General features: G+C 37.4%; 8 protein-coding genes and 1 long non-coding RNA gene across 24 annotated transcripts; 7 read left to right on the forward strand and 2 right to left on the reverse strand.

The window, feature by feature from the left end:
* Positions 1-38,252: 38,252 nt before the first annotated feature.
* On the forward strand, positions 38,253-45,665 carry LOC110795808 (uncharacterized). Its single transcript, XM_022000834.2, has 4 exons — positions 38,253-38,535; positions 38,670-39,698; positions 44,827-44,904; positions 45,008-45,665. The coding sequence occupies exons 1-4, from the start codon at positions 38,401-38,403 to the stop codon at positions 45,380-45,382; spliced, it is 1,617 nt and encodes a 538-aa protein (XP_021856526.1). The 5' UTR covers positions 38,253-38,400; the 3' UTR covers positions 45,383-45,665.
* Positions 45,666-46,860: 1,195 nt separating this feature from the next.
* LOC110795807 (cytochrome P450 704C1) lies at positions 46,861-51,577 on the forward strand. 5 transcript variants are annotated; one of them, XR_008928381.1, is made up of 6 exons: positions 46,861-47,511; positions 48,644-48,928; positions 49,017-49,355; positions 49,466-49,669; positions 49,792-50,057; positions 51,440-51,577. XR_008928381.1 is itself a non-coding variant. In XM_056837543.1 (6 exons), the coding sequence occupies exons 1-6, from the start codon at positions 47,002-47,004 to the stop codon at positions 49,981-49,983; spliced, it is 1,419 nt and encodes a 472-aa protein (XP_056693521.1). In that variant the 5' UTR covers positions 46,861-47,001; the 3' UTR covers positions 49,984-50,108. The 5 variants fall into 5 exon arrangements, 3 of the variants coding, with proteins under 3 accessions (XP_056693521.1, XP_056693520.1, XP_056693522.1); XR_008928382.1 differs by having other exon boundaries at positions 51,351-51,485; XM_056837543.1 differs by lacking the exon at positions 51,440-51,577 and having other exon boundaries at positions 49,017-49,125; positions 49,237-49,355; positions 49,792-50,108.
* On the forward strand, positions 50,399-53,552 carry LOC110795806 (cytochrome P450 704C1). Its single transcript, XM_022000830.2, has 5 exons — positions 50,399-51,612; positions 52,095-52,379; positions 52,453-52,791; positions 52,883-53,086; positions 53,199-53,552. Exons 1-5 carry the CDS (start codon positions 51,091-51,093, stop codon positions 53,391-53,393), a joined length of 1,545 nt encoding a protein of 514 aa, XP_021856522.1. The 5' UTR covers positions 50,399-51,090; the 3' UTR covers positions 53,394-53,552.
* Positions 53,553-55,732: 2,180 nt separating this feature from the next.
* Positions 55,733-59,116, forward strand: LOC110785798 (uncharacterized). 9 transcript variants are annotated; one of them, XR_002532691.2, is made up of 6 exons: positions 55,735-56,008; positions 56,769-57,501; positions 57,595-57,629; positions 57,875-57,983; positions 58,215-58,286; positions 58,581-59,116. It is a non-coding gene; the product is annotated as an uncharacterized lncRNA (long non-coding RNA). The 9 variants fall into 9 exon arrangements; XR_008928390.1 differs by having other exon boundaries at positions 55,733-56,008; positions 56,769-56,821; positions 57,068-57,501; positions 57,875-59,116; XR_002532689.2 differs by having other exon boundaries at positions 55,734-56,008; positions 57,875-58,286.
* A 1,121-nt stretch (positions 59,117-60,237) lies between these two features.
* Positions 60,238-67,774, forward strand: LOC110795805 (dihydrolipoyllysine-residue acetyltransferase component 2 of pyruvate dehydrogenase complex, mitochondrial). Its single transcript, XM_022000829.2, has 19 exons — positions 60,238-60,398; positions 61,187-61,280; positions 61,784-61,917; positions 62,054-62,142; positions 62,322-62,362; positions 62,937-62,992; positions 63,076-63,150; positions 63,231-63,323; positions 63,862-64,107; positions 64,215-64,287; positions 64,854-64,948; positions 65,140-65,225; positions 65,311-65,386; positions 66,181-66,248; positions 66,340-66,406; positions 66,483-66,578; positions 66,667-66,769; positions 66,878-66,976; positions 67,310-67,774. The coding sequence occupies exons 1-19, from the start codon at positions 60,393-60,395 to the stop codon at positions 67,378-67,380; spliced, it is 1,668 nt and encodes a 555-aa protein (XP_021856521.2). The 5' UTR covers positions 60,238-60,392; the 3' UTR covers positions 67,381-67,774.
* A 5,148-nt stretch (positions 67,775-72,922) lies between these two features.
* On the forward strand, positions 72,923-76,394 carry LOC110795804 (cytochrome P450 704C1). Its single transcript, XM_022000828.2, has 6 exons — positions 72,923-73,356; positions 74,577-74,792; positions 74,881-75,171; positions 75,260-75,589; positions 75,719-75,922; positions 76,034-76,394. Exons 1-6 carry the CDS (start codon positions 73,036-73,038, stop codon positions 76,214-76,216), a joined length of 1,545 nt encoding a protein of 514 aa, XP_021856520.2. The 5' UTR covers positions 72,923-73,035; the 3' UTR covers positions 76,217-76,394.
* A 490-nt stretch (positions 76,395-76,884) lies between these two features.
* Positions 76,885-80,087, forward strand: LOC110795802 (cytochrome P450 704C1). 2 transcript variants are annotated; one of them, XM_056837545.1, is made up of 6 exons: positions 76,885-77,322; positions 77,639-77,854; positions 77,941-78,231; positions 78,434-78,763; positions 79,431-79,649; positions 79,734-80,087. In XM_056837545.1, the coding sequence occupies exons 1-6, from the start codon at positions 76,999-77,001 to the stop codon at positions 79,929-79,931; spliced, it is 1,578 nt and encodes a 525-aa protein (XP_056693523.1). In that variant the 5' UTR covers positions 76,885-76,998; the 3' UTR covers positions 79,932-80,087. The 2 variants fall into 2 exon arrangements, with proteins under 2 accessions (XP_056693523.1, XP_021856518.1); XM_022000826.2 differs by having other exon boundaries at positions 76,892-77,322; positions 79,446-79,649.
* Positions 80,088-80,138: 51 nt separating this feature from the next.
* On the reverse strand, positions 80,139-83,851 carry LOC110795803 (uncharacterized). Its single transcript, XM_022000827.2, has 5 exons — positions 83,615-83,851; positions 83,468-83,529; positions 80,915-81,114; positions 80,484-80,607; positions 80,139-80,399 (listed from the first exon to the last, which is right to left on the reverse strand). The coding sequence occupies exons 1-5, from the start codon at positions 83,775-83,777 to the stop codon at positions 80,259-80,261; spliced, it is 690 nt and encodes a 229-aa protein (XP_021856519.1). The 5' UTR covers positions 83,778-83,851; the 3' UTR covers positions 80,139-80,258.
* A 4,273-nt stretch (positions 83,852-88,124) lies between these two features.
* Positions 88,125-118,973, reverse strand: LOC110795801 (BEACH domain-containing protein C2). Of its 3 annotated transcripts, none has more exons than XM_022000825.2 (32): positions 118,695-118,969; positions 116,317-118,355; positions 115,027-115,814; positions 114,194-114,922; positions 113,678-113,812; positions 111,169-111,273; positions 110,251-110,364; positions 109,699-109,775; positions 106,617-106,692; positions 104,180-104,497; positions 103,385-104,004; positions 102,993-103,077; positions 102,653-102,847; positions 101,433-101,978; positions 101,188-101,331; positions 100,532-101,008; positions 99,167-99,312; positions 98,715-98,784; positions 98,509-98,592; positions 98,289-98,345; positions 98,118-98,186; positions 97,925-98,011; positions 97,728-97,844; positions 97,211-97,360; positions 96,367-96,451; positions 96,158-96,278; positions 95,924-96,020; positions 95,708-95,821; positions 91,495-91,864; positions 89,988-90,778; positions 89,714-89,836; positions 88,125-88,654 (listed from the first exon to the last, which is right to left on the reverse strand). In XM_022000825.2, exons 2-32 carry the CDS (start codon positions 118,298-118,300, stop codon positions 88,580-88,582), a joined length of 8,949 nt encoding a protein of 2,982 aa, XP_021856517.1. In that variant the 5' UTR covers positions 118,301-118,355; positions 118,695-118,969; the 3' UTR covers positions 88,125-88,579. The 3 variants fall into 3 exon arrangements, 2 of the variants coding, with proteins under 2 accessions (XP_021856517.1, XP_021856515.1); XM_022000823.2 differs by having other exon boundaries at positions 106,611-106,692; XR_008928393.1 differs by lacking the exons at positions 88,125-88,654; positions 89,714-89,836; positions 89,988-90,778; ... (1 more) ...; positions 95,708-95,821; positions 95,924-96,020 and having other exon boundaries at positions 97,191-97,360; positions 106,611-106,692; positions 118,695-118,973.
* Between the last annotated feature and the right edge of the window lie 14,584 nt (positions 118,974-133,557).

The following is a 133,557-nucleotide window of genomic DNA, read 5'->3' on the forward strand; positions in this document are numbered from 1 at the left end:
AATCCCGCAATTCATAAAACATCATTATAAAACATCAATCATTCATAACATCATTCATAAATACATTTCGAAGGGAATGCGGGTACTAGCAATAACCGTTACCTCAACCGTAGTTTTTATACTTCCTGTCTGATGGATCGTCCTTCCTGAGCCCCGAGTCCAATTTCTTTCAAAATATTAAGTTATTGAATTAGTAACCAAAGCGATAAATAATTAAAAATCAACATTTTATAAATAATATGTTTTATAAGAATTCATTTATAAGTAACGAATTTTAATAAAAACATAATTTCCATAATTTAATGAAGATATTATTAATCGAAGCTTCAATCGAAATTTATATTTATATTTCATAAAATCGATTTTCATGAAAGTATTATTTAAATTCCATTTTTATAAATAAAACTAGTAACTTATTTTCGTAAAATCAATAATTAACTTGAAAAATAATAACAATTTATTAGTAAATAATTATTTCTTAAAAATTATTAAAACATGCAAATTCGTAATTTGAAAATCTGAAATTTACAACTTAGGTTTAACTCACCCAAAGGCCCAAACTGAAATGGCCCATCCTTAAATTGGGTTGGAGGAAATTGGAAATTAAGGTTTCATAATTGAAACCAGGATTTTGGTTTACTGGGAAGGGAAAGCACGAGCAGGCAGGGGAAGAAAGAGAGGAGATAGGAGGGAGCTGGGTTCGGGTCCTGGGTGGCGCAGCAGCGCGGAACCGCGCCGGAGAGGCGACGGAGGTGGGGTGGTTCCGCAGCGGCGGAACATCAAGGGAGGGAGAGAAGGTGGTCACGCAATCAGGGAAAACAGGGGATTTTTTTTTGTGCGGTGGTGCGGTGGTTTTCCGGCAAGGTTGGAAGCGCAATCTGCAAGTGAGGTGGCTGAGGGGTGGTTGGGAGCGGTGGTGCGACGCTGGTGGTGCCGCAAGGGAAGAAAAGGAAGAAGGAACAGGGGAGTGCGGTGGTGCCTGGGCATTAGTAGCGGCACTGCTTTCGGTGGTGCAGCGCTGCGATGGGGGAGAGGTAAGGCAGGGACGACGGCGAGAGAGAAAGCCGAGGAGGAGGGCAGTACGCAGGGGTGGTTTGGTGCTTCAGGGGGGTGGTCGGGTGGTTGGTTACATGGGGCAATATTGGTTGTTTCCATCACTGTATTGTAGAGAAAAGGGAAAAAGAAATGCTTAAATTTGTAATTGTTATTGAAACTGATTTTGGTGAGGTTAATTTGAGCAGAATGTTGTTCTGTTTATGAAGCTCACATTATATCATCTATGGTTTCATGGTAGAGTAATGAATAAGGAAAGTGCTTGGAGACCAAGGAATGTATATAGACTGAATTTAGGGAAAAGGGAAGTCAAAAAAGTGGAATTGCTTGGCACGCTCCATGCTTGCCAAGTATACTGGCATTTACACGACCAAAGAGGAGAAGAGAAAGTGAAGTTTGCTTATTGGTGATGTTAGGGTTATTTTGGTAATTTCACTTAGTTAGGCTAAAATTCAGAAAATTGGTTTCTATTTTCAGCAATTGATTAAAAATAGAAATGTTTTAACTAAAATAAAATCTTTATAAACTATCGTTAACGAAAAATTAAATTTAGTTTTCGAATAAAATAAGAATGTTCCGAAATTATTAAAAATCCGAAAATAATTAAGATTTAAAAAGGTCGTTAAGCTCGTAAATATAAAAATTAAATTATAAAATCCGAAAAGTAAATCGTGTAAAAATCTTAAAATTTCAAGAGAATTAAAACTTCGTTAATTAAAATAAAGTTCGAAATTAGGATTTAAAACGGTTTTAAGCTAAATAAAAATAATTTAGCATAATTAATCAAGTTTTAAAAATTCGGGGTATTACAATCTTGGTGTGCCTCTCTCTACGAGGAAACTTTCAGTGCTTTAGTGTCAACCTCTCATTAAAAAGGTTATGGCAAGAATTGATTATTGGACTTCAAGACTATTGACTTATGTTGGTCGTCTACAACTCATCAAATTAGTGTTAAATAGTCTGCAAACCTACTGGTGCCAGGTGCTTCAATCTGCTTGTAGGTCATATCTTTGGACTGGTAGTTCAGGTCTGTCTAAGAGAGCCTTGGTTGCGTGGGAAACACTTTTTCTTCCAAAACATGCAGGTGGATGGAACATTGTTTACATGAAAAGGTGAAATTAAGCTTCCATATGCAAGTTATTGTGGAATGTGGTGAAGAAAAAAGACAGGATGTGGAATAAGTGGATCCATACCTATTATGTGAAGTCTAAGAATGTACTTGCAGATGGAGGTGCCTAAGCAAGCCTCCTAGACGGTGAGGAAGATAATGGATGCAGGCAAAATATACCTTCATACACCTGACGAAATTGCATTACTTCAAAGTTCTACTTTTTCATCAGGAATGCCTATAATGTGATTCGAGGAACCAATACTCGTGTGCCTTGGAGGAAACTTATATGCAACAATTATTCCTCTCCTAAATGTATTTACATTGGTTGGATAACACTCTATGAATGACTAGATACATGTGATAGGTTAAGTAAATTTGGGATTGTTCATGACCTGTGGGAGCATAAGAGTGAAAGCATAGACCATTTGTTTTTCAAATGCAATTCCTCTGATGCAGTTTGGAATCAAGTTTTGACTGGGCTTGGATTTTTGAGAAGAGCTGATACATGGCATGAAGAAATTCAGTTTGCCAATCAGCATATCAAGAGTAATTCTTCAAAACATCAAGTGTATCGTATGACTATGATGATTTATGTTTATATGTTATGGAGGGAACGGAATATGAGGAAGTTCCAGAGTTATTCTCAAGATATAAATAATATATGTAGGCAGATTTTGTTTGTTGTGTTCGTATGGTGTTTTATGTGCAAAAAACTCCGGAATGTGGAGTATAGTTTTATTTGACTGGGTTGCTGTCTAGGAAGCCCCTATAGGGGTTATTACTTATTAGTAACAACTTGTGTTCCCATGGAGAGTTTTAGCTTGTTTGGCTTTTTATTAGCTTGTGCTCACTTTGGTTAATAATACTCCGTATCAAATATTTACCAAAAAAAAAAAAAAAACTATTATAGAGATATTTTATAAAATTAATTTGTGGTAATATTTTAGACAAATCGGCATATAAATAATGTAAATATTATTTACTAAATATATTTTTGTCAAATTAACATATTAATCGTAAATATATTTTTAACATTGTTGTGGGAACTTTTACGGTGCTGACGTGGCACGCGCTCCTCGGAGGTATCAAGTATGACCTGGCACGAACTTCTGGCAACCTGCAAAACAAGAATATTCCCGTAGGAATATTCCCTCCGATGCTTAAGTAAGTATAAGCTAGAGAGATAAGTAATTTGTAGAGAGAAGGCAGAGCAAAGATAGGTTTGCTGTTGTTGGGCAAGAATTGAATGCCCTTTTACCTTGGGATCTGAGCTATTTATAGTGCTAGGGTTCCTTGGGGACTGCACCCTCAACCCTAGCTATGGGACACGTGCCCCTTGGGGATTTAGGACACGTGGCCTTCGGCCTGCAATGATGGACCTTCCATATTTGGACCGGCTTTTAAAGAGAATGGGCTTTGCCAAATGGGGCTCTGTCTTTATTCTGGTGGAGTAGCAGGACTTTGGGCCTTCTTTCCAGGTCAGGGCCCATCTGACCAGTATGAGTCGTAGGCTGCCTCTTTGGGCTTTGTGGGAGATTTATTCAAGCCCACATCATTTACCCCTCATGAGGAGTGAAAACAGACGTTAGTTTTCACTGCTCTTGGAGTGTCCAACAAGGTGGTGACGCGTGGCAGGGGTAATCATTTCTTACCCCTCTATAAATAAGTGGCCAATTTGAGTGATTTCCCCCCTCATTTCCAGTGACCAATTAAGAGCAATAGGAGAAGGCGATTTCCGGCGTCTTATATCCACCGACATCCACCGTAGCACCGCCACGATCTTCAAAGTCGTGTTCTTGCAGTTCTTCATCCAAGTTCTTTCACAAACTCTCTTTTGATTTATCAGGTAAAGGTTTTCTTTGGAAAAATGTGTTTGTTGATTTTGATTCTTCCAAATTTTCTTCTTAGTCTTGCATGGGTCTCGTCAAACTGAAGGCGTCATCTTGTCCCTTTGACGTCTTCTGTTTTCAAGTTTGTCCCTGTTTTGAGGCAAGTCTTGGCTTGTTGCAGGATTTAATGGCGCGAATAGAAGACGAGGAGCAGTTCGAAGGAGAATCCTAAAGAGGACGTCCCAGAAAGCACCGATGCCGCGCCGGCTAGTACGTCAGGTGGGGAGGAAGGTCACCTTCATCCCAGCGCCATCTTCCCACTTCAGACGTGGCTGAACTTTCTTACCCTAGAGGGGAAGGCCTATGGGGCGTCTCTGAATCTAGGTTCGGAGTATAAATTCCGCATGCCGGCTGGCATGGACTGCACCAGCTTTGGACTGGTGAAAGGAGAGTTCGCCGTTTACGGCTCGTTTTTGAAGCTGGGTATGACATTCCCCCCCTCACCCCTTTGTGGTGGAGTTGCTGGACGGCTTTGTTAGGTTATGATACATATGATATTACATAAATCATGCGGAAACAACCATTAACCCAGGATTACATATTATTTACACATAATCATATAGCATAATTTAGATGCATACTCTTTGTTGCGTGCCTTCCCTAGCTGCGCCCGAACCGAACAAGAACAAGTCTTTAGGACTCCAAGTGTCGTCCCTCCGTAGATAGTCCACAGCACGTCCGGATCCGCCTTAAGATTGACCAACTAGAATCGCCCTTAAGGTACTAGAATTTTCGGCAATTTTGAGCAAGATGTGTGATTGAATTTTTCTCTCAAAAACTCACTTTGAATACTTTGAAACTCGTTATAAATTGTGAACCCAGGCCACATATTTATAGGGGTATGGAAAGGGAATTGGAATCCTATTCAGATACAAATTAATTAAACTTAGAATCCTACTGAAGGAAATAATGCCCTTGGTCCAAGTATGCATTCTATGTTAAGTCTAATAAATGCGGTTCAGTATTAATTAACAAGTTAATAATTCAGTGAGATCAAGTGAGCTGAATGCCTAGCTAGAGGCCGCTTCAGTTCAAGTGGAATTAATGATATTAATCCACAGCTTACTCTTGACTGAACCCGTAGGGTCACACAAATAGTACGTAAACGGATCAAGTATTTAATGGCATTAAATACTCCATCTATGAATATTCGGAACCGACGGATCTTGGTTTCAGTGGGAGCTAAGATCGTCACAGGCAAGAAATGAATACTCCGGAAACGATGATATTTCCGGAAACGGAAATATGGATCGTATCGGAAATATGAATATTATCCAAGTCGTAGATGTTGCCGGAAACGGAAACATGGTACGTATCGGAAAATATTATTGGAAATGGAAATATTACCAGAATCGGAAATATTGCCGGAAACGGAAATATTGTCAGAATCGGAAATATTACCGGAATCGGAAAATAATTCCGGAAACGGAAATATTAAATATTTGTTCGAAACGGAAATTAATTCCGGAATCGGAAATATTAAATATTGTTCGTATCGGAAATAAATTCCGGAACTGGAAATTTAATCGGAAGCGTATCGTACGAATTAGCATCGGACGAGGCCTGCCGGACGAAGGCCCAGCACGAAGCCGGGCCATCGCCCAGCAAGCACGCGCGCCACAAGCCCAGCCAAGGCAGCGCCCAGGCCTACCGCAAGGCAGGCCCAGCGCGCGCCAAGGCCACGGATGCGTGGGCCGCGCTGCGTGGGCTGCTGCTCGCACGCGCATGGGCAACCCTTGTGGCTGCCGTGTGTGTGTGAGTTTGTGCTCATGCGTGATTCCTAAATCTACAAGAGTTAGTGTATGATTAAATTCCTATTCCTAATTGGATAAATTAATTAAATAGAATTCATGTAGGATTCTAATTTCAATTAATTCGTATCCTACTAGGATTACGATTCCTTTTCCATAACTCTATAAATAAAGGCCTAGGGGTCATTATTTATACACAAGTTTTAAGTATTCAAAACTAAGATTTTTAAGCAGAAAAATCAGCCAATATTCTTGCCTACCTAACCGAAAATATTAGAACCTTAAGGGCGATTCTAGTTGGTCAATCTTAAGGCGGATCCGGACGTGCTGTGGACTATCTACGGAGGGACGACACTTGGAGTCCTAAAGACTTGTTCTTGTTCGGTTCGGGCGCAGCTAGGGAAGGCACGCAACAAAGAGTATGCATCTAAACTATGCTAAATGATTATGTGTAAATAATATGTTTCCTGACTTTATGGTTTTTCCGCATGATTTATGAACTGTCATATGAATCATAACCTAACAGTGGTATCACGAGCCCCTTATTATTTTCATAATCTAAATTGCATGAACATGGTTAAATATTACAAATTTGCAAGAATTAAAAGGGGTGATTAATTTTCGTAATTGTTAATTAATTGCAAATTGCGTTTATTTAATTATACGTACGCAGTTTTTCGGCAGTTTCTTCGTTACTCATCCGAATTGAGTGATTTTTGTGTCAATTCCGCATGTAAAAGGCATTCTAAAAATTTTGACAAAATTAATATTTTTCTGCCGAACCCAGAATTCTCAAATTCGAAGCCTAACTATGACTTTTCGAAGGTTTTAGTTTTTCGAATGCAAAATTTCGTAAATTTAAGATGTTAAATTAAATATTTGCGATTCTTGTTGATAAATCTTGAATTTTTTATTGACCTACTGCATATGTTTAACAAGTTTGAATGCCTAGTCTTGTTAATTATGCAATCTAATTTGTAATTATGATTAATTTGTTGAAAATTAGAATAATTTAGAATTAATTTGATTTTCATTATTAATTGTAATTTAATTAGAAACCTATGATTAAAAACCACCATAAAAATTGTAAATTTACGATAAATTTTAAATTTTTATGACCTAGACTTGAATCCATAACAATCGGAAATCAATTGGATAATAAATTTTCGATTTTTCGCCCTAAAATTATGAAATTAATATTATTTATTAATTTGTCATTTATTTTAAATATAAATTTTAAATTTTTATGCGATTCGTTCATAAAACTTGCACGCACGAAGCAATGGACGCTTCGTGTTACCCTTAAGGGGTGTTGTATAATGCGGGCATGCGACGACGAGCAAGGGAGCTCGTCGCCCGTGCGGCACGAATGCAATGAGCAAGGGCGTAGTGCACGAGCACAAGGCAGCAGCCCTGCCTTGTGTCGTGTGCCACGAGCAATGAACGAATGGGCATGGGCGAAGGGCGAGCCAAGGCAGTCGCGTGTGGGCAGCAAGCGAGCTGCGCCACAACGCGCGCTGCCTCGCACAAGAGCGCGCAGCCTCGCGCGCAGCGAGCGCAAGCTCGCGTGCCACGAGCGCTGCGCCCAGCATTACTCGCGCGCACAGCGCGCGATGTCGCCCGCCCAGCGAGCGATGTCGCGCCCCAGCGAGCGATGGCTCGCGCGCACAGCGAGCGATGTCGCGCGCCCAGCGAGCGATGTCGCGCGCCCTGCGAGCGATGGCTCGCGCGCCCAGCGAGCGATGTCGCGCGCCCAGCGAGCGATGTCGCGCGCGCGCACTGCGAGCGATAGCTCGCGTGCGATGAGCGCTGGCGCGCGCAGCGAGCACCAATGCGTGCGGAGGCTTGCGATAGGGAAGCAGCAGCTATGCGACGAGCGCATGGGCTGCACGCACATGGCCAGCAATGGCTGTGTGCGTACGGTCCATGGGCGTGCAACGCGTAGGGTGTTTGCGTTACGATTAGATCGTTTTGAATGTTTAATTTGAAAATTTCAGTTCACGTAATTTTAATTAATTTTAAAATTAATAATTTGAATTATTTTCTTGGATTTTAATTTTGAATATTATAATTATAATAAATGTTATTTATTCTAATTATTTTACTAAAATTAAAATCATGAATTAATTTAAATACGACTGAAATTAAATTAAATTTTTGGATTCAATTATAAATTGATATGAGCTTTAAATTTTAATTAAATTTGTATGTTTCCGGTTAGACTAGAAATACATTTTTATGTTTAAAATTGGTAAAGCATATGAATTTATTGGTTTAAGTGGGAGCGCTTTTTAGTCATAAACTCTTGATTAGGTCTACAAATCCTTAAGGTTAAAACAACTTGATTAGAATTAATAAGGACTGAATAATTGGTAGATTATTGGTGCCCTTGATTAATTGCTGCAAATGTTTACGTGATGAATAATGTGTTTTACTAACCAGCTATGTGGGCCATTCATGATAATGAATGGGTGAATGGTATATATTGTATATGTACTGTTTTGCAGGTTATGAAGTGACTAGTATGGCCCAAATAGGATAGAAAATATGGTCTGCGTACCATTAATTTGAATGTAATTGGTCTAAAGTACCAAAGTTATTTTTCAATTCAAATATGGTCTGCGAACCATCAAATAGTTGTAATTAGTTATAGCTTATCCTATTTGAAGAAAATGGTGCCTCCCACGGAGATTTTCAAGACGGACTTTGAAGTCAAAGCTTCAAGATGAAGTCGGGCCATACTAGATCACAAATATCTTATGCATGTTTTAAGTTATTTATTGTTTTAAATATGTCTTAAAATGCATGAGATCAAAAGCTTGATTATGTTGCATGATTAAGGATTTTAGTTCACTTAAAATCTAACCAACATAGTAAGAGCCTTAAGTTCCAAACTTAAAAATTGAGTTAAAAGGTGCCATGCCAAAATATACACTTGCTTGGATATCCTTTACATCAATCTAGTAATAGTTTTCGCTCAGCGAGGTGTTACTTATTGGTCCTAAAGGGGCAAGGTACACAAATAATTGTGAGTACATGTTAGTTTTGGTGAAACTCAACGATATAAGTAAGGAGTCCTTTTATGTCGTGGCAAATTCGATAGGTTTACCTAATAAGTTCTTAGACGTACCTATCAACCAAGAATAGTTTCTAGACTATTAGCAAAAGGCTTTTGCTTACCTAAGATGTTCTAGGATTAAGTCGACAAACTGTGCTTAGTTCTTCAATGATTTTAGGATCTTGGAATCATTTTATTCACACCTGCCGGAACACATAACTTGAATAAAATGCTTAATAAACATTGAATTATGCATGAATGCTAGAATTTAAGTTTATTAAGAGAAACTGTGAATGGTTATTTATTTGTTTATTCTTTTCAATTGTAGTTTTTAATATGGCAAACAACAATCAAAACATCATCATGGGTTCTGAGCTTATGGTCAAGCTGAACCTGACAAATTTTCTTGAATGGGAAGCTAAGCTAGTTGAAATAGTCAAACTCAATGGACTTGAGTATGTACTGTCACATCCCATGCCAAGCTACTATGCCAGAGACATGACCCCTGAGAGATTTTACGCCTGGGATGCGGATCTCAAAAAGGTTATGAGTCTCATGCTGAACAATATCCCTGATGATTGGGCTAGAAGGTTTGTAGCCTATGAACCTTTTACGCTCATCAAGAATCTGAGGGATATCTGTCGTGGAAGTACGGAGGACAGGGACCTGAACGTCCATGAGTTGATTGAATCAATGTCTGGTCTAAAGGATAGTTCTCCCAACAGGTGTTATAGGATGGAGGTCCAAGAAACACATGTTCAGCTCCTTCGCACTAAACAGAGGGTAGGCGTCCCACTGAGGTTCCATGTGGATCTTATGTGTTCATATTTTGATCGCCTAAGTCTACTAGGAACACCAATAAGCGAAAGGATGGAAGTCTCTGTCTTGCTCAATTCACTACACAGTGGGTTTGGTCGCTTCAAGCAACTATACCTAAGTGAACCAAGAGAAGAAACAGTTGCAGAATTTATTCACCTTGTCAGAAAGGCTGAAATAGTACTGGACTGTGAAGCCAAAGATTTACTCAAGGCTAGAAAGAGACCATTCAAGAAAGGTGGAAAGTCCAAGGGCAATGCTAAATCAAAGCAGGACAAGTCCACATCAAGCTGTCTTTATTGTGATGGAATAGGCCATTACAAAAGAGAATGTCCAAAGCTAAAGGAAGATCAGAAGAACGGAACAGTCGTTCCATCTTCAGGTATTTTCGTTATAGACTGTATACTTGCTAATTCAACTTCTTGGGTATTAGATACAGGTTGTGGCTCACACTTATGTTCCAATCCACAGGGACTAAGAAGAAGTAGAAAGTTAAGCAAGGGTGAAGTCGACCTACGAGTGGGAAATGGAGCACGGATTGCTGCATTAGCTGTAGGAACTTACTATTTGTCGTTGCCCTCCGGGCTAGTTTTGGAACTGGAAGAATGTTTCCATGTTCCAAGTCTTACTAAAAACATCATTTCAGTTTCTTGCTTAGATGCTAAGGGATTTTCCTTTATAATAAAAGACAATAGTTGTTCGTTTTATTTTAAAGAGATGTTTTATGGATCTGCTAGATTAGTCAATGGACTTTATTTATTAGATCACGACAAACAAGTATATAACATAAATACCAAAAAGGCCAAAAAGGATGATTCAGATCTCACCTATCTGTGGCATTGTCGATTAGGCCATATAAACTTGAAACGCTTAGAAAGACTTCAAAGGGAAGGAATTCTAGAACCATTTAACTTAGAGGATTATGGTAAATGCGAATCATGTTTACTTGGCAAAATGACAAAGCAACCTTTCTCTAAAGTTGGAGAAAGAGCAAATGAACTATTGGGTTTAATCCATACAGATGTATGTGGACCAATGAGTACAAATGCTAGAGGTGGTTTCAGCTACTTTATCACTTTCACTGATGACTTCAGTAGGTATGGTTATGTCTACCTAATGAAGCATAAGTCTGAATCCTTTGACAAATTCAAGGAATTTCAGAGTGAAGTAGAGAATCAATTAGGCAAGAAGATCAAGGCACTGCGGTCTGATAGAGGCGGTGAATATCTGAGCTATGAATTTGATGACCATCTGAAAGAATGTGGAATTCTATCAGAATTGACTCCTCCTGGAACACCACAATGGAACGGTGTGTCAGAACGGAGGAACAGAACCTTGCTAGACATGGTCAGGTCAATGATGGGTCAGGCCGAACTTCCATTAGAATTTTGGGGACATGCACTAAATACAGCTGCACTCACTATAAATAGAGCTCCGTCTAAAGCTGTCGAAAAGACTCCATACGAATTATGGTTTGGAAAGCCTCCAAATGTGTCTTTTCTTAAGATTTGGGGATGTGAAGTATACGTCAAACGATTAATTTCAGACAAACTTCATCCAAAATCTGACAAATGTATCCTTGTGGGCTATCCAAAGGAAACAAAGGGGTATTACTTCTACAATACATCTGAGAACAAAGTGTTTGTTGCTCGAGATGGTGTCTTTTTGGAGAAGGATCACATTTCCAAAATGACAAGTGGGAGAAAAGTAGACCTCGAAGAAATTCGAGTCGAACAACAAACTCTAGAGAATGCTCAAGATGACATTCAGGATGAAACTCAGAGATCTTTAGAAGAATCTGGTGAGAATCATGGTCAATCTAGAAATGTTACCCCGCGTAGATCGCAAAGATATAGATCTCAACCGGAAAGGTACTTAGGTATTTTGACGAACGAGAGCTATGACGTTCTATTACTTGAAAGTGATGAACCTGCGACTTACAAGCAAGCTATGACGAGCCCTAGCTCCAAGCAATGGCAAGAAGCCATGCAATCTGAATTAGACTCCATGTCTGAAAACCAAGTATGGGATTTGGTCGATTTGCCAGATGGCTACCAAGCCATTGGAAGCAAATGGGTTTTCAAACTGAAAAAGGACAAGGATGGGAAACTTGAAGTTTTCAAAGCTAGATTGGTTGCAAAAGGTTACAGGCAAGTCCACGGTGTGGATTACGATGAAACCTTTTCACCAGTTGCAATGCTAAAGTCTATTCGAATAATGTTAGCAATCGCTGCATATTACGATTACGAAATATGGCAGATGGATGTCAAAACTGCTTTCTTAAACGGCGTTTTAACAGAAACTGTGTTTATGACACAACCTGAAGGTTTTGAGGATCCAAAGAATGCTAAAAAGGTATGCAAGCTAAAGAAGTCAATCTACGGATTGAAGCAGGCATCCAGGAGCTGGAATATACGTTTTGATGAAGCAGTCAGCGACTTTGGTTTCATCAAGAACGCGGACGAATCTTGTGTATACAAGAAGGTCAGTGGGAGCAAAATTGCTTTCCTAGTATTATATGTCGACGACATATTGCTTATCGGAAATGACATTCCTATGTTGAACTCTGTCAAGATTTGGCTTGGGAAATGTTTTTCGATGAAGGATCTAGGAGAAGCACAGTACATATTGGGCATCAAGATTTACAGAGATAGATCTAAAAAGATGATTGGACTTAGTCAAAGCACTTATATCAATAAGGTGCTTGATAGGTTCAAGATGGCGGATTCCAAGCGAGGCTACCTACCCATGTCTCATGGAATGACTCTAAGCAAGACTCAGTGCCCAAAAACACTTGATGAGCGTAGACGAATGAATGGGATTCCATATGCATCATTGATTGGTTCAATAATGTATGCTATGATATGTACACGCCCGGATGTTGCGTACGCACTCAGTGCTACGAGCAGATACCAGTCAGACCCAGGAGAGGCGCATTGGACTGCTGCCAAGAATATTCTGAAGTACCTGAAAAGGCACAAAGATGACTTCTTGGTCTATGGTGGAGATGATGAATTAATTGTTAAAGGCTATACGGACGCAAGTTTCCAAACCGACAAAGATGATTTCAGATCACAGTCTGGGTTTGTCTTCTGCCTCAACAGAGGAGCAGTAAGCTGGAAAAGTGCTAAGCAAAGCACCATTGCGGATTCTACAACTGAAGCGGAGTACATTGCTGCACATGAAGCAGCAAAGGAAGCTATATGGCTAAGGAAGTTCATAGGAGAACTTGGTGTAGTCCCCTCCATTAAAGGACCAATAGCCCTGTATTGTGATAATAACGGAGCTATTGCACAGGCAAAAGAGCCTAGACACCACCAGAGAGTCAAGCATGTACTTCGTAGATTTCACCTTCTACGAGAGTTCGTTGAAAGAAAAGAAGTCGAGATAAGCAAAATTGGAACTGATGACAACATATCAGATCCATTAACTAAACCTCTGCCGCAAGCGAAGCACAACTCGCACACTGCAGCTATGGGAATCAAGCATATTGGAGAATGGCTTTGATGTCTCTGTTTAATGTTTTAAAGTTTTAGAGTTTAAATCTTTGTAAAACATTATTGGTTAATCATTCACAATAAATGAAAGGAATTCATTTTTCCATTTAATTTGTGGTTTATTAAATGATGAGTCCCTTCAACTTGACGATATATTCAAGATAGACTGTCAGGACCAGTCCTGTGACTAAGAAATGTCTATCAAGTGAACTTGAATGTCAAAGGTTGAAAATGGTCCCTAATCGGAGTTTTCTATAAAATTGGACGCATAGAAAACGTTAGACGATTAGAATGCAAGATGACTAGTAGTTCTGTTTCTTGAACTATGTGGACATGGCAATGTCATAATCATTTGCATAGATACTTACTTTGGAAAGACTAGTATCGGACAAGACCTATGAAACTTTACTGTAAGAGATGAAAGTCTGTCATAAGTAAATTTCATTAAATTATTAGACACTAAATCCTCAATACCTGAGTGATTTGAGATTACTTGTTTGAGAACTGGTTGCTTTGACGTTGACCAACCGTCGCACCGTAAAAGGAGGCTATAAAGGCAACGCTCAGGTAATCACCTATCAAACGAAGTCTAATCTCAAGATCGCAAGATTGGGATTGTCCTCCCATAAATCGGGATGAGATGCTTAAAAGTTGTACAAGGCCACTCGGAGAGCTAGAAACTGTGAAATGCATGGCCGTGCTCGGATGAATCATAGGCTATGATTATCTGTTTATTTGATCAGTTGAACTCTGAAACCGAGGAACACCTCTGGACATAATAAGGATGACAACTCTTACCTTATGTTCAAGAGCAAGCATCGAGCGACAAAGGAATTAGGAAATGCACACTTGTCCCTAAGGACAAGTGGGAGACTGAAGGAAATAATGCCCTTGGTCCAAGTATGCATTCTATGTTAAGTCTAATAAATGCGGTTCAGTATTAATTAACAAGTTAATAATTCAGTGAGATCAAGTGAGCTGAATGCCTAGCTAGAGGCCGCTTCAGTTCAAGTGGAATTAATGATATTAATCCACAGCTTACTCTTGACTGAACCCGTAGGGTCACACAAATAGTACGTAAACGGATCAAGTATTTAATGGCATTAAATACTCCATCTATGAATATTCGGAACCGACGGATCTTGGTTTCAGTGGGAGCTAAGATCGTCACAGGCAAGAAATGAATACTCCGGAAACGATGATATTTCCGGAAACGGAAATATGGATCTTATCGGAAATATGAATATTATCCAAGTCGTAGATGTTGCCGGAAACGGAAACATGGTACGTATCGGAAAATATTATTGGAAATGGAAATATTACCAGAATCGGAAATATTGCCGGAAACGGAAATATTGTCAGAATCGGAAATATTACCGGAATCGGAAAATAATTCCGGAAACGGAAATATTAAATATTTGTTCGAAACGGAAATTAATTCCGGAATCGGAAATATTAAATATTGTTCGTATCGGAAATAAATTCCGGAACTGGAAATTTAATCGGAAGCGTATCGTACGAATTAGCATCGGACGAGGCCTGCCGGACGAAGGCCCAGCACGAAGCCGGGCCATCGCCCAGCAAGCACGCGCGCCACAAGCCCAGCCAAGGCAGCGCCCAGGCCTACCGCAAGGCAGGCCCAGCGCGCGCCAAGGCCACGGATGCGTGGGCCGCGCTGCGTGGGCTGCTGCTCGCACGCGCATGGGCAACCCTTGTGGCTGCCGTGTGTGTGTGAGTTTGTGCTCATGCGTGATTCCTAAATCTACAAGAGTTAGTGTATGATTAAATTCCTATTCCTAATTGGATAAATTAATTAAATAGAATTCATGTAGGATTCTAATTTCAATTAATTCGTATCCTACTAGGATTACGATTCCTTTTCCATAACTCTATAAATAAAGGCCTAGGGGTCATTATTTATACACAAGTTTTAAGTATTCAAAACTAAGATTTTTAAGCAGAAAAATCAGCCAATATTCTTGCCTACCTAACCGAAAATATTAGAACCTTAAGGGCGATTCTAGTTGGTCAATCTTAAGGCGGATCCGGACGTGCTGTGGACTATCTACGGAGGGACGACACTTGGAGTCCTAAAGACTTGTTCTTGTTCGGTTCGGGCGCAGCTAGGGAAGGCACGCAACAAAGAGTATGCATCTAAACTATGCTAAATGATTATGTGTAAATAATATGTTTCCTGGCTTTATGGTTTTTCCGCATGATTTATGAACTGTCATATGAATCATAACCTAACACCTACAAGAACTCTAATTAATTAATTTATCAAATAGAATTAGGAATTTAATCATTAACCGAACTCTGCATGATTTAGGAATCGTGCATGGACACAAACACTTACGCACATACACACGGCAGCCACGATGGGCCGCCCATGCGCGTGCGTGCGAGCAGCAGCCCACGCAGCGAGGCCTACGCGAGCTACAAGCCCACGTAGCTCCTGCGCGCGCTGCGCGCGCTGTGCGCGCTGCCACGGCCTGCTGGGCCTGGCCTTGCGCTGGGCCTGGCGTGGCCTTGGCTGTTCGTGTGGCGCGCTTGGCTTGCTGGGCGATGGCCTGGCTTCGTGCTGGGCCCTCGTCCGGCAGGCCTCGTCCGATGCTTATTCGTACGATACGCTTCCGATTAAATTTCCGATTCCGAAATTCATTTCCGATACGAACAATATTTAATATTTCCGATTCCGGAATTAATTTCCGTTTCGAACAAATATTTAATATTTCCGTTTCCGGAATTATTTTCCGATTCCGATAATATTTCCGATTCTGACAATATTTCCGTTTCCGGCAATATTTCCGATTCTGGCAATATTTCCATTTCCGATAATATTTTCCGATACGTACCATGTTTCCGTTTCCGGCAACATCTACGACTTGGATAATATTTATATTTCCGATACGATCCATATTTCCGTTTCCGGAAATATCATCGTTTCCGGAGTATTCATTTCTTGCCTGTGATGATATCAGCTCCCACTGAAACCAAGATCCGTCGATTCCGAATATTCATAGATGGAGTATTTAATGCCATTAAATACTTGATCCGTTTACGTACTATTTGTGTGACCCTACGGGTTCAGTCAAGAGTAAGCTGTGGATTAATATCATTAATTCCACTTGAACTGAAGCGGCCTCTAGCTAGGCATTCAGCTCACTTGATCTCACTGAATTATTAACTTGTTAATTAATACTGAACCGCATTTATTAGACTTATCATAGAATGCATACTTGGACCAAGGGCATTATTTCCTTCAGTCTCCCACTTGTCCTTAGGGACAAGTGTGCATTTCCTAATTCCTTTGTCGCTCGATGCTTGCTCTTGAACATAAGGTAAGAGTTGTCATCCTTATTATGTCCAGAGGTGTTCCTCGGTTTCAGAGTTCAACTGATCAAATAAACAGATAATCATAGCCTATGATTCATCCGAGCACGGCCATGCATTTCACAGTTTCTAGCTCTCCGAGTGGCCTTGTACAACTTTTAAGCATCTCATCCCGATTTATGGGAGGACAATCCCAATCTTGCGATCTTGAGATTAGACTTCGTTTGATAGGTGATTACCTGAGCGTTGCCTTTATAGCCTCCTTTTACGGTGCGACGGTTGGTCAACATCAAAGCAACCAGTTCTCAAACAAGTAATCTCAAATCACTCAGGTATTGAGGATTTAGTGTCTAATAATTTAATGAAATTTACTTATGACAGATTTTCATCTCTTACAGTAAAGTTTCATAGGTCTTGTCCGATACTAGTCTTCCCAAAGTAAGTATCTATGCAAATGATTATGACATTGTCATGTCCACATAGTTCAAGAAACAGAACTACTAGTCATCTTGCATTCTAATCGTCTAACGTTTTCTATGCGTCCAATTTTATAGAAAACTCCGATTAGGGACCATTTTCAACCTTTGACATTCAAGTTCACTTGATAGACATTTCTTAGTCACAGGACTGGTCCTGACAGTCTATCTTGAATATATCGTCAAATTGAAGGGACTCATCATTTAATAAACCACAAATTAAATGGAAAAATGAATTCTTTTCATTTATTGTGAATGATTAACCAATAATGTTTTACAAAGATTTAAACTCTAAAACTTTAAAACATTAAATAGAGACATCAAAGCCATTCTCCAATATGCTTGATTCCCATAGCTGCAGTGTGCGAGTTGTGCTTCGCCTGCGGCAGAGGTTTAGTCAATGGATCTGATATGTTGTCATCAGTTCCAATTTTTCTTATCTCGACTTCTTTTCTTTCAACGAACTCTCGTAGAAGGTGAAATCTACGAAGTACATGCTTGACTCTCTGGTGGTGTCTAGGCTCTTTTGCCTGTGTAATAGCTCCGTTATTGTCACAATACAGGGCTATTGGTCCTTTAATGGAGGGGACTACACCAAGTTCACCTATGAACTTCCTTAGCCATATAGCTTCCTTTGCTGCTTCATGTGCAGCAATGTACTCCGCTTCAGTTGTAGAATCCGCAATGGTGCTTTGCTTAGCACTTTTCCAGCTTACTGCTCCTCCGTTGAGGCAGAAGACAAACCCAGACTGTGATCTGAAATCATCTTTGTCGGTTTGGAAACTTGCGTCCGTATAGCCTTTAACAATTAATTCATCATCTCCACCATAGACCAGGAAGTCATCTTTGTGCCTTTTCAGGTACTTCAGAATGTTCTTGGCAGCAGTCCAATGTGCCTCTCCTGGGTCTGACTGGTATCTGCTCGTAGCACTGAGTGCGTACGCAACATCCGGGCGTGTACATATCATAGCATACATTATTGAACCAATCAATGATGCATATGGAATCCCATTCATTCGTCTACGCTCATCAAGTGTTTTTGGGCACTGAGTCTTGCTTAGAGTCATTCCATGAGACATGGGTAGGTAGCCTCGCTTGGAGTCCGCCATCTTGAACCTATCAAGCACCTTATTGATATAAGTGCTTTGACTAAGTCCAATCATCCTTTTAGATCTATCTCTGTAAATCTTGATGCCCAATATGTACTGTGCTTCTCCTAGATCCTTCATCGAAAAACATTTCCCAAGCCAAATCTTGACAGAGTTCAACATAGGAATGTCATTTCCGATAAGTAATATGTCGTCGACATATAATACTAGGAAAGCAATTTTGCTCCCACTGACCTTCTTGTATACACAAGATTCGTCTGCGTTCTTGATAAAACCAAAGTCACTGACTGCTTCATCAAAACGTATATTCCAGCTCCTGGATGCCTGCTTCAATCCGTAGATTGATTTCTTTAGCTTGCATACCTTTTTAGCATTCTTTGGATCCTCAAAACCTTCAGGCTGTGTCATAAACACAGTTTCTGTTAAAACGCCGTTTAAGAAAGCAGTTTTGACATCCATCTGCCATATTTCGTAATCGTAATATGCAGCGATTGCTAACATTATCCGAATAGACTTTAGCATTGCAACTGGTGAAAAGGTTTCATCGTAATCCACACCGTGGACTTGCCTGTAACCTTTTGCAACCAATCTAGCTTTGAAAACTTCAAGTTTCCCATCCTTGTCCTTTTTCAGTTTGAAAACCCATTTGCTTCCAATGGCTTGGTAGCCATGTGGCAAATCGACCAAATCCCATACTTGGTTTTCAGACATGGAGTCTAATTCAGATTGCATGGGTTCTTGCCACTGCTTGGAGCTAGGGCTCGTCATAGCTTGTTTGTAAGTCGCAGGTTCATCACTTTCAAGTAATAGAACGTCATAGCTCTCGTTCGTCAAAATACCTAAGTACCTTTCCGGTTGAGATCTATATCTTTGCGATCTACGCGGGGTAACATTTCTAGATTGACCATGATTCTCACCAGATTCTTCTAAAGATCTCTGAGTTTCATCCTGAATGTCATCTTGAGCATTCTCTAGAGTTTGTTGTTCGACTCGAATTTCTTCGAGGTCTACTTTTCTCCCACTTGTCATTTTGGAAATGTGATCTTTCTCCAAAAAGACACCATCTCGAGCAACAAATACCTTGTTCTCAGATGTATTGTAGAAGTAATACCCCTTTGTTTCCTTTGGATAGCCCACAAGGATACATTTGTCAGATTTTGGATGAAGTTTGTCTGAAATTAATCGTTTGACGTATACTTCACATCCCCAAATCTTAAGAAAAGACACATTTGGAGGCTTTCCAAACCATAATTCGTATGGAGTCTTTTCGACAGCTTTAGACGGAGCTCTATTTATAGTGAGTGCAGCTGTATTTAGTGCATGTCCCCAAAATTCTAATGGAAGTTCGGCCTGACCCATCATTGACCTGACCATGTCTAGCAAGGTTCTGTTCCTCCGTTCCGACACACCATTCCATTGTGGTGTTCCAGGAGGAGTCAACTCTGATAGAATTCCACATTCTTTCAGATGGTCATCAAATTCATAGCTCAGATATTCACCGCCTCTATCAGACCGCAGTGCCTTAATCTTCTTGCCTAATTGATTCTCTACTTCACTCTGAAATTCCTTGAATTTGTCAAAGGATTCAGACTTATGCTTCATTAGGTAGACATAACCATACCTACTGAAGTCATCAGTGAAAGTGATAAAGTAGCTGAAACCACCTCTAGCATTTGTACTCATTGGTCCACATACATCTGTATGGATTAAACCCAATAGTTCATTTGCTCTTTCTCCAACTTTAGAGAAAGGTTTCTTTGTCATTTTGCCAAGTAAACATGATTCGCATTTACCATAATCCTCTAAGTCAAATGGTTCTAGAATTCCTTCCTTTTGAAGTCTTTTTAAGCGTTTCAAGTTTATATGGCCTAATCGACAATGCCACAGATAGGTGAGATCTGAATCATCCTTTTTGGCCTTTTTGGTATTTATGTTATATACTTGTTTGTCGTGATCTAATAAATAAAGTCCATTGACTAATCTAGCAGATCCATAAAACATCTCTTTAAAATAAAACGAACAACTATTGTCTTTTATTAAAAAGGAAAATCCCTTAGCATCTAAGCAAGAAACTGAAATGATGTTTTTAGTAAGACTTGGAACATGGAAACATTCTTCCAGCTCCAAAACTAGCCCGGAGGGCAACGACAAATAGTAAGTTCCTACAGCTAATGCAGCAATCCGTGCTCCATTTCCCACTCGTAGGTCGACTTCACCCTTGCTTAACTTTCTACTTCTTCTTAGTCCCTGTGGATTGGAACATAAGTGTGAGCCACAACCTGTATCTAATACCCAAGAAGTTGAATTAGCAAGTATACAGTCTATAACGAAAATACCTGAAGATGGAACGACTGTTCCGTTCTTCTGATCTTCCTTTAGCTTCGGACATTCTCTTTTGTAATGGCCTATTCCATCACAATAAAGACAGCTTGATGTGGACTTGTCCTGCTTTGATTTAGCATTGCCCTTGGACTTTCCACCTTTCTTGAACGGTCTCTTTCTAGCCTTGAGTAAATCTTTGGCTTCACAGTCCAGTATTATTTCAGCCTTTTTGACAAGGTGAACAAATTCTGCAACTGTTTCTTCTCTTGGTTCACTTAGGTATAGTTGCTTGAAGCGACCAAACCCACTGTGTAGTGAATTGAGCAAGACAGAGACTGCCATCCTTTCGCTTATTGGTGTTCCTAGTAGACTTAGGCGATCAAAGTATGAACACATAAGATCCACATGGAACCTCAGTGGGACGCCTACCCTCTGTTTAGTGCGAAGGAGCTGAACATGTGTTTCTTGGACCTCCATCCTATAACACCTGTTGGGAGAACTAACCTTTAGACCAGACATTGATTCAATCAACTCATGGACGTTCAGGTCCCTGTCCTCCGTACTTCCACGACAGATATCCCTCAGATTCTTGATGAGCGTAAAAGGTTCATATGCTACAAACCTTTTAGCCCAATCATCAGGGATATTGTTCAGCATGAGACTCATAACCTTTTTGAGATCCGCATCCCAGGCGTAAAATCTCTCAGGGGTCATGTCTCTGGCATAGTAGCTTGGCATGGGATGTGACAGTACATACTCAAGTCCATTGAGTTTGACTATTTCAACTAGCTTAGCTTCCCATTCAAGAAAATTTGTCAGGTTCAGCTTGACCATAAGCTCAGAACCCATGATGATGTTTTGATTGTTGTTTGCCATATTAAAAACTACAATTGAAAAGAATAAACAAATAAATAACCATTCACAGTTTCTCTTAATAAACTTAAATTCTAGCATACATGCATAATTCAATGTTTATTAAGCATTTTATTCAAGTTATGTGTTCCGGCAGGTGTGAATAAAATGATTCAAAGATCCTAAAATCATTGAAGAACTAAGCACAGTTTGTCGACTTAATCCTAGAACATCTTAGGTAAGCAAAAGCCTTTTGCTAATAGTCTAGAAACTATTCTTGGTTGATAGGTACGTCTAAGAACTTATTAGGTAAACCTATCGATTTTGCCACGACATAAAAGGACTCCTTACTTATATCGTCGAGTTTCACCAAAACTAACATGTACTCACAATTATTTGTGTACCTTGCCCCTTTAGGACCAATAAGTAACACCTCGCTGAGCGAAAACTATTACTAGATTGATGTAAAGGATATCCAAGCAAGTGTATATTTTGGCATGGCACCTTTTAACTCAATTTTTAAGCTTGGAACTTAAGGCTCTTACTATGTTGGTTAGATTTTAAGTGAACTAAAATCCTTAATCATGCAACATAATCAAGCTTTTGATCTCATGCATCTTAAGACATATTTAAAAGCAATAAATAACTTAAACATGCATAAGATAAATGTGATCTAGTATGGCCCGACTTCATCTTGAAGCTTTGACTTCAAAGTCCGTCTTGAAAATCTCCGTGGGAGGCACCATTTTCTTCAAATAGGATAAGCTATAACTAATTACAACTATTTGATGGTTCGCAGACCATATTTGAATTGAAAAATAACTTTGGTACTTTAGACCAATTACATTCAAATTAATGGTACGCAGACCATATTTTCTATCATATTTGGGCCATACTAGTCACTTCATAACCTGCAAAACAGTACATATACAATATATACCATTCACCCATTCATTATCATGAATGGCCCACATAGCTGGTTAGTAAAACACATTATGCATCACGTAAATATTTGCAGCAATTAATCAAGGGCACCAATAATCTACCAATTATTCAGTCCTTATTAATTCTAATCAAGTTGTTTTAACCTTAAGGATTTGTAGACCTAATCAAGAGTTTATGACTAAAAAGCGCTCCCACTTAAACCAATAAATTCATATGCTTTACTAATTTTAAACATAAAAATGTATTTCTAGTCTAACCGGAAACATACAAATTTAATTAAAATCTAAAGCTCATATAAATTTATAATTGAATCCAAAAAGTTTAATTTAATTTCAGTCGTTATTTAAATTAATTCATGATTTTAATTTTAGTAAAATAATTAGAATAAATAACATTTATTATAATTACAATATTCAAAATTAAAATCCAAGAAAATAATTTAAATTATTAATTTTAAAATTAATTAAAATTACGTGAACTGAAATTTTCAAATTAAACATTCAAAACGATCTAATCGTAACGCAAACACCCTACGCATTGCACGCCCATAGGCCGCACGCATACAGCCATTGCTGGCCATATGCGCGCAGCCCATGCGCTCGTCGCATAGCTGCTGCTCTATCAATCGCAAGCCATCGCACGCTGTGGTGCTCACTGCGCGCGCGCCAGCGCTCGTCGCACGCGAGCCATCGCTCGCAGTGCGCGCTCGCTGTGCGCGCGAGCCATCGCTCGCTGGGCGCGCGACATCGCTCGCTGGGCGCGCGACATCGCTCGCTGGGCGCGCGACATCGCTCGCTGGGCGCGCGACATCGCTCGCTGGGCGCGCGACATCGCTCGCTGGGCGCGCGACATCGCTCGCTGGGCGCGCGACATCGCTCGCTGGGCGCGCGACATCGCTCGCTGGGCGCGCGACATCGCTCACTGGGCGCGCGAGCAACGCTGGGCGCAGCGCTCGTGGCACGCGAGCTTGCGCTCGCTGCGCGCGAGGCTGCGCGCTCTTGCGCGAGGCACTGCGCGTTGTGGCGCAGCTCGCTTGCTGCCCACACGCGACTGCCTTGGCTTGCCTTTCGCCCATGCCCATTTGTTCATAGCTCGTGGCCCACGACACAAGGCAGGGCTGTTGCCTTGTACTCGTGCACTACGCCCTTGCTCATTGCATTCGTGCCGCACGGGCGACGAGCTCCCTTGCTCGTCGTCGCATGCCCGCACTATACAACACCCCTTAAGGGTAACACGAAGCGTCCATTGCTTTGTGCGTGCAAGTTTTATGAACGAATCGCATAAAAATTTAAAATTTATATTTAAAATTAATGACAAATTAATAAATAATATTAATTTCATAATTTTAGGGCGAAAAAATCGAAAATTTATTATTCAATTGATTTCCGATTGTTATGGATTCAAGTCTAGGTCATAAAAATTTAAAATTTATCATAAATTTACAATTTTTATGGTGGTTTTTAATCATAGGTTTCTAATTAAATTATAATTAATTATGAAAATCAAATTAATTCTAAATTATTCTAATTTTCAACAAATTAATCATAATTACAAATTAGATTGCATAATTAACAAGGCTAGGCATTCAAACTTGTTAAACATATACAGTAGGTCAATCAAAAATTCAAGATTTATCAACAAGAATCGCAAATATTTAATTTAACATCTTAAATTTACGAAATTTTGCATTCGAAAAACTAAAACCTTCGAAAAGTCATAGTTAGGCTTCGAATTTGAGAATTCTGGGTTCGGAAGAAAAAGACTATTTTTGTCAAAATTTTAGAATGCCTTTTACATGCGGAATTGACACAAAAATCACTCGATTTGGATGAGTAACGAAGAAACTGCCGAAAAACTGCGTACGTATAATTAAATAAACGCAATTTGCAATTAATTAACAATTACGAAAATTAATCACCCCTTTTAATTCTTGCAAATTTGTAATATTTAACCATGTTCATGCAATTTAGATTATGAAAATAATAAGGGGCTCGTGATACCACTGTTAGGTTATGATACATATGATATTACATAAATCATGCGGAAACAACCATTAACCCAGGATTACATATTATTTACACATAATCATATAGCATAATTTAGATGCATACTCTTTGTTGCGTGCCTTCCCTAGCTGCGCCCGAACCGAACAAGAACAAGTCTTTAGGACTCCAAGTGTCGTCCCTCCGTAGATAGTCCACAGCACGTCCGGATCCGCCTTAAGATTGACCAACTAGAATCGCCCTTAAGGTACTAGAATTTTCGGCACTTTTGAGCAAGATGTGTGATTGAATTTTTCTCTCAAAAACTCACTTTGAATACTTTGAAACTCGTTATAAATTGTGAACCCAGGCCACATATTTATAGGGGTATGGAAAGGGAATTGGAATCCTATTCAGATACAAATTAATTAAACTTAGAATCCTACAAGAACTCTAATTAATTAATTTATCAAATAGAATTAGGAATTTAATCATTAACCGAACTCTGCATGATTTAGGAATCGTGCATGGACACAAACACTTACGCACATACACACGGCAGCCACGATGGGCCGCCCATGCGCGTGCGTGCGAGCAGCAGCCCACGCAGCGAGGCCTACGCGAGCTACAAGCCCACGTAGCTCCTGCGCGCGCTGCGCGCGCTGTGCGCGCTGCCACGGCCTGCTGGGCCTGGCCTTGCGCTGGGCCTGGCGTGGCCTTGGCTGTTCGTGTGGCGCGCTTGGCTTGCTGGGCGATGGCCTGGCTTCGTGCTGGGCCCTCGTCCGGCAGGCCTCGTCCGATGCTTATTCGTACGATACGCTTCCGATTAAATTTCCGATTCCGGAATTCATTTCCGATACGAACAATATTTAATATTTCCGATTCCGGAATTAATTTCCGTTTCGAACAAATATTTAATATTTCCGTTTCCGGAATTATTTTCCGATTCCGATAATATTTCCGATTCTGACAATATTTCCGTTTCCGGCAATATTTCCGATTCTGGCAATATTTCCATTTCCGATAATATTTTCCGATACGTACCATGTTTCCGTTTCCGGCAACATCTACGACTTGGATAATATTTATATTTCCGATACGATCCATATTTCCGTTTCCGGAAATATCATCGTTTCCGGAGTATTCATTTCTTGCCTGTGACGATCTCAGCTCCCACTGAAACCAAGATCCGTCGATTCCGAATATTCATAGATGGAGTATTTAATGCCATTAAATACTTGATCCGTTTACGTACTATTTGTGTGACCCTACGGGTTCAGTCAAGAGTAAGCTGTGGATTAATATCATTAATTCCACTTGAACTGAAGCGGCCTCTAGCTAGGCATTCAGCTCACTTGATCTCACTGAATTATTAACTTGTTAATTAATACTGAACCGCATTTATTAGACTTATCATAGAATGCATACTTGGACCAAGGGCATTATTTCCTTCAGGCTTTAATATTGGCCTGTGCCAAATGTCCCCGAACTCCTGGGCGGGTGTGTTTGGCTATATTGCTCGCTGCGAGCTTGCAGGCATCACCCCTTCTCTTCCGGCGTTCCTAAGAATTGCCTCTATGTCCCAAGTTTCGAGAGCCGCCGCGGGCTGGCTGATTCTTACATACAAGGGGGCCTATCGGACGGTGATGGGGAAGGCGTCTAAGTGGCATCACTGGAGGAAGAAGTGGGTGGTTATCAAAACCACCAATCTGGAGATGTGTGAGAGGATGAGACGCTGGAACGTCAAGCCCAACTTCGTTGGGAAAGGTGCTTCTTTACCTCCCGTCTCCGCCGAGCTCTGGGAGCGGATCTCGTCGCTGTTCCTGGTCAAGCCGCTCGTCATCAAGGACAAGACGGCCTACATACCCGAGGGGTGGTTGCCTCATCTGAATCAACTGAGCAATCCCATTTTCCTCTCGGCTGTAGGCCTGTGTCCGTATATGCCGAGAGGTAATGTATCTATACTTCCAATTCTTCACTGTTTAATCAAAACCGCACTGATGTCTTTATTTCGTTTTTTCAGACGAGGCCATGGGTAAGCTGGACGATGCCTCCAAAGGCCAAGTGGATATGCCGTCTTGGTCGGCGAAAGTACTCGACGCCAGTACCTTCAGAGCTTGGAAGCGTCAGCAGGCAGCCGAGCAAGCCATTCCTGAGCAAATGGCTCCCCCTCCTGCTGAGGAGAAGGTATTGATTAAATCTTCAGACGTGATTTCCTTTGTTGTTTACAACTTGTTTTCATTATTTATTTATTTATTTTTTTTATTATTATTTAAGAAGACGAGGAAGGCGACCACGGACGCGACTCCTACTTCCAAACGCAGGGCTAGCGGCACAGGAAAACCCGTCTTCAAATCAGTGACGTCAAAGGCTTCTAAGGGGTTTGCCGTCCCCAAGGCTGCATCCGCTTCTCCTAGCTTGGAGAAAACTGGAGGGACAGCTGATCCTCTTGCGGGGATTCCTGAAGTCGTCCGCCGCAACATCCCTCTGAGGGCGGCGGAGAGAGCTAGGAATTCTGGGGGTAAGTTTTACTCCAACATCGTAACCACCTGCCGTTCCTCGTCTAGCAGTTCTCTAGTTTCCCCCAGGGATTCTAAGGCCGTTGTTTTTCCCATAGAAATTTCCGATCCTCAGAAAGACATAGATGCTGAATTGGATCAGATCCCTTCTTCAGGCGGGTTCAATTCTCATGACCGTAGGAAGATAATGACGCTGATGCGCAGTGCCATTCCTCCCCAATATGCTGAAACTCTTCCTGAGGCGGCCGAGAATATGCTTGCCGCCATGCAGTCCTCGGCGCTGGACGTAAGTTTCGTTATACCTTTATTTTTACACACTCGTTTCTTTTTGTTTGACTTACTATTTTTGCGCAGATGTTCATTCTGCTGGACTCGCTGAAAAAGTGGCGCACTGCTTTGGTGCATGAAGAAGCTCGTCACCGTCTTCTGGCCAGTCAGTGTGGTGACCAGCATTTTGCTGCACTGGAGAAGCTTCGCTTCGACAGGCGGGAACAGATTGACGCTGTGACTACCGCCCTGGCCTCTCAAAATGCTGAGAACACAGCTCGCCTCCTGCATATTGATCAGAACTTTTCTGAAATGGAGGATCTTTCCAAGAAGATCAAGGAGAAAGAGGCTGAGTTTTCTCGTCTAGAGACTCAGTTTAAAGAGTTGGAGGTTCAACTGGAGGCGGCTAGCAAGGAAGTCGTTTCGTCACAGAGCGTCCTCGACCAGTCGGCCATGCTGGGTGAGAAATCGATCCGAAGGGGTATGGGGCTTGCATGGAATGATGAATTTGCAAGTGAACGTCCCTTCAGCTGGTTTGAGAAGTTTCTCACCTATCAGATTGAGGTGGAGAAGGCTCAAAAGGAAGGACGCACCCCTCCTGAGTTCGTGCCCAGCGAGGATGAGGAATGAGTTCCTACGCGTCTTTGTATATATTAATGTTTTTTTTTTGCACATGTTCTTTTGACACCATGCTTGGTGGCTTTTGTGCATAATTCTTGTAATTATGACTAATTTTTTGGGAATGACATGATGCCCTTGTGAACGTCTTATTGCTTTTTAGCTTTCATCACACATTTTTTTTTATGATTACGTCCGACGCCCCCAATTTGAGACGTCAGATGTCTGCCTTGGTCTTTTTGCCAAGGTCTTTTGCTACTTTATATAGCTGTGTTAGGAATGTGTAACCCCTGTGTTCTAGGTGATCAGCCTAGTGAGGGTGCTAATCTAGGCCACTTCTTAGGCCTTTAAACGACTAGTCTTTTGGGAGAGCATTAGTTTGCATTTCTCCGAGAGATTTGATAACATTCTTTTCACAAGGATTTCCCAGCAAGACCGGCTTGCAGTGAATTTTTCATTTAATGTTCAAAACATGCTACATGGTGCGTCTAGGCTCTAGACGTCTTTACAATGCATATAATCTAGACAAGTGTCAATTTAGAAAAAAGTACTTCTTGAGGTTATCCGCATTCCAAGTACGCAAAATCGGACGTCCCTGCATGTCTTGGATCCGATATGTTCCGTCTCGAACCTCCTCGTAAATCTCATACGGACCTTCCCAAGTAGGGGTGAGTTTCCCTTGTTCATTGGCGCGTCCGACGGCTTCCATTTTCCTAAGCACAAAATCTCCAACTTTAAGTATTCTTCTAGAAACCCTTTTGTTGTATTCCCTCGTCATTCGGAGTTTGTATAGCTGCTGTTGTAGAGCCGCATTCCCTCTGGTTTCTGGTAAGAAATCCAAAGCCGCCTTCATCATTTCCCAATTGGCATCTTCATTAAACAACATGACGCGCAAGATGGGTTCGCACATTTCAATGGGTAGGATGGATTCAGCCCCATAGGCTAACAAGAATGGTGTTTCTCCTGTGGAATTTTTTGCCGTGGTCCGTATAGACCATAAAACATTGGGTAACTCGCCGGCCCATAAACCCTTTGCCTCATATAGCTTCTTCTTTATCCCTTCAGAGATAATCTTGTTGAATGCCTCTACTTGTCCGTTAGCTTGGGGGCGTCCTACTGATGCAAAACATGCTGTGATACCATGGTCGGCCAACCAATCTTCTAATTTGGGCGTCTTGAATTGTGGCCCATTGTCGAAGACGATAGACTGAGGCACGCCAAATCTTGTGATTATGTTTTTCCAGATGAATGCTCTCACATACTGTGCTTTAGTGTTCTTTAAAGCCTCAGCTTCTACCCATTTAGTGAAGTAATCGACGACTACTATTACATAACGCAGTCCTCCTGGTGCCATCGTATAGGGGCCTAATAAGTCCATCCCCCACTTGGCAAAAGGTATAGGGCTGGTGATTGGCGTCAGTTTCTGTGCTGGTCGTCGAATTAGGTGAGCAAATCGTTGGCATTTATCACAATGCTTGACCATATTGAGGGCGTCTTCTTTGAGAGTGGGCCAATAGTATCCGGTTCTTAAAGTTTTTTCGGCCAGGGCCCTCCCTCCTATGTGGGAGCTGCATAATCCCTGATGAAGATCTTCCAGTACCTCTTGCCCCTTCTCGCGGGTTACGCAGCGGAGAAGTGGCCGTGAGAAAGCTTTTTTGTATAGTGTTCCATTCCATATCTCAAACCATGTACATTTCTTTTGTAATCTTTCTGCCTGCTTGGGGTCATCAGGGAGTACTCCATTCATTTTGAAGTTGACAATGTCATCCATCCAGGTGGCTGTTCGGTCAAAGATGTCTATTCTCGAGGCGTCAATGCTTTTGCACGGTTTTACCTCCCAGAATACATGACGTGGCGTGTCGCAGGATGCTGAGCTTGCCAGTTTAGATAAAGCGTCTGCCTTGTTATTTTCAGACGGGGGGATGTGTTTTACTTCAAAGTTAGACAGCTGTTGAGCTTCTTGGCGGACTTTTTCCAAATATCTTATCATGGCCTCGTCCTTGTCCTCATACTCTCCTTTGACCTGACTGACAATTAATTGCGAGTCAGACAAAACCAGGACATCTGCTGCCCCTGCGGCTCTGCTCATCTGAATTCCACATATCAGGGCTTCGTATTCAGCTTCGTTGTTTAACGCCTGAAAGTTAAATCGCATTGCATATTCATAGATATCTCCTTCTGGTGACTCACAGATAATGCCGGCTCCTGACCCGTTCTGAGTGGCAGAGCCGTCCACATGTACTATCCACTGAGTTTTTTCATTCTTCAAATAAGGTGGCTTGGTCAGTTCCGCGATGAAGTTAGCAAATGCCTGTCCCTTTATTGCCTTCCTTGGTTCATACGAGATATCAAACGCGTGAAGCTCAATTGCCCAATTGAGCATTCTTCCTGACGCTTCAAGGTTGGTGAAAGGTCGCTTAAGCGGTTGATCCGTGTATACTACCAATCGATGGGCCAGGAAATATGGACGAAGCTTCTTACTAGCCAAGAACAGAGCAAAACCAAATTTTTCGACTGTTGGATATTTGAGTTCAGCATTCTGCAACATGTGACTGACAAAGTACACAGGTAGTTGCGTTCCATCCCTCTCTGTAAGCAAGACGGCGCTCAGCGCGTATTCTGAGATGGCAAGGTACAGATACAAAACTTCCCCCAAGAGAGGGCTGACCAGCCGTGGCAAAGTGTGCAGATGTTCTTTTAGGCGGAGGAAGACATCCTCAGCTTGCGTCGTCCACTCAAACTGGGTGCCCTTTTTGATGGTACTGAAGAAATAGTGACACTTGTCTCCAGCTCTAGATAAGAATCGTCCCAAGGCGGCGAGACACCCAGTGAGGCGTTGCACGTCTTTAACCGTCCTTGGCGACGTCATATCAATGACCGCTTGCACTTTGTCCGGATTTGCTTCAATGCCCCTTTCGTCAATCAGGAAGCCAAAGAACTTGCCAGAAGATACCCCAAATATGCATTTCTTGGGATTGAGTCTCATCTGGTATGTCCTGATGGTTTCAAAGGTTTCTCTTAAGTCGTCAAGGTGATCCTTCTTTTGCTTGCTTTTTACAATCATGTCGTCAATATAGGCTTCTATATTCCTCCCCATCTGCTTTACGAAAACTGTGTTTACCAACCGTTGAAAGGTAGCAGGGGCATTTTTTAAACCGAACGGCATTACTTTGTAGCAGTACAATCCTTGTTCCGTGACGAAAGACGTCTTCTCCTAATCTTCGGGCCATAATGGAATCTGGTGGAATCCGGAGTAGGCGTCCATGAAGCTCATCATGGCATGTCCGGCGGTGGAGTCGACGAGTCGGTCTATCTTCGGCAGTGGGAAGCTGTCTTTAGGGCATGCTTTATTGAGATCAGTGTAATCAACACACATTCTCCACGTCCCATTGGGCTTGGGTACCAGGACTACGTTGGCTACCCAGTCTGGGTACTGGCATGGGCGTATGAAGCCTGCATCCATTAATTTCTTAACCTCGGCAGCGGCGGCCAAATTTTTTGCTTCTCCATGATTCCTCTTCTTTTGTCGTACTGGCTTCACAGTACTGTCCACATTCAACTTATGCACGGCCACCGTCGGGTCTATACCGGGCATCTCCTCTACCGTGAAGGCAAATATCTCCTTATATTCTTGGAGTAGTTGCACTAATGCTGCTGACATGGGGTCGTCAGGGTGGACCCCAATGGGGACTGTTCGAGACGGATCCGCTAAGTCCAGAATTATATCATAAAGTGCTCCCACTGGCTCAGGTCGTCTTTCTGCATTGTGCTATGTCGGTATTTCCCGGGTTTTACGGCGGCTTGCTGGAGGTTTAGTTTGTTCCTTTCCCTTTGGAGAAGCTCCCCAGGCCGTTGGCTTCAATGTCGACAAGTAACAATCCCTGGCCAACTGTTGATTTCCATAGAGAGATCCAACGCGTCTGTTGCTTCCAACAAATTTGACCAACAGTAAATGAGGGACGATCACAGCTTTTAGGTCGTTGAGTATTGGACGACCAAGTATGATGTTGAATGTGGTGAGATTTGCCACTATTATAAACCTGATGACAACTTCTTTGATTACTGGGGGAATTCCAAAAGAAACCGGGAGCAAAATGGAGCCAATTGGACGAACGATGCTCCCCCCGAATCCTACCAAGGGCCCGTAAACTTTTTCTATGTCTTCTGGATTGTGCCTTAATTTCCGCAGGCATTGCAGACTGATTATGTCAGACGAGCTTCCCGTATCCACCAGTACTCTCTTTACCTTAAGATTAGCCACCTTAACCTCTATAACCAGAGGATCATCATCATATGGCGCGACCGCCCTTCTATAGTCGTCTTCGGAAATTTCTACAGAGGGTAGGTTCTTCTGTGCTGGGCGAAGATGAGGTGGACCTTTTTGTCGTCCCTCCTTACATGGTTCTCCTGCCGCTAATCCTCCTGATATTACCATAACTCTTTCGTTTGAATACTTAGAGGTGGGGCTCACTTCTTTATGTGCGTCCTCTAGATGGACGTACTGGCGAAGGTGCCCTTCAGCCACGCGATCAGTTAATATCTTCCTCAACATCCGACTACTTTGGGTGTCATGCCCTTCTTCGTTGTGAAAAGCACAGAAAGGTACTTGTGGGCAGGAGGTGGACGATCGTCGGGGGGACGGTTCTATTCCCAGACTTGGTCCTTCCGCAAGGAGGATCTCGTCAAGAGCCGTATTGAACTTAAAGGGACCTCTAGAGGACGTCCTCCTTCGCCCCCTTTTTTCTTCGGAGCCACAACCATCTTCCTTCGGGCGACGCTCTCATGCTGTCTTATAGGAGCCTCTAGAGAGTAACAGTCCGCATTTTTCTTCTGCAAGATTCGTCTCGTCCTTCTTCCTGGACGAACCTCCTTGACATGCCGACTAGCTTCCTCCAGGTTGCGTCTCTTCATAGGTGAGTCAGAATCTTCTGACAGAAACTCTACCATCGTACCATTATCATGCTTAGGATTGACTCCGTGAGGACCATCCAGCAAGGGTCGAATAGGAATGACGGCAGCAGGCTGGCTAGCTGCCGTGTCACATTGAGTGTTGGACCCGTCCTTAAACACTCCTTTTCTGGCTGGGAGTTCTGATTTACCCTTGGTTTTTCCGCAGTCAGTTTGAAATTCAGCCATGACACTGTACCTCCCCACAGACGGCGCCAAATGTTGTGGGAACTTTTACGGTGCTGACGTGGCACGCGCTCCTCGGAGGTATCAAGTATGACCTGGTGATATGTTCATATTTTATAGTGTTTTTACCCCCGTCCCTTAGTACTTTTTGATCTCAAATGAGCTCTTTGGAGCGATTTTTAGTACTAATGTGCTCCTTGTAGTGTGTTTGTAGTTTCAGGTTCATCATTGTAGGAATTAGCATATTTTTGTGCATTTCCTACTCATTTGAATCAATACAAGAGATTATGTACTTTCGAGAGCACAAACATTAAGTTGGAAGAGTTTTGAAGCAAAGCGAATAACGAAAGAAGTAGAAAAATGACTATAGTCCACTATTTTAATTATAACTCAAGTTTTACAACTCCAAATGAAGTAATTCCAATTGGGTTGGATTCTAGACTTCAATAGCTTTCCAACAAGTGTTCACTCGCCTAATTCCGAAGAATAACGAAGGAGATATGGTGTTTAGAAGATAGAGGATCGTGCAGTTTCGACGCGCGCCCGATCGGGTGTAATTTCGCCCGATCGGGCCGACTATCGAGCAGAATGCCCGATCGGGCGGGCTTTCGCCCGATCGGGCGACGCCAACCCCTGCTGCTTTTTCGCGAGTTTTTATTTCCGGTTTCGGGCTATATTTTGGGCAAACTATAAATACTAGCCCCTTTTATTTTAGTGACACCTTATTTTCTAGTATTGAACCTTAGTATTATTTTCCTTAGCCTAGTTTTCTCTCTAGTTTATGCAAAAACACTTAGTGTAATTCTCAATAAAAATTCAAGCTTTCAATTCCCTTGTTCTTCAAATAGGTATTAATTCTTATTTCAATTCATTGTCTTGCTTCAATAATGCTTTCAATTATGATTATTGCTTTGTTAATTGTCAACATGCTTGAGTAGCCTAATTTCTAGGGTTGGGGATCCATGAATAATATGAAGGGATGATTGAATGATTATGATTGATTGGATTGTAATTGATTCCTATTGATTGGTTTATTTCACTATACAATTAGATTTGCGCAGGTTTAATTGTGGTAGTTATGCAATATCAAATTAAGATTCGAGAGATGCAATTTGATGTTTAGGCTTGTGTCAATAGGTAGAATTAGAGTTAATACGTAGCGAGAGCCCGTTAATTCTAAGTCTATGATTAGTATCGACTTGAGAGAGCATGCTAATCTAATTAATTACTTTGCTGATTATCGTGATTGTTCAATGTCCTGGATTATTATTTGTTGGCAAACCTATACCCTAGATTCCTTAATATATTGATTCATTCTTGTTTAATATTCATTCGTAGTCTTAGTATACAAACCATCAACCAACTTTGTTCACAATAGTCTAGATTAGTTAATTAATAGTAGAAAGAACATTGTTTCCCTGTGGATACGATCCCTGCTTCCCTTACAATATTTTTAGTTGGTGAACGTTAGGTTTATCTTTGATAGGAATGCGATTTAGCCTGTCACCTGGCACGAACTTCTGGCAACCTGCAAAACAAGAATATTCCCGTAGGAATATTCCCTCCGATGCTTAAGTAAGTATAAGCTAGAGAGATAAGTAATTTGTAGAGAGAAGGCAGAGCAAAGATAGGTTTGCTGTTGTTGGGCAAGAATTGAATGCCCTTTTACCTTGGGATCTGAGCTATTTATAGTGCTAGGGTTCCTTGGGGACTGCACTCTCAACCCTAGCTATGGGACACGTGCCCCTTGGGGATTTAGGACACGTGGCCTTCGGCCTGCAATGATGGACCTTCCATATTTGGACCGGATTTTAAAGAGAATGGGCTTTGCCAAATGGGGCTCTGTCTTTATTCTGGTGGAGTAGCAGGACTTTGGGCCTTCTTTCCAGGTCTGGGCCCATCTGATCAGTATAAGTCGTAGGCTGTCTCTTTGGGCTTTGTGGGAGATTTATTCAAGCCCACATCAAACATCATATAGTAGAAGTTTTTAATTTGTCACCCTATATTATATACTAGATTTTAGCCCGTGCTATGCACGGATTCTATTAAATTGTTAAGTTAAAATAAAACTGTTATATATATCAACGGTTATATTTTATATATTGGATTAGATAAGTGTTTGATGTTGGATTGAAGTTTATTTTAGATTTATTTTTTAATTGTTAGAGTGGTTGAATTTGGATGGAGTTGTATATACGTAGTATTCGTAACTAATTATCTACATGCCACCTAATTATTTATTTAAGTGGCACTCGACTTTTTTAATTCATAAATAATTTTGAAATCTTATTTTCCATTCGTGAAAACCATTAAATTTCCTGCGTTGTGCTCTAATATTGGATTATTGTTTGATTTTGGATTGAATTTTATTTTAGATTAGTGTTTGATTTTGATTGAATTTTATTTTAGAATTATTTTTTAATTATTAGAGTGTTTGATTTCGGATGGAATTGTATATATTATTAATTAATTAATTAAAATATCTATGTGGCACATAATTAATTGTCTACGTGGCACTCAATTTTTTTAATTCAAAAATAAATTAGAAATCTTATTTTTCATTGGCCGAAACCATTAGTAATCCTACGTGGCGCTCTAAGAGTTCAGCAAATATGCCTCATATATATATATATATATATATATATATATATATATATATATATATATATATATATATATATATATATATATATATATATAGGGGAGGGATCCGGTGAGAACACCTCCTTATGTAAGAACACTTCTTATGGTGAGAACACTTTTACACTCTCTATGTTCTATATTTATTCAACAATGTTCTAAATTTTCAAACCCATGTTCTAAATTTATTCAACGATGTTCTAAATTTATTCAAGCATGCTTTAATTTTATTCAACCATGTTCTAAATTTTTAACCTCGTGTTCTAGATTAATTCAAGCATGTTCTAAAATTATTCAACCATGTTCTAGATTTTTAACCTCATGTTCTAGATTAATTCAAGCATGTTCTAAAATTATTCAACCATGTTCTAAATTTGTAAGCTCATGTTCTAAATTTATTTAAGCATGTTCTAAATTTATTCAAGCATGTTCTAAATTTATTCAAACATGTTCTAAATTTATTCAACGATGTTCTAAATTTTCAAACTCATATTCTAAACTTATTCAACCATGTTCTAAACTTATTTAACCATGTTCTAAATTAATTCAAGCATGTTCTAAATTATTCAACCATGTTCTAAATTTGTAAGCTCATGTTCTAAATTTATTCAAGCATGTTTTAAATTTATTCAACGATGTTCTAAATTTGTTCAACCATGTTCTAAATTTGTTCAACCATGTTCTAAATGTGTAAGCTCATGTTCTAAATTTATTCAAGCATGTTCTAAATTTATTCAAGCATGTTCTAAATTTATTCAAGCATGTTCTAAATTTATTCAACGATGTTCTAAATTTGTTCAACCATGTTCTAAATTTGTTCAACCATGTTCTAAATTTGTAAGCTCATGTTCTAAAATTATTCAATCATGTTCTAAATTTTTAAGAACATGTTCTAAATTTATTCAAGCATGTTCTAAATTTATTCAACGATGTTCTAAATTTGTTCAACCATGTTCTAAATTTATTCAAGCATGTTCTAAGTTTATTCAAACATGTTCTAAATTTATTATATGCTTTCCTATCACAATAAAAGTGGTATAAGTTAATTATCAAGAGGTTCAATCAAATTATAATGCGAATTGAAAAAATAAATCAACCACATAAATCAATAAAATAAGTTATTGAAATTACAAAAATGATAATTAAACCAAAATTTGGAATAATACATTTGAAACAAATCTAAGAAGAATTACAAAATAAAAATCAACCAAAACTTTAAAATCTGTCCTCTTGAATTATTTTTGGTTCGAATGAATTAATTTGCAATCAGTTTACCGCGGTTTCTCTGCCTCTCTCCTCAACATCTACCTCCATCTTCGCTGCCGCTCCACCCTCATTCGACTGAGTCGACTCGCTCCATCTCCACCGCCGTCTCTCAGTCTCTCTCCATAAGAAACCACCAGTACATCACCACAACCGCAGATATGATTCGCCACACCAAAATTGAAATCGATTTTGATTTTTGGAATTCAGAAATCAATTAAAATCGAATTTAATTGTTGAATTTAGATTTTGAAGAATCGATTGAAAATTCGATTTCAAAATTTCCGAACAATTAATTAAAAATGTCGATCGAAAAATCTATTTCGAAAAATCGATTGAAAATCTCTGATTGAAATTGATTGCGAATTGAGAAGTGTTGATTGATTGGAGGAGGCAGATGTTCTTACTAGATAATAGCAGCGGCGAGTGTCGAGTGGCGAGTTGCAGCGAGAGATGAGTTGTAGCAGCGGCGATAAATGAGTTGTAGCAGCGGCGAGAGATGAGTTGTAGCAGCGGCGGCGGCGAGAGGCCACCAGAAATCACCGACGATCTGAGAGCGGAGATCAGAGAACGTATATCAGAGAGCGGCGGCGGCGGAACAAGGAACTGTAGCAGCGGCGGAGGCGAGAGGCCACCAAAATCACCGACGACCTGAGAGCAGAGATCAGAGAACGGAGACCAGAGAGCGTCGGAGAGCGGCGAACAGAAACCGGCGAGACACGCCGGACGTTGGTGGTGGAGAGCGATGAATCCGAAAAAGAGAGAGAGAGGGGGGGGGGAATTGAAGAGAGAGAAAGTGCACCGGAAAAATGAAACAAATACAGTGAATGAATAATTAATTTGGGATATTTAATCATAATAATTACGAAAATGCCATTATGAAAAAGTGTTCTCACCGTAAGGAAGTGTTCTCACGAGAGCCTTCCTCTATATATATATATATATATATATATATATATTAGATAATTTAATAGGTATATTCAAGATTTATTAATATGTAAGAGTTTTAGGAAAAGAAATATTTTAGTCAAATAATAATTTTAGAATATTCGTGCATACATGAGATCTAATCTAGCATTTTTCTAAAATCCTAACAATTTTATCTCCTTAGAGTTTACAAATCTAAAGGTTTTCTAGGCTAAAAGTAGCCAAATTTCTTTCTAATCTTTTTGTTTTAAACTTTTTATGTTTTTATCGTTAAATTCAATAAAACTACATTGTTCGAGTTTAACAAGTTCTCCTAGGATTACTTAAGTATTTAGGGTTTATATAGTATCGGTGGAGTATCTTCGTGAATTTGATTTGTTAGTAAATAATTATGTGAAATCGCAACAAATCTTCTCAATGATCGTACTAATGAAAAGGTACCTCTTTTTGGTTCAATTTGTTCAATTATATTATATGACATTTTATTAATAAAATGATTTTACTAAAAAAAAAAAAAACACATCACCTATCTGGTTCCTTTAAGCAGAAACGCATTTCGCACGGAGTCACGGTCCGATCAAAAATTCAGATCCAAACAAGATAGCAAGTGTAACATGTTAAATACTCCACATATTTACATTAGAAAAATAAAAATATATTTATTTCCCCTTTTCTATTTACATTACACACTTACCATCTCCCCAATTTATCTCTTTCTCTCTCTTGAAAATTATTTTCAAGAAAAATAAATCGAGAAAATCAGAAAAAAGAAAACCCCTTTTTCGGGGTCCCTAAATTCTCTCTCCCCATCCTCCTCCTCCTCCTCCTCCTCCTCCTCCATGGAGCAACACCAGCAAGCAGCAACTCTACCACCTCAGTCCGCCGAGACAACCACCGATGTCCACCTTAACTTCGTCGCTAATCCCACCCCAACTCTCCCCCAACTCGCCCCCTCTCACCCCTCTTACGCCGAGGTATAATTCTTTTCTACTTGACTAGATCCGAAATTAATTTTTTATTTTTATTTTTATTTTTATTTTTATTTTTAATAAAATTTATTGAGAATTATAAAATAGGGTAATTAATTAATGTAAATGGTTGTGTGCAGATGATAACAGCAGCAATATTATGGGACAGTTCACAAGGGAAAGCAGGTGGATCAAGCAAGAGAGCAATTGCTAAGTACATTGACCGAGTTTATACAAATCTCCCACCCACTCACTCGGCCTTGCTAACTCACCACCTGACAAGGCTGAAGAGTTCTGGTCAACTCGTTATGATTAAGAATTCTTATCAACTTCCTGTTGTTGCTGCTGCCGCTGCCGCAGCCGCTGCTGCTGCTAGTCCTGTTCCTCTTAGATCTGCTCCTCCGCCGCAACAATTTCTACAACCTCATCAGCAAGCGCAATTGCCGCCGGAATATCAATCTGCTGAGTCTACTCCGAAAAGGAGACCCGGACGTCCAGCAAAGGCTAAACCTTTAGCCCAGACTACACCGGGTTCTGTCGTTCCTTCTCCTGCTACTGCTGCTGGGGTTGGTAATGGGCCTTCGTCTGGTAAAAGGCCTAGAGGTAGGCCACCGAGGCAACGACAGCAGGAGCTTGCTGTTGCGGAGGTGCCGTTTGTTCAGCCGGTTTCGCAGCCGCAAGAGCAGCCCGTTTATTCTCCTCCTGAGGTTGGATTGAACAACGGGCAAACTCCTGTTAGGAAGCGTGGTCGGCCTTTTAAGAATCAACAGAAACAGCTGCAGCAGTTTGTTCAGCCAATTTATGAGGTTGAAATCAAACCCGTTTCCGCTAATGGCATAATTCCTGAGGTGCCGAAGAGGCGGCCAGGGAGACCTTCGAAGGCGCAGTGGTCTCCTGCTTCCGCTCCCGCTCCTGGCGTTGCATCTGTAACGGGGGCTAAGCCTAGGGGTAGGGGTAGGCCTAAGAGGAATTCATTGGGCCCTATTGCGATGCCCATTGGGAAGAAGCCGCGTGGACGCCCGCCAAGGCAAGCGGCAGTGGCTCCCGGGGGCGGTGTTGCTGGTGGTAAGCGGCGTGGTCGGCCGCCTACTAAGGGGATTGTGTGGACTGCAGCCCCATCGAAACTAATGAGGAAGTATGTCGGCAAGCCTCGTGGCAGGCCTAGGAAGGTAATAGTGCTGCACCTTTTTTCCCTCTTAAATTTTGAGTTTGTTTGAATTTGAAATTTGGGACCTGTGATGTATTTGTTTGACTTGTATTTGAATTGAATGTTCACAACCTTACATGAATGTCAGAGGGGCACAATTGGAAATCAATTTATTGAAGAATAGAGGAATGGTAAATTGTTAACATGTTGAGGCCATTTACTGAGAGGAGGAAGAAGATTAGTGCTAAAAGTAGTTTTTCTTTTTGTCTTGCTGAATTAATATTCAAATTAAAAACTTTTTTTTTGGTGTGGACTGTAAAAATGAAATTGATCTGATATATGTGTTTGCTAGTTACTTTTATTGTTTAAATCTATGTTGTCAAATTTCTTGAATTACTTTGTACCATAGTAGAAAATTCGTACTCCATTAGATAGTAGTATAAGAAAGTTCTCAGGAAATCCACTTAACTAGTTGATACCTTTGCCCTTGTGCTAAAAATGAGGTGAATTAAAAAGAAAGTTGATGTTTACTGTTAATGTTATAGGATATTCTCAAATTTACAACTAGTTTGGCAATGTAATTAATATTGGGGGTAACAATAAAATATGTTTATTTCCTCAAAAAAAGAACAATTAAATCTGTTTACCAATCTATAAAACCGAGCACGTTAAGGAGTTTTGACCTGGTGACAAAGATGGAGGGCTTGTGTAGTGAGTACTATAGGTCTACAGGTTTGAATTCCCCCGTTCCCATTTGTAACGCCCTTTGTGGATTATTTTGGCAAAAGAAACACTTCAATTCTTTTCCTTACAAACGTAACCAAATTGTGTTTTTCCGTCTTTTACGGGATTTGTTGTCAATTTTTCATTACAAATTGTGTGTTTCCGTCTTTTACGAGATTTGTTGTCAAACGTTTCCGTCTTTTACGGGATTTGTTGTCAAAATTTTCTTAGAAATTGTGTGTTTCCATCTTTGACGGGTTAGATGTTAATTTTCCCTTTCAAATTGCGTGTTTCCGTCTTTCACGGGATTTGTTGTCAAATTTAGAGTGGCTGTAGTAAAACATTAAACATGGACTCTTTGTTGGAAGTTTCAGGTTTTTTTGTAATTGTAATTATGTTTAAATTGTTTGAATATTTTTTATTTTTATGTTTCTTTATGGAAAAAAGTTGCATTTACTAATTGGATTATGGAAAATATATAGGACTGTGAGGGGTTTGGCGATATTACATGGTAATGAAGAATTAGGTTTCAAAGTGCTATTGTGCATTGTATTTTGCCACAAAAAATGAGAAATTCTCGTTGGAGATTTGCTTAATGGCTAACAAAACTAGCTTTCAATTAATATTACTTTGTTGCTACATGAATTGAAAGACATTAGCAAAAAGAATTACAAAATCTACCATTAAGGAAATAACAGAGAAATTGTGAGAAAGGAAAAGAAAGAAAAGACATGATTCATTAAATTTAGTTCATTAAAGAAGAAGATAAAACCACCTTATCAGCTAAAAGAAGGATTAAAGAAGAAGATAAAACCACCTTATCAGCTAAAAGAAGTGAGGAAACTTAATTAAAGCAATCAGCAAATTACAACAATCCAACAAAAGCTACTAGAATTGAATAACAAGGCTTCAAAGTCAATAAATTACTGATAAAATCAAAATAAAAGTATAAAAGAAAGAGAGAAAAAAATAAAGCTACAAGCTTGTATTTTTGCTATTTTTTTTGAGAATATAAGTATTGCAACAGTTTGGGTTAAGGCTTTATGGATATAACTGTATAAGGATGTTTGAGTACTTGGGCATGATATGATGCTAGAGTTGTTGGTGATAGGGGTATTTGGATTTGTGCATATCATCACTAGCTTGATTTTGAACTTGTTTGAGTAAAGGTACTGGTAAGGTGAGCTAAAAATGGGATGGCAGAATTTTTCGTTTCCTATTGAAGAGAAATTTGACGTTCAACTGGGCATTTTTGTTGAGGCATACTTCGTGATGGATGTTGTGGACAGAAAATATTCAGTTTTTTTGTGTGGATCAAGCTGTGAGGGGATGCTGTCCAAAGCTTGTGACATCAGTAGCTGTTGGTAATTACTACTTCATATTTGAGGAAATATCATATTAGCTCATTAATGCTTCTTCCCCAAAAAGATAAAAGATAGGTCACCTCCAACCCCAAAAAAATAAAGAATGTTAATTTTCTTAGTACGATGCTAGGGTGTTTGGAGGATACATGATTTCAGCATGGGGGTACCTCTGAAATGTGATTGGGGATGTAGATTTTGCTAAGGCTGGGAAGCTTTGTAGAAACAGGAGTTTCCCTGTTTGTTAGGATTCTATAGAATCAAACACAACTCAAGCTTTTGATAGTACCGCTATTTCTTGCTGAAACTGTAAGTTTTCAGTGGGTACTTTCAAAACCTGTCTTCCACGGGGAAGTAGATGTCGTGTAAGAAAAGTTTGGCGTGCTCTTAGAATGTGTGCATCCTTTGTATGAGTTTTGGGTAGCTCAAACTATGAGGACTCTGGATGCTGATTGAGTGGTCAATGTTTTGTTTAACCAACTCGATCGATTAGTCAATTATTTAGTAAAAGCTCGACAGCATTGCTGCATATCAATTAAAAAAAAATATATATAATTTAACTCCACCTGTATGCTGACCTCTGTGGAGGTGGATTTTGTTGCTGAGATGTACGACGTATTTGATGGAAGAGGAAAATCATGTGAATCTATCCTGTAATAGGGGTAATTGGGACAACATAATAATATTTTTGCAATTATTTTTCCTTTTGGATTTTAATCTCCATACCTTGGGAAAGCTAATTACTAAACTCATAGAACAACTCCTATTCAATTACATCTCAGTCATACTACCTCTTTACCCCTAATTGACTGATTTCAACTTTTGATTTCTTCATACTTCTTATACGAAGTATCTGTTTTTCCAAACCTGATGTCCGACTTTAGTTGCTTTCTTGTAATCCTATTACTTTAGTCCCTATGCTATCCCGGGTACTATTTTCTTTCTCCTTTCAAGTTTGAAAAGTGTGACATACAATGTTTGTGTTCTTCTTTTTGTTGCTATTCTAGTGTTTGAATTGAGAATATGGTATGTCAGCAATAGTTTTTGGTAAATGTTAGTTAGGTGGGTTTAGGATTCTTTTCAGATAGTAAACTCCCACGAGGGCCATGACTTTATAGAATCATACTTCCTCCGTTCTCTAATAGTGGCAGCTTTTTACTTTTACACTATTCATATACTCCCTTTTAACCATCTTTAGTGATTTATATGTTAGTCAAAACATAGTCATTTGAGATCTTGTTGGATTCATCTCGATGTGTATTTTCTCAACATCAAAAAAAAATTATTTATTTATTTATTTACAATTTAATAAAATATAGTCATGTGTGATCTTGTTAGATTCATCTTAATGTGTAATTATTACTCAAATTTTGTTATTTTTACGTATTTATAATTCAAGATATTAATGATCAAAGATTTTGCGTTGGCAAACGTGAAAGTCAAAACGTTTGAACTATTAAAGAACGGAGGAAGTATTCAATTATTTATGCCTATGGTTGAGCATTTTGCCCGACGGTCATGCTGCTGTTCATTGTCCGCCTACTGAAACATAATAATGGTCATGATGACCTGCCAGAAATTGAGTTGCAATGACCGGCTGTTATTTAGGTCGGTCAAGCGTAGTGCACTAGTGCAACAGGAAAGCAGGTGATGGACTAATAGCCTGAAATGAATTTCAGTTTCAATATTAGCATTGAAAAGTATAGTTATAATTATTCTCTATTTGAGCCTCATGGAACTGAAGCCTGTGGCAAACCTCATTAAGCTGCTACTCTGCAATATTTGTCTTTGGCACAAGGATGTTGCTGATTATGCGTGGTTTCTTACCAGTCTATATGGGGTGATTAAGAGCCATTTGAGTTAGCATTTTATCAGTATAGGGCTCTGAATGGTATTTAGTACTGCAGACTTTTGTAGTGAATAGTCATTTAGAAAAACGTATGAAGGCAGTCCAACACTCCAACCCCATAAGTAATAAAAAACAAGGGGGCGGGAGGGGGGGGGGGGAGTGAGAAGAGATAGAGGGAGAAATTATGGTAAGAACGCAAGATATATTCTTTGTTAACTTGATTTGAGGTAGCACATTAAGCTACTTCTTGAACTTAACATTGACAGATTCATTCTACTTCATTTTCTGTTCCGGACTGGGCATGGGAGGAAAAGAGAGGAATGTCTAATCTGCTAACTTGGTTCATTCATGAAGCTTGTTTCCTAACTTTCAAATTGAGGGATTCATTTTTCATTTCAGTGTGAATTTATAATATATTTGTGTTCCTCTCAAAATTGAAACATTCTGTCATTCTATGTGCTCGAGATGTTTTGAAAAAAGTTATTAGTTACACGATACTTGTTTTCGTATTTTGGTGCTACTGGACTTGTTAAAATTCAGGAAATAGTATTCTCCATAACAAGTTTGGGATTAATATCACATATCACATATCACATATCGGAGCTCAGTAAATGAAATTTGCATTTGATTTTGAAAGATATCTTGGTAAAGGAGAGAGATTTTGCTATGGTTGTGAGAATATGTAGACGCTTCAGATTCAGTGGATATTAGTTACTCCCTCCGTTTCTTTTTGTTTGTTACGTATTCCTTTTGGGGTGTTTCACAATGTTTGTTACGTGGGAGAATCTTTCCTTTTATAAATTTATTATACTATCATTTTTTTGTGCCAACTTTTAATTTTGATTGGTCTAATTTTTTCAACTTATTAAATTTTCTTTACAATTTCCCAATTTGTTCTTTTCCATTATTGGTTCATTTTGATAAATAAAACAATCTTATTGGTTGTTGTAATGATTAGTGGATTGAAGTTTTACTTGGTTTTATTTTTTTAATAAAAAAGAAAAATAATCTTTATTATACGTTAATAAACGTGTAAAAGTCAAAACGTAACAAATAAAAAGAAACGGAGGGAGTATTTGACAACATTTTCCATGCCGATGTGTTGTGCTGTTGCTACTGTCCTAAAAGTTCTACTGTATCTTTAAACACTGTTTTGCATGATCTATATGCTCCATTAAGATGTCTCATACTATCATGCTTGCAATTTATCACTGTAGAATGCTTTAATTGTGGGGAAGGAAACATCTGAGCAAGTAGCAGCTAATGAAGAGCTGATGAGGAAGGTGGAAAACATGGTAAGTCAATAATGTTGATGAAATGTCCATTATGTTCGAAAATACTCCCCTTTGGAGTCCACTATCTCATTTACGTTAACTGTTGTCTTTAAATTGGTTGCAGCAAGCAAGCATCAAAGAGGCCGTTGGTGTGCTCAGGCCTTATTTAGCTAATGAGGATGGAGCTGATGATGCATTGACGGCGTTGCAACAACTTGAAAATCTGTCAACAATGAATTTAACGGCATCTCCAACCCCTGATGAACCGCCAATGACAGCTGCGTCGGTGAATGCGACAGTCCATGTTGAACCTAGTAACTCTGTACTTGCACCAGAGAGTGTTACTGTACCAACTATGGTCGCACCTGTTGTACCGTTCAGCATAGCTGCACCGACAATTACAGAGGTTGCACCATTGTATCCACCACCTTCTAGTGCTTCTACCATCGAAACCCAAGAACCAATGAGTTGGATCCCGACAAGCGAAACACAATTGTGAGAACTGAGAAGTAGGATTATGTTGTTGATTATGTTGATTATTAGGTCTAGTCATCATTCAGAGAGGATGAAATTTGTAGAGGACTCAGTTAGATGCTAATGTTATTTGTAAGAAAGTGTAATTGCATTTGTCATTCGGTATTGACTCCAGTCAGTCACATTTCTGTATTATCTTTTAAGAGTTTTAACAGCTAAATTTCCTTCCGCTTTTATAGCAATGAAGGTTTGGGAAAAAACAACACCCTTGAATAATAGTAAGGAATCTTAGGTCTTTGTTCTTTTCACGTGGTTTGGTCTGATTTATCTAATTTCTTTTTGTGAGCGCTTCTTGCTTTTTCTGGTTTGGTCTGATTTTTTTTGTCTTATCTAATAAACAATAAGAATAAGGTGAAGAGAACAAAAATTTCAACCGACACAATTCTATATGCAAATGATCAATTTTTATTTGACGACATGATTAAGATTCAGCCATTCTATGCTATTCATCTTAGAAGTTTGTACTTGAATTTTCACATTCATCGCTTTCGATGATATAGAAGTATAAACAGCTCGTTTGGTAACTGATGATAAATGGTATTAATGAGAATGTATTTATACGTAAATTTATGAGAAAAATTGACATTCATTCCTATGATAATGTTACTTTACTTGCCAAATTATACTTTAATTAATTCGCATTGTCACCGTTTATTGCTTGCTATCAAACGTGTCGTTAGTCAAATTGTTAATTCGAGATGTCACAGTTCTTACGAGTAAGCGTATTGAAAGAGATCCCTTTTAACTTGACTTTCGAAATCTGAATTTTAATCAGTAAAATTAAGGATTTAATTAAATAATCGATCACTTTCCGACTTTCTTGTTTTATCACTATTAATCTATGTTTAAGTATGCTATCTTCCGGTCTTTCTAAAATGAACAAATAACAAGTGTAATTAAATTATTCAAACAAATAACTTCGTACCGTACAAGCTACAACCATCCAAAACGGTGAAAATACCATCACAATTGTTTAAGGCCACCTCTAGTTTAAATGTTGATCTACGTATAAACTCTAGTTTAGCTCATATCATTTCTTTTGATGCATTAGGAATATCTTTCGTGAGGAGGGTTTTTTAATATTATTTTTCTTTTTCTTACTTTTTAAAAGAGAAAAAAAACACCAACATCGTACCATATATATCACAAAACTTATGAAAAGTTATGAAAATATGTATTGGGACTAATCCAACAACATTTTACATAATACGGAGTACGGAGTAATATTTAAAGTTTAAGTCAAATATAATACATAGTGTATGAATAGTGTCAAAGTCAAAGTGATGCAAACAAAAACAAGCTGAAAAATTATACTTCCTCCGTTCTTAATTATTTGTTCCATATTCAATATGCTTTATTAAGCGTTGATATTTTAAGGACGGACTAAAATGACAAATAGAGTAAATTAAAAGGACAGATATGAGAAACCATCATACCTTTCGAGTGTACTGCCACACGTCCACACCTAGCTACCTTCTCCACCGAAGATCGGAAATATTTTTTAACAACCCCTAGAGGATTTCCGCAGTCAACTGTTCTTTCTCATCTCATTCTTCTAGTTTTACGACTTCAATCAAAACAATCATGGATTTCTTCTGGGCCGCCATTTTATTCATAGCATCTGCTGTTTTCCTGATCTTTATACTTATCCTTGTAGTGATTGTGAAAATATACTCTGGAAAATCGATTGGCAATCCAAACTATCCTCCAGTACAAGGAACAGTGTTCCACCTACTGTTCAACTTCAACAAATTATACGACTACCTAACCGAAATTGCAAGAAAACATCCTACCTTTCGCGTTCTATCACCTGATCAGAGTGATGTTTACACAACTGATGTCAGAAACATACAACACATTCTTAAAACAAAGTTTGATACTTACACAAAAGGCAAGTATGATAGAGACATACTTGAAGATCTGTCCGGGGAAGGAATATTTGCTGTTGATGGAGATAAGTGGAGGCAGCAAAGGAAGATTGCCAGTTTTGAATTCTCAGCCAGGGTACTCAGAGATTTTAGCTGTGCTGTTTTCCGGATTAGTGCTGCAAAACTCGTTAGGATTATTTCTGCAAATTACATTTTCGACATCCATGTAAGGGTTAAATTGTTGATTTCATTCTGTTTAGTAGGCTTGTTTTATTTTATTAACATGAATTGGAAAGTACCGTTGAGGCCTTTTTCTCCACTTCTCTTCTCCTTTATCTAACCATATGCAGAGATGGCCAACGAGATGGGTTCGGTGGCCGGGTCATAGGTGGGTTTGGTGGGTTGGGGATCGTTGACACACGACTCGCCCAGTGAAAGTCAAGGTGGTCGGGTGACTCGGGTTGTGTACTTGTGTGTTGTGTTGTGTGGACACAGTACGCGTGATGGGTCATGGGTCGTGGTGGGTTGTGTGGGTCAAATGGATTTGGTTGGTTACGATAGGTTTTGGAACATGATGCATCTCCAATGGGTCATGTTGGCTTGGTGGGTTTAGACGAGTTTTAGGAGCTGATGTTGGTCAAATGGATTTGGATGATTAATTAAGTGTTAAAGTTACAATTTAATGGACTTCATTTAATTATTTCTTATGTTATTGATAATTTAATATACTCACATAACGTAGTTAATGTATATTTAAATTATAAAATAAAATTTATTAGCATTTTAAACCTATAAAATAGCTTAAATTAGTATGGCTGGTCTGGTGGGTAACGTGTGTTGGTGGGTTGGGTTCGTGTGTTGTGTTTCCTGGGTAGGTGGGTCGGATGTGCCTTGGTGGATTGGGTCGGGTTTGATGGGTGTGAGTTGAAATGGGTTGAGTTGGAAAAACTCGACCCACAACACATCAAAAAAATCCTGATTGAGCGAGTTGTTTTGAGTCATAAGTGAGTCCAAGTGTCCAACCCGCGTGACCCACTACGGGCTGTGTCAGGATGGGCTAGATCAGACCTGACCCACTGATCATCTCTAACCGTACCGATTATTACTGATCAAACAGATTTTCAGTTATCAAACTGGTATTTAAAAGTTGAAGAATTGAGCCTTACAATGACCTAGGTCCCTAGCTAGTTATTGCGGCTGGTCGAAAATGAGCTCATGTCAGCAAATAGTTCCAGGAGTTTTTCCTTGTTTTCAAACAGTTTGTATGCTTGATATGGCACACTTCAGCTAGAACTGAAAGAATATGATTCTGCAAGTTCATTTGCATCGATTGTTTGTAACACTTCAATATTTGGCAGGATATGTTAATGAGATGTACATTAGATTCTATATTCAAAGTTGGTTTCGGGGTTGACATGAACTGCCTTGAAGGATCAAGCAAGGAAGGGATTGAATTCATGAAGGCCTTTGATGATGCTAATGCATTGGTTTATTGGCGATATGTTGATCCGTTATGGAAGCTTAGAAGAGCCCTTAACATCGGCTCTGAGGCTACACTTAAGAAAAACATCAAAGTCATGGACGCGTTTGTTAATGGAGTAATCACAACAAAGAGGAAACAATTGGCTGAACAACAGGATTCTGTGAGCCTTATTTTATAAAGAAAATCAATGATGACATTTATAGATTGTATAAATAATGAGTCATGACATTATTGTTGCATTATTGCAGATTGTGAAGGAAGACATACTATCCAGATTTATAGAGGCAAGCAAGAAAGAACCAGATCAAATGACTGATCAGTACTTGAGGGATATCATTCTAAACTTTATGATTGCTGGTAAAGATAGTACTGCGAATACAGTATCATGGTTTATCTACATGTTGTGCAAGAACCCATTAATACAGGAGAAGATTTTCCAAGAAGTGAAAGAGTATATTATTGATACAGACGATGAAATAAATATCGATGATTTCGTGGATAGAATCAGTGATGAAATACTAGACAAGATGCATTATCTTCATTCTGCTCTTACAGAGACCCTGAGGCTTTATCCTGGAGTTCCAGTGGTAACTTCCAGATACCTCAATTATATTGACATGCTTTGTGTACTAATTTCTGTGACATTTTTAATCAAATTTCGCCATTTTTATGTCATGCATACTTATAATAATGGTAGGATGGGAGGACAACACAGGAAGATGATGTACTTCCAGATGGTTACAAGGTTAAGAAGGGAGAAACTGTAAACTACTTAGCCTATACTATGGGAAGGATGCCTTACATTTGGGGAGATGATGCAGATGAATTCCGCCCCGAAAGATGGCTTGATCAAAATGGAGTTTTCCAACAAGAATCACCTTTCAAATTCATAGCATTTCATGTAGGGTGATCTTCATCATATTTACTCCCTAGCTACCTCCATTTGGAATTAATAGTCACGTTGATTATCTGAGTTGAACTAGTAATTAGTAATGTGACGATTGAAATTGTTGTTTTTGGCAGGCGGGTCCTCGGATTTGTCTAGGAAAGGACTTTGCTTATAGGCAAATGAAGATTGTTTCAATTGCTCTTCTTCGATTATTTCGCTTTAGATTGGGGGATGAGACAAGAAAGGTTACTTATAGGACTATGTTTACACTTCACGTTGATGGAGGTCTCCATGTTCAAGCTTTGCCAAGGGTAGCTATGTGCTAAATTGCTAATGCATGGACTTTGCCTATGTTCAATAGTAGTAGTGGACTAGTAGCTACTAGCTAGTATTCATTTAGGTATGTACTTCATTTTTTAATACTCGTAAGTCGCAACGTTTGGATTTTTCATGCTATTCTCGTATTCTATTTTGACTATTATTGGTGATTTATAGGTAAGATAAAATATAGTCATGTGTGATCTTGTTAGATTGGTCTCCATGTGTATTTTTAAAATATCAATTTTATTTCTTAAAGAGAATTGAACATATTAATGATCAAAGTTGTGCATTGACATACGTAAAAGTGACCAACATTTCCGGTAAAAACAAACAGAGGAAGTATATATTTTTACATTTTGGGTTGTATCTTTTATCATTACCCTTCGGCAAGCAATAATAGGCCCGTATACTATTTTAGGATGTCGTGAAATCGTGCTTAAGTTGCTTAAGGATACGGAGTACTAAGGTAGACCTTCATATTCTGTTCCACCAGTTTAATCTCTGCTTCATGCACTGCTACCCTCCGAAAAAAAAGTTACTGAAAAAAACGGATGGCAAAAGTTGACCATTTCCGTTAGCAAACCCTTTCAAATTTCCACTGATCTAGCATCCGTTTTAGGAATATGTTCATTCTGTAAGTTGCATTCCAATTTGTTTTTGAGTTTAGTGATGGCTTGATTATACTATTAAATACAGTGATGGATTAAATCCGTCTCCTATGATGTTAGTTTCGTAATGCATGACAAAATTACGCGTGATTGTATTATTAATGGTTGATTAATATTATGCTTATGTCCGTATATATCATTGTCGTGAATATTTTAATGGATTAAGAGAGTCAACCATAGGTTTTTGTGACCTTTCTAATATACCAAAACCTCATTTACCTCTGTCATCAAGAAATATTACTAGATAATTTATTTACATGCTACTTTGAAATGATTATTATATCCCAAGTTTTCAGTAGATATTTGTTTAGTTTTTTCATTGATGACTGTGCTTTAGCCTTATAATACTGAGAGTTGTTGGGATCTCTGACTAATTAAAAACAGGAGATAAGAATTCTAGCTTATGAATAACAATCATGGATTAATTGATCTTGATAAAAGAATATGGATGTGTTTTCAGCCATTTTCGCCTTCATAGCATCAGCACTTTTGCTGTTATTTGTATTTGTTCTTGCTGTATTCATCAAAATATTCTCCGGTAAGTCGATTCGCAGTCCGAACTATCCCCCAGTAAAAGGAACAGTCTTTCACCAACTGTTCTATTTCAATAAACTGTATGATCAACAAACTGAGACTGCTAGAAAACATCCCACCTTTCGTCTGTTAGCGCCTGACCAGAGTGAATTTTACACTACCGATGTCAGAAACATAGAACACATTCTGAAAACAAGTTTTGACAAGTATGCAAAAGGCAAGTATAATAGAGATATACTTATTGATCTGTTTGGGGAAGGAATCTTTGCTGTTGATGGAGATAAGTGGAGGCAGCAGAGGAAGCTTTCGAGCTTTGAATTCTCAGCCCGGGTATTGAGAGATTTCAGCTGTGCTGTTTTCAGAAGAAATGCTGCAAAATTTGTCAGGATTATTTCGCAGATTTCTAAGGCAAATGACATCTTAGACATCCATGTAAGTATTAACTAAGCATTGATTCTGATTTCCTGATTTGATTGCTTCAGTTTATGTTTTATAATACAATACAGAAACAAATCTGTTAATCGCTTTTATATTGTGGCCAGTTGGAAAGTTGCTTAAAGGCGCTGACTTTTTGTTGCAGTTATGCAGTAGCAGCAAACATATCTGAATTGACATTCTTAATATTACAGTTTTTGTATGTTTAGCCTGGTCAAAGATGAAAGAAATATGAACTGGTTGCTCTATGACACACTGTTCTGTTAGGATTATGGAAGACTGTTTTATTAGAGTTTTCTGAGAATACATTTCAGAAGTCATTAACTCTGCAAACTTCCTTTTCCAATCAAAGGCAATTGAGAAAACTAGTTTTCCTAGAAAAAACTTCACCCCTAACCAATTACAAACTACATGAGAATATGATTTCTGCATGTTCATCTTATAAATATAGAATGCTAATAACCCTTTAAGTTGTGCAGGACATGCTAATGAGATGTACATTGGATTCCATTTTCAAAGTTGGTTTTGGGGTTGATTTGAACTGCCTTGAGGGAACAAGCAAAAAAGGGGTTGAATTTATGAAGGCCTTTGATGATGCTAATGCATTAGTTTATTGGCGATTTGTTGATCCGTCATGGAAGCTTAAAAGAGCCCTTAATATTGGCTCTGAGGCTGCACTAAAAAAGAACATCAAAGTCATCGATTCATTTGTTAATGGAGTAATCACCACAAAAAGGAAACAACTGGTTGAGCAACAGGATTCTGTAAGCATTTTTTTTTAGCAAATTACATGACATTTGGTTCAAATAAATCATTTGAACAAAATACTTGTTGCAGATTGTGAAGGAAGATATACTATCCAGATTCATAGAGGCAAGCAAGACAGAACCAGATCAAATGACTGATCAGTACTTGAGGGATATCATTCTGAACTTTATGATTGCTGGAAAAGATAGTACAGCGAATACAGTCTCGTGGTTTATCTACATGTTGTGCAAGAATCCATTAGTACAGGAAAAGGTTTTCCAAGAAGTGAAAGAATACATTGCAGAAACTGAGAATGAAATCAAAGTCGATGATTTTGTTGAGCGAATTAATGAGGAAACGCTGGAAAAGATGCATTACCTTCATGCTGCTCTTACAGAGACCCTGAGGCTGTATCCTGGTGTTCCAGTGGTAATTTAAATTCAGCATTAATTAAGATGATATTTGTGTATATTCTGTAGTCTTACTAATAAGATATGTTTGTAAACACATATTAATGCAGGATGGAAGGGCAGCACTAGAAGATGATGTGCTTCCAGATGGTAACAAGGTCAAGAAGGGAGATGACATTTACTATATAGGCTATGCAATGGGTAGGATGCCTTACATTTGGGGAGATGATGCAGAGGAGTTTCGGCCTGAAAGATGGCTCGATCAAAATGGTGTTTTCCAACAAGAATCACCCTTCAAATTCGTGGCGTTTCATGTAAGTGATCTTTATATGTTTTTAACTAATTGCTTCTTTTTTCACAGGAGGGTAAGTATCAAGTATGTATGTTCTAACTGGTTAACTACTTCGATCATGTTGGATTTGGCAGGCGGGTCCTCGGATTTGCCTAGGAAAAGACTTCGCTTACAGGCAAATGAAGATAGTTTCAATGACACTTGTTCGATATTTCAGGTTTAAGTTGGGGGATGAGACTAAAAAGGTTACTTATAGAACCATGCTTACACTACACATTGATGGGGGGCTTCATGTTCGGGCATTGCCTAGAATAGCAATGTGCGGCTAATGCAGCTACTCTTTGCTTGTACTCGATTGATTCATACTTCTCACTGTATTATTGATCGCCAAACTCAGTGAACATTGCGCAGAAGTTGTAATGGATACCCAAGACTCTTTTTAACAATTAAAAAAAAAAAAAAAAAACACTTATTGGCTTGGTATTTTATTGTATGTGTGTATGAGTAATTCCTAGATTTCCTAATCCTTATACATGTCAATTACATATTCGATCCATGCACTTGTAAAACGCACCTTAATAGGTATAGACACTCGAGAATTTCATATGTCGCGTCATATACTTTTTAATCTTTTTACAGGACATTATTTTAATCGATAACTTAATATTTTAAAATAAAAATTGTAAACCGTTAATTGTGGACCTTTGTCCGTTATATATTAGATCCCGAAACTTGTTGGACACTCAAATTATAATCTTTACCTGTTGTGTTTATTTTAATAGAAAATGTAACGTGAAAGAGAAGAGAATAAAACTATTATAATCTATATATACACACTTGTACACATGTATCTTTAGTCGGGTAGGTCTTATATGAGACCGCCATACATACAAGTCCGTTGATTCATCATTAAAAAACATAGTGAAATGTGTAAAAATTTTGATCAGAAATTAAGTATATACCTATTTAGCTGTAGAGTATAATTAATTGAGTATAACCTTTTATTGTCACAATGTGTAACTATTTTATTAGAACACGTCAATACAACATGTTGATAAGAAATATTTCTTTTATTTCAAAAAAAGTACACCACTTTGACTAAAATGTTTGTCAAGATACAACTTTAACCAAAGTCCTCTCTAGTTATTATTTTTTTGAAAAAATCTTAAAATTTAAGAAAGTATATAATGAAATCTATTCAACAAGTTTTGCTACCTAGCAAGTTCAGTACTCTATTTATAACCTCAAACTGAATCCGTGTGACTGTGTGTTTGACAGTAGGGACTTTTGTAAGACCAAACTATACTATTCCTTGCTTTCCATATGTCGTACACCAAACTGGCTACTGCCACTGCTTTTGTAACTTTGCCTTTGCAGTACCTCTGAACCCAAAAGAGTAAGTGAAAGAGGGAATTCCTGCTAGAGACCTAGAGTGATATCCCAATCAAATAAGAGATATATAACTGTTTCAGGCTTTTGGGACCATTTCCACACACAACACACAGATCATCAAGACCAATGCCTAACTTGTGGATTCTAGACTTAGTCTTTAATCTGTCCAACATTGAAAGCCATAAGATAAACCTATGTTTAGATATAGAAAATATGTTCCACACATATTTCTGTCAATGACTTCTACGGTTCTACCCCTTTGTTCTCTAAGAAGATTGTACATCTCCTTGATAGTGTACTTAGGGGCATTAAGCCACTGAGTTGGTTGCAAGTGAGAAGAGCAACTAGTTTGGACTTTGCACACAAATTTCACGTACCATGTACCCAACTGGAAGCAGTAGGGGAAGTTAACTAAACCCAATCCTTATCTTTCACATACACTGAATGGATCCATCTAAGTATCTAACCCAATGGATATCCTGCTTGTTGGCTATAGCCCAAGCTTGTTTTCCCACATCAGCTTGGTTCCACAACATTAAATTTCTGAACCCAAGACCACCATGAGTTTTAGGTTGACAGAGAGTATCCCAAGCCACTCCACCAAGTCTTCTATCTTCAAGGAGCCAAACCATAGAAATGATCTACAGATAGTGTTGATCTACTTGATCATAGACTTGGAAAATAGAAAGATTTGAGACCAGTACACACTAATGCTCATGAGAACTGAGTTAACCAGTTGAGACATTCCAGCAAATGATAGATGTCTAGAGCTCCAAATTCTGATTATGACAATAATTTTATCAACAACAACATCACAATCACTAGCTTTCAACATCCAAGGACTCACAGGTACCCCTAAGTATCTGAAAGGAAGAGAGCCATTACAAAACCCCGACAACTGAGTGACCTCCTGAATCTGATCATCAAACATGCCACAACAGTAGATAAATGACTTGTTAGGGTTAAAAACAAGGCCAGTATTGGAAGAGAATACTTGAAAGCCTTCCAACAAAACTTGGATAGTTTCCTTGTCCTCTTTGCAGAACATCAAGAGATCAACATCAAAGCATAAATGATTCAACTTTAGCCCCCTACATCTAGAATGAAACTTACACTACTAGAAAATACATGTTTAACGACAAATCGATTACGTCATTATCAAAAATTTGTCGTTAAATGCCTAATTGCGCTGCCATATAACGACCAGAGTTAATGACCCTCGTAATTGTTAAATTAAAAAAAATTAATAAAAAGTAAATTAAAATCTGTTTGTCGTTGTTCCCACTTTCTAAGCGCTGGTTTTAATTTTTGAAGTCCGCTCAAATTTCATTTATTTCTTCTCTCACTAAAATCAGATTCAAAGACTCGGTTGCGGCTAACTAGGTTACCACAATTCTCAATTTTCCCCAAAACTTCATCACATATGGATTCGAGTATGAGAGTATCTCCATCTTTCTCCGCTTCTTCGTCAGTTTTTGCAAGCACATGAAGCCTTGATTTCTCATATTTGCTTCTAAGACTCAAACAGCATTCAGGAGGCAACGTTCCATTGGTATTTTCCCTCTTTATTTCTGAATTACGATTTCTGCTCCTCTACAAGAGGATTTAGGTTTTGGTTTTGCTGTCTGGTTCAACTAATTAAATTTGTGTTCTTATTTTCACCCAAAATAATCATAATCTAGGGTTTATATATGGCAATGAATTATTTCGTACTATTACAAATTGTTACTTATTGTTTACGGGTTTTCTAATGTTTAATTCAATTCCAATTCCAATATAACCAATTCCTTATTTTGGTAAAAAAAAATTCTAAGATATCCCCATTTGTGCTAGTTAGAACGAGATTATGTCAATTTATCCGAAACAGAAGGTTGATTAACGAATTTCTTGGTTCCCGTATGTTAACCTTTGTGGCTTGGTACCATTAATTGGGTGAAATGCAATAATTTTTTTTGGTTTATTCGTTCAATCTTACTCTCAGGTTGAAAATTATAGTATAAGATTGAGTTGTTTGGCTTTTTTGTTGGATGAAAATTATAGTATAAAGATTGAGCAGTTTGGCTTTTTTATTGGTTTAATTGCTCACTGCTTCCTAGGTTTGATTGAGATTGTTTATTAATTTGTGATATTTTTTGTTGAAAGATTAGCCTGTTTACTAGCCTGTATCATATTGATGGTCGACCTTGTTTTTTTTTTTTTTTGACAGCATCGACCTTGTAAAACTCATGTGTTTTCTTATTTATCTCTAAACAATTTTACACAATGCGGCTATAAGGAACTTAATAATCGGATATGTCGCCAATTTCTTGCAGATGAATCGAGTAATGTCATTTGCTGGTTTTGATCACCAGGGTTCTTCTAGAAGGTTTGTATATCTGTGGTTATAAGTAAATATATATAGGTGTACGTTGTGTAGAAGCATGTCGTAATGAAGTTCTACCCTACTTGCTGTATTTTCATATGACTTGATTCAAGGATGAGAATATGTATAAAACTACAAAGAGTATATCTTTTATTTCCCACTTAATCCACCTATTTTGATAGATTATATTTTTTTTATCTTTGATCTCTCTTACTTCTATATTTTCAAGTTTGTTTCCCTCCTGAATAGAGTCAATAGACACAGAACTTGCAGCTAGTCTTGCTCGATCGGTTAATATGAGTCTTGCTCTTGCACTGGTAATGCTAGAACATTGGAGATGAGTTCAGTACCAGCTGGAGGCGTTGAATTGGTTTAAAAGTTTCAAACTTTCATCGCCTGGCAGTGTATATGATTGGAACAAGTAAACTAGGTATTTAGAATGCTTGGCTGACTCTTTTTGAACATGAGGTGCTTTCTTATTTTGATATCATACATGTACATGATACGCCATCTAGGACTGGGAGTGTTCATTAGCTTGACCTGTGTGTTCTGGTTCAGATTAGTTTGCAGGCTTTTGTAGGTTGATGAAGACGTGAAGTAGCATCAGCTAGGCTTTAATGCTTTGTTACTATTTTGTGCTCAGTAAAGTAGTAACATCACACCCTAAGAAGCATCAGACTGGAGTAAGTAAAGTCCCTAGCCGCGTTTTTCTCTAACTTTCCCTTCCTTGGAATTGTGAGTAGTTCAAATATTTGATACTCCATACTTCACTGCAGATTGACACTAAATTTATGGAAGTGCTGACATTCAGGTAAATAGTTCCCACCTTTTCACATGATCCTTTTCAAGAGTTGTGGCTTCTTCTACTTATAAATATTGCCTATTATTGAGTTACTAATTTCCTAGCACGCTGAAAGAAGTAGATAATGGAGGATAAAGTTTGAGAAATTATTCATTCTTCTTGTATTGTAAGAACTTGTAATCTAGTTTTCCCTGTCTCTACACATTTCATACACTGTAACTTTTGCTGACATTCAACTCCCTTTACATACACAGAGAACACCACATGACATTTTTTCAGAAGTCAGATCTGTTTTTCATCTGTCTGCAACAACCTCTGTCCTTTAACATCCAAGTTCAAGAAACAGAACTGGAAGCAGCTTAGGTAATTTCATTAACATTCAATTCACTATTAGATTATGGGTATTTAACGACAATATATTAACGACAAACTTTCTCTCTTCGGTTATATCTTAGTTCTGATAAAGAGCACAAGAACATTGCAAGCAAAGACAACATGTTAATGGTCACTTTTGTTTTTCTGGTTTTAGATGATATGGCTGCTTATTCCTCATCATACTAATATTGAACCTTGTTTGTTGGTGCGAAATGTAAGTGGTTGCGGTGCTGAAAGATTGTGAGGGGGCTGGGGTACTAGAGCCTCGCATATATATGTTTGTGCATGCAAGTATGTTATCTGGCACCGTTTTATACTGTTGAACATTTTCAAGGTTTTGTAGCTATAGCTGAGCTGCTTAGTTATCATGTGAATCTGGCTAATTGAGATTGTTTTTCATTGTGAAACTTGTGTTTTCTAAAGTTTGTAGAGGATTTTCTTACTCTTTTATAAGAGACTGTTCAAAAGATATTCTTATTCAATTATGATATTTAATTATGTATTATGTTTCTCGACTGTAGTCCAATGTTGTATGGTTTATATTTTCATTTCACTTAAACTTATTCTACTTGTTGGACACTGTAGGTATTCTAGGTCTCCATCACCTATGAAAAAAAGATCTACGTCTCACTCTAGGTCCATATCTATGTCTCCTCCTAGATACCGGTCCCATTCTCGTCCCAGGTCAAGGTTTGCGAGCCGTGGAAGGTTGGCTTGAAGCTTAAAAGGCACATTTGTTGTTCGCTTTCTGCTTGACTGCTAACTCTTTATTCTATAGCAGGATTGAGATCCTCTAGAGTCACTCATAGAGAACTTGAGGATTTCTTTTCCAAGTAGGGAAAGGTGAGTACTGGATGTATCCTGATCAAATATGCTGTTGTCAAGACATGAATGGACTTAATGTTACTATTCCAACTTCACAAGCTGGATCAGAAATGCAAAAATAGGTCGAAGCTGCTACACATCAATTCTAGATATTTGGTGCAAATTTTCTTAATTTTTTTTAAGAACAAGGAATCATTGAGATTTAATTCTTAGTATGGACCAAGTTATATATTTGACCTTATTAGTTTGGTTGTTTTGTTCACATTGAATTTGTTTATTATAAATCTTTTGTGATTTATTACGTTAAATAATATAAATTCAGTGTAATATTCTATATATACTTTTTATGGTTTTGAATGAATTGCAGGTTATATATATTTTTTATATTTACGACAAACTATATTTATTTTATCCACATTAACGTCGAAATAGTAGTTGTTGGACGATAATTAAAATTATTGTGTCCATTTGATTCTCTTTTTACGTCAACTATGTTGGTCACTATTTGTTGTTTGTTTGACGTCATTGAGTACATAATAACGACGAACATCCTTTTTGTCGTTAATAAATAACGACAAACAACCTTTTTGTCGTTAAAAAATAACGACGAACAATAATTTCGTCGTGTAAAATTCACGACGAACATTGACGTTAATACTAATAACGTCGGAAGCTATTACGACAAAAATCACGACGAACTTTGTTCGTCGTTAAAGGTTTTAGCGACGACTTTTTCGACTTATAACGACGAAAAAGTTTGTCGTTAAAACCCCTTTTTCTAGTAGTGTTAAAGTGAGAATTTTCTCCAGCAGTCACCATAGTCCTGGAGAAATACTCCATACACAAAGTAAATAACTTAGCCACCTATTTGGATGAATGAGGTAAGTAGGCTCTCCATTAATGAGAATGAAATACTGAGTAGTGGAGAGACAAATCATAATTAGATTGATAAAGTGATATGGAAAGTCCAAATCATGCATGACTTCAGCAATAAACTCCCACTCAACTGTGTCATGAGATTTTTTCAAGTCCAATTTCATGAAATAGTTGGGTTGGGATTGACTTTTCATGTACATCTTGATGATGTCTTGACATACTAGAATATTGTGGAAGATTGATATACATGACACAAATGCTCCTTGATTCTGTGAAATAATATTAGGGAGGACAACTCCAAGTTTCTCCTACAAGAGCTTTGAAATACATTTGTAAATGATAGAGCAACAAGAAATTGGTCTGAAATCAACAACATTTTACTTAATAACATTTGCTTTTAATAAATTAGCAAAAATATATAATCATAGTGGGTGTATAAATAGATAAAATAATTAAAAATGTTCAATTTTTCTGAAATGGGTAAGTATTTACATTTTACTAATTTACTTGTACTAATGTAAGTATTTCCTCAGGAAGTAAAATAAACATAAAACACCAACCCTATTTCTTGTCAGGTGTCACCCTGATTTTTCCCCTTTGACATTCAACTCTCTCTCAAATTCGCTCTGTGGTTGCCGGAGATCTTAGCTCTTCACAGTCGTCGAATTCCCTCTCAGCTAATTTTCTCTCTCCTCAATGCTGGTAATTACGATCGCTCTTGTCTCTAGATCTCTATCAAATTGTGTGTAATTTTGATCGAATTTTGGATTGTGGTTTTCATTTTTATTTGATTTTCCCCATTTCAATCTCAGATTGATGTATTTTTACATTTCTAGAAATTGACGTGTTATATACTGGTGATTTAGGGATTTTGGTCTGTTTTCTTTTGACAATTTAAAGCACTATTGAGATGTTTGATGTTAGTCGGATATTAAGTACCTTATACTTTATTTTATAAAATTTATGCTCGTTGATTGAAATTTGTATAAACCTTGCTTTTAGATTCCAATTTTGTTTTTATTGTGATTTATCTGTAATTGTATGTTCATATTTTGAGAAATTAGAAAGTTCAAATGATGCGTGCTTCATAAATAGATTCTTAATCGTCTTTTGGTAGTTTTTCACTATTAATCGAATGTAAATTTTCGTAATGTATTACTCCGTAGTATTCGTATGCTCAGTGGCGAAATTTGAATAATCTATACTTATAATTCAAACATACTTTGGAGTTTTGTATTCAATGAATTTATGATTTTATAATTAGTGGTAAATGTAAACCCTAGAATTTTGTATTAATCTACACTCTATAAAAAGAGTTTTATATACTCCGGAAGACAAATAAGTACACTGTAGGAGCACCTCCTAGGCTCCTACCCTATGTTATTTGTTATAGCTGGCTTGTTCTGTTGTTCAAGATGATTTGGTTATTGGTAGGAAGAACTTAACATTTACATGCTCGTTGTCTGACTTTTTATTTTATGTTATAACAGTCCAAGATTGCTTCCAAGTCAGTGCGCCGTGGGCCTGCCACTTTGATTCGTCGGTTTACCCATGACGTTCGTTCATCCTCCAAAAGAGTAGATGGTGTGCAGGCTTATCTCTGAATTTATTTTTACTTTTTATTTTTCTTATTACGAATTGTTTGTCCATGGAAGAATAGAGTAAAACCAATACCAACCTTATAAATTTAGCGCCTCTAAGTAATTCTAGTGTTTTATTTTGTTGGTGTTTAACGTTAATGGTTTTGCCAATTTTTTTTTTTTTTTGAAAAGTAATTTTCATTTGTGACAAATTCATGAACTTTTGCTTGTCATTTAACCTTGCATAACAAGTTGTTGTGTTAATTGTTGATCCAAGATGCTTGCGTGTGTTTAAAATCTGGCAAAAGACCGAACCTTGAATCCTTTAAAACTTGGATTGTCTTTTGAGAATGATATGTACCCAAATCTGTAACTTTACAATTGTTGACACTTTCTGTTTTGTTTTTCATTCCTTGAGCTGGTTTTGGTTTTCTCAAACTTGCAATGCTAAGCCTAGATGTAAATCTTGTATATTTGGAATTTCAATATGAGTTATGTCTGTACCAGATTCTTTGAAGACCCATCAGTCTTGCTTCCATCATCAGAAAGGGGATGGAGCTTGTAACTCTTTGTTTAGATGGAGTTCCGGTAAAGGCAATACCAGGCAGTTCCATAGTGTTTCAAACCCTCCAGCTGTTATGGTTAGTGGAGCCATCTTTTGTGCAATTTATTAACTTCGCATAATGATGATTGTTTGTTTCTTGGGGTCTATGTATGCTGTAAAAGGCTGAAGTATATGTTTTTTTTCCTTTTCTAATTGTTGTATGTGATGTATAGGGCCCAACCACAGGAGTCTTCATCAGAAATATTACAAGCATGACTCTGAAATTGGGATCTAATGAAGTGTTGTGTAGAGGATCGCCCAGGTGTGTCTCTAGTTATTGATCTTCTGTCGAACACTCTTCTTTATCTGTAGGAAAAGGGTTGCTACTGCATAAGGATGTTGATCGTTGACATATTCTCATTTGGGGTACTGTATATATTTGTTCTTCAGTTTTTCTTCTCCATTTGACTCTCCCCTCTTTTTGGTTGTTTGAATCTCCAGTTTGCAGCTGCACCCGCAAAGGTGCTTTTCATCAAGTGCAGGTATTTATTTCCTTTCCCTTGCTGTAATCCCGCGTCTTTCCATTCTTTTATTAGTGGAGCATCTAAATTTCTTTCACGCTGTTCCAATAAGCATGTACTCAGCAAATTTCTTGTTTAATTAGTGGTTTATGCAAGGTTGATATTGAATTTATTTGTTCCCATTTGTGTGTTTGGATATCTTGTAGTCCTTGTATTGGCGGACTTGTGCATTTTTCAGCTCAACCGCCAAAATTTGGTAGTTGTACGCTTGTACTCAACTAAGCAGTCCATTCACTACCCCGACTCATTTTCAAGAAAGTTTATCGGACATGCATTTTGTAAAAGCACGGTGTTCTCTAATAGATTTACTTCACAAGAGGATGTTTGAATGTTTCCTTTGTTGTTATGTTGTACTCACTCACTCAAGAAGCGTTGACCTAAGGCCTCTCTTATTGATAGGGTGCATTATTATTTGTTCTTGTGACTTAAATTCCGGTCATCTTTTATTCTGATTTTTTGGCTTATCCTTCAAAGTGACTATGTTTATTCTTTTTACCAATTCATGATCTTTTCTTAATTGCTGCTTTATTTTCAGACCTGCCTCCACACCAAGAAATAGGCATGCCATCTCTTTCTCCTACTATGGAAGAGGTATGTTACTTTTGTATTTTTCACCTCCTCTGCCATGCTGGACTTACTTGACTTGGTGGATAACTTTATAAATGGAATTCCAGGGGAATATTGCTAGATGGGTGAAGAAAGAAGGAGATAAAGTATCCCCTGGTGAAGTAATCTGTGAAGTCGAAACAGTAAGTGTTTTGCTCTTTTAAATGATGTTTCCTTCATGCTCCCTCCAAGATACTTATGTTATTGGTTTCAATCTTGAAAGGATAAAGCAACAGTGGAGATGGAAGGCATGGAGGATGGTTATCTTGCCAAGATACTTAAAGGAGATGGCACACAAGGAATTAAAGTTGGCGAGGTATTGAGTCCGTTGATTTCCATTATTTTCTAAATATAGAGTTTTACATAGTTTTACATAAGTTGGCGAGGCATGGAGTAAGTTGCTTTGTTTGGTTGTCTATCGTCCTTAAAATTCCAAGTTTTTGATTCCGATGTGATATGGGAAGCTTCTATCCTTAAGTAACAAAACTCTATAGCAACATGGGGAGTTTCTTGCTTGAAGTAAGCAATTCCAATGTAACATGGGAATTCTCTTACCGGGGTGAGGCTAGCTAAGTGAGGTTTAATTCCTATTCACATCAGTTTATGTAATTGTCAAGCACGAAGATACCATTTATCTTCTAGTATTTCTCTTTATCAGGTGTTGCTTTTGTGAGAACAAAACCAAATATGCAGCTAACATGCTGTAGCTAACAGAATTATGTTTTAATATAATCAAATTCTTGAAACATGCAATAAGGACTGAATTTTTGCTATCTATATTCCATCAATGCTTTGTCAACGGAATTGGTGTTCTATATTCTCTAAAACTCTGACTTTGGGTTATTCTATGCTAGGTGATTGCTATCACCGTTGAAGATGAGAAAGATATTGAGAAGTTCAAGGATTACACGCCCTCCAAATCAGAGACCGCTGTCCCTGAAACCGAGAAACCATCTGAACCTGAAGCTCCTGAAAAACAGACAAGTCCGGCACCTGCAGTTCACACGGAGAAAAAAGTTTCAGAGCCTAGTCAGAAGTCACCAGCAGGGGATCGCATATTTGCTAGCCCCCTTGCAAGGAAATTGGCTGAAGACAAAAATGTGGGTTACACACTAGAAAACTCGCTGCAGGCTTTCTAGTTATTTTGTTGCACCTTTTTTATGATTCTAACTTGTGTTCCTTGATTTTTTTTTTCTGGGCAAAAAAGGTTACTTTGTCAAGTGTAAAAGGAACAGGTCCAGATGGTCGCATTGTCAAAGCTGACATTGAAGATTATTTGGGTAATGTGCATATTTTTATATATTTATTTTAAGAAATATGCACTCTAGGAGATTTCACTCCACAATTATTTTTGTTTATATGGTGCTTTTAGGTCAACTCGTTATACATATTCTCCTACGATGCTCTTTCACTATTGGATGACTTCACTCTGCAGTTAAATTTTTGTGTATATCGTGCTCTTTTTTTTTGTCAATTCTAATGAAGTACATATACTCCCATGATGCTTTTTTACTTCAAAGTACTAAAGTTTATTTGGGTCAGCAAGCATCCCACTTTACCGCATAAAGTTTCAAGAAAGTTAAAAAGTCAAAATATCATTTGTTCATGTTTTGTTACCTAGAAAAATTCTTAAACTCTGAGCACATTTGAAGCTTTACTTCGATTGAATCCCTTGGATTCAATTTGTTGTCAAAGGTGAGAATTTTACAAGTATAATTTGTACTCACTGGATAATATTAAATAGAGGTGCTCATGTGAATAAAATCCTGCAGGTCGTTCCGCACAAAGAAAAAAAGTGTCCTACACTAGACTTTGCTCACATGTTGTCTCTTTTGCTTTTATATAGCATCTCGGGGCAAGGAATCACCAGCAACTGTACCTAAGGCTGCTGAAGGAGCTGGACTGGACTTCTCAGATATCCCTCATTCTCAGATAAGAAAGGCAAGTATTTTTCAATTTTATAGTTCACAATCATCTTTAAAATTTCAGAATGACTCCAGATATTATTTTGATTCTGTTGCTGTGGTATTGTGAAACCAGAAACTATATTTTTTTTGGGGGGGGGGGGGGTGCATTTACTGTGTTCACTCAGCGTGCTGCTTTGGCTCACTTTTTATTTGTCAACTTGACAGGTCACTGCTGCACGCTTATTAATGTCCAAGCAAACCATTCCTCATTATTATCTGACAGTAGATACCTGTGTGGACAAACTTATGGAGTAAGTATTTTGGCTAGCTTGTTCTTTTCTTTACAGTTGCAAATTCTGGGTAATTGCCTTATTTGTGCTCTTTGATTCCCTTCAGACTGCGTAGTCAATTGAATTCGTTACAAGAGGCTTCTGGAGGGAAGAGAATTTCTGTTAATGATCTTGTAATCAAGGTATTTGCACTTATATTCTCACATTTGGCAATATCCTTTCCTTGCATTATAAAGTTCAACAATTATTTTGCATGTCAAGCAGTTTTTAGTTTTTTACTGCTAAATAAATGTTATGTATTTTTAGGGACAATGATACATCTATATTAACTTACTAAGTGAACAACCATCCTCCACAGTCAATGGATGGTGAAAAGAGAGTATTCCACGTACCTAAAGAGTAAATGTACCATTGTCCTTGTATCTGATTTGTTGCTTGCCGCATCTTGATCTAGATCTCCTGATATATCATTTAGGCATTAGAAAGAAGGGAGTATAATTTATGCAATTTCTCTCGCTAACCTTTTTACATTCATTTAATAATCCCTAGTTAGAATTGTTCATGTTTTAAATATTATTTCATAGTCATAGAAATATGATAACTGTTTTGGAACACTTAAAATAAAGAAAAGTTGAAAACTTGTTGGAGGCAGTACTTCAATTGGACGTAGTCAGACCGTGAGTGGTTAAAATTGCTGATTTTGGTTTTCTGAACTAGCTTGTTCTACGTATGTCTCATCTTCGAAACAAATTAGGAGTATAGTCCACTTATGCTGTGATTTGTATTGTGCGTCAATCAGTAGGATGGAGGATTGTCGAATTTGGTTTCTACTACTTAACGCTGCACCTAGTCAGAGTGCTTGTGCAGTTGTGCACTGAAATACAGTGCTGTTCTATTTTTCTGCCTTTTTTGTACAATGACCAAGTAGTTTTTGCTTTATTATTTGATGTGGTAATTTAAATGTCTCTTTGTATAGGCTGCGGCTTTGGCACTGAAGAAAGTTCCGGAATGCAATAGTTCTTGGACCAATGACTATATACGCCAGTGAGTACTGTGTGCTAATATTTCGTATTTCCCCTTGTTCCATTCCTCTTTGTTTTACACTAGAACTAAGCATACTCTGTATGGTGTTCAGGTTTCACAATGTGAATATTAATGTCGCAGTGCAAACTGAGAATGGGTTATATGTTCCAGTTGTCCGGGTATATGATGATTCTTTCTTCTTTTTTGGGAGCCATTAGTGAATAAATACACTTGCTAATTGGAAACTGTTTGCAGGATGCTGACAAGAAAGGTTTGTCCAAAATTTCAGAAGAAGTTAAAAGTTTGGCCCAAAAAGCAAGGGAAAATAGCCTGAAACCAGAACAATATGAGGTTAGTACAACTTTGAACTCAATTTTATTATGCTTGTGGCCTTGTAGGATCTTATTGTCTAACTTTTTTTTGCATTATTTCTGTGTAGGGTGGCACTTTTACTGTGTCAAACCTGGGAGGGCCTTTTGGAATCAAACAATTCTGTGCTATTATTAATCCTCCTCAGGCAGCCATTCTTGCAGTTGGTTCTGGTATATATATCTCTGTCTTCACCCAAGTGTTTAAACAACAGTTTTTTGGAGTAGACATCAAACCAAGCAAGTGACAGACTAGTAACAATCTGTTTTTTACTCGTGCAGCTCAAAAGAGAGTCATTCCTGGAGATGATGCTGCTAACCAATTTAAGTTTGCTTCCTTCATGTCCGTTACACTAAGCTGTGATCATCGTGTTATTGATGGTGAGTAACATTTGTCACGCGTTTCAGCAAAACATTATACTTCATTTTTTTATATAATTGCGCCATTTGGATTTTGACACTATTCACATACTCTTGTATACTTTTTTGATTTATAATGCAAGGGGAAATGTATTCATGTAAAATCTTGTTAGATTTTCCTTGAAATATAATTTCAAAATATCAATTTTTTAAACTTCTTTTTGACTAATGTATATTGAGTGATATTAGTGGTTGAATTTGTGCACTGGCAAGTGTGAAACTCAAATGGTCAATTATATACTTAGTGTGCTCATGAGATGAATTGTTTATTCTGATGCGATTTGCTTTATGTAGGTGCTATGGGTGCAGAGTGGCTAAAAGCATTCAAAGGCTACATTGAAAACCCAGAGTCGATGATGCTATAGATTTTAGTTTGTGGTCTCTCTTATTTGGGCTTTAAGTTAATTGATTAGATGATTTTATTTCCACTAGCATTTTCTGAGTTCATTGTTTTGACATAAGGGAGCAAAGGGATTCATGGCTCTAGGAGCTCAGGGTGTACTTGTGGTAATCATGTACAATTTTGTAATAAATGAGGGGTCAAGTCTTGCTATTTAAAACATTGATTTACCCAAGCAAAGTACAGGAGGCTTCAAATACGAAGGTTTTGTTGATTGATAGTTGAAATTTCATCTTTAACTTAAAGAATTTAAAGTTGAAATTTCATCTATAGTCTTGTTTTGAACGTCTCATTTCTTAGTTTTGTACGTTCCTCGTTTTTTGAGGGCTTCAGTAATGATGATGACATACTTTGGAAGAGATAGAACTCGACTCCAATCATATACTCCCTTATATCTCCGTTCACAAACTTTCTCATATTGGTTTGTTTGCTTATAAATTCTGATGAAATTGTACCTAGAAACTAAAGTTGTAGACATAACTAAGACAGCTATTTCCACGATGAATGAATCTGATGATGTAGCATGTAAGGCTATTAGAACATGGCAAGAGTACCCGCGATAACAAGCTAAAACTCTTGTAGTTTTATTTTCCTACTTAGATTTCTAAGATACAAGCCTACAAGTCTACAACCATTCTAAACTACCCACAATGGTAAGCTACAACACGAAGATGCCACAAAATGAATAGAAAATATTGTGTATGCTTATCTGTACTCCACTCATACACCAGTAATTTAAGATGTCCGAGACTCTAACTTAGGTAGTTGACAATTTACACTTATTAGGCGAACGTCATAATTTACACCATATTTTCTACCAGTTAGGCCCTGTTCTTTAGAGCTGAATTGAACTGAACTGAACTGAATTGAACTGAATTGAACTGAACTGAACTGAACTGAATGCTCCTGAACTGAACTGAACTGAACTGAACTTAATACTAATTAATAAAAATAATAATAAATTATATTAATTATTAATAAATATTTAGTTATAAATAATAATAATAATAAGTAATATAATAATATAATAATATAAATATAAATAATAAGTAATACAATAATATAATTAATAATATAATTAATATTAATAATAATAATATATTATATTATTATTATATTATATTAATAATAATAATAATAATATAATTAATACAATAATAATAATAATATATTATATTAATATAATTAATATTAATAATATAATTATTATTATTATTAAATTAAATTAAATTGAATTGAATTGAATTGAATTAAACTGAATTAAACTGAACTGAACTGAACTGAACTGCCAAATAAGTCCTGAAGCTGAAATTAAGCTAAAAAGAACAGGGCCTTAGACCATGTTTTTCTTGACTTAATAAACTGAATTAAAAATAAGTCACCTTTAGAGCTTATTTTTAATTCAGTTTATTATATTATTCTTTATTATTATTTACATATAATTTATTATCTATTATTAAATTTTTTAATTATTAATTGCTGTAATTTATAATTAGCATTTAGTAACTAATTAATTACTCCGTATTTTAATTATTAATTATTAATTATTATTTATTGTTTGCTGTTTGTTGTGTGTTGTTTGTTGTTTATTGATTATTTTAATTTAGTAATATTCAGTTAAGTTAAGTTTAATTTAATTTAGTTTAGTTTAGTTCAATTCAGTTAATTTCAGCTCAGTTCAATTGAGTACAAAAAAACAAGGCCTTATACTAATAAGCGACACTTCTAGCATAGTCGTCGACTGCAACAGACAATGCTAGATATAGATTGATCTTTAGCCGTCCATTTGTTAATTAAATGCCAATGATTTACTTTTTGGGTTTTTCACCACATATCCCTGAGTTTTACTCAAATTCACAACATATTTCATGTTGTGGATATTTGGTGTATTTCGTTAAGCCGCGGGGCGTTTTATAAAAAAAATCCGATTATTAATTACATTAAACATCTACTACTACTCTCTCAGTTTCCATAATGATGTTTCAATTTAAGTTTTTGACACTATTCACAGTGGAAGAGAATTTTTTAAATTATTTTCAATCTATAAGAAAAAACATATTCATGTGGGATCTTGTTTGATTCGTCTCAATGAACACTTTAAGAATATCAAAAAATTATAATTTTTAATATTATGTATTTATAGATAAAAACGATGCAAAACTTGCATTGACAAACGTGAAAAAAGAAATTTGAACATCATTATGGAATGAAGTTAGTATAACTATGTTATTTAATTTTAGTTCCCTATTAAAACAAAATTCCATAAAGAGTTCATTCATCTCTATTTCCATAAGGGAACTCCTAGGGTCACTATCGTAACTGAACTTTTGGTGTCCCCTATAGTCTAAAACGCTTTAACTTAAAAACTATATTAACATTAATTTTAAATAAAACAGAAAGATATAAAGGAAATCCGTCAATCAAATATAATCATTTGACAAAAGTCAAAAATAAAAAGTACTCCATCCGTTTCTTTTTGTTTGTTACGTATTCATTTTATGGTGTTTCACAACATTTGTTACGCCGGATAATCTTTCCTTAACTTATTATACTATCATTTTTTGTGCCAACTTTTAATTTTAATTGGTCAAAATTTTTCAACTCATTAAGTTTCTTTACAATTTCCCAAGTATGTTAAGTTAGCAATCTTTGTGCTTTTCTATTATTAGTTCATTTTGATAAATAAAATTATCTTATTGGTTGTTGTAATGATTAGTGGATTGAGGTTTTACTTGGGTTTATTTTTTTAATAAAAAAGAAAAAGAATCTTTATTATACATTAATAAACGTGTAAAAGTCCAAACGTAACAAACAAAAAAAACAGAGGGAGTAAAAGTCACAATCAAATACGTAATCCCAACCAAATAAGTTACTCACATAATTTATTTTGATTTGTCACAAATAAATTATACTTTAATTTAAATAATTGAAACAAAATTCAATCAAACAAACATCATAAAAATACATCCTTTAATTGTTTTGATGTCTACTTTCGAGAGAAACTATGCGAATACATTTTTATACATAACATAAATTTTCTTTCTTTTATACTGTATATATTTTTCATATTTTCGTACACATCTGCGTGCATGAGACTACTCTCCCCATCTCATTTTTATAGTCATGTTTCTAGTTTGAGCGTCCCAAAATTATAGTCCTGTTACTATTTTTGGCCATTAAGTTTCCCACTTTCGAATGTACTAGTTCCTCCGTTTTAAAATATTCTACGTATTCTATTTCGAGTGTCCAAATTTTTTTTTTTACATTTTCTTTTCTATTATTACATACTTCATCTGTTCTTATTTACATGACACAATTGAGGTTTAAACACTATTCACACAAACATCTTTGACTTCCTTTTGTGGTTTATACATAAGAAAAAACATAGTCGTGTGGGGTTTTATTAGATTCGTATCAGTAAATATTATTTAAATATCAATTTTTTATAATTTTTTCCTATACACAAGTAGAGATATTAATATTTGAAATCGTGCATTGGCAAACACGCCTAAATAATTGTTCATTTAAAAAAGAATGGATGAAGTAATATTTAGTATATGTTCTAAGTAATCAATTACTCCGTATTGGTTAAGACTCATAACCTATGTATGATATGTCTATCGTTCGAATCCACTACCTCATTTAGTCATTTATAATTCGGATATTTCATGAAATACCCCCGAGGTTTAAGTTAATTCACCAGGTACCCTCGTTGTTTCAGTAATCTACCAGGTACCCCTCAGGTTTCATTTTCTTGCATGACTTAACCCTGCCGTTAAGTGGCCGTTAGAAACTTTTTTTCACCAGGTACCCTCGTAATTTATTTCACCAGGTACCCCTGAGGTTTTTTAGATTTTCACCAGGTGCCCTTGTGCTTTATGGTAATTTCACCAGATACCCCTGCTCACCAACGGCTAGTTTCACCAGGTTTTGTTCTATAACAGTTGCTGGGGGAGGGGAATATGAAGTGAAAGAGGGGGCTGTCAAATACCCTATTAAGTTTGATGCAAGGACTTGTGGTTGTGGAGTATGGAAAATATCTGGCATACCTTGCAGACATGGCGTTAGGGTTATTTACCACCAAAGACTTGAGGCTACTGATTTTGTGTCTCACTACTTCAAAGGGCAAGCATACAAGTTAACTTACTCAGAGCACATACACCCCATGCCTGACCCAACCCAATGGCCTTCTTTTGACCTTCCTATTATCCTCCCACCACCCATGAAGAGAGCATCAGGTAGACCCCCTAAACTGAGAAAAAGAGGTAAACATGATCCAAAAAGGGGAAAGAGAAATAGCACTGTGAGGTGTGGTAAGTGCAAGGAGGTGGGACACAATGCAAGGACATACAGAGGTGGGGCCACTACAAAGCAAAAGAAGGATGATGATGCTGCGGCTGCTGCTGCTGGTGCTTCTGGTTCTGCTGGTGCAGCTGGTGCAGCTGGTTCTGGTGCAGCTGGTTCACAGCAAGGGGGAGATCAAGGTGCTTCCAGTTCACAGCAACAACGTAATGCATCAAGTAAGGGAAAAAGGAAGCGTACTTGATTTTGTGATTTATGCATAACTTTTTGCTAAACCTATCATGTATATCTTTTGCCAATGGGAGCAAGTTTTTGTAGAGCTACACTTAAAGTTTTTGCGTGTCGAGGGCACACTTTTGTAAAGCTACTTAATTCGGAAATGAAATATCATATTATTGATGAAATGTCATCATTCACTTTCTCATTACAAATACTAGAATAAAAAACATTACAATGCCAATATTGATAGTTCCATGCATTAATTTCTTTTGCTGCTTGAGTTTCTTCTTCATTTGGTGAATTTCTTCATCCAAGCTTCTGTTTTCTTCAATTTCTCCTTCCTTTGTGCTACCTCTGTTGTTTCTGATTGGCAGTGGTTGCTCAATGCTTCCCTTGCACCACTTGAAGTTGTCACATAAGTCACACTTGTAATATAGTCTTTGAGGATTTTTCATTGTTTCAGAACTTCTTATTGCAAATTTTTTCCCACATATGTTGCATGTTTTGTTTGGAACTACAACGTATGAGGATTCATACGTTGTAGAAGAAGATTGGGATTGAGAATATCAGCTCATTTGAAGGTGAGTTGGGAATTAGGGAAAATATGAGTTGGTTAAGGGGAAGAACAGAAATTTGTAGTGAAGAGTTGCAGCGGCTCCCCCTTTAAATAGAGAAGGCTTACCAACGGCTAGTTTTTTTTAAAAAAACTAGGCGTTGGTGAGCAGGGGTATCTGGTTAAATTACCATAAAGCACAAGGGCACCTGGTGAAAATCTAAAAAACCTCAGGGGTACCTGGTGAAATAAATTACGAGGGTACCTGGTGAAAAAAAGTTTCTAACGGCCACTTAACGGCAGGGTTAAGTCATGCGAGAAAATGAAACCTGAGGGGTACCTGGTAGATTACTGAAACAACGAGGGTACCTGGTGAATTAACTTAAACCTCGGGGGTATTTCATGAAATATCCGATTATAATTTGCATTGGCTTTGTGGCATTGGAGGCGTGGAGGGGGGAAAACTCAACGTTCAACATTGAACTCAACATATTCAACAATTGAACTCAAGATTCAATATTCAATATTCAATATTCAATATTCCAAATGGAAACTCAGATGGGTAATTTCTCATACATCACCACTCTTACGATCGTAATTGCTCCTGCAATCCTAGCTTTTCTGGGCATCAAACTGTTGAAGAACAAGCGATTCCGTAAAAATGGAGAGAGAAAAAAATTCCACCCGATTGGTGGGACGATGATTCATCAACTCCTAAACTTCAAGAAGCTTCATCATTACATGACTCGTCTTGCTGCCAAGCATAAGACTTACAGATTATTAACCCCTTTTAGAAACGAGATTTACACTTCTGATCCTGCTAATGTCGAATTTATCCTCAAAACCAACTTTGATAACTATGGCAAGGTATCAAATTTTAGTCTTTACCCCTTTTTTTTTTAATTGTTTTTTACTTTTAACACGAGAGCCTGGTGGTCTCGGGAAGAAAGAAATTAGTTTTATTATGTTCCATGTTTAGTTTGATAAATGAAATGACATTTCATGGAAAAGGAAGAGAAATGAAATGAAAGCTACTTTATAGAAATTTCCGTTTCTTTTCCTCTCAAAATTTAAAAAATTTGAGATGAGAAAATTAGAAGCTGGCAAATTACTTTCCTTTCTCTTCCATTTATTTCCTCCCATTAAACCAAACATTGGAAACTAAAATCACTTCCCTTTCTTTTCTCTTGTAAACTTATGGTGACCAGCTCTTATGGACTTATGGTAGTTTTGAGCTATCAATTTTGATTCGGATGTGTTAATTTTTTTTTCCTTTGGTGCGAATGAGCCAGCAATACAAATCACAAATGTGGGCAAGAGATTTTCTATTGTACATAGACCTCAATCTTAAAAACCACTAGACTAAGAACTCATTGGTACTTCAGATGTGTAATATAAATCACAAATGTGGGCGAGAGATTCTCTATTGTACACAGACCTCAATCTTAAAAACCACTAAAATAAGAACTCATTGGTGCTTCAGATGTGTTATGTGTTACTTGTACATGACTTTTGTAGTTGTGAATTGAACTTGGGGTGTGATTGTTACTTGATTACTTGTGTACCATACTCAAATCCGTTGGTGGGCCTTTTGATCTGGTAGCTTATACTACGTAAATTCTAGTGCTTTTTATTTTAAGCCAATACTTGAGCATGAAAAGCATTCTGTAAATTTTTAACTGAGAGTTCTGTTTGAACTTCTTATAACATGATGTACTTTATGTCCTCGGATATGCTATTTTGCTGCTCTATTATTTAGAGCCATTCAAATAACCAGCTGAGGATACCAAAGAATTACTATTGTGGGACTAATGAAATTTGTTTTCTTTTCAGTTATAAATTTATAATTTGATTTCATGTACTGATGTGTAGAAACAATGATGTGGCCTAGATTTTGGACAATTTGAGAATGATAGTGAAGAATTGAAATGGGGATGAGGATCTCTTATCGTAAATCCTGTACTCCCACAATACAGTGTTAAATGGTTTCTAGTTTCTGCATGTGCAGTAGATATGTATATGTTGCAGGATTTAGCTGTCATTTTTTGTGTTCCTGTAAACTAAGATTATTCTGAAAAAATTTGCAGGGGGGTTATAACTATGACAATCTTAGTGATCTATTAGGTGATGGGATCTTTGCGGTTGATGGGGAAAAATGGCGCACCCAAAGGAAAATCTCAAGCTATGAGTTCTCAACAAGGATGTTGAGGGATTACAGCAGCAAAATCTTCCGGAAAAATGTAGTAAAACTAGCAGATATAATTGCTGATGCTGCAAATTCTAACCAAATAATGGACATTCAAGTAAGATAATCCATTGCATAAAACTGTTCTCTTTTTCCAACAACTTGAGCAGATTTGGTTTTATTTGACTTGACTTGGCTTTGTATAGGAGTTGTTTATGAAGTCAACACTAGATTCCATATTCAAAGTTGCATTTGGAGTTGAGTTAGATAGTATGTGTGGCTCAAACGAACAAGGAAGGAAATTTAGTCATGCTTTTGATGATGCTAGTGCTTTATCTTTGTACCGATATGTAGACATCTTCTGGAAAATCAAGAAATATCTCAACATTGGTGCTGAGGCTGAACTCAAGAAAAACATCAAAATCATCGATGATTTTGTTTACAAATTGATCAGTAACAAAGTGGAGTTAATGAAAAGTTCAGAGACCAATTTCTCAGTAAGTGCATAATATTACTCCTCTTTAATAATATTGGTTTACTGAAGGGATTTGTAAATCATTCCTACATAAATTGTCTTTGATACAGGAAATGCAGATAAAAAAGGATGATATATTGTCCAGATTCTTGGAGCATAGCAACACTGATTTTAAGTATTTAAGAGACATTATCCTGAACTTTGTGATTGCTGGCAAAGACACCACAGCTGCTACACTTTCATGGTTTATTTATATGCTTTGTAAACACCAGGATGTACAGGAAAAGGTTGCTGAAGAAGTAAGGAAAGTTACGAACATGGAAGGGGGAAGATATTATTCAGAATTTGCAGCTAGTTTGACGGATGAATCACTTGAAAGAATGCAGTATTTACATGCTGCATTGACAGAGACTCTCAGACTCTATCCTGCAGTTCCAGTGGTAATTCTAGTCAAAATCAGGAATTTTTCACTTGTTTTCATGTTATCCCTACTTGCAGAAAGAAGGACAAAAAAGGGTTTTATTGGACAAAGAATGTGCTTAGTTAGTTAATGTTTGGTGTTACCACAGGATGCAAAGATATGTTTTTCAGATGATACACTCCCTGATGGTTATAGTGTGAATAAAGGAGACATGGTGGCTTACCAACCCTATGCAATGGGAAGGATGAAATTTATATGGGGTGATGATGCAGAGGATTTCCTACCAGAAAGATGGCTTAATGAGGACGGTATCTTCCAGCCCGCGAGTCCATTTAAGTTCACAGCCTTTCAGGTTGAATTTGATAATCACATGCTATCCTTTTCAAGTCACTAAGATTATTCAATAGCCTCATTCAGATTCTTAGTCTTTTAATTATGTTTTTGTTGGGTTTAACTTTAACAGGCAGGTCCGCGAATTTGTCTAGGCAAGGAATTTGCTTACAGGCAGATGAAAATCTTCTCTGCTGTTCTGTTGAGCAGTTTCATCTTCAAACTCAGTGATGAGGAAAGCACTGTTAATTATAGGACAATGATAAACCTCCATGTTGATGGTGGTTTACATATTCGTGCTCTACATCGAAAATAGGTACCTGTAAATATAGGTAAATCCCCTCCCCTTTCTTTCCAGGAAAGAAAAGTAAGTAGTATATGACGGAGTATGTAAAATTAATGTCAGAATCCAACTGTGTAATTTAAGTGTAATAATGGAAGATGGTGTACATATTTCCTAAACTCAATAAAAAGCCTCTTTTCCAGATTTATAATTCCACCTTATTCCATGGAGTGATGGAGCTAAAAAGTATTATTGCTATCCGCAACAGGAAAAGTTTTACTGTTGCGCACACCCGATGTACAATAAATTTATCATGTTAACTTTTACCCAGTTTTTTTCCCCTACACAACCTGCCTAATTATCCCAAAGCATATACGAAATAAATGTCAACTTTGCAAAAGCGGTGACTTTATGTTCCTTGAAATAAGTAAGCTTATTATGCACAATATGACAATACACTCGTTACATACGAGACTTAACAAACATAGTGAGTACACCCTGGACTTTAGCAACTACGGACACAGTCATGTAATTGGGAGTTTTGGCATCCATATTACATCTACTACAGGTACCATTCTGGAAGTTGTCACATAAATGAATGCTAGCCTACTAAAAAAATCCAAATTTTAGTACCTCTTAGAAAAGTGACCACTAACAAGTAACAACACTATTATTGATGCAACCACCAAACACATTGAAAGGTGGAGATAAACACGTAAAATCCTTGAAGATAATTTTTTCAGTCTATAAAATATAAATACTGGATTTCCCTTTCAGAATCCTATCCAAAAGTATCATAGTATTCATCAAACTTTATGATAATGAAAATCCATAATCCAAATTTCATGACTTTTAACACTCTAATATTCATAGCTTCTCCAATCGTCGTGTTTCTCTTGATCAAATTATTTCTTAAACAAAAGTATCCACAAAAATATGAGCAGAAAAAATACCACCCAGTTGCTGGAACCATGTTCCACCACCTTCTTCACTTCAACAAGATTCATCATTATATGACTGATCTTGCTGCCAAGTATAAAACTTACAGAATCTTGGCTCCTTTTAGAAATGAGGTTTACACCTCTGATCCTGCTAATGTGGAGTATATTCTCAAAACCAACTTTGAAAATTATGGCAAGGTATATATATGCTGGACCGCGTTCTTCAATGAAACTTACATTTGTTTTACAGTATTTGAATGTTGCATGAAACTCGATGATACGATCAATGAGTTTGGGTGCTCATAATTAAGATTTTTGAAGTTGAGATTCATTGCATGTATCCTTGTAGGAAGCATTACATTCTTTAAATTCTTAGTTAAGTAGAAGACTTCAAAACCAGCCATGTACCAAATATTTTTGTTATAATTTTTGGTTTTATGTATGATGATATTAAAAATGCAGCCAATAAAGTTTGGAGTTATGTAAATGATTTGCATTACTGAAAATTTTTCAGGGGGGTTATAACTATGACAATCTAAGCGATCTGCTGGGTGACGGGATCTTTGCTGTTGATGGAGATAAATGGCGCAACCAAAGGAAAGTATCAAGCTACGAGTTCTCAACGAGGATTTTGAGGGATTTCAGCAGCAAAATCTTCCAGGAAAAAGCAGTAAAACTAGAAAATATAATTGCTAATGCTGCAAAATCCAACCAAATCATGGACATCCAAGTAAGATGTTCTAATGTACAGATTTATGTTCTGAAAATGTGTGATTAAATTCTGAATGGTTTTATTTGATTTCGCGTTGTGTATAGGATTTGTTCATGAGGTCTACATTAGATTCCATATTCAAGGTTGCATTTGGAGTTGATCTGGACAGTATGTGCGGATCAAATGAACAAGGAAAAACATTCAGCCAAGCTTTTGATGGTGCTAGTGCTCTGTGTCTGTACAGATATGTGGACCCCTTCTGGCGTATCAAAAAATATCTCAACATTGGTTCAGAGGCTCAACTTAAGAAAAACATCAAAATAGTTGATGATTTTGTTTACAAGTTGATCAACAACAAAGTTGAGCTTATGCAGACGTCACAAGGAAATTATGCAGTAAGCAAAATGCTAAATTAATTGATGATTTTGCTTCTCAAGAGATTTAGTCCCTGTTCTTTAGAGCTGAACTGAACTGAATGCTCTTGAACTGAACTGAATGCTCCTGAACTGAACTAACTGCGAAATAAGTCCTGAAACTGAAATTAAGCCAAAAAGAACAGGATCTAATACTAATGTATTAAGGTGGGATGTCACACAGGAGACGCAGATGAAAAAAGATGACGTGTTATCCAGATTCATGCAGCTGCATACCAAGGATCCCAAGTATTTAAGGGACATAATATTGAACTTTGTGATTGCTGGAAAAGATACCACAGCAGCTACACTTTCGTGGTTTGTTTACATGCTTTGTAAACACCCACAAGTACAGGAAAGAGTCGCGGCAGAAGTAAGGAAAGTTACAGACATGAAAAGGAGAGAGAAGTGTGCAGAATACGCAGGGAGTTTAAGTGAAGATTTACTTGACAAAATGCATTATCTACAAGCTGCATTGACTGAAACACTCAGACTCTACCCAGCAGTTCCAGTGGTAATTATACTGCCTACATTCTCATATACTACATCCGTTTCTGAAAGTTCTTTACACTTTGAAAAATGTGTCCAGAGTATGAAAACTTTGACCGTAAATTCTCACTATTATATACATCAAAACGTTACATGTAAGATCTTGTTAGATTAGTCTCGGTATGTATTTTCAGAATATCAAATTTTATAATTTTTTCACATACATATTAGTAATTAAATATTGCATTGGAGTCCGTGTAAATAGTACTCCCTCCGTCCCGGAATACTCGACCCGGTTTGACCGGCACAGAGTTTAAGGGACTTGAATTGACTTATTTAATTTAATAGGTAGTAGTTGATAGTGGGGTATTATTTTAATGTAGTTAGTGAGAGGTGGGTTAAGAGGTGGGGTTGTGGGAGAGTAGGGGTTGAATTTTTAATTATTTTTTGTATGGAGTAGGGGGTAGGTGGGTTAATAGGGGTGGAGTGAGAAATAATATAATATTGTTAGAATATTTCCATTTTTAGAAACAGGTCAAGTATTAAGGGACGGCCTGATAAGGAAAACGGGTCAAGTATTCCGGGACGGAGGGAGTAACTGTAAAGAAATTTATGAATCGGAGGTAGTGGTCAACTATTTTCTCTGTTTTCACAAGAAAGATTTTGGAAGAAATGTGAGAAGATTAATTTAGTTGTGCATGCAACAGGATGCAAAGGTATGTTTTTCAGATGATACACTTCCTGATGGTTATAGTGTGAAGAGAGGGGACATGGTGGCTTACCAACCCTACGCAATGGGAAGAATGAGATTTATTTGGGGTGATGATGCACAGAATTTTCGACCAGAAAGATGGCTTAACGAAAATGGCATCTTCCAACCACAGAGTCCCTTCAAGTTCACAGCCTTTCAGGTACACTTTCTTTCTTCTGAATCCCTAAAAACATCAAGTATGTAATTGCCAATTCGAGATTTCTGAGTTTCATGGTTTTAACAGGCAGGTCCACGAATTTGTCTAGGCAAGGAATTTGCTTACAAGCAGATGAAGATCTTTTCTGCTGTGCTGTTGAGCAATTTTGCTTTCAAACTCTGTGATGAGGAAAGTACTGTAAATTACAGGACAATGATAACCCTTCATATTGATGGTGGTTTATTTGTGCGTGCTATTCCTCGCGAGTACATCCAGGAAAATTAGACATCCCCCCCTTCTCTCTTCTTATGAAGCTCCATGATGTAATACCAATACTCCAATAGTTTGATAGTGAGTTCACCTGATTTGAGAATAGTATTTTCTGATGTGCTAAAAATAAATCCTTCTTTTCAGATTTATATTTTAACTATTTTTTTTTTATATACTTGAAATCATCACACTTTCATGCTTTGGCTAGTACTAAAAAAAATGTAAAATCTGCAATTAACCGGCTATTAGAATGCACTAAAATGTTCTTACAGACAGTAAACACAGTCTTGTCTTAGTACCACAAAAAAAAGAAAAAAAAGAGTGGCCACGGTATAGCAGATATCAAACAAAATCTGGGGATGATGAGCTCACAGGAGGAAGATGAATTCCCGGTCTACTAGTCCACCCTTTACGATTTCTATAGGCCTCAATAGCCAGCAAACGTCGCCTCTCAAGTGAAGCATCCATAGGTTTCTTGAATGCCTGCATAAGCAAAGAGCGGCTTTGGTTAATAGATGTTCTAATAATATACACACTGCAATAATGGGTAGATTAGATGCTCCTTACAGGAATTGTCAACTTTGGTGGAGCTTCAGCAACCTCTCCAAATTTGACTTCATCATGTTTCGGAAGGTCAAGATTATGCTCTGAACTGCTTTTCTTTTGTTTCTTTTTCTTAGCTTTTAGAAACCTGCATCAAAACATGGCTTGATTCACACAAGTTCATATGCACCCAAAAAAAGAAGCACATATCATACTCAAATCGCTTGAGAGATCATATCATCTCTGATTTACCAGGGAAACTTTCATCCTTTCCTATTCGGGGTTTTCCCCTTTATCATTTCTAGGTCCTTCTACAGACTATTATGACGAACGCAACAATCCAACTCTGTAATCACTTAATTCTATTGTGTTCACTACTGGGTCATTCTACAGCTATTATGATGAATCCAACAATCCAACTCTGTTCAAGTACAAAATATACAGAGAAGACTTACTCTTTTTTCCGCTGCTTTCTTGTTGAAACGCCGTCCAACTTTTCCAGCTCCGTTTCAAACCGGAGGTCCTTTGCCTGCTTTCTCTTTCTTTTCTTATTCTTTTTCTCGTCATTTGCATCAGTAATCACTGTTCCTTGTGGCATTCTTGTACTTCCAATTCCCCTGCTTTTACCGTCCATCTTAATTTTTGGGAGAGGTTTCTGCAAATAAGTTTTTCAATCAAACTTCAAATTTACAAAATCATTACACTTACGGAAACATAATGTAGATCATAGGACATATGCTCGCATAGGCCATATTTCTCCTATCAGAAATTAGAACTTTGGTGTTTTGATACAGTTATAATCCTCAACAGACACAGAGAAAGAACAAAATTGGGTTGAACAGTAAGGATCCTTTGGGTTAAGTAACTTGTGGGAAAGATCCAGCAGAAAAGATATGTCTTCTCTGTGTACTTTCCCCGCTTCTCTTGCCACCACGGGCTTTACGTAATCAACCAGATCATATAGACATCCTTTCAAGCTTCAACACAACATAGGCCATCGAAAGGATACAGAGTAGCATCTGAACAAACTAGTAAACTTTTTAACGTCTGATAGTGTGACTGTGTTGTGTTGGTTTTATCTATAGGGTCGATACCACTGCATCGGCATTGCACTTAACAAGCGTAATATCTTAAATAATTGGCTTTTTATCCCAATAATTAAAAATCAGGGTTTTGGTGAACTCATTGTCTATGAGCAGCTGATGATCGATCTGTTGATGCCGTTATGAACAAGCTTTTCTAAAACTACAAAACCTGGTGCAAGTATTTGGCACGAAAACACAGTTTAAGTTGCAATATTTCAGTCTCTGTCCTAAATGCTTATGATTTTACCACATTACTGATCAAGGAGTTAGTTTGTTCTGGCTCTCATGATTGTAATTCAATTGATTTATATTCGACTTTTTTTTATCTTTATTGTCTCCCTCAGGGACAGCAGGAAGTTCAGCTAAGGATAATACTGTGCATTTATATCTTCTTATCTGGGGCGAAGCAACTAATGTGCGCTTTATGCCATAATGCCTGTGCTATATATTTAATAACGTAAACACCATTCATTCATCTGTCGGAAAAATCATCTTATGGGCATATATCTAGTATTTTACAAAATACATGCTTAAGGACCAAGATAACAAAAAAGTCTCGAAAAAAAGAGTCCATTTTTCCATCTAACATGTTGGTGAGCCGAAAAAATACAAGAGCCTTCATTTATTAACATGAGCTTTCGAGTGTCCAAGATTTCATTGGTAATGTCATAAGCTTTCCTGGTTAAGATTTCGTGAGTACAATATTAAAGTCTTTTATGGGCATCTAAATCCAGATCTTTCTTAGCAATGAATATCTCACAAGCAAGAGGGAAGAAGGAAGAGGTAAGACTAAATAAGCAATGCACATGCTTGTATCAGTATAAGAAACGCAATAAGTGCCTGCTATCAGTGATTCAGTATAAGCAACACAGTCAGTGCTTGGTAACAGTATAAGCAACGTAGTCAGTGCTTGGTAACAGTATAAGCAACGTAATCAGCGCTTGCTATCAGTATAAGCAACACAATGCCAATCCAATAATAACATAGAAGGATAATAAAGTCAAGTGGAGACTGATGCTGCAAAGTAGCCTCTACAAATTTCCAAGATGAATAACTTATTGAATGTCCATATCCTTTCAACCGACCATTTGACAAATCTTTTCACCAGAATAGACAGTAAGCTTTAGTTGAAAAAAGTTTGCTAATCACGAGTTGACGGCTCAATGTAGTCTCACTTTCTTACAACTCCAAAATGGAACACAACGGTACAAGTAGAGATCCAATCTTCTTGTTTGTGATGAAAGAAAGTTGAGCAGAAAGGGGCTGTAAAATGCCTACTTGTAAAAAATGGAGGAAGCATAAAGGATTGCAGAATCCTCTTAAAGTCCAAATTAAGGTACCTCTCAACCTAAAACCTTATAGAAAATAGTAAACTTGAGGACTAGAACACCATTTTAATCTAGCATTCAATCTCACTCCATCCATTAACGACTTCCTTTCGGAAACAACAACCCCCCCCCCCCCCCCCCCCCCCCCCTCTGAAGTTCAACAATTACTCAACAAGGTCCAAAGTCATAGCAAATCATGCCCAGAATCAATATCTGATCAAATGCAGAGCACAGAGTACTAGCATTAGAAATTTTATAACCCTAGACTAAGGTTTCAGAATTTGCCAGAGCCATTTACTTATTTAGTTTCTAAACGCAACCCGGCAAGGGATAACACAAGCTTTGAGTAATGCCTCTACAGGTACCATATGCAAACACTAAAACCGAAATTACACAGAATCAATAGTCCTTCATACTCCTACAATGCAAATGCTTCAATTTCATTAAACAGTATTTTGTTGACATTATCATTTAATGATTAAAGCTACAATATTATCCAATATGCAATTTATAAAAATGGGTAATCGAAAAATTGCTCGAGTTTCTTCAAATTACAATAAAAATCGAAGATTAGAAAACAAAACTTAAAACTTACATTTTCAGTGATGTCCTCTTTCTTGCTCTTCCTTTGAGTATTTCCCAAATCAATTGCAGACCCTGAAAACATACACAAAAACCCCATTATTTCAAAGTACTTGGGGAAGATTCAAAATTTAAAGAAGAGTGAAAATAAAAACTAAACCTTGACGGGTAGGGGCGGGAGAGGAAACAAGAGACATGAGTTTGCGAAGTTTAGAGGGCAAAGCGTCAATTGAAGAAGTATTGGGTGGCGGCGGGAGGAGTTTGTTGCCGCCATGAGCAGCTAGGTAGTTTTTCTCTCTCCTCTTCCTCGCTTTCCCTCCCATCTTTTCTCTCTCTTTCTTCTCAAGCCTTTCAACTTTCAAGCGATCAACTCTTAACTCCAATGCGATGTGTGAAACTGAAAATGTTTCGAAGTAGATGGAGTACTTGTAAATTCATTAGGGCATAATTTTCTAACCAAAATTCTTACTTGTAAATACTGTATTAGATTAGGTCCCGTGCATACTGTATTCGTGTGGCGCAACATCCTTTGGACCCAGATTAGATTTGTTTTTATTTTGTTCTTTTTTACTTTTTCTATAAGTTTTAGCCGATGCAAAAAGAAAGTTTTATCTATTAAATGTTTTTTAATAATATATAAAGTTAATCAAAACATATTATATACTTTGTGCGTGCAAGACTTTTTGAATCTTCTATTACTTCGTATAAAAAATCGGAAAAGGATATACGGAGTACTCCGTTATGCAGCAACCCTCAACGCTAGCATAAGCAAGGGTGGTTCCGATGCGGGGTGCCGGGACGGCGTGAGCAACGAAACACAACCCCAAATTCTAGAATCTAGAGTAGTACTCCCTCCGTCCCTTAATACTCGCACCGGTTTGGCCGGTGCTAAGTTTAAGACAATTCAATTGACTTATTAATTTAATGCGTGTTAGTTGATAGTGGGGTATTGTTTTTAATATAGTTAGTGGGAAATGTGTAAGGGTGGAGAGTGGTGAGTGGGGGGTGTGAATTTTTAAATGATTTTTTTGTAGGGAGTACGGGTGTAGGTGGGGTTAGTAGGTAATTGGTAAAAATTTCCATTTATATAAGCGGTGCGAGTATTAAGGGACGGAGGGAGTAGTTAATGTTTATGATATTTCGACAACCGTTTATAATGTAGTGAAGTTTTTGTTTAATAAAAATTGGATATTTAATTTAAGTAATGAATTTAGGGCCTCATTTTGAGAAATTGCATGGCATTAAGTTCGTGACGTAATTGTAACCCCAGCATTGTGCATAAGAAGTTAAACATGAAATATAAATGTGTACTAAAAATTATGTCGACCACCGCGTGATTTTGACATCCACACCTAAAATAATTTCGATTTAGAAAATGCATTAAATGTCTATTACGGGTACATATCTAAGGATCATAGATATTACTCTGTAAAAAGTATTACCTTATCTTAGGCGAATAGGAAATTAGTCTCACGACTTACATCGGTCATGCAATTCAGCTCCCTTACTTTCAGTAGAAGAAAATTTGAATCCTTAGTTTAATTCTATGACGCTCCACCCTCCTCCTAAAAGCTAGGTTAATTACACAAAATGTTACAGAAATATATTAGATATGATATCATTCATTAATTAAGTTCGTCAATTGATCACCTCTCTGAAAGAAAATAGGTATGTTGTAAAATCTTTTTAGGGGTTTTTAGTTGTAAGAGTACAAGTGGTACGTATCCTTCAACCATCAAACCTACAAAAACTGAAAAAAGTAGCATATTCATCGTTTGGAATATTTTCCCTTACAAAGGTAAGTTAATTTACTCGGTAAGTAATGTAGAAAAGAGAGTTATAGAAACAAGGCTAGTTGACAGGGCCGTTCCTTACATTTTTTGGACTCGGGATGGATCGTCGGTGAAGGGACCCTTATGTATAGTGGAAGCTCTTAAATTTTGATAATTGATGGGTCCAGACAAATACTACTTCCTCCGTCTTTTTTGGTTCTTTATTTTTCTTTTTGGGTGTCCCAAAATGTTTTTTACATTTCCTACTCCCTCCGTCCCAAAATATAGTGCATGTTTTCCTAAAATGGTGTCCCTAAATGATGTGCCTATTTCTATTTTAAACTATTAATTTTTACCCATAATACCCTCATGCATTAATTGTAATTCCAATATTGTCCTAAAAAATCAGAATTTTTACTTTGAAAATTATCCTTTTTGACTTTTATTCAACCCATGTGCTTGATTTTTGTCTTTTTGAGACCCATTTATTATGTACACACCTTTAATATTTAATTTCTCTCTCCATAAAAGCCACATAACATGTACTTTATCTTGAAAGTACAATTAATTATTGTTTTATTATCAATGTTATCCTTTAGCTTAATAACCGTGATTTTGGTCAAACGAACACTATATTATGGGACGGAGGGAGTATTATATTATCACATAAATGCTTTAATATTCTATCAAAATTTGTGTCCAATTATTACTTTAACCAATTAATTCCATTGGTCATTTAATCTCTCACACTTTCCATTGAGACAGTGTTATCAGAATTTTGATAAAAGTGAAAACATTATAAATAAACGTAATTTGCTTTATTTAAAGAAAAAAAATAGAGTAATCACATTGCTCATTAATTAGTTGTTAAAACGTGTGTAGAATATCAAACGTATACAAAAAGAGACGGGGGGAGTAGTATATGTACTTTCCACTTCCAAATAATGAAATACTACCTCCGTCCCTTAACACTGGGACTACTTTCCTTTTCGGGGCGTCCCTTAATACTTGCACCACTTTTATAAATGAATTTTTTTTTGCCAATATTTTATTATTTCTCACACTTACCTACTAACCCACCTACACCCCTACTCCCTACAAAAAATCATTTAAAAATTCACACCATCCACTCTCCACTATCCACCCTTGTACATTTCCCACTAACCATATTAAAAAAAATATCCCACTATCAACTAACACCCATCAAATTAATAAGTCAATTCAAGTGCATGTCTTAAAATCCGCACCGGTCAAACCAGTGCGAGTATTAAGAAACCGGAGGGAGTAATATTTTTTTTTAAAACTTGTATCTAGAATAATGTAGGATGATGTTAAAGAAAAATTAGTTAAAACATTGAGAAAGCTAATTAAAAAAAAAAAAAAGAGAAAGAAGAGATAAAAAGAGAGAAAAGGGTATGAAAATAGGCAGCTTTGGGTTTCAAACACGGGCACCTTAGGAAAGTTTTACCCTTTTGACCAATTGAGCCACCTTAGTTTCCATGTAACACTTCAATTAATACTGTAACTATAAGAAAGTCTTATTCTATATTAGGTATACCAATGAAATGGTATACTAATATTCTGCATTTTTATTTAGTACCAAACCACATAGTTGGGTACAAGAAAAGTAGTTGTATTTTCTCATGTGATACCAAACAACAGAGTTTGGTAATGTGGTTTCATTTTTATTTGGTTTCAAACAACATAGTTTGGTACTCACAAGTCAAAGATAAATGTTATTTTTCGCGGGTCAGACTCAATTTATTACATGAACTTACCATTTAGCCCTTAATATACCAATTGAAGTTACTATTTTGCCCTTAGTATACCATTTTAATGGTATACCCATTATAGATTCAGAAAACCTCCTGTAAACATCTTGTTTTGACTGTAATTTTGGATCCCTTTTCATTTAGGGGACAAGGCGTTTGCTCCTCATTTCAACCCCAAGGGTCGGGCCTGCCAGTCAATCCTACAACCACCAATCATACGTAAAAGAAGCACATTCGTTGTTCAAAATATTTTCCTTACAAAAGTTTAAGTTAACCTAAATAATTTAGAAAAGAGAGTGGTAGAAAGAGGCATATCATATACAGAGTATCATTTCTATTACATCATACTAAAACTGACATTAGGAATGACACGTGTCATTCACTGTTAAAAAACTTCCCGCCACATTTTTTTTCTTTTTTATTCATTTATTTGTTTCAATAACTATTTACAGAATTTTTTTAATATATTTGACTAAAACTTTATTTTACCGTAACCTTTTGAAAAATTTGTCAAAATCTTTTGAACTCCATACTACTTTATTTCCGAACAATATTTTGTTACTCAAATATTTAATCAAAAAAATAAATACATTATAATTTTATAATATCCTTGCGTGCATAATACCTAATCTAATTTGAAATATCCGTGCGTGCTTATGACCTAATCTAATCTGCAATGACCGAACTTCAAATGTCAATTGCTAGGGTGGCGTAACTCCTTGACCAATAGTCGGCTTTTGCATGCCATGATGACAGGGGTCCTTGGCAAGATATGATTTGTTGGGCTGGTGACTGGAGCAGATTGAGTCTTGTCTTTTAATTTACATTGCATGTTCATCAATTGAGTATTGAAAATAATCAACTTGCACTACTCGTATTAGCTTGTAAGAATTATTTGCAGCTTGTATGTTGCTGATGTCGTAAACGTTACCTTCTACTTCTTTCAAGATATAATACGCAGTGTAGTACGTATCACATTATGCAATTCATGTAACAGGCGGTTGTACAATCCAAAACAATTTGAACAATATATCTTGCAAAAACGGAGTTTGGACTATGATCTACTCCGTAATTTCAATTTAATTCAATTTACATTCAAAAAAAAACAAAAACAAAAAACCCAAAGTGAAACAAAAATTCCCTCATCTATTTACAAGAGCATCAAAGTCTTCTATTGACAACTGCCTAAATATTTGTGAAATCTGAATCAACCAAGGTATTTCAGTGTATACAACTCCAGATTTCACAACGTAAAATATCTGGCAACTGTAGACTTGTATATACTTGAAAAATCAAAACTGAACAGAGGGTTTTACAGCCTAATTTGTATAAACAACAAAGAATTTACAACTCAACCAAGTCAAAATCTGCCTAATTATACTTTATCAAACCTATTTCATAACCTCGTGTTAATACATGAAGTTGGTGTACATACAATACAAACCAGACTGACAATTGTCAGATGTTTAGTACAAAAACAGCATCTGAACAATTTGGCAGTCAGGTTACACAGATCTAACTCCTGTTTACCTCTTCCACAGAAGAATTCCAATAACTTAGATTCGAACAATACAAGGCCAATCATTTTATGAGAGGGCTTAGCCCATCACCTTCCCAACCGAGCTTCAGCATTTGATCCACCACTTTTAAGCTCAGCTGCAAGCAATAAAGAAATGGTTAAGCAGGAATTTGATAGTCAAATAATTTTCCTTAGGAGCCTAAGCAATCAACAATTAACTGTTTTCACTCCTGAAAGACAGTAACTACTCTGTATCACTTACCATACCAAAGGCGGGAGAGAGAGAAGAAAAAATTGGGGGGGGGGGGGGGGGGGGGGGAATATTCCAGAAAAGCGTTATGAGCAAGGCTGGGGTCTAGGGAGTATCCAACCAAGATTCTGGGGGTTGGGATCCTGATTTGGTTCCACATAACTATATAAGGGTGTAACATGAGATGACCCATTATGTTGTCAAAATAATGCTAAGATAACAAAAGTATCATACAGAAGACACGTCTAGAAAGGATAAAGTTCAAGCCTAACAATGTGATGTCATAACTAAGTAGCTAAATTACATCACTATGAAACATGGACCAAATACAGGAACAAGAAACGCATAAGCCTTTCCGAAATCCTGCTTATGATTCTTGTTATCCTATTATAATCCTTTGGAGAAATCAGTAATTGGCCAGTACTTGATTTAGATTTACATCCATTATGGGATCGTAAGATAATAAAATCCTTTGGGGTCCCAATAACTACTTTTTCCCGTATCAAGTCATTCCATATGCAAAAGTGTGTATGTGTATGACTTTAGTGTTGTGCACGGCTGTGCATTTCAGCTGTAAAGAGAACATCCTTTGTGTTACTGAAGTATGGGGTTCTAAATCTGACCGGTGATCCTACTTTAGGAAAGAGCCTTTAGCTAAGCATTGTGTTGTTGACTGTTCTTACAAGTGTAATTTTGCATTGTTCAAAAAGGTAAAAAAAAATTCAAAAGAAATTCTCTTGTTCAAGTATTAATGCAGCTTATCTGCTTAAATTTCATGGAGAAGGTTATTCCAGAAACAATCTTAATGCATTTACTTTTTGATAAGAACCCAGAAAGAATCTCCCACTAGCAAAATGAGAACTGTAACTGTAACTGGGTTTGAAAAACAATTAGCCGAGAGTTTTTAGGAGAGGCAGAATTGAAACCAAGTGAAATTCCAACTTACAGCTGGATCTGTGAAGATTATCAATTGCCTATCCATTGTGGAGACCAAAAGATTAGTGTTATCCTTGTTCAAGGCTATTGCTGTTATATCCTGCCCAGCTTGAAGATTCAACGTATGTATAACCTGCCATTTATAGCCTTATTAGAAGGAGAAAAACTTCTGAAACTTTTGCACATCTAGCATTTACGATTTCACACAAACTAAAAGATCTAGTAAAAAACATTTGCACACCATTTTTAATTTTCATCATCAAAAAGGAAAGAGTTCAGTATACCTTTAGGGTATAGAGATCGAGAAAACAAATCGAAGGTAATGCTATATCTAATATACAGTCTTCCTGTTTCTCGTCCAATCCCGTGGAGAGGGCTCCAATTCCCAGTGGCTTTGACTTCCAAGACTTGCTGCTGTCAAGAGATCCTTCCTTCTGAGAACAAGAGTTCACTCCAACCAAGGCAGTCTGTCCATCAAAAGAAATTTCCATGCAGCTGATGCTTCCGGATAAGGGAAGCTGTACCCTAGCAACAACAATTCCATTCAGAGTATACGTGCTGAGCATATTAAGAGATTGATTCCAAGCCATTATGACGCCATCAGATGAAAGGCAGACAGAATGAGCCTGCACACCAGCTATTCTTCTGAGCAAACGGCCCCTTCTAATCGAGTGCAATAGAATATCTGGTGACTGAGAGCAAGAAACCACTACTCCGAGATTTGAGCTAACACAACAAGACAGAACTTCAGCAAGGTGACCCCGCAACACATGAATGGGTCCTTCAATTCGTCGCTTCCTGCTTTTGTCTATTAAGCTACTTGCTGAAACATTACTGCTGTTTGAAGTAGGAGTACCAGAAGCAGTAGAGGGATCTGAAATATTGGTAGAAAGAGATGTAACTGTACGATGAATCCTCCAAAGCAATACTGTAGTATCTCGAGACCCAGTCACGAGGTAATTGCTATCAGATGATAGACCCAAGCATGTCACAGGAGCACAGTGCCCTATGGCTGTCTCAAGGGTCTTTGCGCCATCTGCTGATATAATTCTGATACTGTTGTCAATATGCCCACCTGGTAAAAAGATAAATATGAAGGGTTAAGCAAATAACGTAACGTCACTGAATTGGTTACAAATAAAATTTCTTATATCAAGCTAGTTTGATCATATGTCCAGAAATACAGTCCGGACCGGATAGTGTAAGGCATACTACAATATGGAACTACAAAAACTAAATACCAAAATCACATACATTAGTACAGTGAACATTAAAAACAATAGAATGTTTGACTTATTTGGCCTAATTAGTGAGAGTCTAAAGATATGCACAGAAAATAAGCAATCTCCTAAAGCAACTGCCCAAGTTGAAATTTCCCTTCCCTAGCAGCAACCACCAGTCCACCACTATAAGGGGTTCTGTTTCCTACCACCTCAATCCTCCAGCATGCTAATTCAAACCATGAGGTCAGAACCATATATAGACACTTGGTACATTTATGATTGGTCAAATTGTATTATGCACAACTTATTCAATAATCACAGTTTTGCTCGAGAAAAAAAAACAATTAAAAGTAAAGATACTAAGAAAGTTTAGCATAATAATCATACAAGTGAGTGTTCTTAAAGCCCTGTTCTTCCTCGTGACACATTATTGAATTCTCTGTTAAAGTCCTTTCAATAAATTTTAAAATAATACTGAACGAAAGAATGTGTAGCACGCATGACTGTATCACACATGTCATTAATATAAGCATGACCCAGGTATATAAGAGTAAAGAAGAATACATACCAGTTATAATTTCTTTACTGTTGGTTATAGCAACTATAGCTGAGCTTCTGATTCCTGAAGTAGGATATGCCAATGCTTGAGGAAAGTGCCAATCTTCAGAAACAGCTCCAGCTTGCCCTTTGAACATTCGCATCAATCCTCCACCCGAAGAACTTGCAGCGGCTTTCCCATGATGGAAAAGAAAGGGCGCACCCTGGCCATCAGGTGTATTTGGCTGCCACTTGTGTTGTGCCACAAATGCAGCTGGAGCATTTATATCAACAATGATAACAGAATCCGAGGATGCATGCATTGCAGAAGCAGGTAGATTGCAGCGTTCAGGCACTGGAACAGCATATGGTTTGAGGTCTTTTGGATTCCGGAAAATTGTCTAATACACACAATTCAAATTAAAATGGAATTTATTATCAAACTGCATAAATTAATGACAAACTTCTGCAGGATACTCGTGCAAAGGCGTAATGTTAGCTTTGAATATAGTAAAACCTCTGAGTAAGCTATGTTGATAAACTTGCAAATACATTAATGTTAGCTTTGAATATAGTAGAACCTCTGGGTAAGGAGAGGTATGCTATTTTTTTTATGCATTAGCAGACGAGTTATGCAGATTAAACAGGAAATTTTTGGAGGTAATTGTGCCAGGCCACCTAAGAGTACCTCAGCAGCAGATTTAGAATTTCTTTAGCGGGTTTGACAGTCATATATTAAGATTATTACAATTGTTTTTAAGACAATCTGCAAGAGAGCAGCTGCTAAAGTGGGTTCTTAATTGGCGAGAATCACTAGAACTTTTTAGTGCAAGGTAGGATTGGAGTTCCTCTATATGCTGATGAGAGTTTCCTTTGCCGGAAAAACTGATATGCTGCCTAGATTTTTTTTTTTTCTATTAATAAAATCAAACTAAATTGAGCCTTTCACACCTTTTGAGCATTTTAGTAGTATACTAAGGCTACATGCTACTATCTAAAGTCCAAACAACCAGCAATTATTCAGGTCTCAAGTGGCTCCTTTCCATGAAGGCCAGTTTTCCTTACAGTTGTGGAGGATCAATAGAACTCTTCAAAACAGGCTTCTGTTAGAGCTTACTCTGCTGAGACTTCCCAGATCATTCTTTAAATAATGACCACCTAACAGCATTTAGAGGATCTAGGTCCTCAACGTATTACTCTTCATAATCTATATACTGTTGGATCAGTACAACCTCATAGACAAATCTGTTCACGAAACCAAGGCAAGGAGAACACAGGGAATGGAAAAACAGAGAGTAAAACAAGTAAACAACGAATAAACTACAGCTTACCTATTTCTGGAACGCATACATCTATCAGACACGGAAATGAGATAACCAGTAAAATGAATGAAACACTACGGGGGCCTTATCATGTACTTTCTCTCCAATAAGTTTTTAAATAAAATGTGACTCTATGTTACCTTCTGTAAAAAAAATTATGCTAGTCAATGAATTAAATTTTAACCACCTATGCCAATCTTTATGTATTAACGCATATCAAATAGCTTACTGCTAATGTGCAGTATTTATACTATACTACCTCCATTCTTTGAAGATCTACCTATTTCCTGTAGATTTGTGGTTTTGTGCAAGAATACAACAACAACAACAACAACAACCAAGCCTTAGTCCCAAAATGATTGGGGTCTGCTAACATGAACCGTCATAAGGAACCGTCTATGGAACGTTAAGTAAGAGACAGTAAACACGAGGCACGAAAAAGAGGTAACAAGAAAACAAGATAGGCCGGTTTAAAGAAGAGGCAAAAAATGTTTTGAAAAAATAATAAAAATAAAAATAAGAAAAGTGAGAAGTGAGAAGTTTGCAAAGAAAATAGAAAAAGAGCAAGAGACGAAAAAGAAGTCATGTTGAGTGGTCGGCATGTATTATCTCCCTCCACTCCGCCCTATCTAACACCATATTTTCCTCAATCCCCAATAAATTTATATCACTCTCAATCACCTTCTTCCATGTTTGGTTGGTCTTCCCCTACCTCTCACAATTTCATTTGTTTTCCACTCTTCAATCCTTCTAACTGGTGCATCATTTGCCCTCCGTCTCACATGGCCAAACGGCCCAAACCACCTTAGTCGATTCTCCCTCATCTTGTTCTTAATCGTTGTAACCCTCACTTTCTTCCTCATCACCTCATTCATCGATCCATCATTTCTAGTATGGCACACATCCAACGTAACATACACTCTCCGCCATATTCATCTTATGAACGTGACATTTATGGGGCATGCCTGGATAATAGATAAATCACAAAGGGTTACACTCTTCCACTTCAACCAACCTGATTTAATTCTATGGGGGATATCTCCATCCAACTCCCCATCCTTTTGGATAATAGATCTTAGGTTGCGAAAGAAATCTGAACCTTCTATAGTCCTCCCATCTAGGGTGATCGTCCCTGCATCTCTGCTTCTATTACCAATAAACTTACACTCCAAATATTCAGTCTTCCTTCCGCTCACGAGATTCCAAAGTACATCTCCGTAGTTCCAACTTACTTTCCACGCCTTTCATTTCGACCAACACAATATCATAACAACAGGCACCATGGTATATTGTCTTGATTGAACTCGTCAAATGTGTCCATTACTATTGCAAAGAGAAGGGCTAAGCACGGAACCTTGATGTACTCTAATCGTGATAGGGAACTCCTCTGTCTTTCCGATATTGGTCCGCACACTTGTGTTAGCTCCCTCACACATGTCATTAATAATGTCAATATATTTATTTGCGAAATTCCTTTCCTTGTTAAGGCCCACCGAAGTACTTCCCTCCGTACCTTATCATATGCCTTCTCAAAATCAATGAACACCATATGCAAATCTTTCTCTTATTCTGATAGTTCTCCATTAGTTATCTCATAAGATGAATGTCCTCCATAGTTGATCTTCCTGGCATGAAGCTAACATGGTTCTCCGAAATCTTTACACTTCTACTTAACCTTTGTTCAATCACTAGCTCCCAAAGTTTCATAGTATTGACTCTTTAGTTTGATTCCTCGATAGTTAGCACAATCTTAGACGTCTCCTATATTCTTGTACAAAGGGATTAGCGTATACTATTCTTTCACTCCAATAGCATCTTGTTTCTTCTCCAAATCTTGTTGAAGAAAGTTGTCAACCAATTAATTCCTCTCTCCTAAACATCTCCAAATCCTGATAGGGATGCCATCGCCCTTTTGAATTCTCCGCATAAACGTGATTGACCATATCAAAGATACTTATATCTCCAAATCATGCCATCGATCACCATTAAATAGGTTGTCAAAATACGACCTTCATCTCTCTTTTACCTCCTTATTTCCAACCAGAATTCTTTGCTCCACATCCTTTACACACCTAACCTTGCCAAGATCTCGCATCTTCCTATATCTTATACGAGCTAATCTATAGATTCCCTTTTCTCCTTCTTTTATATTCAAGCTTGCATAAAGATCCCAATTCACCTTTGCTCTTGTATCCCGTATGACCTCCTTTGCTTCCTTTTTTGCCTCTTTATATTTCTCGTAAGTTCTCATCACTCCCAGATCTCTCCAATATTTATTAGCATTCACGTTTTCTCTTTATCGCTTGTCGCACTTCTTTGTTCCACCAAAATGTGTCCTTTCTTAGTGGCATGCTCCTTTAGATTCTCTAAAAAATTCCTTTGCTATTTCCTTTATGCTATGCTCCATTTTAGTCCACACATAATCTATATCCAAATCCTTGCTACAAGACCAAATACACGTTGTGGCCATCTTATCCATAATTTTTTGTTGGTTCTCCCTTTGCAATTTCCAGCACTTAATCTTAGGCTCCACTTAGGCCAATTTTATGCAAGAAAGAATGAACTTTTGGAGACCACTTGCTTTGTCTATAATTTTATAGAGGAAAGGGTGTGTCGTTTAATAGCATATAGAGTCACCAAGAAAGGAAATATTCTAAATGGTTAAATCTTCAAAGAGTGCAGGTAGTTTTAGATACTACATAGTACATACTGAGAGATCATGTAGAGCACAAAACGTCAATCTTATAAAAAAATTGATTTCAAATCAAGTTGCGCAAGCAAAAACGTGTAGAATTAAAATAATACCCTGAATATATAAAATTTGTGGGCAAGTAAATATTGGACATCTAAGGATAAAGGGTATAGTCAATCAAAGCAGTTTAAGAGCAGAATAATCCATTCCTTAAATTCAAATCAGGCTACCTGCAGTTGAAGCACCTCCGCTAGCGACATTCTTTTTTTGTGGGGAACAGTCAAAAGCTGAGATGGGGTTTGCCCAAAATAAGCAATCTGATCCTGAGTGGCACGTTGTTGAACCTAAGATCACAATCAAAGAAGAGTTGTGGGGTAGGTATAAGAAAATGTCTTTTAATCTTCTAAGTACTAACTGTAGAAAAGACAAATGGAGAATTCTCTTACAGGGTCGGAAATTTTGTCAATATCAACTGTTCCTTCATACGTAATATAAAAGAAAACATTGTTGGCTGTTATAGCCTCTCTTCCCCGTTGTTTAAACCTGTACATTCAATTCACATCTCATGTATCGAGATTTAAGGATAGCCGATGTTTGAGAGAAATATGCCCTTGCATTTTAACTCAAACGTAAAAACTTAATGAACATCATACGATTAATAACCACCAATTGTAACTTACCCAAATATGAGGTCAACCCACTCATGTAAATGAGCAGAAACATACTCACTCTCAAGAGCCATCCTATGCTTATGGATAAAGTCAACAGGATTTTTAGCCCAGGGGGGTAGCTTGACTGAATCTGGATAAGAGAATAAAGAAACATATTAACTTATCCTCTTTATTGTACAAATTGCAAGCAATCTGCAAAAAATCTGCCAGGAGCATACCAAGCTTTTGACCAAGTTGTGTAGTACCAAAATCAATGGAGTTCTCGTTCGTTAATGTTTCAGGGAGGTAAAACAGCTCTGGAACCTAAGATGCCACAGATAGGACCAAGTCAAAATCGGCAACCAATACAAAAAATAAAACATTAGCATAACTGGGCCCTGATCCCTTCAACTGACTTTTACTAAGCTCAACAACTTTTTTTTAAGAAAACTGTTTTTACCTGATAAAAAACTGAATCCCACGCTCGCACATTCTAAAATTTATTATTTGACCGCCTTTTTGTAATATATTTGACTGAATTATTTCTCCCCCTAAAGTTATGGCATAATAAATTAAATCTTGAATATACTTATCTAATCATCTAATATGCAATTCCCGTCCTACTACGTATTACATATTTTATACGGTTAATATGCTAATTTGACCAAAATATTGTGTAATTTATTTCCATGTCAATATATACAAATTTGACTAAAATTATTACATAAAATCATTTTTAGCAAATTATTATCGCATGGAATCTGATATTGTTTTTCCTATATAAAAATTGTTAATAAAGATAGAAAATAAAATAAAAAATAAAGTAGCGATTCTTTTTGGGTAAAAGGTTTTGGCGTGACATGGGACATGGTTTAGTAGAAAGTTAGAGATACTAGTTTTTGCAGATCAGAGCTGAATATTATTGATTATATTAGTGTTGTTTTCTTATGCTGAGCTGAATTTATTTGTCAAAACAGATTTTTCTAAGCTGAACTGATCGAAATCAAAACCAATCTTTATAACTTGAAGAGAACAAGCCCTAAATATTTATGTATAGAAATACCATGACAAGAGCATAAATACCAATTCTTTCACATCACTCATCTCCTCAAGGACACTCTCCCAAGTAGCAGCAATATCAGCAAACATCCTGTCTGCATGGTCAAATTTTCCGCCTTGTAGTTGAATAGAGAGAGTGGTGAAAGGCTCGAGTCGAACAAGGTAATACAGCACCTGGTGAAAAAGTACTCGTCATGCATACTTGTCACCAAAATTAAAATCACTAGTACAGAACTATCTGCAGGAATGGAAGTTAGCATGTGCTTAGGAATGAAATTAGCAACAAGAACATATGTATCCCACCCTCCCTACTGACCTACTCTTTATAAACGGAAAAGATACAAAGTATACGCTTTATAGACTGAATTATAAATTGAATATTATACAATGTAAACCTTTGATCACACCAAGGCTACAAACTCGCCAACTACGTGTTCATAGATTAATAAAATAAAAAACCTAACATGCCAAGTAGCAAAAGCCACAACATTGAGTACACAAAAAATTGACATGGAAAAGAAAGAAACAAATAGAAACATACTGTTCCAGCACTTGAATAATGTGAGCCATAATGGAACTTTGGGATTACAGGATCATCAAAACTGGAATACCTCTCCTGGAACTTTTTCAGGCGTTCGGGATTTAGACCACCAACAGGCTGACAGAGGGGCACATTTGTTAGAAGAAATGGGGATTTGATCCATTAATCAATACAAAAAACTTATTTATGTTGCTCACCTTCGAAAGGTCTCGATAAGAAGAAAGATTAGAAAGATCCAGATCCTGTGAAGAATAATCAGACAGAATCCAAGGGAATACTGGATACTGCATCAAAAACAGTTAGAAAGAAGTAACATGAACAACTATGGAGAGTCATTAATATGAATGTAAGAAAAAGCTTCAAAAGTTTATTTTAGTAATAAAAGGAAACCTGGGTGATATCATTATAACTACGCCCAGCTAGTGTGTTGAGCTGCATAAGGTATTCAAAGTTGCTGATCTGAAAATGTCATCATACCATACTTTTAGATTAGTTTTTTAATAGATATAGCAAACTATTACTTTAAGAACTCTACAACAATACCAAGGATGGTGTCCTTACCTCCCATCTAGCCCAACGCTCCATAAGCTGAGTTCTTTTCAAAAGCTGATCAGGTCTCTACAGGATGTTAAAAATGGACAAAAAGACTGAGGATGCGAAAAAATAGCAACAGTAGTAAAACTACAACCACCATGAAGTATGAACAAGACTAAAAAAGTCCTTTTAAGTTTCTAATATTCTCCGCCAGAAAGATATCAATCAAAAAAGCATTAGGAAAAACCTGTGTTGCTAGATATATATTGTTCAAATGTGGAGGATGTGCATTAACAATAGCTCGGTATGCATTTCTTCTACCTTCACTAGTCTACAAAACAAATATAAATAAGTATATAACCAATTTTGGGAACAGTTCACCAGAAAATGACGAACGAATAAAGGTATTGTACAAGCATAATATAAAAAGAGAAGGAAGTCAAGCCCAAGTACCTCAAAATCAAAAAAGTAATTAAAGCGATCAAGCATAAACAGTTCCAATGCACTTCGTCTCAGGAGATATCTGGAAACAGAAATTCAAGTGGTAAACATTTCAGAAATTGGAAATTGCAATTTCACTCCATGAAAATTGAAGCTATTCCACAAGAAACAAAAAGAATTACACATTAGAAGAAAAAAATCACCTCTTAAGCAATCAAGAAACTAGAGACGATCACAGCATATATGGCAGTAATTTATCATAGACTACCATCACTAGGGATCTATTTGTTTCAGCTTATTTTAACTTGAGTTCAGATAAGTTCAAACAAAATAAGTTGGGCAAAAACAAGCCTTTTCAGACAATTGAATACATAAATAAGTTCTTTTCGACAGAAATAAGTTCAGATAAATTAGATAAGTTAATACCAGTCAAATTAAGATGAACCAAACAGAGCCTAACTAACCTTCTGCTATAAATTTGATGAAGTGAAGATATTAACCAGCTACGATTCTTTTCCTGATCCCTGTGTTCAGAACTGTGATCCAGTTCAGTGCCCGACGAATTGGTCTCAGTATTATCAGCAATAAAATTAATCCGTTTTGTTGTTATCTGAAATCAACAGCATATCTTGTAAGACAAAAAAACTTACAAAATCGTAAGCATATTCTAAACTAGCAGTTGTATTGTGACTTCAGACTTTATTGTAAACTAGAAGACAATAGCAAGTCAACAGAATGTAATTATAACATTTACTGTATATGCCTACAGGTGGGCCAAGGATCTCCATGATGCTAGTGAAAAGCTAATGTGTTTCGAATGTTATTTTTGTCAAGAAGATCTTGTCAATAAATGAGATGTATTTATCAAAAAACAACATTGCAAGTGAAAGAAAAAATCATTACCGATAATTCGATATCTTTGCCTAACATATTAAAATTCCCGTCAAGTTAAAAAAACACACACACACACACACACAATTAAAGCAATACAGATCAAATAGAAAACACGGTCAATCAAACAGTTTTTTTTGGAACAATCGTTGCCGTTCTATAACTGAATTCTTCTTCGCCTTCCGATATCCTTAGAGAAACTAAGAAAGGTCCCTTCTGTGGTACAAGCTTTCATCTAAATCTTGTTCACCAGAAATCACACAACAACTAGTGACGTATGCTTTAGTAAAACAGTCTCTCATCGTTTAAAGAAGAATGAGCATCTTCTCCTGCATTGCTTAATGCTTATGCTGTAACTTCAATGGACTTTCTCATCAAGGACAAAAACTGCTATGAATTTTATATTTATCTTCATATTCTCAGTAGAATTCATCTCAAAAAGGACTTTTTATGGGGCTAATTCTAGGTGTGTGATTAACTTATGATCGATTAGGGCTTGTCTTCAATTGGGGAACAATGTTTTTGGATAGATTTTTAAGAGTGAAACTCTAAATTTCTTCGGTCATCTTATGCCCTTCCTTTATATATGACGCTTGACAATACAAATATAAGGAAAGAATTGCATGAGTGAAGAACTTTCAGCATTCAAGTGGAATTAAATTGTCCATGTTTCAGGGAACTTTTGAAGATTTTGGACCTCATGAAAAGTAAGCAAAAATGGCAGACACTATTACAGAGACCTAACTTTCCTTCTATAGTTCCATGAGCTTGCCCAGTTAGACATTTGTCATGCTAACAGATGTGGATATTTGAAATCCTCTCCCTTTTATAAGAATATATTCCCCCCGACATCTGACAGACTATATGTGGGCAGCAAGGGGGGAAAAAAAGGTGATAGACTGCAACCAGCCAACCAGCACAAGTCACACAAGACTTACTTGAAAGGTTCCACGAACAACCCTCAGCGGCCTCACCATCGAGCAAGGAAGTTCAAGCATAATTCTCTCATCAAGCTCACTGGGAACGTACCCAGGAGCAACTGCTGATGAATCCTCAGCCATATCTTGGCCACTAGTAGTTGCTGCATCATTAGAATCTGACAACAATTGCATTCGTGATTCAGCTCCAACGGAATGCCTTGGATTATAGTCCTCATGCTGCTCCCCATCAAAGTCAATACTCACTCTATTATTGACATCACCATGCTCACCATCTTCATTTAATGCATCTGCAGAAATTGCTTCAGCTGACAGAACAGAGGCATTTGATGCACTTATTTCCCTCTGTTGATTATCCTTAGCATCATCATCTTCGTAATCAGCTGCGGCTCCAACATGTGCTGAGCCTCTGTAATTTCTCCTTGAGCAGAATCTCATCCTTGAAGAACTTTCCATGAGGTCTAGTTTCCAGAAAACCTGCAAGATATGAAGACTAAATTTAAGTACCTTTTATCTCTCAAGGACTACGGTATTAGAGATGAGATGTGAATTTTTCACATGCATAGACCCTTGACAGTAAACACAAGTAATATGCCTTAACAAGAGTCCATTGTCAAAAGTTTACATAACAGTGGTGGATTCAATTGATTACATACACATTCAGGATTTAATAGATTGTCACCAAACGGCCCAAAGAGACACTTCATTTCTGTCAAATAACGAATGAGTTTCCTCCAAGCACGAGTTCCAGTGGCTTGACGGTGGCGTACCAAAATATCTACTTGAGATCGCCTATCAATCTGCAACATGAAACAGTCGCATAAAGACTGTGATAAGGACTCAAAAATATAAAGATCTACTGGCACAATGACTGCAAAGGTGGATGAAAGTCAGAGCAAACCTCTGATCGCTGGATGTTTCGAGCCAAAGCAAGACTTGCAACAAGGACTGCAATAAATTTGTAGGAAAAGGCATTAAAGTCTTTGCTATAGACTGATTTAGTATCAACTGGGTGCAAACATTCCGTCCACGCAGTTCCCATGGCCTCCGAAATAGTCCATCTCTTAACACGCTCCATGTCACTTGCATTTCTACGCTGAGCAGAAGTAGCCATTGCAACAGCACTGAGGCCCCTCCCTGAACCAATTTTTGCAATACGTTCCAGGTCACGGGCTGCAGCTAAGGCAGCAGCTTTTGCAGCTGCCTTATCCTTTAGAGCAGCAGGTGATCTGCTCGGAAGTTCGGGTGGTTTCTGAAAACTAGAAAATGTTTGAAGCTTGGCTGTCTTACGCTCAAAAAATGAGATGTCACGCTTAAGCTGTGTTGTTGATGCACGTGTTGGGACATCCCCCCCAGAAGCACCAGCTGCAATCATAGCCAATGCCATTGCAGCAGGTGGGGATGCAAAAGCAGCAGCCCAGACTGGAGATACCATGGCAAGAGCTCCCTGAAACCACACCAACATTTTTTTTATGTGTGCTGTAAACAGATTTGAGCTATATGAATGTATGCCACTGTGGTTATTGTTACGAAAAGTTCAAACTGACAAATACATAAGAAATGTGCATCAAACAAACATGTGAACATAAAAGGCCTCAAACATGCCAGAGGATCACCAATACGTCATAAGTACGCTTAAACAAAACAACATACGCAAAGGGGATCCAACCTTAACCTTCCCCTCAGCTAAGAAAAACTGGAAAAATATTAAAAGAATGGACTTTTATTACTTGCTTCTCAGACTCTCAACAGTTATACGATAATTTACCGGTAGCAAGTATCTAATCTCTTTCCTATTTATAAAAAGGAAATACAGCTATATCCAAGTTGCAGCAAGGAAGCCATTAACTAATAACTACATTCTGCATTTCTGACTAGGGACAATCCCGCAGTGTGATCACATGTTGATGCATATAGCAGTTTACACAAAGCACTTAGCGGAAAACTTGCTCATCACAAAAGTTCCGATGAGCACATAGAGAAAATTCAGGAATAACTTGAAGAACTCCATAGTCCATAGTTTAAGCAACCTGCAGCTTTTTAGCAGCATCTTCAAAAATGATAAAGACCATAGGACAACGGAAAAGGGAAATGAGAAGAATATATTAATAAAACATTTACCTCTATAGGAAGAGCATCTGCAGCCAGCGCACGGTCATCAACAACAAGAGGGTTGAGACCATCTGCAGTTGCAAGTTCATGAATTCCAGCCAATAGTGGCCGCCACCTTCGCAGAATGGCAACAAAAGGTGGCACAATAGCCTCCAGGTATTGTTTGCGCAGAGGATTTCTATCCTTTCCAACGGCATGCCACATCTGGACCAGAAATACAAAATTAATTAGCTTATAAGTTATGTACACAAACAGTATTCTGGAAGATATCAGTTGGAGAAACAACAAATAAATAGCAATATCAATACGTCTTACTGAAGATATTGTTAGCTGAATCTCCAAAACTAACCTCAGAGTAGAGGACACAGGATGCAACCAATACCCTCTGTCTTTTGGACTCCGATATGGGCATATTTAGAACAGGTGAAAGCACACTGCAAATCATTATCAAGAAAACTGTTACGCAATTGACTCAAAAAGAAAAAGAGTGGTGAGCGGTGGGGAGGGGGAGGGGGAGGGGGAGGGGGAGGCAATCTGGGAATAAGGGAAAAGCCAACTGCAATGAGTCAGGAACTTGTCAAAAAATCAGCAAACGGATATACTTCGTATATACAAAGAGAGAGCACACTGCAGCGAGACACAAACTAGACGAACTAAGTCACTAACAGCATGCCATCTGTAATATTGCACCTCAGGATAAAGGGGAAAAAAATGTAACACTGAATAATGCTAATCAATTACCTCCATAGCAATGCAGATCTAGGTTTTCTAGTAGACACTCTAGCATTACTATCCATTGGCATATGCCCAACATGTCTATGTAACCTGTCTGGTGATGCATCGTCGAAATTCAAATTCCTCATAAGCATGTTTTCGTCGCCATTGTCTTCTTCTCTCATAGAAACCAGCACCATTCGGAGCATGCATAGGAATGGTTGGTCGCTATCCAATAATTGGTAAAGAGCTGCCATACCTCCCATTCCTGTACCAGATCCTCCGCCGATACCAAGACCACCACCAAGTCCAGATTCATCTAACAACAGCGCTTGCAGCATCGTAACAGATTTTTTAATCAAAGAAAGCTCAATCCAACACCCATTTTCATCCTTCTCTAAAACAGAGTTCCAAGAGTCCCAGCCGCTGCCACCACCGCCAAATACGGTTTCCTTGGAAGGAACACCAACACCGTACCAAAGGCGACTCCTGTACTTCCATCCCTCTGCCAAATCTTTTGCACAACTTCCATAAGACACAAAAGCACAAGATACAGATTCATAAGGTTCAGCTGCTGCTGCAGCAGTTAGTCTTTCCATAACAGTCGCAGAAATTTGCCCATTTTCATCAGCCATTGAAGTAAGGATCTGATTGATAGTAACACAGGATAAGCACACAAAGGCATGGCATATAATTAGATTGGTAGCATAACAAACATCGCAAAAAATAATATCAAAAAAAGATGTGTGAATCACAAGGCTTGTGAACTAGATGTTAGTTGCACATTAAACCAAAAAAGGCAAAAAGAACGCATGCACATACATCGAGGGGGAGTCCTCCAGTGTCGCCAGACCATGATTTACGGTCACCCACAACATCCTTTGGTTCTCCAGCAGCCAAAGTTGACGAATTTGAGCGACTAGCTGGTGAAAGGGAGGACACAGTGCCATTAGCGGTATGACGAGCACACAATAGTTTGCTCTGCAAACGTAAATGATCCTCCACTAGCATCAGAATAACAATGGCATTTTCTACCAATGCCACTGAAAGCTGAGCAGCATTTTCAGCTTCTGCCCTGGCATTTGTTGGTGAAGAATACTCAGCAGCAACACCAGCTGATGCAGCAGCAATAAATTCCGTCTGCTCAGAAAGAAAAACAACATGGGAAAAATTTTAGCATAATTTCGCACTTGTTTTAGTAAACTATAACAAGAGATCTCCCACGGACAACAAAAGATTTTAATATTCAAAAAACAAAATTAATTATAATATCTCAGGAAGATTAGTATGGGAGATGACACCCATATGCAAAACTCTTAATCAACTTCCAACTCCCTCAAACATCCCACAGGCAATAAGAAATGTTAATTAACTGGATTAAACCCGCATTAAAATATAACATGTCTTTTCACATCAGTGTCTAACTAATTCCTTTAAACAATTTCTGATAGGACAAGTTTATAAAGTATGATGTTTTACTGTTTGTTTCCTTCACAGAGAGCATGTAACTCCTGAGCTGTAGGCGATGAAAGTTGCTATAGACCTATTCGCCTAAGTTTATATTCTGCGGTTGGTGGGCAAAGACATTCTGCCCCAACTAATTCCAACAGTGGGCTTAGGATTATACATCTACTTCAATGATGAGAATTACATAGTATTTACTAAATCACTAAATTTTTCTATAAAGCAGGCATCTTAAAGTGAGTTTTAAGCTAAGTAATATTTGCAGAGAAAATATTTGCTCCACAACTACTGATTTTGAGGAGAGTATCTTTATTTACTTCTCAATGAACCTGATCAGGGGCGGATTATCCACGGGGGGTATTTGGGGCCTGGCCGCCAGGCCCATAGTAGACAGCCCAAAAAAGTTTAGTAAAGCAGCCTGTAAGAATCCGCTGATTCTAATACACAGTTATGCATGTGAGTACAAGACCAATCTCCTTTTCTTTAAGGATGATGCAGCAAGTTGCAAGTTTGAGATTGATGACCCACGCCCACCCTTTTTATCCCTTTTTTAAACATAAATAAATTCAAGAACCAATAGATATTACGGTCCCTACCCCAGAACAAGTAAAGTCCCAAATTCAGATATCGATTTTTTTTTAAAAAAGAACCCTATAAGTGTAATTACAGTAGACAATAAACCGGTAAACCCTTCCTAGAAGGTGTGACTTGTTTATCCTGATGCTTTTTGCTCTAATATAGTCTGCTGTTTTTCTGTTGCTTTTTGCACATTGTACTTCCCCATTTTGATAATTAATAAAGTTCTTTCCTAGCCAAAAAAAATAAAATACTTTGTATTATTTTCGCAACACATGTTTATCAGTAGTATCGATAATCATTTTGGTAGAGTAGAATGAAGAATTCATATAGTACTTCGTTAGCTCATATTATGATACTACATACTGAAGAATTCATAGAGTATGTGATATGTAATATTTAATTTTGGATTCCTTTGTTCGTTTATATTTATATACGTAGTATTTTATATGTTAAATTAAATTCAACGTAAGTTGTTTAGTTAATCGGAAATTCTATGATTATTTTGTATTAGAGAAATATAGATTTAAAATATTGAAGCTAAAAAAAATATGATGGAAAACTGAAGTACGTAGTATAATTCTTACAACTTTGTACCATGATAAATTTGAAATAATGTTCTTTATTGTTCTAGCTAGTTGTATAGAATACTTGTATTTATGTCACTAAATTTTGTGGCCCCCAGAAGAAAATTCTCCCAAGATCGGCCACTGAACCGGACGTCTTACAATTTATAGGCATTCAAGAGTTCAAGACCAACACCGGATACCTTTAGTTGTCTTCTCGGCTATCTCAAATTCTGATTATGAAAGATACAGCATCTATTTATTTATAATTGGCTTCCTATCAAACTTTATGTTATGTTTAGTATAGCATCAAGAGATTTAGGTTTTATTGTACCATCATCCTCAGGCCTCAGGCCTCAGCAGTTAGCATTAGATTTCATTTAGGGTAACAGAAATTGCATAACAGCTGGAGATTTAGGTTTTATTGTACCATCATCCTCAGGCCTCAGTTAGCATTAGATTGCAATTAGGGTGACAGAAATTGTTCACCGTTAAGGATTAAAATTCTTCCTATCGAGGGGTAAGAACTGTCACGAGCAGTTACTCTACAGAAGAAGTCCACAGGGAAAAAGGTCAAACAAAAGCAAATAGAGCAATGAAAAACCATCTTTGCTCACGAATCCTTTATTTCAAGAAAAGTTTAGTACCTGAACCTGAAGCTCCCTAGCAGAGAATTCCAGCAAGCTACCCAGTAGCCTTCTTTTGAATATAGGCAATGATTCCTCGCGTCTAGAAACATGGCGATGAAATACATCAATGAGCATTTTTACTTTGCAATGAGCATTTTTACGTCAAATCAAAGCAAAAATGGCAAGATAAGCAGTCATAACTACACTTCTCTTCAAGGGTGTATTCTCTTCAACTTATCTGAACTGAACTTATAGGACCTTATAAGACCTTAATAGGGATCCGTTCTATTGGACTTACTTTGACTAAACTTATATTATCTGAACTTATTTGAACTTATCTAAAATTAACTTATTCTATCTGAAAAAAACTTATTTGTGTGTGAAAATATCTGAAAAAAACTTATTTTTGCTGAACTTATATTATCTGAACTTATCTAAACTAAAAAACTTATTTTGTCTGAAATAAACTTATTAGTGTGTGAAAATGTTAGAAAAAAACTTATTTTTGCTGAACTTGTATTATTTGAACTTAACTGAACTTATTTGAACTTATCTGAACTTATTTTGTCTGAAATAAGTCAAAATAAGTCGAACAGAACAGAGCCTAAATCTTATGCCTTTTATGTGATTATTAATAATATAAATTATTACTCCGTACTAATAATACTTTATTTTAAAATCCAAGTTTGAATCCAACTTAAAAATCTGGCGTAACCACTGATAATAAACCATAAATTAGTAACCACAAATTATGTTAATATAACAATATAAATATGATTTATTTAATATACCTACGTAAATAATAGTCAAATATATAATAATGATACTAATAATCATATTATTACATGTTTTATTCATTGGGACGTATATGATCTTGTTGGAACTTATAGGACCTTATTAGAACTTATAGGACCGTATTGGAATTATATGACCTTAGTGGAATTTATAAGACCTTATTGGAATTTATCAAAACTTAAAGGATCTGAAACTTATTTAAATAAAGTCCTATAAGTTGAAGAGAAGACCCCCCTAAACCAGTCTGGTATTTATCTCATATAAATCCAGCATTTATGTAATCGGTCTCCATGACACAATCTTCAATTTTGTGGCCCACAAAATAGGTAATAAAAATTGACCCCAAAACTTGAAAAAATATTTAGGTTATGCAATTAAATTAGCACATTAGAGATCAGGAGTCCTACAGAAGAATACATTTACATGAAAAAGCATGCAAGACACACGCATCCTATAAACAAACAGCTGTAACCTCCCTAGCTGCATGCGCTGACAAAGAAGCAAAACAAACAACTCAACTCCACAAGCAAGTGACATCAGAACCCTTCCAATAACCTAAGCAGTCCTTCCTAACAACAGAACCAAAATAATCACAAGAAAAGCATTTCCAAGAATCTAAAGTCCTTTATCCTTCCTTGACCAGCACATCTTAATGCTCCAGAAAATAATGGCAGTATAAATCCACCTCTACAAATAGGAAGCTACTTGTACGTTAAAACTTCCAAAGCACACATCACACAATTTGGTTTCATCTGTCTTTCAGATTTGGTCATTTGGAAGTCGTCGTGATTTACAATTTAACTAGTTAGGATTTCTCATTGAGGTAACTTATAAGTGCTATCGAGAGCAATGCAAATCAGACGGCATTGAGAGGGTGATTGGTTAGACCACTTGTTCAGATATGGGGTTGGGGTTGGGGTTGGGGTTGGGGTTGGGGTTGGGAGAAAGTTAGGTATCAAATGAGTGATACCTAGAAAACGATAACGATAACCTAGTATTTGGTTTACAAAAACTTGAAGTCAATCATCCCATTCTGTTCTCCTCCCACTTTCCTCTCTCCCACCACAGCAAGGCTGGTGTACGGAAGCCAAAGCTCCGCCACATCCAACTCCTTTCTTCCATCTCTTGCTCATCCTTCTCTCTTCAAAATTCTCTCGCTCTTCTCTGTTTCAACCTTTGCTCCTGAAGCTCATCGTCATAATTACTACCTGTAACCAACAATTCTCTCTTCCCTCTTATTGGTGAAGTCCTCCATCTTCAAAGGTTTTGATGGATAAAATTGACCATTGGTGAAGAGAGGCTATGGAAGCGGTGTAAGGTCCATGCAAATTAATTATAGGCGGGTTGCATGTTCCTGAATCCACGGTGTGTTTCAAGTTAAAGAGTTGTTCAAAAGTTTTGTTCTGGCATGGCGTTGGCACGAGGATCAACCACTAAAGGCTCAATTACCATACTTTTTCAACATTGCACATTTTGACTACCTTGGTCAAAGTCCATCAATGTCGACCTCGTCTATTTATTTTGTAAATAAGAACAAAAACATTATCATGTAGGACCTTGTTAGATTTATTTCAATGTGTATGTACATTGACAAAAATCAAATAGATAATTAACAGTCAAAGGTATACCGATTCCAACTGTACAACCTATTCTAAAGAAGTGTTGCATGCACTGGAAATTAGAAGCATTAGAGTTTTTTTTTTCTTTTGAGAGGTCAATTTGAATTAGGTGGGCTGCCAGGTGGCATGATAAGAGCAGCTCCTTTTCTCTGATAAATATTTCTAAAATATGAAAGCTCCTCCTAAAGCTCTTTTTATTTTCTGCATAGGCAGCTGTTAATTAAAAGATCCAAGATGACAATAGCCTATAAAGAAACAACTTCTCCCTTGCAAGCTGTAGTTTATGCCATAAGGCAGAAAATTCTGTTTATAACTTCTGCTCTTCAACTCTGAGGCCCTTTTTCTTTGGCACTTATCAATAACCTGATTGGGATGAGTAAAAGGCAACCTTATTCTGCAAAATGTCATTCTGGCTTGGAAAAGAACGAATGAAGATTGGTTGGATAAAGGGCAGAACATTTCTTTAGTGAACTCTGTTGGGCACTTGGAAAGAAAGAAACTACTCAAAGATTTTGGAGGATAAAGTTGGCGAAAGTACTTTTCATAGGATATTGTAAAGCTGGAATCAACTGTTAATCTTAAACTTATTTTTCATTTGCGAGGATCATGCATAGATGAAAGTCATAACTATCACCCTCGTATAGTTATGTAAAAACCACAAACTTGAACCAGAATCAATTTTATGGTTGTACCTCATACGTTGTTCTCCAGAGCTAGATCCACCGACCATAGAGAGCCACTCTGCACAGTGAAGTGTCGCTTCAATATCCTGTGTAAAGGAAATAACAGCCAACCAATAAATGATTCTATTACACTCAAGTACTCAACATAACCAGATATAAGGTAAAAACTTGCTGACCAGGTCATTAATATTGAGGCTAACATTTAACATACAGGACCACAACTTCACGAAGCTGGAAACTGACTTAGCTCTGCTGGTTAACAAAATTATGAAACAGACTAATATCCAGAGAACTCCAGTATTGCACAAAGAAAAGAACTAGAAACGAAATCTGTCTTTTCTAGTGCATCCGAGTACAAAGCACATTCAACACGGTTAAGTGAAAGTGAAAAGCATCACAAATTAGACAAATCAGCCAATAAACTATGCACATAAATATCTTTTCAAACAAAAAAGGTATGCTGTAAGACAATGCCTACAGAAAAGGAGGGTGGGGGGGGGGGGGGGGGGGGGGAGTAATCCTGGAATAAAAGCAGATAAGTGCTGAACCAAGTAAGCCCACCTTCCATCCATCCTTCTGGCGCATTGAATGTTCTAACATGATGATCAAGAAATTGTGTATAAGATCTTCTAGGTCTCCCAAGCTTGAAGAACTTAAGCTTTTCACTGGAGCTCTCTGTTTAGACAAGAGAATAAGGACATCAGTAGCAAGTAATTAATACTTAAATACACAAAGTACACTGGATATAGATCTCCTACTATATAAGGGAAACAGTAAGATATATCGGAAGTTTCATGATACTTTTTCAAAGCTAACAGCACAGGATGGGCAAGTGTCACAGAAATGTCCCTGGTATGGCAAGGGCAAGGGCAAGGGCAAGGGCAAGGGCGGGACAATACAAGAAATTAAGAGTAGCGGGTATCATCAAAAGGGCAGCAAGGGAATGTGCAAGGATGACTTGGAAACACCAAAGTGCCTTACATGTACGTCCACCCTATATACCCCATCATTGACTTAAAAAAGGGAGAAAAGTGAATTTTTCAAAACTTATGGCAGTTCTAGATTTCTCAAAGACACTTCAGCGCATCACAGTTTTGGCAATGCCCTCTCCACCAACCTTTCTCCCTGAACCAAATTGACCACCTTAGCAGGGCAACTGATGGGGAGAGGCTTGATATGTGATTACTGTAGCAGGCCTGAGCCAAGTCCATTTGTGACATGTGATTACTTGAAATAAAACTTAAGCTAAGGTTTAATTGGAGTGAATTGGTTATTTCTTCTAATTGAAGTGTATTTTCTTTTATTTTCTAATTTCAAAATTAATTTTTGCAATTTCCTTGGTGTCCCTGTATCTAAGTTTTTGAATTTTGCCATTTGACATTCCGGTTTACGCTTCTGTTTTCGCCTCGGTGCAACCTAGTGTCCTAGTTACGAAGTACAGACATTTTTTTAATAGGTAGGATGACACTACGGTACTACCTCATAATTTGAGATGAGAACCTCCAAAAGCCACTCAGGCCATTCCTCCATTTGAGTAAGACAGCTCCGGTTGTCTGAATGACTGCAAGCCAAAAACAGAAGATCCTGAAATCATGTAGAAGGCAGTTCAGAAACCCTATATTATCAAATGTAAAAAAGGCTGCATTAAAGTAATAGCATTATGATTATACTGCACTTCGATAATTAAGAAGAAAATTTATGATTTTGTTGGATGTAATAGGGGCAAAAAAACAAAATGTACAAAAAAAGTAAACCAATATTTTAGATGCGAGGTATTGGGCACATCACTGCTCTTCTACAACACCAATATCCAAGAATAACATTCATATGAGGATGCAGGAGTACACTATACAATTCAGAACCTTCCAAGACCAATATCCAAGAATAACATTCATATGAGGATGCATCCTCATATTTTAGATGCGAGGTATTGGGCACATCACTGCTCTTCTACAACACCAATATCCAAGAATAACATTCATATGAGGATGCAGGAGTACACTATACAATTCAGAACCTTCCGCATGAAGAACTGCACCTAGTTACATAATGCAGAGGAATTTCAAAGCGGTGGCATCAATGAATGCCAAGCACATGCATCAGAAATTTGTTTTAGAAAAAGACTACTCAAAAGCACACGAATCAAAGAAAAAAAAATCCAGACGATAGAAGTTGTCAGCTCCTAAACTGCTTGAGATGGCGGCATGTCATAATTCCCTTTCATAATTGCCTTTATTTTCCAGGACCCTCCTCCCCTCGTTCTTTTAGGAAGGTCAATCTGTAGCAAGGTCTGAGAATGGAGTCCCACATCGGTCATATGGGAGGCTGGTGTAGGGCCTATATGGGTTAATTCCCCATCCCTATAAGCTAGCTTTCGGAGTGGGATTTCTCATAGACCTGCATCAATGATATTACAGCCATCCACCACCATTTGTGTCCTCATGAACAAGAGCGAGCTAAGAAAACCTAGCGCAAAACCTGCCATCTAAGGGCACATCGGATGCTTAGTGTGGTGAAATGTTACGATAAATTGCAAGGTATAGGGGGATAGTGCGGGGAGGAGTATAAAACTATAAATAAATGCTTTTTTCACATTAAGTACTATGTGCGCAACCAGGAGAGGTCCCTCCAAGTTCCTAGCCTGGGTAAAAAAACCTCTTCATTGCATTAGAATTGTATTAAAACTACCATGTTTCGAAAAATAAAAGGTCAATATGAACGTTTTCAGGTGAACAGCTCCCCCAAGATAACCCTGAACTCCTATATTATATATCCACACGAGACTAAGTACTGTCGTAACAAACAAACATAAAAAAAAAGATCAAAGGACCAAATAAAAATGGTTATGCTTAGTTAACCCCTCCACCCAAAATCCTCCCCTCTTTCTTAAAAAAATTAGATCAATTAAAACGCCAACTACCATTTCTAAAACTAATTCTCTTCCTCCAACTGCCACAACCACATTTCCTCCATTTCAAGAGCAATAATGAATAAAATTCAAGTCAAAAACCCAGAATTCAAAACATGATGTAGATTAAGTTGTTGGAATACCGAATACCTACAAAAAATTGCTCAGATCCAATATTTCAACAAGACAAGCATATAGAATCTCTATTCTATAAGGGAACTCCTGAGGTCTTTATTGCAAATGACCTTTTGGTGTTCCTATAAATAATAGTCTAAATCACCCATAATAACTTACATTAACATTAATTTTAAAGTACAATAACAAGGCAAAAGGTGAAACCGGTAATTAGCCCACCAAAAAGTGAAATCATGTTATAGGTGGGGATTTTTTTTTTTTAGGAAAGAACTAGAAAAACAGTCATTATCATTAAGAACTAGAAAAACAGTAATTAATAAAATAAGAAAATAACGAGAAAAAACATTTAAAACGGGTATCAAACCGATACAACATGCAAATGCCGTAACAATAACAAACCAATACCCTGAGAAACTAACTAATTTACCAACAAGTTTTTAATAGTTTGAGTAAAAGGGAAGTATTTCAGGATGGTCTTTTAACTTTTTAGGTGTTGTGGAATATGAAAACGTAATTATTAATCTTGCACATTTATACTAACACATTTTCCCTAAAATTCTAAAAATAGATATTTTTTATTTTCACCGAAAAAAATAATAGATATTATTATTAAGAGAAATTTGGATTTATGTGTAAAAGGGTGAAACAATATTAATAAGGTTATAAAAATATTTCCCTAAAAAGAGTTATACTCCATAATAATGTTGGTAAAGAATACTTTCGTACTATGTATGTATAGTTTCAGAGCTTTATAATGCACGAATACAAGATCAAAGTATGCAAGACCAAAGCTTGTAATAGAGGGGTAAAAAAGGACAACAAAGACAATCACTCACCCCGAAACAAAAATGACTTGAAAATGCCAAAAGAATAATCAAATTTTAATTTTCGTATGCTCTCATCGCCTGCATATAAGACTAGTCACAAAAAAGTGGAGAGCAGTACCTGCAGCACTCGACATTGCAATGCGGTAGACGCGTAGGGAAGTGACTTTAAGAGAACCAGCAAAAGTTGTAAATGCTCAAATCGGTGTCCAGAATCATACAAGTTCAAACCATCTTCTGTTGAAGTAGCATTTATCTGATAGTATAAGATAAAATACATGTCAAAAAAGAATCCAAGAAACCTGTATGCATCAACAGAAACTGAATGGTCAAATAATACAGGAACATGAGCAAAGAAAATTGGAAAATATAATCATAAACCTAATCACCCAACCCCAAATATCAAATTAAAAGAAACACTGTTTTCAAGGATAATGAAAAGACTGAAGTAATCTTCTGGAACCAAGTTCCCAAAACTGACAACAGAGACACAAACATTACCATTAATTGAAGAACAATTTCACTTTTGACTCTTGCCATTATGCCATACAAACTCCTTTAGTGAATCAACAAACTGATAGAATTTATGAATATAAAATAACACGAGTACGAATCAGCAAGCTGAAGTATGTCATACCGAGGCCGCCAGTAAAGCTGTGTACACATTCGCTGTCATAAGTCTTCTTGGGGCTGCCTGAAAAGCCTTTTGCAAAGCAAAAAGTAGAAGAGAAACCTTGTCATCAAACATAGAGCCACCTCTATCAGGCAACCCAGCACCGCCTGTGTCAATCGGCAATGAGGAATTGGAATTAAATTTTACATGTCCTGATGCAACCAGGGTACCCAGTAATTTGATGATTCCAACCACAACACCATCAGTTTTGTCAAAATTATAAGCATTATTTCTGGCATTATCAGCACTAATTGATAAATTGATTCCACCAACATTTTTTGCAAAGAAGTTTTCGACTGACATTGTTCTCTCCACAGACATCCGTGCAGAGAGATCACTAGTAACGTCCAGTATTTCAAGGTCCGTGCTGTTTTTACTGCTAAGGGACTCAGCTCCCTGCTCACCCTCAGATGTAAGTTTCTTTTCTTCTAATGATTCAACCTTTGTGCCACCACTACCTTCTGATACTCCGTTGTCATGATCCACTTCAAACTCATGTACCAAGGAGCCCTTTTCATTGATTTCAATAGGAGAGTCAAAAATATCATGATCACCAGCCTTTGCTTCATGTTGCAAAAGAACAAGTAATGTTTCCACTCCACCACATGATATAAAAGCGTCCGCAAAAGTCTGAGCTCGTGATGCCTTTGGTTGTACCACCAGCCTATAGATTAGGTGCAAAACCCTAGCAACCTGGGAAAACAGATAATAATTAACTTCCGACCAAGTAGCCAACAAATGACCAAACATATTCACTTCGGAAAACTAAAATCCATTGCTAGAGTCACTAGTAATACCTGATTGGGTTGCGGACAATCCACCAAAAAACAAAGCAAACAACGCATGTCCTCTAAAGCCAGTGTAGGTGGTGCTGCTACCATTAGGAGTTCAATTACTACTAGAAGTTCATCAATCAAAGCATTTACTTCACCAATAGGACGCGTTTCCTCATTTAGAGAAAAAGTATTGACCGAGACCTTTTCGCGAGTGGTCCAGTAACATCTTCTGCAAGCATCAAGCAGCATTTGAAAAGCATTTGCAGCCCGCATAACAGAGGATTCAGTAAAAACCATATCAGCCAAAGATGACAGCAGTTTCTTCTGCAGTCCATAGTTGCACAAGCTCCAAACCCTAAGATCCAGTAAAAGCGTACTGAAAAGCTGCACCTTAAGCGCATGGTTATGTTTCTGGGCTTGGCAGAGAGAAACAACAGCTGCAACAAGTTCCTCGTCTACCACACCATCATGATGTCTTGCATCAGATGAAAACAGTGATTGCAGCAGATCATTCAAGATCCTAGACAACACCTCGGGACCTCTAGCACGGCATATTTCTTCATTGTTTTTAGGGTGTTGCATAGCCATGGCAATGATTCTAAATATTGGAGCAGCTAGAGCAGCTGTGGCCAAAGATAAAGTAAGGTTCCCTGGTTCAGGCTCCAAACTATCATTTTTCACACTGCTAACTGTTAGAGGAAGCAATGACATTGGACCACCATAAGCCAATGCCCATAATGAATCCACTGGTCGTATCCTCGAAGCAACATGTACTAGCCCAAGCACTTCAGCTGGTCTACGAAGCACACCTGTCAAAACACATGCTATACTGTCAAGACATCCATATCCATTGTTCAATTGCAGTAAGGGTTATACTATTGTGGGCTATGGAACGTTTAATGTCAACAACATGAAACCAAATCAAGCTATCCTGGAATTGTTAGACCACGATGTCACTGAAGGAATTCCTATGTAGGGAAAAGAATAATCAACATAAAGGGGACCTATTAGTAGTAGTCTAGCAATTATGCTTCAGAGTCGGTGCAAAAAGACCCAATTAGAGTACCAACTAACCAGAGCTGAAGGTAATGACTGTTGAGTGAGGCAGGCCAAATCCTTCAGCCCTTCATATAATCAGGGCAGCAACAATAATGTAAAGAAGCCATACTAAGACAAAGAATTTTAGCTATAAAACCTAAAATAGCTAGTTAACATTTTAAAGTTTGAAATAGGAACGTGACTGCAGGTGCTTCTGAAGAAGTGCTAATTAAATAATCAATTAAATTAAATATACACCATAAGTAAAATGACCTGCAGCACCACTTGGAGAAGCATCTGGACAATATCTTCCATTGAGCAGGCTCGGGTGATAAAGAAGGTGTAGCAATCCAGCCAGCTCTGCATCCAGTAGCGAACTTTCTTCTGCCAGGTTTTGTACGTGATCACTCATTGCCAGCCAAGGTAGTCCAACCCCACTGCCAAAAGAGGGTAGCACGTCACCTCCCCTAGAAGCCAAACGAGACATTCTATCAGGTCCAATTGGTTCCTTAAATATATAAACAGGTCCCATTTCAGCGAAAAGGGGACATTGACGACGCCGGCGTTGTAAACCAGCCATCGTAGGTGGGGGATTTGTCCCTATGCAACAAAATGCGAGTGGCTTAGAGATTCGAGGAAACTCAAAAGTACGAGTCTCATACAAAGATCCATCAATGTACAATCTCAGTTCACTCTCCGACTTTCCAAGTAAACCCTGTTTGCAAGTATGCTCTAAACCAATGAAATACCAACATTGCGGCTTAAATGCATGAGTAAAATGCAGTAAAGCTTTCTTTCCCCTACTTGTACCACATTCAACCACCAAAAACTGAGCATGGAAATATGCCTCCAAACCCTGATTATCAGCTGATAAGAAACTAAAAAGCCGTGGCATGTGTGCTGTGCCTTCACCAGCAAGGGCACTTGCAGCAGCTGCGGCAGACATTGGTGACGATTTCCCAGCTGTGGCAGCAGCAGCAGCAGCAATAGCAGCTGCGGCAGTTGCAGTATTTACTGTATCTGCAAATGACTCTACATATATCCATGTTGCGAATGCATACCCGTTGGTAAATGGCCAACGACTTTCCCCAGGACCAAGCAAACCAGAGCTCTCACCATCAAATTCAAACGTGCTAGCAGGACCTCTTGATTCTTTTCCTCCAACTGCCTTCTCCAGTGCAAGCATTAAGGGAGGAGCCCATACAGTAGTAAGAGTCCTTGTGATAACCTCAAGCCACTTATGCAAATCGACCACACTTAAAGAATGTCCAGCCAAATACTGAATACAATAGCACAGAGGCATACCATCCCAATTCACCTGATCCACAGAATGACCTTTTGACACAAAAATTCTTTCAGCAGATCTTAGAAGAACACCAAGTAAACCAGCTGTTGAGCACATTGCTCTATTTCTTGTGCATGACCGTAATATAGCTAACAACCCTCTAACCATCCGTGTCCTAGGGGACATTAGACCCATACTATCACCAGCACAAGGAAGCCAAGGTATCAACTCGCCTGCAACAATGGCAGCCCTAGAGTTCAACATAACACTAGGAGGATTGTTACCTTCATCATCTTCAAAACTTTCAACACCCCCCATTGTAGCTACAAGTGAATCAATCACCAACAAAGACATTGCGCCATTGTCCTCATCACTAAAGGCCTCAACACCGGTCACAATATCTTTCAGTTTATCCAAGCTTTCAGGTTTTCCCATAATGGCAGAATCAATTAGATGCAATAGCTCAGGTGACACAGTGGACATAGTACCTTTTGGCCTTAATTTCGGCTGTGTCACAGTAGGTGAAGATTTAGATTCAGTATTCACATCAGTTCTAGAAGAGGAGGACAAGTTTCTCAAATGACCAACACTTGAGCCATCACGTTCTTCTCTCGACTGATCATTATCCTCAACTCTTTCATCTGATAAGTCCTCGGCTTTCTCCAGACAACCAGATGGACTTACCACACTGTCAGAATCCAATGCCACACCAGAATCCTCATGATCACCAAGTCCATTGTCACTATTCTCTTGATCACTTAAAGCTACTTGCTCAAATCCCTCCTCTTCAATGCCCTGAGTCACGACGCTGCCAGATGTATGACCCGAGTGATCCCGCTGGATAACAGTATCATCGGAATGTAGAGATGGCGACGGACAAACTTCTTCATCACCAATAAAAACACCTCCTTTTCCATCTAAATCCAAGTCCTCCTCAGAAATATCTATATGCTTGAGTTCATCTTCTTCCATTATATCACTTTTTTTTAACCTAATAATAACTCATACTTATTATCTAAATTGCAACCTGAAAACCAAAAGTTGCCAAAAAAAAAAAGGTTCAGAGTGCAAAATCATACTGCATTATAATGTAATTGAATAAAAATCACTGATCTACTTCCAAAAATGAGGTCAAATTAATCGCCAAAATCCAAATTATGATTAATTTATCAAATCATAGCTAACAAACTTCTCAAAATGCAGAAATTTTCATAGATAACAAAATATAGATATGAATCATCAAAATGTTGAACAATTCCATTTAATCCAATACAAAACAAGAAAGTTTATAATCATCTAACAAAATCAAAATATGAAACGTATCAATAATCAAAGAAATGGCGAAGAAATAGTCGATAAATGGTACCGTTGTGAATGATCCGGCAATGCAAACCCGTTGATCGGAAAATCGATGCAGATGAAGCAATCGGAAAATGAAAGATAGACGAGAGAGAAAATGAGCGCGCGAGAGAGAAGAAATTATAAGGAGGAACCAAAATGAAGGAATGCGGAGAAGTGGACCTCCACGCTCTCGCTCGTTTCCTCTCTTACCAATTGGGTAGTTTCCTCGTGCGATTGAGCAGCTGCAACGACGTTTCGGTGAAGAATGTGAGAAAGATAAAAAGAGTTACCAAATCAGGGGACAGAAGGGGAAAGTTGCTACTTGCTAGATCTAACAAGTAGTCTTAACTTAAGCCCTAGGGATGGCTGGCAATCACGATTCACGTCCGAATCCGAATCGAGTCCGACCTGATTCGAATTAGAAAAAAAAAGTCTGAATCCGAATCCGATTAAAAATATTCTGATTCGGATGGATATAAATGATATGGAGTCTGCAGAGACTCTAACTCGAATCCGACCCGGGTCTGAATCCGAGTCCAAATCCGACCCGAAATTATTTTAAAGTGTATTTTTTTCGTACATAACTTTTTTAAAAGGAAGTTCCCAATTAATTCTAATATATTTAATTAAAGTGTGTATATTTGTAACACAAATTCTTATTTACAATGGGTGCACAATAAATATTGTACACCGGAATAAAAGTTGACTCAAAATGCTTAAAAGTTACATTTATATATGTAAAAGTTATCTATTTTTTAATGATAAATTTTTCATTTGAATAAAAATTATTTCTTCAAAATCACTAATAATGTATAAATTAATCGTTTAACCCTTTAAAATGTTTATCTAACTTTATAATATAAAAGTTACAGAAAAATAAGTTAAAGTTACGGAAATTTGAATAAACGTTATCTTGGTGTACAATAAATTTATCGTACACCTTGTGCGCGCAAGACCTTTTGTATTTGTAATATATTAATTTATTAGAAAGTCAATAGATTTTGCTAAATGAGAAATAGAATTTCTAATTTATTTTATATTTTAAAAAAATACAAGTTCTATGTGGGTAAAGTTAACGCATGATTATGGATATGGATGCGATTTGGATTTGGATATGGGTTCATATATGGATATGTAAGTAAATGGATATGGATATGGGATCGAATTTGGATATAGGTGCAATTTTGGATACCGAATTTTAAATGGATTTAGATATGGATGCAATTTTGGAGTCCGGATTTTAAATGGATCGGATTCGGAGTTTACTATATCCGACCCGAGTCCAATCCATTGTCATTCCTATTAAGCCCTATCAATTATGTCCACTACAACCATCTTGTTTAAGCCCATTTTGTGGATTTGGAAGTCCATGGATGTGCCACTCTACTACTCTAGGGTGTCGATTATTTCATTACTGGATTGATTGGGACTAGGATAGAATGATCAAGTTTCATGATTATGCCGAGTAAACTTGTGTGATCTAAAGAGTGAGTGATACATTGTATCGAAACCTCTATCGTATACCGATATAGAGGGGAAAATGAGACATTTTCAAGTTTATAGATGAACAAAACAAATATCTCACAATTGTTTAGATCGTTGGTTTACCAACTAGAATCTTGTTAAGTTGTACTTCTATTAATTATATATTGAAACCAACTTCTAAATCTAAGTATTTTTTTCTTTTATAGTATAGGTTCACTTATCCGGGTACACGTATATCTAATATTTTCCCCTACATGTGCATATTCTGTAAGGAGAAAATATCAGATAGACCATCAATGGGCATAAAAATATCTTCAGCGCACGATTAAACCGGATGCACCAAAGAGTTTTTTATATGCATGTTCGTGCATGTCATTCGTTTGATGAGAAATAAAAGGGAATATCGAAAATTCGAGTGGCTGAACTATAATATAGTTTATAAATTATAATGACCCCGCTAAAGGGTGTCTCCAGAAAGTTAATAAGAATTTATTTTTTTTGGTTGAAATATTCATCTTTTTATTATATATATAAAAATTAAGATTTATTATATATTATATATTCGTAAAGATTTAATTGATTATATGAAATTAATTTGGATTCTGGCAATTATGATATTTCTGTTAGGTTATGACAAATATAAAATATATATTTCATGCGGAAAAACCATAAAGCCAGGAATCCAAATTAATTGCCACATAGTCAATTAACATAATCTAGGATACATACATGTGACGCGTGCCTTCCCTAGCTGCTCCCAAACCGAACAAGAACAAGTTTAGGACTCCAAGGGTCGTCCCTCCGTAGATAGTCCACAACACGTTCGGATCCGCCTTAAATTCAATTAACTAGAATATAGTCTAAGGTTTTAATGTTATTCGTACTTAATTATTTGGCAAATTATTAAGCTTAGTTTAATCTTAAAACTATATGAATACTTGAGATTATGATGTATAAATTGTGATTATTCATCACCTATTTATTGGGGGGAATTATCAGACTTAGAAATCCACTAGGATTCAATTTACTAATTCAATTAGAATTAGACTTAAATTATACCTATGTTTTTAGTGTTTAGTTAAACGACTAACTCTAGTGTATTTAGGAAAATAATCTAACCGGACAAATCCTAAGCGCCTAAGGATTCGAAGCATGCACGAACACAACGACACGCATGAACAACCCACAAAGGGTGTTGTCCGCGCGCGCGGCCTAGCAGCTGGCACGCGGCACAAGCGTGGGCGCTGCCAGCCTGCTGCCTCGCCTTGGTTGGGCTTGGCCTCGCCTTGCGCTTGGCGTGGCCTGCCTTGGTGGGGCGCGGGCTGCTGCTCCGTTTGCTTGCTTTGCGCGGGCTTTGCTAGGCGCGGGTCTAGCAAGCTCGTCCGATGTTTATTTCGTACGTCGCGCTTCCGATTCATTTTCCGATTCCGGAATTCATTTTCGATTCGAACAATATTTAATATTTCCGTTTCCGGAATTAATTTCCGTTTCGAACAAATATTTATTCCGGAATTTATTTCCGATTCCGATAATATTTCCAATTCCGGCAATATTTCCGTTTCCGGCAATATTTATGATTCCGGCAATATTTTCATTTCCGAAAATATTTTCCAATATGTACTATGTTTCCGTTTCCGGCAACATCTACGACTTGGATAATATTTATTTTTCCGATACGATCCATATTTCCATTTCCGGGAATATCATCGTTTCCGGAGTATTCATAATTTTCCTTTTGCCGATTTCAGCTCCCACTGGAACCGAGATCCGTCGATTCAGTCGATCCGTCGATTGCGGATATTTGATCCGTTCACGTACTATTTGTGTGACACTGTGACCTTACGGGTTTAGTCAAGAGTAAGCTGTGGATTAATATTATTAATTCCACTTGAACTGAAGCGGCCTGGCATACAGTTCACTTAATCTCACTGAATTATTAACTTGCATAATTAATTAATACTTAACCGCATTTATTAGACTTAGCATGTAATGCATACTTGGACCAAGGGCATTATTTCCTTCATTTTCTGCATGACATTGGATTGTTTATATTTAAATAGGGATGATGTATAATTTTTCTTTAGATGAACTTTGTGAACAAATTTTGTGGTATATTATTTTTGGTCATTAGTTGCAATAAAACAATTTAAAATTCTGATATTATCTCGCACGCATCTCGTGCATATAAGACTAGTTACTTGAATTAGAGGTCGGGGTGTTACACGTATTGGCAGTTCATATCAATCTTGTGGTCTATGTGGCTACATCTAAATGAAATCATTTTTCCAGGCATGAGTGTTAACGCAAAGGGATTACTCCAAGCTACGCAGACACACGTCCAACGATGGGAAACAACAAATGAGGTGAAGATCAATCAAGCCTAGCAGTAGCGTGCTCCTTCTCCTACAATTCTGAATGACAAATTTTTTGTTTTCAAGAAGGGATGCTGCAATGGTAGAGAGTTTATCTCCGTTCTTGTGGATGCGGCATGGAAAAAGAAAGGGAAGGGGAAGCAATAGGTTGCAGCTGTAGGATGGGAAGAAGACACACACCAAATTTCAAGACTCACAGCGGGTTGTAGGATCTTCGCTCAGGATGCGCAGCAAGTTGAATGTTATGCTGTTCTACGAGGTCTGATGCAAGGTACACATGTAGCCAAAAACATCATCATCAAAATTGAATGCAAGGAGATAGTTGAAGCCCTCAAGAAGCCTGCTATGGCTGCTACGAATATTGCAAGCATAATTCATGATATTATGCAAGTAATTGACACCATAGATTTGTTTATTTGTATTAAAGTTAGTAGACAACATATTGGTAAGGCCCATGACCCTGCCATCTGTGCGAGGAAAGGGGGTTAATATTTCGTTTCTATTGTAATAGCTGTCAAAAAGAAGGAAAAAAACAAATTGTTAAACAAGATTTTATCTAAGTTAACTTCAAAATTGAGGTCAATGTTTTCTAGTCATCGATTGGGACCTCATTCCCTTTTTTCGGTAAAAGTTAACTATTATAGTTAAAGAAAGACATGTATGAGAAAGCTTATTTAATGGTTCATACAACCATTTTAAGCTGAAAATGTTTGACCACAATTGAAACTTTAGTTAGAACTATGTTTTTAGTACCATCTTGATTTGATCAAGTATACACATTTAATTAATTATATCAATTGCAGTCCCCCGTCTGTCTGCTCTTCCCACTTTTTTTTTAACAAAAACACCAAAATTAATTAATTATAAGAACAACGATGTTGATGAGTGATAATAAAACCAATTTGCATCATATAATGTTTTTCAACTAGGCACTATACGGGCACTAATCTAGTAACCGATAAAAAACAAGTCTGCTACCTTGGCCGTTAGATCAAGTCGCCAACATTATTGGTTTCCTTCCTAGGTGTACATACAAACTGATTAATTTTTTTTAATAGGTGAACTACTATGTAATACGGAGTACCTGCCTTTCAAAATGATCTTTACACTTTTCATTTTAGTTTGTTTAATGATGTTCTTTACATTGTGTTATATTCTATTTTTGGACATGAAATTTACTATCTTACCCTTCTTACCCCAACAATATTTACAACTTTTCACTCACTTTCTCTTACTTTATTTTTTTTTTCTTACTTCAGCCCACATTTTTACACATTTATCTTACTTTATCCATATTTTGTTATACTCACCCACCTTTTTACACACTTTCCCTATTTTTACTTAATATTTCTGCAAATAGTATCACAAATTTGCGTGAAGATCATTTTGGAATGGGGGTACTCCCTCCGTCTCTCTTTGTTCTTTACGTTTAGTATTTTGGCCACGTTTTAACAACTACTCCCTCCGTCCCTTAATACTCGCACCACTTTCCTTTTCAGGTCGTCCCTTAATACTTGCACCGCTTTATAAATAATTTTGTTACTAATATTATATTATTTCTCACACTTACCTACTAACCCACCTACAAACTACTCCCTACAAAAAATCATTTAAAAATTCACACCTCCCACTCTCCACTAAGGGTGGAGAGGCCCATATCTGAGATATTTTTCCAAACACATCTCATGGGAACGTAGGTAAATTCACGTACAACCATTTTGAATTTGTTGAATAGTCAACCCCGTTTTCCCACTTGGATCCCGTAACGGAGGGAAGTTGTCAGCGTGCCATTAATGGACTTAATCTCACTCTTTTCTCGTCGATCGTCTCTCTCTCTCTCTCTCTCTCCTCCTCCTCTCTCTCTCTCTCCTTTGCTCGCATTTTCTTTCGTCTTCTCTGATTCCATCTAGTACTCGATCTAAGTTTTATTGTTCTATTCAAGGTGTTGGGATTGTTCCTGAGATCTCGCGGCGACTAATTTAGACGGCGATTTGTACGCGGCAATTTGGTGCTGGTGGAAAGCCCTAAATTTACGAGGTTAGTTTACTAAACCCTAATTTTTAAAATATTGTCAATAATCCAGAAATTTGGACATGATATTATGAAATTAATGTTGGTGTTGTGTATGTGAGATAAAATGTATAAATTTTACATATACCCTTGAATGAATTTTTGTATCATTTGTATTACCTTGATTTAATTAAATGATTGAATTAGTTATAATTTTTGCTTTAAATGATTGAGCGAGTCGGCTGAATTAAGGTTTTGAAATTGGTCATATGTGTTGGTGGAGCTGTTATTATTTTTTTGTTGGTGGGGGGCTGCTTTGTTGGAGGTGGAGGTGTAGTTGGCTGACATTGCGGATTTTTTGTTGTTGTTTAAATGATGTTGATCTGTGGATATTGGTGTTATTTTTATTTTTGATTTTATTTTAAATTGTTAAATGTGAAGGAAATAATGCCCTTGGTTCAAGTATGCATTCTATGTTAAGTCTAATAAATGCGGTTCAGTATTAATTAACAAGTTAATAATTCAGTGAGATCAAGTGAGCTGAATGCCTAGCTAGAGGCCGCTTCAGTTCAAGTGGAATTAATGATATTAATCCACAGCTTACTCTTGACTGAACCCGTAGGGTCACACAAATAGTACGTAAACGGATCAAGTATTTAATGGCATTAAATACTCCATCTATGAATATTCGGAACCGACGGATCTTGGTTTCAGTGGGAGCTAAGATCGTCACAGGCAAGAAATGAATACTCCGGAAACGATGATATTGCCGGAAACGGAAATATGGATCGTATCGGAAATATAAATATTATCCAAGTCGTAGATGTTGCCGGAAACGGAAACATGGTACGTATCGGAAAATATTATCGGAAATGGAAATATTGCCAGAATCGGAAATATTGCCGGAAACGGAAATATTGTCAGAATCGGAAATATTACCGGAATCGGAAAATAATTCCGGAAACGGAAATATTAAATATTTGTTCGAAACGGAAATTAATTCCGGAATCGGAAATATTAAATATTGTTCGTATCGGAAATGAATTCCGGAATCGGAAAATTTAATCGGAAGCGCATCGTACGAATAAGCATCGGACGAGGCCTGCCGGACGAGGCCCAGCACGAAGCCAGGCCATCGCCCAGCAAGCCAAGCGCGCCGCACAAACAGCCACGCCAGGCCCAGCGCAAGGCCAGGCCCAGCAGGCTGCGCAGCGCGCACAGCACGCGCAGCGCGCAGCGCGCGCGGGCGCTGCGTGTGCTGCTGCTCGCGCGCACGCATGGGGGCCCATCGTGGCTGCCGTGCGTGTGTGTGCAAGTGTTTGTGTTCGTGCACGTTTCCTAAAACATGCAGAGTTCGGTTAATGATTAAATTCCTAATTCTATTTGATAAATTAATTAAATTAGAGTTCTTGTAGGATTCTAGGTTTAATTAATTTGTATCTGAATAGGATTTCGATTCCCTTTCCATACCCCTATAAATATGAGGCTAGGGCTCACAATTTATAACAAGTTTCAAAGTATTCAAAAAGTGAGTTTTTGAGAGAAAACTAAAACACACATCTTGCTCATAAAAGTGCCGAAATTTTCTAGTACCTTAAGGGCGATTCTAGTTGGTCAATCTTAAGGCGGATCCGGACGTGCTGTGGACTATCTACGGAGGGACGACACTTGGAGTCCTAAAGACTTGTTCTTGTTCGGTTCGGGCGCAGCTAGGGAGGGCACGCAACAAAGAGTATGCATCTAAATTTGAAGGAAATAATGCCCTTGGTCCAAGTATGCATTCTATGTTAAGTCTAATAAATGCGGTTCAGTATTAATTAACAAGTTAATAATTCAGTGAGATCAAGTGAGCTGAATGCCTAGCTAGAGGCCGCTTCAGTTCAAGTGGAATTAATGATATTAATCCACAGCTTACTCTTGACTGAACCCGTAGGGTCACACAAATAGTACGTAAACGGATCAAGTATTTAATGGCATTAAATACTCCATCTATGAATATTCGGAACCGACGGATCTTGGTTTCAGTGGGAGCTAAGATCGTCACAGGCAAGAAATGAATACTCCGGAAACGATGATATTGCCGGAAACGGAAATATGGATCGTATCGGAAATATGAATATTATCCAAGTCGTAGATGTTGCCGGAAACGGAAACATGGTACGTATCGGAAAATATTATTGGAAATGGAAATATTACCAGAATCGGAAATATTGCCGGAAACGGAAATATTGTCAGAATCGGAAATATTGCCGGAATCGGAAAATAATTCCGGAAACGGAAATATTAAATATTTGTTCGAAACGGAAATTAATTCCGGAATCGGAAATATTAAATATTGTTCGTATCGGAAATAGATTCCGGAAATGGAAATTTAATCGGAAGCGTATCGTACGAATTAGCATCGGACGAGGCCTGCCGGACGAAGGCCCAGCACGAAGCCAGGCCGTCGCCCAGCAAGCACGCACGCCACAAGCCCAGCGCGCGCCAAGGCCACGGATGCGTGGGCCTTGCTGCGTGGGCTGCAGCTCGCACGCATGGGCAGTCCTTGTGGCTGCCGTGTGTGTGTGAGTTTATGCTCATGCGTGATTCCTGAATCTGCAAGAGTCAGTGTATGATTAAATGTCTATTCCTAATTGGATAAATTAATTAAATAGAATTCATGTAGGATTCTAATTCCAATTAATTCGCATCCTACTAGGATTACGATTCCTTTTCCATAACTCTATAAATAAAGGCCTAGGGGTCATAATTTATATACAAGTTTCAAAGTATTCAAAAGTGAGTTTTTTGAGAGAAAATTAAAACACATCTTGCTCATAAAAGTGCCGAATTTTCTAGTACCTTAAGGGCGATTCTAGTTGGTCAATCTTAAGGCGGATCCGGACGTGCTGTGGACTATCTACGGAGGGACGACATTTGGAGTCCTAAAAGACTTGTTCTTGTTCGGTTCGGGCGCAGCTAGGGAGGGCACGCAACAAAGAGTATGCATCTAATTATGCTATATGATTATGTGTAAATAATATGATTCCTGGGTTAATGGTTGTTTCCGCATGATTTATGTAAATGTCATATGTATCATAACCTAACAGTGGTATCACGAGCCCCTTATTATTTTCATAATCTAAATTGCATGAACATGGTTAAATATTACAAATTTGCAAGAATTAAAAGGGGTGATTAATTTTCGTAATTGTTAATTAATTGCAAATTGCGTTTATTTAATTATATGTACGCAGTTTTTCGGCAGTTTCTTCATTACTCATCCGAATTGAGTGATTTTTGTGTCAATTCCGCATGTAAAAGGCATTCTAAAATTTTGACAAAAATAGTATTTTTCTGCCGAACCCAGAATTCTCAAATTCGAAGCCTAACTATGACTTTTCGAAGGTTTTAGTTTTTCGGATGCAAAATTTCGTAAATTTAAGATGTTAAATTAAATATTTGCGATTCCTGTTGATAAATCTTGAATTTTTGATTGACCTACTGCATATGTTTAACAAGTTTGAATGCCTAGTCTTGTTAATTATGCAATCTAATTTGTAATTATGATTAATTTGTTGAAAATTAGAATAATTTAGAATTAATTTGATTTTCATAATTAATTGTAATTTAATTAGAAACCTATGATTAAAAACCACCATAAAAATTGTAAATTTACGATAAATTTTAAATTTTTATGACCTAGACTTGAATCCATAACAATCGGAAATCAATTGGATAATAAATTTTCGATTTTTCGCCCTAAAATTATGAAATTAATAATATTTATTAATTTGTCATTAATTTTAAATATAAATTTTAAATTTTCTTGCGATTCGTTCAAATAACTTGCACGCACGAAGCAATGGACGCTTCGTGTTACCCTTAAGGGGTGTTGTATAATGCGGGCATGCGACGACGAGCAAGGGAGCTCGCCGCCCGTGCGGCACGAATGCAATGAGCAAGGGCGTAGTGCACGAGCGCAAGGCAGCAGCCCTGCCTTGTGTCGTGTGCCACGAGCAATGAACGTATGGGCATGGGCGAGGGGCGAGCCAAGGCAGTCGCGTGTGGGCAGCAAGCGAGCTGCGCCACAACGCGCGCTGCCTCGCACAAGTGCGCGCAGCCTCGCGCGCAGCGAGCGCAAGCTCGCGTGCCACGAGCGCTGCGCACAGCATCACTCGCGCGCACAGCGCGCGATGTCGCCCGCCCAGCGAGCGATCTCGCGCCCCAGCGAGCGATGGCTCGCGCGCGCAGCGAGCGAGCTTGCGCGCCCAGCGAGCGATCTCGCGCGCCAGCGAGCGATGTCGCGCGCGCGCGCTGCGAGCGATAGCTCGCGTGCGATGGGCGCTATGCGGAGGCTTGCGTTGGGACAGCAGCAGCTATGCGACGAGCGCATGGGCTGCGCGCACATGGCCAGCAATGGCTGTGTGCGTGCGGCCCATGGGCGTGCAACGCGTAAGGTGTTTGCGTTACGATTAGATCGTTTTGAATGTTTAATTTGAAAATTTCAGTTCACGTAATTTTAATTAATTTTAAAATTAATAATTTGAATTAATTTCTTGGATTTTAATTTTGAATATTATAATTATAATAAATGGAATTTATTCTAATTATTTTACTAAAATTAAAATCATGAATTAATTTAAATGCGACTGAAATTAAATTAAATTTTTTGGATTCAATTATAAATTTATATGAGCTTTAAATTTTAATTAAATTTGTATGTTTCCGGTTAGACTAGAAATACAATTTTATGTTTAAAATTAGTAAAGCATATGAATTTATTGGTTTGAGTGGGAGCGCTTTTTAGTCATAAACTCTTGATTAGGTCTACAAATCCTTAAGGTTAAAACAACTCGATTAGAATTAATAAGGACTGAATAATTGGTAGATTATTGGTGCCCTTGATTAATTGCTGCAAATGTTTACGTGATGCATAATGTGTTTTACTAACCAGCTATGTGGGCCATTCATGATAATGAATGGGTGAATGGTATATATTGTATATGTACTGTTTTGCAGGTTATGAAGTGACTAGTATGGCCCAAATAGGATAGAAAATATGGTCTGCGTACCATTAATTTGAATGTAATTGGTCTAAAGCACCAAAGTTATTTTTCAATTCAAAATGGTCTGCGTACCATCAAATAGTTGTAATTAGTTATAGCTTATCCTATTTGAAGAAAATGGTGCCTCCCACGGAGATTTTCAAGACGGACTTTGAAGTCAAAGCTTCAAGATGAAGTCGGGCCATACTAGATCACAAATATCTTATGCATGTTTTAAGTTATTTATTGTTTTAAATATGTCTTAAAATGCATGAGATCAAAAGCTTGATTATGTTGCATGATTAAGGATTTTAGTTCACTTAAAATCTAACCAACATAGTAAGAGCCTTAAGTTCCAAACTTAAAAATTGAGTTAAAAGGTGCCATGCCAAAATATACACTTGCTTGGATATCCTTTACATCAATCTAGTAATAGTTTTCGCTCAGCGAGGTGTTACTTATTGGTCCTAAAGGGGCAAGGTACACAAATAATTGTGAGTACATGTTAGTTTTGGTGAAACTCAACGATATAAGTAAGGAGTCCTTTTATGTCGTGGCAACATCGATAGGTTTACCTAATAAGTTCTTAGACGTACCTATCAACCAAGAGTAGTTTTTAGACTATTAGCAAAAGGCTTTTGCTTACCTAAAATGTTTTAGAATTGAGTCGACAAACTGTGCTTAATTCTTCAATGGTTTTAGGATCTTGGAATCATTTTATTCACACCTGCCGGAACAATAAAATCGAATAAAATGCTAATAACTTGTTTGAATTGCATGGTTGCTTTAATTTCAAGTTATTATTCATGATAAATGTTTAGACTTTGCATGCTTCAATGTATGTTTTAATTATTGTTTATAATTAAATATCTTGCACTGCAATAAATCCTTTTAGAAAGGTAACAGTAAATTTCCTCGATTGGTAGTGAATCCAAGAACGATTCACGGAAATGAGAGAAAATGAGCAATTTAAAATGTACGTTTCTTATATCGACTTTTATGGTTGTTTTCGAACGTCAAAATCGAATGGCAAACCAATTGGTGCTTGTGAATTCAAAATACACTGTAGTTTTGAGATCATAAAGCATTGAGTTTAATACGCTCAGCTTTACCAATGGTTAACAACCTAATATCTTTGTCCATTTAATTCTCGAATGAGTCTAGTCCCTAGACATTTGAATAGATCGATGCTTAGAGAACTTTAGAAGCTTCTGGTAAGATCATCTAGTTGAAACAAAATATTCAACATAAATGGTAAAGAACCTTGTTGGTGACATTGGACATGTCTAACAAAGTATAAAAGTCAACACTAAAGAATTCAATTCTTAAGACTATAAGAAAGGGTACAAGAAATAGGAAAACAAAGGAACATATAAAAGGAATTTACGATTCCGTTTCTACCTATAAGTTTATGTTTAAAGAGAAGTGACCTAGCAATTAAACTTCCTTGGTATCATATACCGCTTGAGGTTCTTACTTCGGTAATAACTCAAACAATGGAAGCTAGGATACACTAATGACCTACAAGTAGGGAAATGAAGCATGGCAATGCTACATTAGTTGTAGGGTCATCTAGTTTGTTTTAAGTCCTTTCAAAGGCTGGAACTTAATGGCTATTTTGTTCCATAATCAGCATACCTAAATTTCTGCTTCAAACACAGAAAGACTCACATTCAGAAGAACAAAAACAATGCTTGTTTGTTTGTTTATTTGAATGAAATGGTCAATTACTGGTTGAGTCAATATGCTTGATTAAAACAAACAACTCTTTAAAGAACTTTACTAGGTTCAAATCAAACCCTTGATTTGAGTTCCATTAAATCTTTGGCATTGTTGCTTAGACCATATCAACAAGTTAACATTCAAAAGCTCTATTTTGATGGACTTTTGAAAGTTGGTTGATTTCTAGATCAACTTAAGACAAGCTAGTCTTACTTGTTGAAAGTAACAAAGAATATGAACTATTGTTAGAACGCCTAGACGATAGAGTTCAAAGCTAAAGAAAGGTTTTATGACTTTATTATTTCACATGGATTTGAGTGAATATAGGTTTATTTACTCAAATGTGATATAAGTTGAATCTGTTTGGCTAGTTCAAAGATTCAGAAGTATAAAATCCACTTGGCAAGAAATCATAAAGATCTAGGCTAGATCATGTTGATGATTACTTGAGACCAAATATGATCATCAATGATTGTGTGTTCACAATCTAGGTCCATAAGATATGGCATATCTACGTTGGAATGATCGAAGTCAATTAGTACTTGATTCGATCAATGATGAATCATAAAGACTTTTCCTATAATTTCTAAAACAAAATGCTCAACTACCACCAAACTAAACCAAATTCGTCAAAGCTATTGAAAAGAAATTTCAGAATATCTTTTCATAATATATCTAAAGAGTTCCTAAACTCAGTGGGAGCTTAGTGTTTGTTATTCAACAAACTAAGGCCCAAGCATAGATATATGTTTCATTGTGATTTATTCAAATGAGACACAAGGGTATTGTTTCTACCACGAATTTTTGAGAACATAATGTTTGTTTGCTCGAAATAATGTCCTTTTGGAGATTCGTTTCCAAAATGACAAGTGGGAGAAAATAGACCTCGAAAGTTTTCGAGGCGAACAACAAACATAAACGGACATTCCGGAGGCTTTTCGAAGCGCTTCAGAAAATCCGAACTTATTCTTTAAGGACGTTAGAAGTGGCTTTAAAGAATAGATATCTCTTAGAAGACTTTACGAGTGCTTCAAGGAGAACAGAATATTCAAAGGACTTTCAAGTGGCTATTGATATTCTATTTGTTTGATGTTCTATACCCAAGTAGGCATAGAATTCAAGTCAATGAAACTATGAGATTCTTCTATTAAATAGTGAAGAAACCTACAACTTGCAGTCAAACTATTATCCTGTAGATTAATGAGTTTGTGACTTGTAAGAAAGCTATGACGAAACCTAGATTCCCTAAAATGGTTAGAGGCCATATATAGACTCAAATGTTTTAAATGGTTAGAGGCCATAAAACATACTCAATGTTTTGATGACAAAATTGAAATTTTGTTGATTTGCAAGAATAGGTTCACACCTATTGGTTGCAAGTTTGTTTTAAGGATAAAAACCATCAAACAAGAATTGTGTTCACACACAAAGCTAGATTAGTTGCTAAAGGTTACAAGCAAATTCATGGCATGGATTGTGTTGAAACCTCATGCATAATCGTAATGCTCAAGTCTATAATTCAAGCAATGATTGCATATTGGTACATATAGCAATTGGATGACAAAACGTATTCCTCAATCAAATGTTGGAATAAACTATGTACATGGTATGTCATAGGATTTGTGGATCCAAATGAATGCTTGAAAAAGAAAGCTAGCTTATGAAATCTAAAGTACAGATTTAAGCAAGCAATTGGGAATTAGAAATGTATTTTAGTGAAGCTAATAAGTATTTTAGTTTCATAAAATGTACATGATTCTTATAGATATATAAGAAGTTTAGTGGGAGTACATAAAAACTTATTTGGTCCTATGTGTATCACACACATATCTCTCTATTGTGAAATAACATTCAAATGCTAAATACTTAGATTTGAGATTATTCATCAATGACGGACCAAGGCGAAACTTAGTACATACTGGGTATTAAGATCTATTCACAAAGATCTTATGATATTGTTTTGGATTAAGTAAATGGCATTTACTAAATCAAACACGAAAGTCTCCATTGGAGATATTCGACCCATGTGAATAAATCTAAGTAAAGGATGTTTGAACTATGTATAAGCATTTACTAAGTTAAACATCAAAGGATCTAAATAAGATTCTTAACCTATATTATATGTCAAAGAATTTAGCTGGATTTAGTATCTACTGAAACTAGATAAGCTAAAGTTACATGAATAGAATTCAATTGGGAATTATTCTCCAAAAGAATTTATCATGTATGATATAATATGAGGATCGCCAAAAACGTATCGTATGACTTTAGC

This window comes from Spinacia oleracea, chromosome 2, assembly GCF_020520425.1.
Source record: "Spinacia oleracea cultivar Varoflay chromosome 2, BTI_SOV_V1, whole genome shotgun sequence".
Classification (NCBI taxonomy): domain Eukaryota; kingdom Viridiplantae; phylum Streptophyta; class Magnoliopsida; order Caryophyllales; family Amaranthaceae; genus Spinacia; species Spinacia oleracea.

Bases quoted from the DNA above. Each gene is read 5' to 3' on its own strand.
- LOC110795808 (XM_022000834.2), top strand. From the start codon at position 38,401: ATGGAGCAACACCAGCAAGCAGCAACTCTACCACCTCAGTCCGCCGAG. The intron at 38,536-38,669 runs GTATAATTCTTT...GGTTGTGTGCAG, and splicing joins CTCACCCCTCTTACGCCGAG to ATGATAACAGCAGCAATATT. The intron at 44,905-45,007 runs GTAAGTCAATAA...AATTGGTTGCAG, and splicing joins TGAGGAAGGTGGAAAACATG to CAAGCAAGCATCAAAGAGGC.
- LOC110795807 (XM_056837542.1), top strand. From the start codon at position 47,002: ATGGATTTCTTCTGGGCCGCCATTTTATTCATAGCATCTGCTGTTTTC. The intron at 49,356-49,465 runs GTAACTTCCAGA...TAATAATGGTAG, and splicing joins TTTATCCTGGAGTTCCAGTG to GATGGGAGGACAACACAGGA. The intron at 49,670-49,791 runs GTAGGGTGATCT...TGTTTTTGGCAG, and splicing joins TCAAATTCATAGCATTTCAT to GCGGGTCCTCGGATTTGTCT.
- LOC110795806 (XM_022000830.2), top strand. From the start codon at position 51,091: ATGGATGTGTTTTCAGCCATTTTCGCCTTCATAGCATCAGCACTTTTG. The intron at 51,613-52,094 runs GTAAGTATTAAC...TAAGTTGTGCAG, and splicing joins ATGACATCTTAGACATCCAT to GACATGCTAATGAGATGTAC. The intron at 52,380-52,452 runs GTAAGCATTTTT...TACTTGTTGCAG, and splicing joins TGGTTGAGCAACAGGATTCT to ATTGTGAAGGAAGATATACT.
- LOC110795805 (XM_022000829.2), top strand. The intron at 62,363-62,936 runs GTATTTATTTCC...CTTTATTTTCAG, and splicing joins GTGCTTTTCATCAAGTGCAG to ACCTGCCTCCACACCAAGAA. The intron at 66,407-66,482 runs GTATATGATGAT...AACTGTTTGCAG, and splicing joins TATATGTTCCAGTTGTCCGG to GATGCTGACAAGAAAGGTTT.
- LOC110795804 (XM_022000828.2), top strand. From the start codon at position 73,036: ATGGAAACTCAGATGGGTAATTTCTCATACATCACCACTCTTACGATC. The intron at 75,590-75,718 runs GTAATTCTAGTC...GTGTTACCACAG, and splicing joins TCTATCCTGCAGTTCCAGTG to GATGCAAAGATATGTTTTTC. The intron at 75,923-76,033 runs GTTGAATTTGAT...TAACTTTAACAG, and splicing joins TTAAGTTCACAGCCTTTCAG to GCAGGTCCGCGAATTTGTCT.
- LOC110795802 (XM_056837545.1), top strand. From the start codon at position 76,999: ATGATAATGAAAATCCATAATCCAAATTTCATGACTTTTAACACTCTA. The intron at 77,855-77,940 runs GTAAGATGTTCT...CGTTGTGTATAG, and splicing joins ACCAAATCATGGACATCCAA to GATTTGTTCATGAGGTCTAC. The intron at 79,650-79,733 runs GTACACTTTCTT...TGGTTTTAACAG, and splicing joins TCAAGTTCACAGCCTTTCAG to GCAGGTCCACGAATTTGTCT.
- LOC110795803 (XM_022000827.2), bottom strand. From the start codon at position 83,777: ATGGGAGGGAAAGCGAGGAAGAGGAGAGAGAAAAACTACCTAGCTGCT. The intron at 83,530-83,614 runs GTTTAGTTTTTA...GTATGTTTTCAG, and splicing joins TCCCGCCCCTACCCGTCAAG to GGTCTGCAATTGATTTGGGA. The intron at 81,115-83,467 runs GTAAGTTTTAAG...ACTTATTTGCAG, and splicing joins AAGAGGACATCACTGAAAAT to AAACCTCTCCCAAAAATTAA.
- LOC110795801 (XM_022000823.2), bottom strand. From the start codon at position 118,300: ATGGAAGAAGATGAACTCAAGCATATAGATATTTCTGAGGAGGACTTG. The intron at 101,009-101,187 runs GTATGTAATCAA...CATATCTTGCAG, and splicing joins ATCTATTAAATCCTGAATGT to GTTTTCTGGAAACTAGACCT. The intron at 88,655-89,713 runs GTAAGTTGGAAT...TATTGCTTGCAG, and splicing joins TAATCTTCACAGATCCAGCT to CTGAGCTTAAAAGTGGTGGA.